The sequence below is a fragment of the Topomyia yanbarensis genome, chromosome 1 (genome assembly GCF_030247195.1).
Source record: "Topomyia yanbarensis strain Yona2022 chromosome 1, ASM3024719v1, whole genome shotgun sequence".
Taxonomy (NCBI): Eukaryota; Metazoa; Arthropoda; class Insecta; order Diptera; family Culicidae; genus Topomyia; species Topomyia yanbarensis.
The window spans coordinates 61,087,485-61,230,125 of NC_080670.1; the positions used below are offsets into that span (position 1 = coordinate 61,087,485).

The following is a 142,641-nucleotide window of genomic DNA, read 5'->3' on the forward strand; positions in this document are numbered from 1 at the left end:
TGGAAAAACGACATTTCGAGACAATCGTGTTTAAAATTTTAAGTTACCACTGCTCTTGGTAAACGAAGCGCGCTTGGAAACGCTATAACTTTCGATCTATTTCCCGGATGTCTACAAAAATTTGGGAAAACATTCTGAAGGAGTTGTACTTTCAGATAAAGCAATAAAAATTTCGATTTTTTGAAAAATAAAAAGGTATTAAATTGTCGTTCCTAGTTTTATATAAAATCCGTTAAAATTAATTCCTTGTCTTAAGAAATCTTATAATTATATCAACACGACATTTTATGAAATTTTCAAAGCAATAAATCCACAATGTTTCACCTGACTAGCCCACTGACATTGCGACTACAACCGAGCATAGTGCTGCTGACAGTTTTAACGAGGGTGAACGAAATGACTGGCCGAAAACATATTTTATTGGTTTGTTCATCAACCGACAACCGACAGGAAACGATCGATAATTAAAATTTAAATAAAAAAGAAACATCCAATTTTCTCTGCTTTCTTTTAGGGTAACGCAATCTGATTTCCGATCATCAGTGATATTCGTCTTCCTGCTTTTTTAACGAACCGGTTCTCATCTATAACTGGTGGTATATCAAAAGTAGAACAAATGACGTCCAAGTCTACCACGGCAAAAACCTACGTTTTAATGTAAAGTCATTTACAATCACAATATTAAGGCAGGAAGCAGCTTTATGAAATTTTCAAACGCCTCGTTTGACCTACTTATTTTATCATTGTTGAAACCGCAACATATGCATATATTCACATAATATGTGTAACGATAATAACGAATCATTACTTATCATCGAAAAATGAAAGTCATTCCGGTTAACATGGCAATGGTAGGACACGTAATATAATCAGAACAGACTAGGAACAACAAAAATCGATATGTTGTGTTTGCTTTGTCTCCGATGAACGTCTTCTCTATAGGAGCAGTTGAATAATAAATGAAAATTGCTTCAATTGGTACCATTACATCTGTAATCCCGAACCTGAACATTCTCTAATTAACCAGAGTAATTTGGACATTTCAAACAAATCGTAGTTGGGTTGGTTTTTCCTTCAATCTAAAGGACAATATTAATAATCATGATGAGCTTATACCATTCATTTCATACCGGGAAGCTAATCAATGAAGCCAGAGATGTAACCAAACTAAATCTGTCAGCTATTTTTTTTTCGATCGCGTATGATTCGAATGTGATACCTAGTTGATTATGCTGTCCGTTTAAAATGTAACCACAATTGAACCGATCGGGGATTTGAACTGGTGTTCTATTGAACATGGTAAATAGTTTCTGAGACTATTCACGGCTAATTAATTATATTAATACAGTGTATACAGAACACAAGTTTAGAATTGTACCACAACATCAATTCTATGTAATCTTGTGTTCTGTATCTACTATTCATACAAACATCCGTATTCTGTCTGCTGACACATTTGTTCTCGGGCATGTTAGTAAGTAACGTACCTTCCAAAGAGCAACGTGATCCGTTGTCGTCTCTAGCACAATCTGGCCATCGTCATCCATCAGAAAAGGACCATCTACTTCCGGCACAGTGAATGGTACATGAATATGATACAGATCCACGTATGCCAACTGAAGATCATCGAGCGATCGTTTTAGATACTTTTGCACTGTACTGGCTCTTGTACCTATAAAAAAATCGCCGGAAAAAAGCCATTGTTGAGTATGTCAAGCACGAGAGGGAACTGAATTCCTTCTCATACAAATATTTAAAATAAAAACAACTCGTACCATGCGGCGGTAGTTTGGTCACGATGAACAACTCATCCCGGGTCACTTTCCCAGCATCCAACCACTCCTTCAATACCTTTCCAATCGTCTTCTCATTGAGATAAACGGGCGCCGTGTCGATGTGACGGTAACCGGCTTCAAGTGCCTCATTCAGCGCTCTCTCCACCTCTTCGTCAGATGCCTGCCAGTCAAAACGGTAGACAATTCAACAATTACTCGTTGAGAGATTACATTATGCATTCTGCGAGATAATTACTTATTCGATTAAAAGTGCTTACTCACCCGCCAAGTACCGAATCCCAGAGCTGGCATTTTGGTGCCGTTTTCAAAGGTAATATCCATCTTACAGGCCATTACGCCAACCTGAGTCTAGGGTCAAGCTCCGGTAGATAGCTACTGTTGCGGAAAGCGAGCGGTTGTTTACCAAACAAAGATTGCTGTTTTGGCACACAATCTAGCCAACACTGTCGATTAAGACTTGGTTTATTTCAAGAAAGCGGATAAAAACTCGACCGATCGCCTCATGCGCTTGTGACCGACTAAGAACGATGGAGCTGGACGCAAGCCGGTTTCCGTGCGTTTCGCTACGATGGAAGACAAGGCGTCGCGACGTCTTGTTTTATATGCATCCATATTTGCATACATATATGCATGTGAGCCAGTGGTGCTCAACCCGATTGATGTTCCAACGCCATGGAATTACTCGAGCAACTGATTCTATTTATAAACATTTGATTCTCCAAATTCAACACACATTAAGTAACTATTTGGCCCGCAAGCATGGATTAAGAGACAATTCATAAATTACGTAACGCCTTAGTGGGATGGCTACAACAAATTGTGACATGTTGTGACATATGGGGGAGGGCGAGTAAGCTAGAACGTAATATGTTTCTACTGAAAGGATTTGTTACGTAATATGGGAGAGGGATAGAGAAATTTGTAACAATTTGTTGGTGGGGTTGGTGGTAGTCAATTTTGGGCAATTTTGTGTTATGTAATTTATGATCGGTTACTAATATTAGAGGCAGTTGTTTTAAAATTTTCCATTAAAAATTAAAGGTGGAGAGTGAAAGTAGTTTCGGCGAAAGAAAAATTGTTCAGAGAGATTTAGTCTATTAAGTCATTTTTCATAAAAATAATACAGCATTTCAACAAATATTTTTTTAAAATTTCCATTGCAAAATGTTGAAAATTGGACGAGTGAAAATGAATCTCCCGAGGCAACTCTGAAAAACACTTTGTAGCTCATCACTCAAAATATACTGCACCAAACGTTTTGAAAATTTGCGCAGTTTTTATTCTCATTGAAGGAATATTGATTCGAGTGTGTATCTTCGTCGCGAGCGGTTGACTCTCGTAGAGCTCCTTTCGAGTCAGTTAATTTTCAACATTTTCGGCACAGTTTACTGTGTGAATAACGGTTTAATTTTACGATTATACAAAGTGAAGTGGCTTATAAAAGCATTTTTCGGCATATTTTCGACTGACGCGAGTGGTGACCGTTTGTGAAAATCGAATTCCGGCAAATGGAAAAAAAATTCCTCGCATTACGGGCCGTCGATTCCCGATGCAAGGACAATAAAAGTGCACAGAAAACATCTAGAAACGCAGTGTACATTCTAAAAATAGTGAAAAATGGTTTTCCAGAGAAAAAAATCGATCCGAAAAAGAAAAAATACGGCGATAAGAAAAATTGGCATATTCAAATAATTGGCGTTTCACCGGCGACTAGCGACTATCTTTAAAAATGAGCCGCCTTGGATATTCAACTGTTTTTAAGCTTTCTTATTTTATTGCAAATGAGTAGAGGTTTTGATTCTTTTATATTCGGGATTGGATATATTTTCTCGCATGTAAATTTTAGGTGTTCGTTGATGTGATGGCACTGTGAGAGAACACGTATCCGCCGGTCGACCAACTTTTCTTTGGACTGAGCATGCTAATTTCTGTGTTTGTTTAGGGTTTGTTTTACCAACGGGGGAATCGATCCACAGAGCATAGGGAAAACAAATGGCCTTTTTTGAGTGGAATGATGTTTTCAATCATGTAGAAGGTTCGGGGACCGGTTGGCAATTACCTTCAGATATGTCAGCACGAAGAATCAGTATTTTGCTGTCATGTTCATTGGTTAGCTTTCAATTCCATCTCATGCCTCCACGCGAGTCTAGGTATATTGATGACATTTTGTCCGGCGACGACTGGGTGATGTCGGCCTTCTGCCGATAGTGGCAGAATGAGAGGGTGCGAACGGATCTAGCCAAGAAGACAATACTGTAAAAATGGATAGTTGTTCGGAGGTCGGGTCCAATGGGACTTTGATTTGACTGGTATCGATGATCGCGAGTCAATACGAACTGAAAATTCGCCGCGTCTGTCGAACTCCCTTCTCAGGCGAGTATTTTGCTGTTTATGACGATTTGCTTCCTGAAAACCTTTTGGTTTCTAGCTTGCCATCGAGTACATTACGTTCGGATAATATGCCGGGACACCTGCTTGGCGTTGACGGTTTGCGATTGTACTACCAAAACGTCAGAGGACTAAGGACGAAAATCGAGGACGTGTACTTGGCTGCAGCTGACGGTGACTACGATATTTACGTTCTGACAGAAACTTGGCTTGATGATCGCATTACATCTGTGCAGCTCTTCGAGGATGGTTACACAGTTTATCGTGCGGATCGATGCGACAGTAACAGCATTCACGGTCGCGGCGGAGGAGTTTTGATAGCTGTTTCTTCCACACTTGTCTCCTGTGAATTTGGTGTGGATAGTATATCATGCATTCAAGCTGTTTGGACGAAGATTACCACATCGATGAAGTGCTACTTTATTTGCGCTGTTTACATCCCTCCTGAAAAAACGTCTTGACTGCAATATTATGCAGCTCCATCTAGACTCTATAGAATGCATTTCTTCTCAGGCAAATGCAAACGATGCGATGATAGTGCTTGGTGATTTCAACCAACCAGGACTTATGTGGGTAGCCTCTGAGCGTGGATACGCTTACCCTAGCCCGTCATTCTCGACAACTAATCCTGCCAGCCGTTTACTACTGGACGGGATGGCTTTCCACGGACTAAATCAAGTAAACACGATCTCCTACCACCAATCTCGTTTTCTGGACCTCGTCTTCGTAAATGGGATTGCTCTGCCTGAGTGTTCTGTGAGTGAAGCTTCTAATGTGATTGTTCCTTTGGATAACTATCATCCCGCTTTAGAAATAACAATTTCTACCAGTAGCACCGTGCAATACGAAGAAGCTTTAGTTGCGGATCGTCGTAATTTTCGCAAAACTGATCTAGCTTTATTGCGCCGCCCCCTATTGTTGATCGACTGGAGTGTACTACTTGATCATGTGGATGTAGATGCTGCAGTTGACCTTTACAACCGACTACTGCTTGACTGTGTTGAAATATCCGTGCCTAAATGCCAACCTCCTAGGAAGCCTTCATGGTCTAACGCCATGCTTCGGAATCTAAAACGTACTCGTGCCAAAGCTCTTCGAGCGTACACTAATCGACGACGTCCTTTTCTCAAGCGCTTCTTTGCAATAACCAGTAATGAGTATCGTAGTTACAATAAACTGCTGTACAAACGATATGTGAACCGCATTCAACAAAACTTACGAAGAAATCCGAAAGGCTTTTGGTCTTTCGTTAACACGAAAAGAAAAGGAACTGGCCTCCCATCTAAGATGGTTTACAATAACGAAATAGCGACTACGACTGCGACAAAATGCTCACTATTTGCCAGTTATTTCTCGGGTGTTTTCACGACTGATGTGCCATCTGTAATCGAAATCGAAAATGCGGTTCGTGATGTTCCTGTTGACGCAGTGGACATGGATGTATTCACAATTTCAGAACAATCGGTTCTCTCTGCAATTCTGAAAACTAAATCATCGTTTGCTCCAGGATTAAGTGCTATACCCTCTGCTATACTGAAAAAATGTTCCGATATTTTAGCGATCCCACTGGCACACCTTTTCAATATGTCACTTCAACAGCATAAATTTCCTAATGAATGGAAGTGTTCGGTGATGTTCCCGGTGTTCAAAAAAGGTGACAAATCCAATATCGAAAACTACCGTGGTATTACTTCATTGCGAGTCGAGCCGGCACTGCATTAGCACATGTCAGCACGGTTTTTTCCCCGGTAGATCGGTTGAGACGAACCTGGTCTCTTTCACGTCCTTCTGCACAGAACAAATGTTCAAACAACTGCAAGTGGACACGATCTACACTGATCTTAGAGCTGCGTTTGACACTGTTAACCATGAAATATTGTTAACGAAGCTTGCTAAACTTGGATGCACAGCCCGATTCTGTTGTTGGCTGCGATCATACCTTATTCACCGTGAAGTCGTTGTCCAAATTGGTAACAATGTATCTGAATCCTTTTCCAACCATTATGGAGTTCCTCAAGGTAGTACGCTTGGTCCGTTACTGTTTACACTGTTCGTGAATGATGTGGTTTTCATCTTGGTGCGTGGAGGAAAACTGTTCTTTGCTGACGACTTGAAAATATTTCTAGTTATAAAGAAAGAAGCCGATTGCCGTGGTCTACAGTATCTCGTTGATACCTTCTACAGTTGGTGTAAAAGAAACATGATGGTTCTTAGTGTTGCTAAATGCTTTGTTATCAGCTTTCATCGAACGAGGAACATGTTTACTTTCAACTACAATATCGCTGGAACTCAGCTGCAACGCGTTGACCATGTAAAAGATTTGGGCGTCATCCTAGATGAAAGGCTAACGTACACCCATCACTTCTCAGCGATCATTGGCAAAGCTAATCGTCTACTAGTTTTCATGTTCAAAATATCCAATGAATTTCGGGATCCTTTATGTTTCAAAGCTTTATACTGTTCACTGGTGCGCTCACAGCTGGAATTCGCGAACGTCGTATGGTGTCCCTACCATGCAACTTGGAGCCAAAGAATTGAAGCCGTCCAGCGCAGATTCATACGATATGCGTTACGTCAATTGCCTTGGAATGATCCGCTGAACTTGCCACCATATGAAGACCGTTGTCGATTATTAGGACTACACACCTTAAAAGACCGTAGGCACGCCTCGCAAGCCACCTTCGTATCTAAGCTTCTTCTGGCTGAATATGATGTTCCCGATCTCCTATCGCAAATTAACCTGCACGCTCCAACCCGTGTCCTTCGTCCTCGAACACTGCTACAGACTGAAATGCGCAGCACTAACTACGCTGCCAATAGCCCAATATTAGCAATGGTCCGTCGCTTCAACGATTTTACCGACATCTTCGACTTCGTCATTAATTCTGCACAGTTTCGGAACCGTTTGTTGTCACTTTAGGTTAATTATGTATAGTTTAGTCATAGTTATAGTTCATTAAGACTCAGTGTCAGATGGACTGAAATTGTTTAAATACAAATACAAATGCCTCTAATTTCAAGTTCCGTTATTGGTAACAAGCCCGTGCATCAGGTTAACGATCCTCTGTATTTCCCTTCAATGTTCGATATAATCGTTCGTATACGTGATTTTCACAAACAATCCGATATGGAAAATAAGAAATACTTTCGTTGATTTATAACATCTCGACCTACCATAACTCTTTGTCTGTATAACGCGTTATCACTCGGTAGTATGCAAAATATATCGTGGAGAAGGAATAGCGAAATTTTTCTAAATAATGTCGCAATAAATAGTGATCCGGCCCATTACGCAGATAAGATTAGCTTTTCTAGGCAATACTCCCACGGTCGGCTGTGTGGAGTTGAAATTGTTTTTGTTTAGAAAACAGGATATTCTCGGTAGCCGGCTACCCAGAGTTTAAACAGAACCAAAAACTAAACAAGATCTTCTTTTTCGAGCGATCGTTTTCTCGAAAACTAACTAAACTACAACCTTATAAACTATGCTTTACAGATCGCATCGCTTGCTTGGAGCGAATTCTAGACCCTATTCCCTTCCAAACCACCAACTCCGCGACACCTATGGAAGAGTCTGATGAACCGTCGTCCTTCCGTTAAGTAGGTGGAGCATCAACACTTCCCGTCTACCTAATTCTTTATCCTTTCCCGTGAATGATGGAGATGAGGGCGACCGGCAATGATGGCTATCATGTTGTTGAGGTCTTAATATTGGTCGGATTGGTATGAATTCCTACTGACCACTTCCTACGCAACTCGTATTAGATAATCAGCAGTCAAACATGATGAAGTCAGTGTGCATTCGCCAAAATCATCTTCAGAACGCAACGCAACGCAATAACGAAAATAACTCAGTTTGCATTCCTGTTTTCACACTTCTTAATATTAATAAAAGCCCCTCTTACTACGAAATCAGTATACATGTGCCATTCCAACTATCTACAAGAATAATACTCGACACAAGAAAAAAATAAAGACGCAGGCAAATACCTTCTGTATAAGATTCCGCATTTTATTCAAACGATCGCCGGGTAAAATCAGCACCGACACGATAGAAACCACGAAAAAATCCGTCGCGTGATTGAATATTATTAAAAAATATAAGCAATGCTCCTTATAGCCGGATATCCGGACTTCAAGCTGCTTATTTTGCTAATCGTATTAATACAACAAATGATAAATTTCCCAAATTCTCGGCAGCCGGCTGCCCAGAGCAATTATTACATGATAATCGCTATTGGTACACTTACTAACAACTCTCCCCTTCCCGTGATACATGTGGAGATGCAGAGGATTCCTCGGTCTCTAGTAGCAACATGTATCGGACTAACATTCCTTCATTTCCCAGAAGATCTGCATTCGGACGTGGCCGGCGTCGGTATTGATCAGCATGCAGGGATTAGTATAGATTGTACAATGTGGCTCATCATGTTATTCCCAAGCATGTTGTTCCAATGAACATTTTGCAACCAATTTGGTTCTGGTGAATAACGGAGTAGCAACTACGGGCGATCTCTTATGCTTATGCTTAGATTTTATTCTTATTGATGGAATATTGCAACACTCCCCCTTCCCTTAAAATTTTAAATTAGTAATTTTTTTTTGACATTTTAAAGCTTTGCAGTCATCATCGTTTGAAAATTATAGCTGCTATATTCCCCACACTGATGTTGCTGATTCTCATTGATGTCGGAAGTTGATTAGTATGCTGCGAAGGTTGGTTAATTGTAATGACATGAGTAGAATGGATTGAATGAATCCCTTATGAACGAAATTCTCAATTTAAGTATGCACTAACCGAAAACAAATACATGTTACAGAAACGTAAATGGCGCAATTTATTGTGCATTTGTGTATGATAGGAAAGTAAATAAGCTTGTTCTTAATTTTTTTAGTGCAGTCGTGATCGCCAGGATTAACGGAGTATTCGTCTGTAGCTGCTACGCTCCCCCAAGATGGACACCAGAGTAGTACAACCGGATGCTGGACGCACTAACCGACTCGTTAGCCGGGTAAACACCGGTTATTATAGTAGGAGATTTTAACGCTTGGGCCGTGGAGTGGGGTAGGTGGCTGACTAACGCAAGGGGTTACAGCCAATTGGAAGGCGAAACTGGTCGTAAAGGTTCCACTAACACATTCCGTAAAGACGGCCGGGAATCCATCATCGACGTAACATTCTGCAGCGCGTCGCTAACATGAATTGGTGAGTTAGTGAGCAGTACACACATTGTGACCACCAAGTGATTCACTACACCATTGGTCAGCGAAATTGTACGGTAACGCCGAGAGTGAGGAGTGGCGAACTGTAGTGGATAATAAAGGACTTCGACAAGGACCATTTTGTGGAAGCACTTCGTGCTGACAGAGTCACTCCAATTCCGAGTGCCGATGAGCTGTCGGAAACAGTAGGTGCATGCGATGTAACAATTCCGAATAAAATGGAGCCGAGGAACTACCGGCGTCCGGCATACTGAAACGAAGGGCTAAGCGTTCTCCGAGCTGCCTACCTAAAAGCCAGAAGACGTGTTCAGAGAGCAAGATCTGAGGCAGTCAGAGAAGAGTGTAAGATAACGTTCCAGGCGGCTAGGGTCACTGTTAACTGTGAGATAGTGCTAAGCAAGCTCACCTGCTGCAAGGAGCTGTGTAGAGAAGTAGCCGCTAACCTCTGGGGCAATGCTTACCGTGTTGTTATGGCCAGGATCAAGGGTCCAATGACGCCAGTCAAAATGTGCGCTGATAAGCTGAAAATTATCGTGGAGGGCTTTTTCCCGAAGCACGACCCAACCGCGTACACCGTACGTTGATTCAGACGGTGGAAATGCTGGTGGCAATCGAGTTCCCAACGACGAGCTCCTTATAGTGGCAAAAAGGCTAAAAGCGAAGAAAGCTCCCGGACCGGATGGTATCCCCAACGTGGTATTGAAGACTGTGATCCTAGCGTTTCCGGACATGTTCAGGATAGTCCTACAGAAATGCCTGGACGATGGCTACTTCCCGGATAGATGGATGTTGCTGCCAAAACCAGGGAAACCGCCAGGAGATCCAACATCGTATCGGCCTATGTGCCTACTAGGTACTCTCGGTAAGCTCCTAGAAAGGGTCAGCCTCAACAGGCTGACGACCTACGCTGAAAGTGAGAACGGACTATCGCAGAGACAGTTCGGATTCCGGAAGGGGATACCGACGGTGGACGCTATCCGCACAACGTCATCGCGAGCGCGGATAAAGCATTGAAGCAAAAAAGAAGGGATAATCGCTACTGCGCCGTGGTAACGATAGACGTGAAGAACGCGTTCAACAGTGCTAGCTGAGGGGCGATCGCCGTAGCGCTGCACAAAATGCGGGTTCTATCTGCACTACATGTGCAAGGTACTGAAAAGTTACTTGCAGAACTGAGTACTGGTCTACGAAACGAACATGGGGCAGAGGTCGATTAGGGTCACTGCGGGAGTACCTCAGGGCTCAATACTCGGACCAACTCTCTGGAATAAAATGTACAACAGAGTGTTAACACTGGAATTGCCCAGGGGAGTCGAGTTCGTCGGCTTTGCAGATGATGTTGTCTTGACGATAACAGGCGAGACCCTTGAGGAGGTGGAGATGTTAACGGCAGAGATGATAGGCATCGTGGAAACTTGGATGTATGGTGAGTTCACCGTCGGGGACCATCCAAGTAGACTGTGATTAGGTCGGGAGCTGAATGACTCACGGAAACATTAGATAAAGAATCAGCACCGGAACGGCTCACGGGGACGAAAGCTAAGCGGCGACATAATAGATGGAGACAAGATCCGAATGTGAAATCAAAGTTCAAAGGTCGAGCCATTTCATGAACCAAGTGATGCTCCAAGATAGAGCAGAGGAATTACTATACTATAAAAACACACACTGACATTTACCGAACTCGACGAACTTAGTCGAATGGTATAAGAAACTCAGGCCTCGGTTAAAAGTCGTTTTCAGAGTGATTGTATTGCCTTTCTATAGGAGAAAAGCAAAAACGTCGTTTGTGGACATATATTGTTCAAAATTCTATCTATTGAACGAGTAGATTTTGCGTTATAATATACACCGCAAAACAAGTATAATTTGAAACCCGTCTGGAGGTTCATTATTATTCGCTAAATTTGCAAAAATGTCGAGAAAATATTGCTCAATTGTTACATTATTATCTGAACATTGAATTAATAACGCTGTCTGCATCGCTAAAACAAGTAAAAATGTTTTTTTTTACCAAATAATCATACATACATCCTCCCCCTTAAAGGGACTAAATCTTGGATTAAATTTTCCAGTTTACTGTGAAGGTGCTGTAGTTTTTACTAGAAAAACTAAAAACAAGAGAACTACGCAGAGAAAAACATTTTTGGTCAAGTATTCTTGAGTCAGGACTCCTGGCATTATATGGCAATACGTCCCACGTTATCAGGATAGGCAGTTAAGCGTTAGATCTTTTTTTACAGCTGAAGACTTATCCAAAGGATAGAAAATTGAGTCTTTGCAGTTTTACCAACGACACGACCTGAAACTTAATGAAATTTATACTGAAAAAAGTGACCGAGTTATTTACAGCCAGTTACCAGCACATTGAGTGACCCCTTGATTCGACCGCAAAAATATTTTTACAGCAACACTTCCTTGTTTATTTGATTTTCAGTTGCTGCTAGCAACCAACTTATGTTTACCAAAAAAATTCATTCGGACGTGTCCATGAACGATTTCCTGTATAATTTGGTGACATTGCTCGGTGAAGATATGGATTGTGTTTCTCGTATCATCAGGTGAGTAGTGCACATTCCCTTGTTTAATCTAATTAAAAGATCATACACCATAGATCCGCACGATACGATACTAATGCTGAATGTCTTCTTACGATATTTACCGTAAACTGGTACCGCGTCAGGTTGTATGATTGTTGGATTATCAGCTAGTGGATGTAGCCGTCGTTATCTCTATAGCAAGGGTTATCATATCCGCGTTCTACAGTCCAAATGGCAAATTAATAGCCTCTGGTTCGTCCAACAGAACAATTTATATATAGAATCATTTTCATTTATATCTTTATTGGCTAAGACAAGTAATTCCAATATAAATGTGTTTTTCGTATTTGCAACATGACTTGTGATCTATTCCAGCGTCTGTGTCAATTTGCCGTTATTAATATTTCAGCTATAACGTACCAAAAATTGTTGCAGATCAACGTATGATTGGCTAATTCCACTACATTCTAGAGCGAGAAGGTCTGAAGAAAATGTTCGCCAACTAGAACCGGCTGAATCAGATAGATCTAGCCGAAATTCAAAAGCCCAGATGTAGATTTCACCGCTCATCTAGCGAAGAAATTGTATTGGCATGTATAATGTGATGAATATTTTTATGCTACTGTCATTTACTTCTAGATATCATCGATATAGGTTACTCTTTAGTATGTTTGCAAAAACGATCGCTTTTTATAAATGAACAGAGTGGGCAATCTCTTCTATGAATATAGTGAACGTTTTGAAATAATTACCAGATTTTAAAAATGTACTATTGCACGTTGGGAGTAAGTATTTAACACACGATAATATTTTTAGTTCCATAGAAAGTTCAATATTTGCTCAACAAACTTTTCCCTAAAACATATATTATTTACAAATAAACAGTTTATTGAATTGTGTATGAGTGGTTTGAATTATCCAAAGAGTTTTGTATTTTAACTCTCCGGAAGTCGCGCATATGGCCCACTGAACAAGCAGCAACTGATACCCTAAGACGATTGCTTTAGTTTTTCGGAGCACCGTGCACTCAGTGCACTAGCCCGACTGCCGGAAGGTTAAAACAAATACAAATTATACATTTGTATTTGGTTAAAATAACAAATTTGTGAAATTTCTCACTTCTAAATATAAAAATAAATTTCTTTAACGAACCGCCGAAGCTTACATTCTTCTGAAATTTTTTGTTGTTGACAATAGATACAGGACACAAGATTAGGCTTGCCGCTTGCTCGATCTTTCGCTCGCGCTTAATGCCCATAAGTTTGACACTTATATACTGAATGTTCCGGACAGCGACCATCCTTGTCTAAGGCTTGTTCTTCTTCGCTGTACAAATAGTACCAATTACGTGAAATGCCACATCGTGTCGCGGGGATTGCTGTCTAAAAACTCTAGTCGTTTCAGAATTAAGCTGATGTATACTTTACTAAAACACATATTTATTAATCCCTGCCAGTACTCATCGTTCCAGAACCGCCGGCAACCTCTAGGGGAACATTTTGAAATTAAATGCGCTGTAATGGAGCTACATTGAAACCAGCATGTCTTTTATTTCCACAATTTTCCGTATCATAGCAAATACGCCGTCAGTTCTGTATTAGCTGTTAGCTTTAAGACAACGTTTGACAACATTGACTAAGCCGAAATCATTCTCAACAATAGGTACCATACTGGCTTAGACACCGACATGATTTGGCATGGCATGACACAAGTCGTGAAATGTCCGCAACGATTTGACCAGCAATGATCACATATATGTGCTCCAGTCGATAGCATTTATCTTGATACGTGTGAACTATTTACCGCCAGTTTCAAAACTGTATCCACGAATGGACAAATTGTTCGGGGCATTTTCAAATACTTGCTAGTATTCTCGCGCCCTTGAATTTCACAGCACAGTGAGCCATTTTCTTCCTTCTGCAAAATATATTGAACTGGCAGCAATGGGAAATTCCTTACTATAGCTGCAGTAGTAAAGGTATATCAGGCACCATTCGTACCGAAAGTGAGACACAGATTACCTACTAAATGTAAAATTCCTTAGTTTGTAAGTGCGAAGTAAACTTCTGAAATGATCATATTAGTGAGAAAAAAGCACACATTTTTCGGTTTCACAATCATACCTTTCATTTCCCCTCCAATACATCCATCTGGATCCGATATTTGATGCCTTTACCGAAAGAAACAAACCTGCTGACCGACGAATGTGAATTGAAAAAGTGACACTAAAAAAAATATGCAACATAAGAACAATCCATCTTCTCCAACAAAACGTTTTCAAACAAACAATTTTACAAGTTGTAAAATTTAGATGTTTGAAAAAATATCTGATAGTTGACGCGACGTCAACAAGAAAATAACAAGTGTTGCTGGTTTCAGGCATTTTCTAATGAAATGTCATATTTGACAGTACCAGTTACCGGAGTCACTGAGGAGTAGTCATATTTGCGATACAGTTTTGGAATGCCAGTGTCTAGTCGTGTCGTTGGTTTCACTGTTTCAACGCACAGTGTAGTAGAAATCTAGTTTTCCTTGACGCAACCTGACGACTATCGTAATTCGACAAAAATTTTAAAATCAACTGTACTACTTAATGGCCCCAGCCACCAAATCCGATTCCAGTATTTCAGTCCGAGCTTTGAAATGTGTCAACAAAATCTCTCGTTCGCCATTCTTCAATTACATACGGTGGAATCGTATGCGAAAAAGTTACCCCAACATGCGAACTGCCGTTCAAGAAAGTGCCAAGGGATGGCGCGTCCTGACCAACCGGCAGAAGTTACCGTTCCAGCTGGAAGCCAGAAGTGTTCCAAGAAACGCTAACGTTCCATCTTACTACAGGCTGGGAGAACACGTCCTCGGTAGGCGAGTTCGCGCACAGCTGGAACTATTCAAGGTTAAACTGGAACGACAGTTAGACGAGCGCGTTGAGGAAGTATGCAAAAATATATGTAACGTGCGCCGGAGAAAGCAATTAATCAAATGAAAAAATGAATAATAGTCATATTATGTTGAAAAACTTGATCGTAGTCTCGGCGGAGATAAATAGCTTGAAAATACTTCAATGCATTGATATATTAGTCGATTATATTGAAACTGCAATTAGCTGAATACATTCATCCAGCAATAAAAGAGAGTATCACACTAATGTCGTTTATACTTTTTACTTCAGAACCCTGAAACAAAACCAGGTTAGATGCTTCAAATAAACCTTATTAGGAGGTTGAACTTGAGTGCATCTACTAACTTGAGATTTTGTACTCTCGGGGATAAGAAAAAATAGGCTTTGGAGTTCAGAAACAATTTTCTACAGTCGTTTAAGACAGATTGAGGTGGCACTACCTGCTGCTGGAAGCTGTTAAATCCTGGATCAAAAATATCAAGTGACGCACGTAGGATTATTTATATTTTTCGCGAAATGGTACACTTTTAATAACAATTCGTTGAAAATTTCATTAAAAGCAGCATATTTCTTTTATAAAAGTAAACTAGTAAATTTAAGAAAAATATTTGAAATTTGAATATTCTATATGAATTGACAGTAAGCTTGTTATTTTGTTAAACTAAATGTGGTCAAAACCAAAGGCGTTGTTTACTTATATAAAGGCTCGTACAGAATGAAGTCAAATCTACCAATCGAACATGTCACCGGCCACCTATCGTGCAAAGTAAACAAACATACTTCTTTAGGAATGCCCTCATGCGTGCTCGCAAGAGGAGTATTGTTATTGGCAGGAAAAATATTACAATAATGGGAGTGAAAAACTACCTGTTTTCTCATTTCTTATATTGCTTACAAAAATCAGCAAGTTAACAAGAACGTGATTAATGCAAATTTTAATTGATTCACCGAACCTCTACAGTGCCATTGAACGACTATCAGGCTTATTTTCCCTTTTTTGTATAGTTGATAAATTCACAAACGGAACGTTACAAAACACTCTATTATCTAATTGCGAATATTATGACATTCTTCTTCAAAGATATTTATGGTAAGTGATTTCATGAGTGTTGCCAGGTTTGATGAAACTGTAACGGACTTACTTTATAACTTCACAAAATATTCCCACAAGTCATAAAACCCAATCCCTACATGCACCAATGTGAATCCTTCTCAGGTCACAGGTCATAAAACCCAAATCTAACATATCCTTTAGTCAGGCCACTTGAAACGAGGCCACACTCATATTTTCCCACAGATCGTAAATTACTCGAACGATCGTTTTCAAATCCAACTTGCATAACCAGATGGGCGCATTCCAGTTAAACCATTCTGGGTCACACCATTTGTTATAGCAACATTCTCACTAGGTCATTATTATGCTAAGGCTCATACTTATTCATCAATTTGTTTTCCCTTTTTACGCTACCCGTACATAATTATGTACTTTGGAATTGTAGCTGACTCCTCCCATCTTGATATACATAGAATAGTAAAGTCAGGTTAGCTAGGTCAGCTCTTAAGATTTTAAAAATGAATAAAACAGATTATGTCAAACCACCAAGAACGCCACATCCAAAATGTTAAATAGTGATGACCTTTAAAATCCAAAATAGCGACCGTGACAGGACATTACAAGTGACGACTCGTGACGTCCCGAAATATTCTCTCCAGCGCGATAAAAAACAAATACGACTTTACGCCACGTCGGTTCCTAGGCCTCGGTTATGCGTCCAAGCCGCGTAGAAATGGTACCCCTTAAACAGAGGTTCCTGAAGGGTATTGGATGGTTACCGGAACCCAGTAAAGTTCAACCGTTAAAGGAGCCGGAAATCTAGCTGGTTCTAATTCGTTTTCCGGCACCAGTAACACAAGCGATTCTAACTAGTCGCTCCAGCACCTCGTTGAATTCTTACGATTTCATCACCTGGGGGCCAGTTTGACGATATGAAATGAACTTTGTTTACGTTCGACAAGTTTTGATTCGAGCCAACAACATCCAGCCCTCTTAAGAATGTATCCTGCAATATGGTACACTAGATTACGTTCTGAGTTATCGAGGACGCTATCGTCAAAGATCTTCAGAATACTCTAACTCCACAAGATCCATCTGAAAAAAGGAAGACATTTTAGACCAAGACTATATTCGGTACCACCTGGTTTGCTTTTTCTTCCATCTGTTCATTATACTCTTTTTGATCTGATCTGATTTGTTTGATTTACGGATGCCTTTGGTTAAGTTCATTAACCATTTTATATCGTCCAACTTATAAGATGATGAAGGAATTCCAGATATGAACTATGATAAAGAAAGCAACTTCAAGTTATCTTTAAATTGAAGAGCAGTTGGACGTTATTCAAGCAGTGTTCTTGCAATAAATTTGCACTAAAATTTCAAGTAGGGGAACTGTGGGCAAGACGGACAGGTGGGATAGGACGGACACGTGGTTATTTTAGGGATATAACATTAAAACTTCAATTGTATTGTATGTGTACCCTATCATTATGGGTAACCATGAATTATGAAACACTTAACAGACCTTGAATACTGTTAAACGTGTACAATTTAAGCAAATATTGATAATCAGTAGCGCAACTTCGTGCGGATGTAATTTGCAAGTTTCCGATTTTAAGGTTTATCGATGAAAAAATCAATTTTTTCGCGGATTTTTTCCTTTATTTCGATAAAGTAACTCTTAAGTGACATCTTCGTGGAAAATAACAGGTAAGTTGATTTATGCGTGAATAAGTACAAACGTTTAAAAAATATGTGTACTGGTGGGGCAAGACGGACAGTCTTGATTAATTCTATTGATTCATCCTTATATAAAAGTCTCGCGTGTAGGAACGAAATTCTAGCAGTCAAACATGGAGATTGTGACTGTTCATTGGAACTGATTGTATAGCTCTCTTTATGACAACGGCAAAAACGATATTAGAAAATGCTCACATTAGAAAATATCAGTTGCTTCAACTCTAAATCGGATCCCAAATTTATTTACCTTTATTTTTTGAACAGCTGATCAGCCAAGTAAACAAAGAGCGCACCAAATGTCATTCCGGTCGAGCAGGGACTCGGAAAGTACCGCTATGTAACGCAGCGTGTACTGGTTCATTATAGTATAACATTGGACTTCACTGCAAATACTTATTATTGTTCTGTCACAGTGACATGGTTTCCGCTTAAAATAACCTGAAAAATCCGCTTAAAATAACCAGAGTCCTGCGTAGACTCAAATTCTTTGAATAAATTTAAACACGTTATTCATTGATTAATTAGCATTCTATAAATCAGATGAAATAATGTTTGAAATGATTTTCTCTGGGATATTCCGTTTGCAACGATAAAGCTGCTTAATTTTTCATTCAGTATGAATTTATTTTGTGATTTGATCAAAGTCACTCAAAGTTACAGCAAATATTCCAGAAAAAATAAATAGTCTGGTATTCCACGCAGTGTTGCGCATTCCTCTGTACGGGACTCTATATTGTATACAGACTCTAGTCAAAACCAATATATTTGGTCAAAACCTAGATGTTTGGATAAACATAGCATTTTTAGGATCATTTCGATCTCAGCGTGTAATTATAATCCTTATTGCATAATTTTCGATTACCTGCTTGCCGACCCGAGCGGAACTACGGTGGGCATGCAAAGAAGCAAAACCCAAATCTTACCGCCAAAAGAACACATTCCCACGGAAGGAGCTTTGTGGGAGATAATCCTGCCGAAGATATACAAAAGAACAACATATCCCCTGTTAGGACTACTAGACCACATGCATTACTATGTACATTGATATCACCGCCTGCTTCACTCTAGCTGGACGTTCAATTTAGGGATCAAGCAAAAATCGTAGATACACAGAAAAAGACGCATCCTGCGTCCAGCAGCACAAGCGCATGCTGAGATAGATTAAATAAACGTAATAACTTATCTCGGCAGGGAAGTTATGTTATTATCCGAATGTAGGGCGGATATTGTTTCGATTTGTGCTATTTGGGCGCAAACTAACCTTCTGGTTTGCGCATGGACCTCAGTTCTCGAACTGTTGATCCGTAAATCCGCAAGCGCACACTTGAAAAGACTAATGAAGATATGCTTTCAGTCGGCATGCACCTTCCTTGCCTTCAGCAGCCTACCGTTCAGTGCAATTGATCTCCGTTCGGTACGGATCAGTCAGTCTTACGCGGAAGGATGGTTGAAGAGTAGGTACAAAAGATAATCTTAACTACTTTGAAATAAATATTTGCGGTATTAGTGATGTTTGTTTGGATGTTTTCTGTCTTTCAGTAGCGCTTTCGAGCACGCAAAACGTACGAAACGTTCGCATAAATATTTTCAAGACTTTGCCACTGTCTCCTACTTTGTGACTTTGTCGTGCCACTCCAGAAGATCATTGTGCGATCGAAGAATAGGACTTATAGCAAAAGGGTTCTTCTGAAAGGTCGTCTGGCAAACACCGTAGATCCTACGACAGGAAAGATTTTCCTTCCTTCTGTTTACCTCTATTTTGGTTTACTTTCGCCGGCTTTGTCAAGTTCAATGGCACTTTGATTGTAAACAATTTTGCAACAACTTAAGAATGAGAAAAGGATCGGAATTAGAGTAATCAGTGTGGGCTAATAGCTTTTAATGCCCGTTGTGTTAATCGACAGGAGGAGAATGAGGGACCGTTTTCGTTTACAATCGTCTCTGGTCCATCCTAGACACGTAGTATCAAATTTCACTTCAACTTTACGACATGATTTAAATCACCCCCTTGCCAAGATCATTTGCGTATAAATTGATTTTCCTCTACCAATAAAAATTCGAGTCCCTTCGAGAAAACCACTTCGGCGCATAACAAAAATGGCCGCATCATTTCGGTTTCCCACAGTTTCTCTACCCTTCCGATATTTGCAGCCAGCAACATGTAAGGGGGACTCAATTAAATAAGTGCATGTTATTTGAGACGAATTAATTAAATTTTAATGCAATACCTATTCAGTCGAGGAGGGTTAGAAGAGCCTACGATTGTAACGGACAGCTCAATGGAAGATCTGGAAATATGAAAAGTGTGCTTGGACTTGATAGTAAAGGTGTATTTCTGCCGTTCGAGATTTTAATTTTTTGTGCATACACATGTATATTCGAAAAACAAACAGATTCAAAAGTATCATTTGTAAACATACATAGATACGAATGAAGCCTACAGCCATACGTTGTCCTGTTGAAACATTTATTTAATATAGTAGAACGGGGCAAGATGAGCACTAGAGTGGCTCGCGGTTGTATGGGAAAACTTCAAAATGATTTAAACTAGCGGGCACAGCACTTTTTGAGTTCCTTTTGTGGTCCCAAATGCCTGTGCAAAATTTGGTAGCGGTTGGTTGCTTCCCGGGTTTGCATTGCGTTCAAAGTTTGCATGGAATTTTATATGGGAAAATCAATTATTTTGCATTTTAATTAATAAAGATCCCTATTTCACTGATAATGAAAACCAGCTACATAAAACTATAGTTCAAACCTTGGTTAACAACTTTGTCGAATACCGTAACTAGCTACGAGTTTTCAAAAAATAGTTATAACGATTAAAACTTATGGTAAAATCCAAATGCAGAAATTGATTTGTTTTTCCAACACTGCCGGTGCACCACCGACATTGACATTGACAAAACTTAGATAAATGAGAATATATTCATCGCAGAGACTTGGTATCTTTGAATGAAATGTTCAGAATGGATTGCTGAATAAAATAGACGTAGTCAGAAAATGAAAAGAAGCGGGGGTGGGGGGGTCTTGTGTACTCCCCAGTCCCTTTTTAGATTGTTTCGTATAAGACAAAGAATCATTACGTACTTGTAAAAGTCAACGACTGAACTTTCTTAATATTTTGAGAGACCCAAATATGAATCATACTACTATCTTTGTTGTGGGAAAAAACATTTACAATATTTAGGATTTACACCTACAAATTTGTTATTTTTGCTTGATGCAAAAACTAACTCAGGTCTGGAAATCGCGTTGGGTTCTAACCTGAAGTATATTGCTGGTCCACCAAGATCATCTCTGTTTTGCGTGAACCTAACTCAATTTCATCAAAAAACGCTTGTTTGAAGTAACTATCCTGGTTTCGTTCCTAGATTCTCAAACGAAAACTTCAAAAAAAAAAAAACAATTCCGAGACTTCAAGGAATCTAAGGATATGCATTTTTTTAAATTCTGACTCTGAACGGCTAAGAAATAGGGTTTTAAAATATGTAAAACTTATAAACCGTTGTATCATTTTAAATGAGATAACAGTAGAGTTCTTAAATAGTAGCACTCAAACACGTAAGATTAATTTTTAATTCGACGGTACAAACCTGCGTTGAAGATGTGCTCCTTATGTTATACTAAACTATCTAAAAAGGGAACTGGGGAGTACACAAGCCTCCCCCTCCCTCTTCTTTTCATTTTCTGACTACGTCTATTTTATTCAGCAATTCATTCTGAACATTTCATTCAAAGATACCAAGTCTCTGCGATGAATATATTCTCATTTATCTAAATTTTTAATGTCAATGTCGGTGGTGCACCGGCAGTGTTGGAAAAACTAATCAATTTCTGCATTTGGATTTTACCATAAGTTTTAAAATTCATTCTGAACATTTCATTCAAAGGTACCAAGTCTCTGCGATGAATATATTCTCATTTGTTCAAGTTTAAAGTATCGGTGTCGTGGTGTACTGACAGTGTTGGAAGAAATAATTAATTTCTGCATTTGGATTGAACCATAAGTTTTAAAATCGTTATAACTATTTTTTGAAAACTCGTAGCTAGTTACCGGTTTCGACAAAGTTGTTAACCAAGGTTTGAATTATCGTTTTATAAACCTGGTTTTTCATATTGAGTGAAATAGCGATCTTTATTAACGTAAATGCAAAATAATTGATTTCCCCATATAAAATCTCATACAAACTTTAAACGCAATGCGCAAACCCGGGAAGCAACCGACCGCTCCCAAACTTTTCACAGGCATTTGGGACCACAAAAGGAACTCAAAAAGTGCTGTGCTGAAAAATGTCATTTTCGAGCCACTCTAATGAGCACCCCAAAGTTCAATATCTATTTTCTCCATAAAATGGCTTCTTTTACCTCGAGTGTCTTTGACGTTAGTCTAATTTGTATTGAAAATAAGCAGTCAAAAATGTGTTGATTTTTAGTATATCTCTATACCCCGATGCAAGATGAGCTCGGGGCAGAAGAATTGTGTCCACCCAACAACAGCGATGCAAGGCTTTCCGAATGTGGCCTGGTGTGTTACATGAATCCATTTACAAAACTCGCAAAGTGACCGACGCACAGAGGAGTATTTGATGGAAAAACCTGGTCGAAATTATTTAAATACTTGTTTGCAGCAGAAATTAATATTCAACTAATATTATATTTTGTACATATTGTATTATATTTTATACATATTGTATTTCCATATTGCATTGCAATTTTCATTATTGAGGATTTCGGTTGATAAGAAGTAAGTTTAGCTGATTTTAGGATGTAATAACCAGGAAAGGCATGTTTGATAACTGTTTCCGTTATCTCGTTTGGTCTTATAGTCAAGTTCGCCTCACCAAATATGAAAAGATCTTCTTCGGGAGTGTTTCATAGTTTTGTTACAAGTCTCAAATTTCAAAGTGTAATCGATTTCAATGGTTGGAGCAACTTTCATAATTTTGGAATCAACTGGATTACCTGCACTACGTTGACTGATCTGAACTGTATTCGTTATTCAGCAACAAAAACAGTTTCTCTAAGATTTTGAATTTTTTTGCGACACATGCTACAACATGTGGTGATTGAAATATTTTTCTGTGGTCATTCACTATTTGCAGTTTTGAACCGTTTTCTTTTCGTGCATTACTAAACTACATATTTTGCTTCAACTATGTTTCGAAATGAATCAGCTGGTGCCGAAGAACCTTGAAGCGCTCTGGTTTAATAAAACCATCATTTCGTTACCCAGGTAACTAATCCTTATTTTTGCCTAAAATTATCTATTATTTTCAAAAGAAATATCCTTGCAAAAGTTTGAACTTCGCACGGACATCTTAGTAAAACGACGAAAAATGTCAAAAATATCTCATTATTCAAATTGCTCACATTCAAAATGGCGCAATTATCCGCAAGTTTTTTTCGCCGATCTAGTAGTCTTTGGACTAAACTTAATCAGAGTTTAAGAGTTTTCACTGGGACGAATTGGGAACATGAACTTTTTGAATTTTGAAAAGTGAGAAAATCGCGTATTTTTTTTCTTTGTTTATAAGTTCTATAAAACTGACATTCTTCAGAATACAAGGGTCTATCTATGCCAGTATAGGTCCCTGACCTCTGTTTATTAAAAGCAAAAAATATTCAAGTCTAAACAATCCGAATCACCAATTCCTGAAGATTTTGTTTCCACGTGCGACCCTTAATCAGCCAGCCAGAATTAAACAACCTCTACCTTTGACAGTTAACAGTGTTGCCAAATTTTAGCAAATACACGCAATAATATGGGTGCCAACTAATGCAGAAATTATTAGAGAATATTATTATATAGTATAATGCCCTTGATTACGGTTTTTTTTAAATTTGACTTTCGGTCAGCTTTTTCGGTCAAATACTCCTATACACACTAAATTTTGATTGCCGAAAATCAGCATAATTTTGCTGAATTTTGCCTTGCTGAAATATCAGCAATAATTCCAGCAAAAAATATTTCGCTGAAATTACAGCAATTCAAACCTGTCAAAATTCACTGAACTGTCAGTTTGATTTGCTGGAACTCAGCCAAATTGCCATTTTTTCACTGATTGATTCAGCAATCAAATTCTATAGATATGATGATTTTCGTCATAATAATGGGCTTTACTAAAAATCAGCGAAACAAAAATGGCAAAGCGGAACTCTTTGCAAATCCAGTTTTGCTGAAAAGTTTCAGCAAAATATTTTGCTGAAACAAAATACAAAAAAATGGTGTGTTTGCGACGGCCACTCGATTGAAACTTTGGGATTTTGCGTTTGGGTGGTTGGAAAATAATACATAACTAAATATATGAAAAATGGGTAGCAAATTTCTTGTTTTTACAGTTATAGTTAATTAGTGGATAGGTAAAGTATCATACTGTTATTACTGTTGGGATCAGTGCAGAAATTATTGCATTTGTAACCAAAATCTAACAATAATTTTCAAAACAAGTGTCAGTTTATACATATACTCTGTGTAAAAATAAGGATAAGAATGCATGTCATTTTAAGGAATTATCTTAGTGTCAACGAATAAAAATGACACAACTGTAACATTTGATGCTTTAGAAAACGTTTTGATCAATGAGTTTTTAGTCTCAGGCGATCCGATTATCAAAAATGCGGATCAACCATGTTGGTTCTCAAAACGACAGCTAACAACATTGTTTACTAGTTACTAGCGATGAAACATAGGTTTGCTTGGATTTACGTTTGTACACAAAGTTGTTTGCTGTCGTTTTTCTCCCCCGCAGCATGTCATCCGCTTACCTCACTTCTCACCTATTTACTGCCAAAGCCGTATCACCTTAGAACTCTAAGCACCTTGGTATGAGGGGAGTTGAAACAAAGAGAACACTGTTAAAAAAATTAAAATATTGATGCATTGTCATTCATTTGTACCAGTTATTCTGATGTAATTTGATAACGCATAAACAAAAGTAAGAAATTTAAAAATAATCTATCATCGAATGACAGTTTTTGTAGATTTGTCTAACAAAAACAAAAAAATGATTTCAACCCTCCTCGGTCTCCCCTAATCGTAGTAAGCGATGAAGCTGAAACATAAAGTATACGCAAAAACATTGTAACTTAAATTCTCTTGGGAAAGTGTGATATATTAGTCAAAATATTAAATAAGAGGATACAATTATTTGTGTTTGTACTTTTTGTTCGTATTTTTGATTGTTTAGTAATTGGTGACCATATGCCCATTTTATCCAAAATTGGGGCTACTTTACGCCAAGCTTTACATAAGTCTATATTACACAATCTATATATTTGATCTAAAATTTACTCTTGGGAGTTGACTCTAATTCAAAGCAGACTTTTATTAGCATACTAGCTTGACTGTTTTGAAAAATAAAGGTAATCGATAATTTGCAAGTTGAGTAGTGTACTTGCAATGGAGTAAACATATGAAAACGCTATCATTTCTAGAAGTATTAATATTATGTGTATTGAAGCAATTTGCTGTGGAATTACGCGAGGAATAGTTCTGCGCGTTTTTGTTGGAAAAGCTCTGCTCTCCGGAACACAATTAAAACTACTTTAAGAAAAATACTAAAACAAGGTTGTCTAATTCATAAGAATCAATGAAAAAATATATCATGAATAGCGGTTTTCTCGGCTTGTTGTTTTTCATTGTAGGACTTATTGATTTTTGGATGCGTGGTGCGCACTTTTTGAACATACTCTTTTATTTTTACGAGCACGACATGCGGGAGCGATCTCCAGGTCTCCGGGTTTTACAACAATTTCCCCGGGTTTGGTGGGAAGAAGCATAGGTTCAATTTGTTTGGAATTAATTGATTCTTTAAAAAATATTTAAAAAGTCTAAATTAACTATTACTCTGGTTCAGATTTATTTTTCCCGACTAACCCTTCGTTTCAAGGTGGCGAAGAGTTAACCAAATATTGCTAATTTCTTTCACAAAGCATTCCACTAAGTCGCTCAAAATGGTGTAAAAAAGTTATTTTACTGCAATTTTAGCAAATCATTTCACTCTTAGTGGTGCTTATCACCAGCTGCACTAAGGTCTGGCAGATTTGTTCTAATCCAACTGACTAGGTCAACATCAAACGAGTTCTTGCTCTTCTTGGTGTTGTTGCTACTCCAGCAGCGATCCTTAACTGGGCTAGGGAGGTGAGTTTTTCCCCTTTGTTGCGAAACTAAAATTTGTTGGTGTCGAATAACCGACACCACATAGTGTGATGTCGCAGCTCTGCCTCCTTTGCTCTCCTTCTCCTGTTAGTTATGGAGGAGAGCGATGCTCGTCCGACATCCACAGTGAGAGTAGCTGGTGCTTTTGTATTCTTAGCACTTAGTCGGGGAAGTGAAATACTACACCACATTAAGCCGATAAAACCGTTCTCAAGCGTGAAAAATTTACAGTTTTACTTTAACGTGGTAATAAAAAGCGATTGAACTGCTTTAAAATGCCTAGCAATCGCTTTGATTCCAATTTCTGTCTCGTTCCACTCAAAATCCACCACCCCCCAGATCAGTGAAAATCTCCGGGTCAAAGCCTCTCCAGAGGTGGCAACCCTAATAACAATAAATCAAGAAGTTAACATTATTTTGGAAAAAAACCTTTTTGGTATTAAGTAGCTTTTTTAGTTCTTAGATCTCATGTTCAATCTTGATTTTGCAAAAATTCTTTTCACTGACTTTGGAGGTACTTCTGCCATATGTAAAACTTCAATTAGTTTCAAATTTGAAGTTGAGTGTTCATAGTTCATTAGTGTAATGTACAAAACGTTCTATTTTTGGTGTGAAGTAACCTCCGATGACGTTATCCTATTTTTAGGTAATTTGGCCCAACTCTTACTATTTATTTAATATTTACTACAAAGTTTTATACATCAAGAAGAACTTTTCATTCCACAATTCGAAAAATAGTGAAAATCAAATAGGAATAACTTAGGTCAAATAAGAAATGGGTGGTCCGAATTGAAACAGGGTTGGGTAATTCGGACCTTTCACGCACTTTTGTGCTGAACCGTTTATACACAATACGGTAAAAGATCGGAAAAAGTCGCCTTAGAAAAATGTTGATCAGGCTCCCAGGAAACTTATTTATTTGTGAATCGGGGAACACGTTCTAGTTCTATAGCATATAAACCCTTACTAGGTACGAATTGGCCCAGTTCCCCCTATGTATATTCAATAATATCATATTTGAACATGTTTCATTCAAAATTTAATAAATATGCGAAGAATTTATAAAGACGCACGTGTTGTGTATATTAACAAAAACTATTTCTTTTTGGCCTCTTCCGTTTCTAAAAGAATATTCAGGGGAAGGCAGGATTTAAACATAAATTAGATATAGTTTTCTCATAATACCAATGTTTACAAATTTTCTCACAAATACAAATATTTTTTTTAATGAATAGGATGGAATATTAAATTAGTTTCACTACTAAAATGCAAAATTTGACCTCAAATTCGTGTTCAGCGACCCCGAAAACCCAAATATACAAAGCTTCATTCAAATTTGTAAATATTTTACTTTTTTAGTTCACCATTTTGAAATTTCCAAATCTAACCTCAAATTCGTGTTTAGTGACCTTAGAAACCTATGAATTCACTTATTCTTAGACAAGTAGATCGAGTAATTTAAATTGTACATGAAAAACTGTTTTCAAACTATGACACGCGTTTTCTCGAAACAAAACTTTTCGAATCGGCGAGCATTCTCGTTTTTGAACCATTCAACGAACCAACTTCGCGTTTTGTCCGCCTAAAAGAAGACAACATTTTCCGGTGCAATATTTTGATCATAAATGATTTTTTACAGCCGGCCAAAAGGGAAAAAATATGCGAAAAAACGATACTTTATTTTCACGTCGTCGCCATTTTGTTACAATAACGATTTTTTTCATGTTAGTTAGCCCTGGGCTTGGGTGGTGAGCCTGATGGGCGCGTACTCTTGTTTGGTCGATAAGAGTGGGAGATCCGAGCAAGTGCTGGTTCATTGATCTCTGAATCTCATGACTAATAATCATTCGATCGAGTGTTTTGGCGAACGGCTGATATGGATGTTTCTACTTTCAAATGGGGGAACATACTGGTTCGGTTGTTCGAGGACTCATTTGATCTTGAGCATAGTGATCGTGTCATTCGATTCGGATCAATGGACTGTCATCTATAAGAGGTGATCAGACTGAAGGTGGGTGTTTTTATCTCTTAAATCGCTCTGTCGCTCTGGCTCGTGAAGATGGCGAGTAACACTCGTCTATAACGAATCGGATTAGCTGTTTTCAGAAACAGAAATGACAATATTTTATGGATGGAACCTTCACTTGAACATACTGTTCAGCCACTAGTTGATGCTCAACTAGATCTACTTAATAAACTGAAACACGTAGTTTTCGAAGAAATCCAATCCTCGTGAACCACATCACCAAAAACCTAAAAGTAATTTAGATGCATGTAATATCTATATCTTTATCGCTCTCGCAGGTTTGGGATTGACGGTATTGTAAACATCATCAAGCCACAATAGATTCAATAGAGTTATCTAAATATAAGGACCTTCGCTCTTTTTAGTTTCTATTTGCACCAAGTTCTACTACTAGAGGTTAATTAGTTCTCATGCTAATAATCCACCAATCATTATGACTACTCAGGATTTTATTTATATAAGAAGTCCGCTTTAAGATATTGCTTACAATACGCCTTGATAGTGGTGTATCGAGGAGGCCAGGAGGGCTGATATGGCCGTTTTTTCTGTTCTATACTTTTCCTCTATTTACCCGCTCATAACCAGCAATGAACCAGTAACAAATAGATAGTAATTATTGAGAAAGGATGTGCTATGTGTGGTGGTTGGCCAAGTATTGGTAGAGTTTGAAGTACTAATGTATGTCTTTTATGTGATGATCATAACTTCAGCTGTATCTGGTACCTATCTAATCTATTACGTCTCTCATATATTGTCTTTTTATTTCTTCTTTTCGAGTCCTATACTGCCATTCTACACCCGCCTTCAGCTGGGTCAGCAAAGATGGTGATAGTGAATGTCTGAACACTCATACATTCTCAAACGCGGTCTCAAGCGGGAACCTACGAAAATGCCCTCGCGCACGCGATTACGAATCGGTCACGTCCGGGAAGTCTATCCTTGATCCTAGAAGCCTAGGTCCATGCGTTCAGCTGGACCAACTAAGAAAATACGCTCATACCGATTAGACAACACGTCTCATGGCGACATGACCGGGAACCCTATCGATATAAGGGATCCCACTCTCTGCCAGAATTCTAACCGCACACCGAAAATTTAATATCAGACTCACGGTTCGCGCGACCATTCAAGTACACACGCAAACATGTTACAAAATCACGTCAGCGTATAAACGTTAGAGCCCCTCGCGATTTTCCAAGCAACCTACGCCCACGAAATCGCAAACATGATTATACGTCTCAGCACTCATAAACTTACCAACGCGATCTCAAACGTCAATCTACAAACTCCCGCGTTCGCGCCATCATGAATCGGGATCGTCCGGAAGTCTCCATCCTCGGTACCAACAGTCTAGGTCTATGTTAATTAATAAAAAAATAAAATAAAATTGAAAAATTAAGAAAAAAATAACTCCCATATCCACTAGACAAAACGTTCCATGGCGACATGATCAGGAATATATGATATGGGGTAACTCACTCCCAGTCCAAATGTGATCCGTACACGGAAAACTAAATATCAGAAAGACGGTACACGAATATATGAATAGCTGCGGGGTTTCGAAATCGAATTTATACACGCGAAGTCACATACACGCGAGCACACGCGACAAACACGTCAACATACGAACGCTTAAGCCCTTCGCGATCATCTACGCACACCTATGTCCGCGATCGCTGAAACTTGATAACAGTCCGGTAATTACGTGAACGTTTTAGTACTTACGAAGTTACAAACGCGAACCCGCAAACGCGCGCGATCATGAATCGGTCACGTCCGGAAATCTTTAGCCTTAATTCTAACAATTTAGGTCCATACATTCAGTTGGACCAATCAAAAAAATAAAGCTCATATCTACTAGACCACACGTTCTACGGAGACATGACTGGGAACTCTAATGATATGGAAGAACCCACTTTCTTCTGGAATCTGAACCGTGCACAAAAAATTAAGTTCAGATTCACGGCCCGCGCGTGATCATTCTAGAACACACGCGAATATGCGAAAGGCATATAAATAGAATTTATACACGCGAAGTTACATACACGTTAGCACACGCGACATACAAACGCACACGCGATCGAACACGTTAACGTACAAATGTTCGAGCCCTTCGCGATGACACACGCGATCGCGAGTCCCTACGCCCGCCCATACCTGAACCGTACAATGAATATCACATTCAGAATCACGGGTCGCTACAATTGGCCTACAGCAGTGTTTTAGTGGGCGTCTCGTCTGCAAATTGTAGTATGTGATTCTGACGGGGAGCCCTTCCGAGAACCTAGCTCTACAGCTCCAGTAGGACAACTGTCGAAAAAAATAACGAATTTTTTCATGTTAGTTAGACGCCTCTATGAAATGTAATCTTTAAAATCGTTTTGGTTTTCTACTTAAAGACGACGAATCGCGACCTGTATAATGCCCGCAGATGAGGTCGGTTTTCAAGATACCTTTTGCTAGAGCCGTCATTTAGGACGCCATTTTTGACACCTTATACTTGCATATTTTGATTTTATAGATGAAACCTTAATAAACATTTTGTAGAATAGCGCACATGTCTAAGTCATTTTACTTCTTCAAAACAAATTATCAAACACTTGCTATAATTGTGCAAAGAGGACCGACCCCCTTACTGTCTACGATCTTTTTTCAATAATCCTTTCTGGTTTGTAAGATTTGTAAGAAAGGGTTAATGGCATTAAGTGTTTCATCTATTTTGTAAAATCACCCGCCACACATCTTTCCTAACTTTATATCCCAAAGATGCTTTCTTGTAACTATGGTAACAGTTTCGCAATATCATGAAAAGTATACAAATTGATAAAAATTACCTCATATTTTCAAAGCGGCTTAAAATACGAAATCGGAAACAATCGGTAGGTTTCATTTTACTATTATAACAAGAAACAATCGATCTTTCATACAATATATTTCATTCAACCGGAAACTACCGGAAACGTAAATCAACTTTTTCAAATTGAAGTGAACTTGAAAATTTTCATTCTTATACCTAATACGTATGTGTCTATGATGCTTGGTGAATATAACCCTTTCATGCCCAACTTTTTTCTAGTGCATTCTCTGAAAACGGTTGGGTCAAGAAACACGAAAAGACTATTTTCATAAAGATAGGTGCTTCCATGGCAGTGCTAGAAGCTGGTCAATTTTTACCTTCTAATGCTCAATACAATTCTGCTAGATTAAGTGAAAAAATCATTTTCCGTCTTCAACGTAAACTGTCCCTGGCACCACAGGTCCATCGGAATCCAATCAGACTAATTGCAATAACTTCAGTTCTAGAGCTGATCCTTATAACTGTTAATACTCAAATTAAAGGCAATAATCGCATTAATGAGCCTTTCTTGTTTTTGTGAGCAAATATCCCCTCAATCAAAAGTTATAGCTGTTTAAAAACGTTGTTGTCCACAAACAACATGGCCATGAATGGGATAAAGGTAATTTATTTGTATTAGAAATACATAACATGATTCAACAAGCCTTCTTTTACAACTTCAATGGCTGTTGTGAATAAAAATGGCTTCAGACCATCCTGAACTTTTCAATTAAATTCACAATATTTGAGACTGACATGCAACGCAAAAAGAAGCTAAAATTGGTCGGTTAGTACCTCTTGTAACATGGGTAAATACAACATTTGAAAGCCAGTATTCTGTCCAGCGATGCGGAAATCGTCACACTACACAATAAAACAGCATGATAACTTAATTTGTGATTTTTGACTCTTGATCAGGTTTCGAATTGATTTACTACTCTGGCGGGCTTAGCGTAAGTAGTTAATTAAATTGCTTTGGAAGCAGCTCACCTGGGTTTGATTCCCAACTCCGCACGTAGAGATTTTTCTAACTCGAAAAAAGGCAAATGGCTCTAAGGTTAAGAGGTTTTATAATCGAAACAAAAAAAACTATAAAACACTTTATAGTGACGATCAACTTATCTCAGCAAATTTTCGTACTTGCCGTAAAGTGAAAGCAGCTCAGTTTGGACGGCAAACATCGCTACTGCAGTCCACAAAGAAAGTTACACTGACTGCCTACAGGAAGATTGCCCTGCATGTAGTGAGCGGTAATTAAAAACGTTCCCTAATTGTTCTGTTTGTAATTCTGTTCCGAAGTAGAGCAAATTTGGGAGAAAGTAAAATCCTATAAAAACCCGGCCACTTTGAGACAGATTCCTTATTATTTTGATCAGTTCGGTAGTGAATGCGCGCGAAATGAACAAGTGCTTGCTTTTGGGATGTGCAGTGATAGCCATTATAGGCGCGGTTGGAGGAGATTTTGGATTACCAGTAACGGTTCCGTTTTTCTCGGTAAACGTAAGGACTGCAATCGGATTAGGAACGTTGCCAGTGCTTTTGGCAAACTCCACCATTACAACAAACGCTTCCGTTGACGAAAGTGGAACATTGACTGCGATCAGAATAATAGTTTCGAATGTAACAAATCCATTAGGATCGCTTCTAACCACGATTCAAAGTGCGGTAGATAATAGTAACTCGAATCCTGCCATATTATTTGAACAACTCTCCTATCTTATTGGAAACACTTCTATTGCTCTAACCAATGCATCAGCAGTTGCAGCAAACTTGTCAACTACAATCAAATCTGCATCGTTCACAGGCATCACTGGTAGTTTAACAAGTTTATCGACTGAGGTAACTAGTTTGTTAAATCCGCTGCGTGAATTATCTACAGCATTTGAAACAGTAGCAGCCGCCAGTCCATCGTACACATGGGCTAACGTAGCTACGGTCATCACTCCCGCACTAGTGAAATCTCTGACGGATCCTCTTAATCAAATTGCCAGAACTACACTGGCGCTTGCCCCAGTGATAACATCGATCGGAATCGATCGACAGTTTGCGATCAATTTGGTTAAATCCTCGGACACAATAACGAGCAATGACAACAAAACGCTATTCGTATTATTTGAAGCATTAAATAGATCGGTCGCAACATTCGAAAGTTTTGCTGCTCACCAAGCCAGTTCTGCCGTAGCTGCCTTCAAATTATCCTATTCCAGTATCCTTGCAAGATTATCAAACTACAACAGTAGTGATTTGACGAATCTAACCCAATTTCTCAATAACGCCAGCGCGCTTAGTATTACGGCTTTGCTACCGGTAAATGCTGCGATAGTCGATTTCTATAATAATGTTACAGCTACCTACAATGATCAGTTGAACGTTACAACAAACGCCTTGCACAGAGCAATCGTTCTGATAACCAACAATGCATCTTCCAGTAGCAGCCCATTTGCCACCTTGTGTCTCTTGGCGTATGCACCACAATTGTCGTCCGGCCCAGCATCCGTGATACAGTTTGCTCCGTGTTTACAACGAGAGCTAGGAAGTTTCGCACCAATAACACAATCCGCCATTGAGCAATCCAGCGCGGCCTTCATTTCTGCTAGTGCACCTTTAGTACAGCTCAACCTCTGTACCATTACTAATGGCAACTGTATCGGTTCTGTAAGTAGTGTCTATAACATTAACATTTTTCTAGTATCGTCGCCATTTAATGTAATGACTTTTTTATACCACAACTAAGGTGATTGCGGATTTAGTGAATGTTTTACCTCGACTGAACAGCACATCGCAACTGGCTGCTTCTGGTACAGCCAATGGAATTAACGACATAAAAAACCGGACGACAAGCTGTTTGGCAGCGGTTTCCAGAAATGTGCAGGATGCAGCACAGGCTGTGCAGGGCAAATTTGTCAACTGTTTGAGTACAGGAAGAATAACATAGATTTCAGAAGTTTTACGATTTTTTATAGGCAGATACAGAAATAAATATTCGTAATCGCGTAACAGTTTCTCTCTCTGAAACAGATTGACATTTTTTTAATGTAGAATACATTTAAGCTTTCAAGATAGGGGTCCCGTTCCAAAATATCGGCCGCGGTAGCCGCGTCACTTATACTTAACAGAATGATTTGATGTTTAGGCTATTTTGTCAAAAATATGTTCAGCAATGTCGAATTAAAATTTGGAGTATGTATAACATGCATTAATAACGAAAAAACTGTGTTTTGAAAAATCTTTCGAAAACTGCTGGGAAATGGTGAAAATTTTCAGCTCATCTCGATCAGAACCATCAATATGGTACACTTCAATGATGAAAAGTTTTTAAAATTAGTCAGTTACCGCTTTGTTTCTATTATCTTTCGTGTTTGGCTGCTGTACAATACCGAGAAGGAAATATTTGTGAGCTGTCCCTGGCTGGTGGATATATCAGTTTGGGACATTACGTGCTATTTGAAGACGCTATCATTTTCATTTACGATGGGTGAACAATAGTACACACACATACGCGACGTAGCACCGGGTTCGGGGCATCGTGGCGCTAGCGAACCGCACGTCAGGCTTCACCGAAATCGCCGGATCCACCTCGACACCCTACTGGGTAGCTCGTGAGTAGGCTAGATCCACCGCCGGGGATTAGACCGAGTAGACCGCGTCGAAAAACTAACAACGGGTCGCTGGGGCGCCAGTGAACCGGAAGCTACGCTCCACCCGGAATCGCTGGATGGATCTCAGCAACTACTGGCTGGCCCGTTGAGTAGGTTTAGTCCACCACCGGGGACTAGATCGAGTAGATCGGGACGAAACGGGGAGCTAAATGGCTCATGGGAATGAACATCAGTATCGGGAGAAATCCACCGCTCGGCTTCGGGAGAACCTCTCTCGCCGGGGAATTCTCCATCGGATCCATCGTCGGAGACTAGAGCGAGTAGTTCGCGGACAAGATTTTTGAAAAGTGAATGGCTCATTGTTGTGAGCTGAATGGCGCATCGGGGAAGTTGAGCGAAATGGGATGAGAGGGGAACCAAAGGGCCTAAAGGAGTTGCTGTGCTAAATAGCGCCGGACGGGGAGTCAAAGGGCTTAAGAAGTGGTGGTGCTAAACCAAAGAAGAATCGGTATCGGGAGAACTTCCATCGCCGGTATCGGGAGAACTTCTAGAACGTAAGCTAGATTCATCGCCGGGGACTAGCCCGAGCAGTTCGCGAACAAACCAGGAGCTTAACGCGTAAATGGTGCTGAATGGTGCGAGAAGGGATTTGCGGTGCTAAATGGCACAAGGGAGCCGAGTCGTGGTTCTAAAAGGCATAAGGGAGCCCAAGGGCTCGGTGAATTAGACAATCTGAATTTAGCTGCCCAGATTGTCTTCGTAGGGGAGGAGCACTATATTTCTACTCACAGCCAGTTTTCCGACTGCCATGCAGAAATTGCCAGTCTGTGTGGATGGTGGAGAACTGGTAGTGTGTCGAGGAGTGGGACTGTAACCCTACTGAAGGAACTAACTACTAAGTAGTTCAATTACAGTGCCTGCTATGCACATAAAAACTCCTCCCCGATGTAATGCCGTAAGGTAGTGCCGGGGAGGAATCAGGTTCTGGGCAAGAGCAGTGGTTTTTAGCGGGTCGGGTGATTGCAGCCAAAACGCGTTCCCTGACACATTAGGGTTTCTGTACATTTTTTCCCGCCTCAGGTACACACACACACTGCTACAAGAAGCTGTGCAGAGAAGTAGACGCAAATCCCTGGGGCAATGCTTACCGTGTCGTTATGGCTAGGATCAATGGTCCAATGACGCTAGTCGAAATGTGCGCTCACAAACTGAAAATTATCGTTGAGGGTCTTTTCCCGAAGCAAGACCCAACCGCATGGCCACCTACACCGTACGTTGATGCAGACAGTGAGAATCGAGTTTCTAACGACGAGCTCCTTATAGTGGCAAAAGGGCTGAAAGCGAAGAAAGCTCCCGAACCGGATGGTATCCCCAACGGGGCACTGAAGACCGCGATCGTGGCGTTTCCGGACATGTTCAGGATAGTCCTACAGAAATACCTGGACGAAGGCTACTTCCCGGATAGGTGGAAGACACACACTCATACAGACATTATCCCAATATGTTGAGCAATCAACTAAAAATAACATCCAAGTGCGCATCAACTTTGCTTTTGCATATTTTGTTTATTTTGTAGAGGTTGATGAACCTATATAGCATCGATGGGTCTCGAAATGCTCAAAATAATCGTACTAATAATCTTTTGCCATTATTGTATGATTTAAAATTTGATATCTGGGAAAAGTCGTGGAGTGTCGGGTTTACCACCAGTTCCCCTACGATAAGAATATTCCCTTTAACAAAATCATCGAAATAAAAGAAACAATTTCTTGGAAAACTTCTTGTAAAGTACCTTGTATCTATATAGGTAATTTTGTTCTCTTTGGGAGCGTAACAATATTGGGCATGAAATTACCTAAAGGTATGCAATTTAAACAACTTTACGCTCGTTATTTCACTTTTCAATCCAATGATTCGACCGATCAACAAAGCTTAGATTGTGAATTCAAAATAAAATTCTTGCATTTTTACATTAAAACAAAATAAATCACCCCATAATTTGAATCTATAGGGATCCGTCCCTGCTTTAAAAATGCTAACAATTAAGGTTGACGAGCCCTTATTCATCTCATTAGTCAGGATGTCACACTATTTCATTGATAACTCGACTTAGAGTGACTGTATTGCGCTTAAATAGGTACCGTAAAACGGGGTATCTTTGATCACCGGGGTAAGTTTGATCAAAAGAGACTTTTTACAGTAACATATGATAAGATAATTCCCTCTAACCAAATCATCAAAACAAAATACGAACCATATTCTAAACATGTTCAGCATCTATTTGCAACGATTATTTCATCATTTTATGTACCTTTTATTAACAAAAATTCAAATTTTGAAATGATACAACTCTTGCGCATGGTTTCAATCTGTTCAAACAATTCCTTGTATATTAATAAAATCAATCAATTTCAACTGAACTGACCACTTTTTTTAGAAATAAATATTTTTGTTCAATAATTCATTTAAAAAATCCGAGTATTTTGTTGTTAACTATTAGTTAGCGCTCAACCTCCGAGTCGAGCAGACGCGTTTAGAATCGCTGGTCATCGGAAGTCGTGCACGAGCTATTATTTTTGAGCTTGTCACTCAGTTACGAGGCTTTGGGGCATCGCCGACCCGTTTTTCGAGTGAATTTATCGCGAGCAGTGTCAACATGAGACGTCGCGAGAACACGTTCCGTATCGATTACGCCCATCTACCACGGAAGCCATCTTATGAAGAGCTTCATCACTTCGTCAGTACCATTTTGGAGTTGCAAAAGAATCAAGTTGTGAGAATTCAACCAAGCCGAAGTCTCGGTTGTGCGTTTGTTAAGGTCAACGAACTCGCCGTGGCACAGGCAACTGTCGAAAAACACGACAATGTACACGAGACAGAGATCGACGGAAAGATTTACAAGCTTCGGATAACGTTGGAGGACGGGGCTGCGGAAGTAAAACTCTTTGATCTCTCCGAAGACGTAACAAACGAAGATATCATCGGGTTTCTTCAAGCATACAGGGACGTACTCTCAATCCATGAGATGATGTGGGACGAGAAGTACGCATTCGGTGGCATCCCAACTGGTGTTCGAGTCGTAAAAATGATGGTAAAAACGAACATTCCGTCGTTTGTCACAATCGATGGAGAGATTACAGCCCTATCCTACTACGGACAACACCAAACGTGCCGACACTGCAACGAATTTGTCCACAGCGGGATCTCATGCATCCAAAACAAAAAGCTTCTGGTCCAGAAACTGGCCGCCGATCAGACCAACACGTCGTATGCAAAGGTCGTGAAGCAATCGGCTCGACCGATACCGACCTACCAAAAACCAACACAACCAAAACAACCGAACACCAAACCGTCTGGCTCGAAGCCTTCCTCGTCAACGACGCTCACTCCATCCCCACCAAAAACAGATGTTCCAACACAACAAAACTCGGATTCCGAACTTCTTACAGTTCGACAGCCGACCGACGACGTTTTCAAATTACCCACAAAGCAACCGAGGAACGATAGGAAAAACGACGGTGACGACACCGACCGATCATCAACTTCCACGAACAGCCGACGATCGCAACGCCGACCGCCGGGTAAGAAACAACGACAAGACGGGGGAAACGTTTCGCAGGAGGAAGATTACGGTCTATAATGGAGCACACCAGTTACAATTTTGCAACCATTAACATAAACAACATCACGAACACAACCAAACTCAACGCTCTTCGAACCTTCGTCCGTTCGATGGAACTCGACATCGTTTTTATGCAAGAAGTCGAAAACGAACAACTTTCCCTGCCCGGTTATAATGTAATCTGCAACGTAGACCACACGAGAAGGGGAACGGCGATTGCACTAAAAGAGTACATACGGTTCTCTCATGTGGAAAAAAGTCTAGACGGCCGACTCATCGCCCTGCGAATTTCCAACACGACTCTGTGCAATGTATATGCCCCGTCCGGAACCGTCGCGAGAGCTGAAAGAGAGAGATTTTACAACAGCACACTTGTTTATTACCTCCGCCACCAGACCGAAAATGTTATTTTGGCAGGCGATTTTAATTGTGTAATACGACAGTGCGATGCGACAGGGTACAATTCGAGCCCATCTCTTCAAGCGATCACCCAACAAATGCAGCTTCGTGACGTGTGGGTTAAGTTAAATCGTCAAATACCGGGCCACACATACATTACACACAACTCGATGTCCAGGCTCGACCGGGTTTACGTGAGCAATAGTCTATGCGATCAGCTACGAAATACGAATACTCACGTGTGCTCCTTCACAAACCACAAAGCCGTCACCGTTCGTATGTGCCTTCCTCACCTCGGCAGAGAACCCGGCAGGGGATTTTGGTCCCTCCGTCCCCGTCTTCTTACGGCTGAGAATGTTGATGAACTACGCACCAACTGGCAGTATTGGACTCGCCAACGTCGAAATTTCCCGTCATGGATAAGCTGGTGGTTAGCGTGTGCAAAACCCAAAATAAAATCTTTCTTCAGGTGGAAATCGAGTTTAGCCTACAACGAATTTAACCGCAAGCATCAACGACTGTATACACAACTGTTACAAGCCTACGACAACTACTTTCGAGACCCGAACATGCTGACAACCATCAACCGTTTAAAAGCAGAGATGTTGATGCAACAACGAGAATTCACGTATATGTTCGTGCGCATCAACGAAACACACATCGCTGGCGAACCTCTATCGACGTTCCAGCTTGGGGAGAGGAGGAGAAAAAGAACAACGATCACACAGCTACGCAACGAACGGAATGAAAATATCGATCGCTCCGAAGACATCGAGCAAGACCTCTTGCAGTATTTCCAGACTCTGTATGCGCGGGAAGAGACGCTTGAAGACAGAAACGACGACTTTAACTGTGAGAGAGTTATTCCTGAAAACGATGAGTTGAACGAAGCCTGTATGAGCGAAATTACAACGACCGAAATATATGCGGCAATCAAAACCAGCGCATCGAGAAAATCTCCAGGACCCGACGGCATCCCAAAAGAATTCTATCTCCGCACATTCGATGTTATCCACCGAGAAATCAACCTCGTTATGAACGAGGCCCTGATGTCGACTGCACCAGCTGAGTTCGTGGAAAGTGTAATCGTTCTCGTGAAAAAGAAGGGGACAGATGACACTATTCGCTCATACAAGCCCATATCGCTGCTTAACTACGATTTCAAACTCCTCTCGCGCATTATCAAAGCGAGAATTGAAACTGTAATGCGAAACCATCGAGTTCTAAGCGGTGTGCAAAAATGCTCCAACGACGATCGCAATATCTTCCAAGCCACTCTTTCGTTAAAGGATAGAATCGCTCAGCTGATCCACAATAAACAGAGAGCCAAGCTAATATCATTCGATCTAGATCACGCGTTCGATCGGGTCGATCGAAGGTTCCTGTTCGGCAACATGTGCGCGCTCGGATTCAATCGGAGGTTAGTTGATCTGCTCTCCCGGTTTTCCGAGATGTCGTCGTCTCGCTTACTCGTAAACGGACGTCTTTCCGCCGCCTTTCCTATACAACGATCGGTACCGCAAGGAAGCCCTATTTCAAGCTGTTTATTTAGCATATACCTACAACCACTTCTCACAAAGATTGAGCGAGAATGTGGCAATGATTTTGTTGTAGCTTACGCTGACGATATAAGTGTTATAGCTACAACCGTACAAAAAATTGAGGCCATACACGATTTGTTTACCCGTTTCTCTCGTGTTTCTGGTGCGAAACTAAACCTCAACAAAACAACGGCGATAGACGTTGGTTTTATGAATGGAAACGCTCTCAACGTGTCATGGCTACGAACAGAAAACAGTATTAAAATTCTGGGTGTAATCTACACCAATTCAATTCGCTTGATGATTAAGCAGAATTGGGATGAGCTGGTGGGAAAATTTAGTCGTTTGATATGGCTACACGGGATGCGATCATTAACACTTCTGCAAAAAGTTACGCTGCTGAACACATTCGTGACAGCAAGGATATGGTACCTCGCCTCTATCCTACCCCCGTCCAACGCCCATACAGCAAAGCTGACAGCAACAATGGGTACTTTCCTATGGCGAGGAATCCCGGGTCGCTTACCTATCCAGCAACTAGCACGAAATTATGAAGAAGGAGGATTAAAACTGCAACTACCAGCATTCAAATGCAAATCCCTGCTAATCAACAGGCATTTGAAGGAAATTGATTCCATTCCCTTTTACAAATCATTCATGTTCCCAAACCCAGTAAACCCTTCTGCAGATTGTCCCTGCCTGAAAGTAATTGTGCAGAACGTCCCGCATCTTCCTCCACAAATTCAGCAAAACGTCTCAGCTAACACCATCAATCAATTCTATGTAAAAAACACAGACGAGCCCAAAGTTGAGCGAGATAACCGTCACGCGGATTGGCCTCGAATATGGAGAAACATCCATAGAACGAAAGGTCTCTCATCTCAACAACGAACCGAATTGTTTCTACTAGTAAACAGAAAAACGATACATAGACGCCTCATGTATGTGATACGACGAGCGGATGGAGAAAACTGCCTTCACTGCAACACAGCAATCGAAACGGTGGAGCACAAATTCTGTGAGTGTCCACGAGTAGGAGAGGCATGGACACTACTACAACGAAGGATAGCGACAATACTACACGGATGGCGAAGAGTGTGCTTCACGAACCTAGCACAACCAATGTTGAATGGAATACACCGAAACACAAAAGCGTCAATTCTTAGACTTTTCGCAGTTTATTTAAAATACATTACCGAAAGTGAAAATGTAGTTAACTTACAGGCACTACAATTTTACTTAGAAAATGAACTGTAAATATTTTATAAATAAACTAAAACACTAATTTTACAAAAAAAAAACTATTCAATTTCGACTATTTTCCAGAAAAAGTTCGATACAAGTCGGCTGTATCCTTCAAGTTTTCTTACGAGACGACACAAAACGGGCCATGAAATTGCCTACGGATATGCAATTTACACAATATTTCGAGCGTTATCTCTCATTTCGATATTTACATATATTGCTGATCAAAGCTGCCCCTGAAACCACGAATGAAAACTTACAACAAAGTAATTTTACTTTTATAGTAAAACGAAATAAAATACTAAACAATTTGAACATTTTCAATCACTGGGTATTACCCGAATAGAATTTTACAATAGCAAACAATCATAAAACTATAAATATTATAGTTATTACTGTTTTAACATTGTTCGTCGCAGTAGATTTACAATAAAATTTCATGTAACAATCAATTTTACTTTTCAGCCAAAAACTTGATACAGTAAATTCACATTAAATTTTACTATTTTCGAGAAAAAATGCATGGAGAAAAATTGATTTTTTTATTGTTAAGATACATAACCACCCCTCTTTTCACTGTATAAGTCGTTTTTACATTGAAATTTAGTGTAGACATGTTAAATTTCATTATTTTTGTATTGTAGCATAACACTAGAACTTACTGTCAATGATTGTAAAATTACTGTACTGTCACAATGAAAATCATGGTTGTGTTACTGTACATTTCTATTCGGGCAGTACTTGTTTTAAAAATACAAACAGTTGATATCTTGAATTGAAGATAGTTATTCGAAAAACTTTTGAAAAAGTGATCAATCTTCCACCATTTTACGATATCACCATCTTTGCTTCGTTCCTAAGAAGTAGTACAGTTAAAATTTTTGCCTGGAAAACGTAAATGATCGCGTTTGAGCGAAGCGAAAAGTCGAGTACAACGTACCCTTATTCATCCTACCATTTGAGCTAATGCGTTGAATGGAGGCAGCAGACACTGCACTAACTAATGTGTTCAAATGGGTGGGATGAATAGAGGAGCTAAGGTGAATTATGGCGCAGTAACCCTACATCTAATTGATATCATGAAAGCTATTCTAAATTCTAAATTGAAAATGTGATCAATGGTGCCTTATTTTACGGTAACTCGAATCGAACTACGGTTCGGCTCCAAAGGTACCTAGGCCACAGTGAGGCAGGATGCCACATTCGTTGAACGAACTTTCTTGGGCTCTGGGTATGTATCATGCAAGTTTGGTGTTTTTAGACAGAGTATGTTTGATAAACAGAGCATCACTTTGAGAACTTTGGTTGCGATTTAGATAAGCAAAAACTCATCTTGATCAACTTCATCTTTTGACAGAGGAAACGAACGAACGAGAAAAAAAATTTATGTGAAAGTGTTTATAAGTATCACATGTAAATATCATTGCTAATGTCATGGACGACGATTCCCCTGAAAGAACCTAATCCGTTCGAACTGTATGCTCGTCTGAACAAACCGGGCTTTTCGCTTGAACAAACCACACCGATTTGAGTAAGCGACTTCGCATTTACAAGAATCAGGATGATTAGTTTATGCGCAACATTAAAAAACACCCAAATAATAGCTATCTCTCTGGTCCAAGTTCTGCCCTCGTTTCCTGAACAAGCTCCACACTCAAGGTCAAAAAAACTCAACAACTAGAAGGAGCCACGCGTAATCCGCACTCAAGTGAATTGATCAATTCTCGACAAACCTATGATTACGGCCTAAAAGCCAACTGTCAACATCCACTTTGAATGGAAATTCCAGACAAACCGTTACTAGTCGAACACAGTTCACAACAGTTTATGAAAGAGAAAACTTATCTCTTTCATTTACTACCAACATCTGTGATTGGCGTGTAACGGTTTGTCCGGAATTTCCATTCAAAGTGGATTTTGACAGGTGGCTTTTAGGCCGTAATCATATGTTTGTCGAGAATTTTCCTGGTTGATAAAATTGAGAACATTTTCGTAATCAATTATACAAATAATACATATGTTTAGTGGTACAAGGTTTCGTCACATTGTTCAATGGATTAATTAGTTTTTCTTGTATTACATGTAAATTTTCAAATCAATAAAACCTCCTTAGAAATTACTAAAAGTTTCATTTATAAACTATTAATCGGTCAGAAGATGAACAATAACAAGTGATCGGTGAATGGATGTCCATGTGATCGGCGAGTAGTTGAGCGTTTCGGCTATTTTTCACTTTCCATAAATTCGTTTGTAAATTTCCGTATTTTTCCTTAGTAGTGGTTTAAATACTCTAATTGAAAACGAACATCTATTAGATTTATCTTTTAAGGTTGGACAGAGAATGCGCAAAATTCGCAAACGAAAAAAGCAGTTTTTATCCACATGTCAGATCTTCATAAAAATCAATCAGCGTATGTAGAATGTTGTTACAGTACTGCTGATTGATTTTTATGAAGATCTGACATACGGTGTGGATAAAAACTGCTTTTTTCGTTTGCGAATTTTACCCTTTCTCTGTCCAACCTTGATCTTATTTTTTGATGAACGTTGAAAGTGAAAATGGATGTTAATTGATCGCTAGATGGGCCTTGCATTGTAAGAATGAACGATATAATTGAAAACAAAACACAAATGCATTTTTAGAGTAGATATGTATTATAATGATTATTCAACAATTATTTGCAACGTGTGAAGAAAATGTAGATCTTTAGCAATATTCGTATGGGAGACGAACCACTGCGACTAGTATTTGATCTATTGTGATTTTTGGCAATAGTTAACGATACAACAGATTGCAATATGAATGAGTTAAGTCTGTTATTGTGTTGAACCATGCCTTTGTTGACAATTTTCGTATCATTTTTTGAACCGAGAAATTCAGTAGACGAAACAAATTTCAAAGCTATAGTCCAGATTGGATTATACGTAGTGCTCAAAAAATCTCACACAAATAAAAAAAATGTTTCGTGAAATCAATTTGTTATATAATAAAAAATACGACCTAAGGTACATGCATACGTGTACGACTTATGCATATTGTTGCCACACCATTTCATAGTGTTTTTGCTAAAACCCTGCGATAAATTATTCACGCGAAAATGGCAAAGAGTACAATAATCATGTCATCTGAATGTTGTAAGGTAATCTAAAGCCTTCGTTTTTTGATGTTCTCTCGGAGAAACTACATCAACGTGGTCTTTCACCGATATTAAATAATTATTTATACACTTTATTGTCAGAAAAACACATGCATTTTTCATATGGCGATTTGGCGACATTCAGAATAAGTTACATGGGCCTCCCACAAGGCTTTTGTCTAAGCCCCCTTCTCTAATTTTTTTACGTGAATGACATTGATAATTATATTGTCAGCCCATGCACTCTAAGACAACTTGCAGATGATGGTGTGGTTCCTGCCACAGGACCAAAAGCTATAAATTTACAATAACCATTGCAAGATAGTTTGGATAATTTATCAATTTGGGCTTTATAGTTGGGCATCGATTTTTCTACGGAGAAAACAGAGTTGGTCGTTTGTTCAAGGAAGCGTGATCCAGCTCACCTTCAGCTTCAGTTGGTTAGTAGAACGATAGCCCAAGTCCTGACTTGCAAATACCTTCAAATACCTTGGAATTTGGTTCGATTCTAAAAGCACATGGGAAGGCCACATTAGGTATCTAATAACGAAATGCCAACAAAGGATAAATTTTCTGCGAACAATAACTGAATCATGGTGGGGTTCTCATCCGAGTTACATGATAAGATTGTATCAAACAACAATGCTTTCAGTAATGGAATATGGGTGCATCTGTTTCAGTTCAGCTGCGAACACTCACATTATTAAACTGGAACGGATACAGTATCGTTGTTTACGAATTGCCTTAGGTTGCATGCAGTCGACCCATACGATGAGTCTTGAAGTACTAGCGGGAGTCCTTCCTTTAAAAGACCGATTCTGGGATCTCTCCTCTCGTTTACTTATTCGATGTGAGGTTATGAATCCACTAGTAATTGAAAATTTTGAAAGACTTGTCGAGCTTCAATCTCAAACCAGATTCATGACAGTGTATTTCAATCACATGTCACAAGAAATAACTCCTGGTAGGTATGTTCCCACATACACCAATATACTAGATACTCCTGAATCCACTTTATTCTTCGACACGTCCATGCAAGCGGAGACTCGTGGAATCCCGGATCATTTACGCTCGCTGGAGATCCCTAAAATATTCACAAGTGAATACCAACACATAGACTGCCTTAAAATGTTTTACACTGATGGGTCAATTTTCAATTTCTCTCAAACTTGCAGAACCCGCGTCTGTTTATATAGCGGAACTAGCAGCAGTTCACTATAGTTTGCAAATAATTAATGCATTATCCCCGAGCCATTACTTCATCCTCACTGATAGTCTCAGCACAATTGCAGCTCTACGCTCAAAGAGGGTTGATAATCACGATCCTTTCTTTTTGGGTAAGATACGAGAATTTCTGAGTAACCTAACAAGAAAATGTTATCAATTTACCCTAGTGTGGATTGCTCTTTTGCGGGCAATGAGCTGATAATTTAGCCAAGATTGGTGCACTAGATGGTGAAATATATGAAAGACCCATCGCTTTCAATGAATTTTATAGCGATTCTCGTCAGAGGACGCGTACTAGTTGGCAAACATCTTGGGATAATGGAGATCTGGGACGATGGCTACACTCAATTATCCCTAAAGTATCAACGAAGGCATGGTTCAAAGGATTGGATGTAAGTCGGGACTTCATCCGTGTGATGTCTAGGCTCATGTCCAATCATTATACTTTAGATGCGCATCTCCGTCGTATTGGGCTCGCAGACGGTAATCATTGCGCTTGTGGAGAGGGTTACCACGACATTGAGCATGTTGTTTGGTCCTGCACTGAATATCGTGAAGCCAGATCACAATTAGTAGATTCTTTACAAGTCCGAGGCAGACCAATCCATGTTCCTGTTAGAGACATCCTGGCTTACCGCGATCCTCTATACATGGAACTTATCTATCGTTTTCTAAAAACAGTGTCTGTCAAAATTTAATTAGATTCATCTCCTCATACTCTCATCCATGGCTGATTCACCAATTAAAGTGTCCTAGAATCAGTTTTGTTTTAAGTTCAGACAATAGCAGAAAAAAAAATAAATAAATACACTCGAAAATACAAGATCATTGTGAAATACAAGAATCTAACAAAAAATACAAAAATGAAAGTGATTACAGTGTTAGATTTCGACAAATTACTAGTATAGTTAAAATTAGTCTTAAGGACTTTTGTAACATGCTATGTAAAAAAAGAAACTTTGGCGTAAAAAGCTTTCGCAAATACCGCGTCAAATAAACGTTTGAAAAAAGCCTTTGTTTTGATGAAAGATTTGCAGTGATTAATCGCTCATGAAGTGTGATATTCGCTACCTTTATTGAAGGTGTGAAAAACAACATAATGTCATCCGAAATGTTCGTTTTAGCGAACATCTTTCCTGCAGACCAAAAATCTCTATTTGTAATACTGTCCAAGTTGTAGATCGTTGAATGTGAATGGCCCCATAAAATCTTTTTTAACATACGTTATTAAAAATCGTACATAAAGCTTCAATTATTATGATCTAGAACAGTGGTTCTCAACCGTTTTCGTACCACGCACCCCTCCGAAATCACACTGCGTTGTTGCGGAACCCTACGGTTTAACGTCGATTTGTATGCTATCAATATATTTTTTTGTAGGTTACGAAAAAATACTTGAAATTATACATACATCTGGCAAAATATATTGTGTATTAGTTGAAAGAAGTATTATTTTGCGAAGAAAGTCTACATGTTTTGGAAAATACTAGAGAAAAGTGATGTATTGTGAAGATTATAAGAACTTCATCGAACATTTCAAATTTATAGGATTCATATTTGAAAAGATACTACAAGCGATTTTTTGGACCATCCAATACAAACGAGTTTTAACTTCAAGGAGAGACTTAGTATATTCAGTAAAAATCGAGAAAGCAATCTCCACAACTTTGTCGATATGTCGGTTATCTATACATCTCTTTCTTTGACTGAAATTAGACCTTATCGAGCTCTATTTTCACAATTGCACAATTTTGTTATAGACATATATTAAAGAAATAGAACGAAAGGCTCATGTTAAAAAGAAGGAATATATCCTCAGGACATTTAATAACTACGAACATTGTGAATACAAGAACAAATAACCAGCATTCAATTTATGACAAAAATCAGATTCGTTCGTCATTTTTGTTACACATGAACAAATGGAAAATAATCTAACTCTTTTGATGCGTTCGCAATAAAAGGGCGGCAATTGTAACGTTTTGCTCCGAGCGGCAAAAATCCTCGCCCCGCCACTGAACTCATTTATGAATATCGTAAAATTTTCAGAGCATATTCGAAATAGCATTCTTCAACGATGTACGTTGGACTTTATTTTTATTGCATAGGTTTTGTAGTAATTTCAGCACTTTTTGTATCAAAAAGTGCACCATTTGGCGACAAATCAATCTATCGAACAAATCCTAACTTCGTCGCTTGATATTGTTCTTATGAATTGAAAAAAAAATAGATTTTTTCGTTCTAGGTACAAAATTAATGGAGATAACCTAAAACCGGTATGCGATAAGGTCTGCCCAGTCGAACGTATAATTTTCCATTCTCCTATTGCACCGACAGTAGCTAAAAGCGACTGAAGTGGAATACAGCGTCATTTGAAAAATACGAAATTAAAAAATTACAACAGTATTCAATCAACGCAATCACAAATCTGTCGAATTATCTCCGGCATCCCAACAACGCTAGGCAGCTGTTGCAATTGAATATCCGCAAATCAGCCACACACCATTGATGACAAAATTTTCCTTTTCCGCAATCAGCCCAGTTACGCTAACAATCCACCACTTGAAAATAATTGTTATCCTTCGTGCGCCTCTTGTTTCCTACATCATGCAAAGCTATCAACTTCATCTTGGTTTACCGGATTTTTCCCTTCCTTTTTCGGCTGGAAAAGGAGGAGGGGTTTAACTACCCTCGTATCATTTTCCGGCTTTGCTTTAGTCCTGTTTCTAAATAACATCCTGGGCAGCATTGATCGTCATCTTGTTGCTTGCCTCTCGATTATCTCGTGGCTGGCAGTGCCATACCTACCACAACGACACGTGATGCTTGATGGTTTCCGTAAATATTTGTATTAAAATTTAATTCCCAAACAATGTGTCTAAAAAAGGAGGGTTTTCCACTCGGTTGCTACTGTGCGGTGGGTTGTATCCGTTTTGCGGTAGTGTGCGATTATCCCTGAGGGGTCTGCTCGTGGACTGCTATGTTTCAGCTGCCGACCTGGGCGCGCAAAGGACGAACGTGGAGGACTGGAAAATGAAGACGTACATCAGGAATAGGGATGTAACTGATAGGTACGTTTTGAAACAGACAGGCAGAGGATCAAAGATGAGGATTTGATAAAAAGATGTACCGAGGTGCGTGTCCCGATTAGTGCATACCGTGTAGTCATCCGGTGAGCATTCTTATCGAGCACAACGCTTTAGAACGTGTGATCGCCAGTGCAGAATGTCCTCGGAGTGTGCAAGCATGGCTCAGTCGAGGCAAAGTGATTTTAGTATCGAACATATTCTTACTAAAGCAGGTGATAAGTACAACCGTAAGCGGAGGAGGATAGAGGAAACATTTTCCTGCTCGTCGAACACCTCGCAAAGTCATAGTGATAGTGATGAACCCGGTGTGTCTGAGGAAGACGAACAGATCGTTGTGGATAGTTTAGACCGGGCGGACAGTGCCCACCAAGCGAGTTATCTGCAGAACTGCATGCCAAGCTTCGATTGGTTGTACTATACGCGGTACCGGCCGCCGAAGCTGCCACGTAAGTAAATTAACATTTGTTAACTAAATAAAAAAGGAAAGGCTTCCTTTCAAATCCACCAGGGGGTATTTATCGAATAGGGGAACATGGGGAGAAGTTTTTCAGTTAAACCTACGTAAATCTCTAAACATGTTTCCATCCCTCAAAAATCGTTCAAATAGTATGTACGACAGTATTGTGCGTATTCATGATTATTTTGCCGAATTTTTCATTTACATTTTCAGAAGTTATAAAAGTTTTTTGCGATCATTTGTTTTGGTCAAGTCTATCCACTGTGGGTAGACTTGACCAAAAGTGTTTTGAAAAATCAGAAGAAAAAATAATGGCATGAAAAATGCTGAAATCATCTATCGAGTTGTGAAAAAGCTTAAACAGATGAGTTTTTGGGCCAATATAGGGTTATAAACCTGTTATAATCACTTTTTAGAAATTCTTCAAATCCGCGAAACAATACTCTTTTGTTTGTACTTTATGTTATTAGAGTTTTTTTTGCTCAGGATTCTTTTCCGACCCCTTTTTATTCAAAATGATATCATTTTCGGATTTCTCAGACCGTTTAACCATTATTCGATGTATTTAGATCCTTTGTTTCGTCGATTAACCAAATCGAAATACTTCATAAAGTGTACTTTTAAATTTAAACTTTCCCATATTTCCTATAATATGATTGCTACTTCGAAAAAATACACAATTCCTTAATACAGATAACACCCTGCTGCTTCCAAACATTTTCGCTGACTACAAAACAGAACATGAAATAATTTTGCGGAAAATATACCTTTCCACTAAAATGTGGACCACTGATCTTATGTGTTTCTAAAGGGAGAGTTTCTCGACCGTGTTTAAACTAATGAATTTTCAACGAAACTAAAAGCGAAAACAAATCTAATTGAGATAAAGTTGCTCAAAGAATCCATAGAATAATGATAGAGTTTTGAATGAATAATAAGTTACAACCCCGAGCAAAAATACATTTCGAAGAAAAATAAATTGAGGGTTTATTTTGCGAATTTCAAAATACCTAATTACCAACGCGAAACTGACTAAAAGGTGTCTTCGAAGGTTTTCATTTACGTTACAAGTCCGTACCTCTGACGGTGTGTGTTTACTGATTAAACCTCCTAAAAGGGAGATATCCGTTTTGAGCTACAAATTGAAAAATTACCCAAAAAATTTATCGTCAAAATGTAAAAAAAATGTTCTAAACCCCCGATAGAACATTTCAAGGTTATGCTCAGATGAAAGAGGAGCATCTAGGTCGTTTTTGCTTGAGGTAGAAACTAACTCAGTTTCGGACCTAACTGCTGTCAAACCGTTTGTTTGAGGCCAGTTTCGAGCCTAGGTTTTGCGCCACTGAACTGAAAACCGAGTTGGGTTCCAACCTGAAATATATTTATGGTTCGCTCACACATCCGCTGTTTTGCGAGAAACCAACTCAGTTCCATTAAAAATGTTTGTTAGAGCAACTAACCTTAGATAGTGTCTAGGTTCTCAATCGAAAACGACATAGCTTTCGATTAGTGAGTAGTTTAGCGATACTGATTTTTTGTCTAAATGTTGTCTACCAGAGACATCGTGGATATATGTGAAGGTTCTTTGAAAATATTAATTACTCGGGTAGATATGTCATGTTATTAAAAAACAGTTAGAAATTCTAAATAGAGAAGTCAAGTGCTAGTTAGTGGTTGGGATAAAATGGCAGAATCGTTTTTCCTCCGTTTGTATTAGACTTTTTCGGTTTGTACTTAAAGTAATGCAAAATACATTCTCCAATCTGTTCATCTTGCATGACATTTTGTTTTATAACAATTTTGGACGATATTGGATTTTCAAGCATAATAAATAAGTTTTGTGTATTTTAGTCTGTTCTAAACTATATCAGCAATGATGCAAAGATCTATCAGTATCCACATTACACATAATCACTAACAAATGTGGTAATTCTGCTATTTTATTTCGGGTTAGAAAAATCTTTATCCCTATGTGCGGGGCAACGAATCAAACCCAGATGAGCTGCGTAAAATGCAATCGATTTACCGATAATGCTATGCCCGACCTTAATACTACTTTATAACATGGGAGTGGGTTAAGTTGGCGTTGAAACAGCGGTGCAAGTTGGCGGTGGATATCACTGTGCAAAAATAATGTAAGAATCTTGTACTATATCTTGTCAATATATGGTACATTTTCGCCGGGACATTCATTCAAATAATTTTCTAAAATTTGCTTTTAAAATGGCGTACGAGTCGAAGACAAAAGTATTGAGCCTGAATAATGAACAGTTTTATTGAAAAATTATCCGACACTTGAAGTAATTGTATTTTCATTTGGTTGCTGGCAGACAACCAACTTGCCCCATACCTACCACCAGGTTATTCAGGGGCCTTGGTGTTGGCAGGATATAAATTAAGGTTAATTCATCAATCACAAATTCTGAGATGTAGCCAACAGTCAGACAGCATAAAAGTAACGTGTTCAATTTTGCATGGTCTACCTAAATCGAAAAGATAAAAAATAAAAATTGCGTACATCACCAACTAGCCCCGGACTTCCCTTCTGACAGGATTTGGTTTGAGTTACGTGATTCTCCATAAATAGATTTGAAGGGATGTTTGGAATTTTTGTGACGTACTATTTTTACAAAATCAAAATTTGCTTTGATCGGTTGTAGTCTGACATGAAATGTACATGAATGGCATTGTACTATTTTTTCAACTAAGGAGAAAATTTTTTTATACCACGCGTAAAAAGCACAAAACCGATCACTAAATTTGTTACTGGAGGGGCAATCCGACAATAACACAGTGGCAGCGCTAAATTAGCGCCGGATTGACGCTAGCTTCAAAAACAAAAACGCTATTTGTGTTTCTGAGCAGTCCTGCGTGATGTGGTTTAAAAAATTCTCCTCATTGGAGAAAAAATAGTTTTTACCTAAATTTTCTCCAAAGAGGAATATAGCAAAGTGCATATTGCATTGGCTTGCTAAGCTAAACCAAGTTTCGGTTTCAATCATTCTTATCAGCTTAATCACAACTCCTTTTCCAGCGGGACATCACGCAGGACTAGAGGGTTCTCAGAAACACAAATACTGTTTTCGTTTTTGGAGCTAGCGTCAATCCGGTGCTAGTTAAGTCCTGTCACTAAGTTAGTATCGGATTCTGATGAGAGGAACTCGAAAGGTACTCACAAAAACTTATTGTCCTTACTAACTAGAAAAAGAATAAAAAAAAATACCTTTTTGTCGACCGGTTTCGGGCTCGATGATGCCCATCTATAGGACGATGTCCGACTGATTACTAGGTGACAAATCATACTGCGTGCAGAACTGCGAGAAGAGATTGAAATTTTTTTCACAGAATTTTTAAATTTGTCAAGTGGGTCAAGGGGTGATGATATTGGCGCGTCGTCCTCGTTAATGAGCGCGTGTTCAGCATTGGCTATGTACATGGATTGCCACGCGTTCAGATATGCAACTTTCCGTACAGTTTTTTCGAGCTTCGCGCTGTCCCAGTCTATTGTGTGATTGTGGGCTATAGTGTGTGCTGCCACACTGTAGTCGTTTGCTCTTTCGTGGTCAACAGAATCTTTGTGTTCTCGAATGCGGTCAAATTCTGGTGTCGTTTGATGTGACTGTTTTATTCCCGAACAGGCCAGTAGCTGACGTCTTGTAAAGTCTTCGAAGACATCTTGAACAAAGTCCGCGTACCTATCTGGTCGAAGCTTACCTTTCAAGGGCAGAGTGTCGCATGAAACAGAACTTTTTCACGTTTAGAGGGAAGTTCTGCAAGCAAATATTTGGTCTTAGCATAGGCAGCAAGCTTTCGCCTCTACTAGCAGACGTCTTCTTGAGCGACTTCGAGGTAGCTTTAGGCAAAGAAAAGCTCTTCCCTCGTGTCTGGAGACGCTATGTGGACGATATTTTTGCAGCTGTAAAAGAACGCTCCACGTTATTTCGAGGCATTATCGCGATGTAACGTATCCCCGAGTCTGGAGCGAATTAAAGCTGTCATATTAATCCACCAACTTGAGTCTAACAACACCAATATTATCATACCATCACGCATCACCACTAACAATCATGATTTTTTTTATAAAATGTCTGATAAAATTTAATATACCGATTCCATTAAGCTATCGCATTGAGCCGTGTCAAATAAATAAATTTATCAGTGAACAATGGGTAATCTATCCACAGTAAATTCCGAAAAAAATTCTCCTAAATTGATCAATTCAAAAAATTCAATAAAAATTCAAATATTTGTGGTTTATGAAGGCGACAGCTAAAATATCTATTTAAGACCGGTATATTGTGGAGCTTCGGCCTGATTCTGAAGGTACAGTCGAGTTCTCTATTTGGGCATTTAAAAAAAAAATTTGCAATTGCAGGCTAAATATATGGATTAACGTATATTTTTCATGGAAGGAAGCTCTCTCGGTTCAGCGTATTTTTAGCAGTGTGGCGACCTAGTGACTGCGATGCATTTTTAAAAATCAGTGAAATTAAATGCATGTATGATGTATTTATCGTTGCGTGTAAGACGTCAACACCCTGCGAAAAATTAGCCCTACATTTTACAAAACGTCGAACAAAGTGGATCAGCGTAGGACGTTTGTTAAACAAACTTTTTTGCGTGGGAGTGCAAAGTTGATGCAAAAAATGGAAATTAAGTGCATTTTTTCTAATTTGATGCAAATTTGTTATACATTCTTAGAGTGATCTGACCCTAGGGGGTGAAGGCTTTTGACTTCAACTGGGCGAGGAGTTCGATAAAAGCTAAAATATTTGCTATATTGATGGTACCAAAACGATAAGCATTCCAAAAACTTTGACACCCAAATTGCTTTTATTCAAATCGGTTGTAGGGTATTCATGATCCTATAAGAACGTGATCCACAATAATCGTTCCGTGATTAAGTAATTGAGTGGTCCTAAATAATATAAAGTAGTTTCGTGATAAATTTCATGCAAGTGACACACATGTTGCCAAGATTCTATTTTATTCCGCAAATATTATTATTATACCATAATTACTCTTGGATCCGTCGATATCAAATTGATGTAACTAACAAAAAAATTAACACTAGAAATTTCATTACGCTAAAAATCCCTTGATACATATTGGTCATAAAAATAATTATTCGAAGTTTCCAGAAGTTCAAGTTGACGCTCTCACAGATGCTCTCTTTCTCTCTCTCTTTCTCTCTCTCGATCAATATTATGTTATTTATAGTCCATAGACACATCGAAACTCGATTGAACAGCAATATTTACGTAGTTTTTGTTTACCATCTAATGATTTGTTCAAAACTTTGCAGGACCCCAAAAACCCGGCCCTGTGAAACGCACCCCCGGTCGGCTACCCCGAGTCCCCTTCACACCGTCCCAGCTGGGTGCCTTAGAAGAGGCATACAAAGTATCTACCTACTTGAGCTCGGAAGAAGCAAATCAGCTGGCCTTCAGTTTAGACTTGACCAATACCCGTGTAAAGATTTGGTTTCAAAATCGTCGAGCACGGGATAGGCGAGAAAAACGCGAAAACATCCTGGAAACATCGGCAGCAGTAGTTGATCTCACCGCTCCTAGTGCTCAGGCAGCACTGAATACAGTTGGCCATTTTGCGTACTTTCGCTCCGCGCCACAATCGACGGCGTTGAGTTCATGTTCGCCGACCGAAATAAGACGGGGAGAAACGAAGAGTCCTAAAAGCGAGCCATGTTTGCAGTTCAAGTGAATTATTAGCCTGAGATAAATTGTGATATTTTATGTAAATAGTTGATCTACAGTGTACATATCATAGCGGTTTTAAAATAAAAATATATTTTTGAATAAAAAATAAACAAAATGATTAACAAGGATTTTTCTTGTTAAGATCACAATAAACTTCCCTTTGTCGTACTCGAGGGCTCAGAACTGGGTTCCTTAAATTCTCCCCAAGACATATTTTTATGGGCTAAAACCACGTTGTGCGTAAATGGCACAAAACCTAATTATGTAAGTTCGGGGGTTACGTTTCGGTTTCGCCTCTTCATAACCATGGTACTTTACTATTACACCAAGCTGATGCTAGTCTAAAATTGGAAATATTAGGGTAACAAGGATATTTTGGACCAGTACCATATTTTGGACCACTTGACGATGATTTGTACATTTTTTCCATTTGAAGCTCATAACAAATTGCAATATTGCTAATTCAACACTGAAATTATCATGCTAGAAAGCAACTCCCGTTATATTCTGAGTGAAATGGTTTAATAGGAAGCATTTAATTGAAAATTTTTAATCATGTTTTCACATTTAAGCTGAACTGGCCCAAAATCAGGAGGAGGTGGCATTGTTGCAACCAAAATCGAGGAGTTATTATTTCTAAAATGTATACGATTCAAACATGCAAATATCGTTATTATGCTTAAAAAATACGTAAGAAATAGATTTTAGTTTGAAAAAAGCTATCAAATGCATTAAAATTATTATTTTGGGTATGTCCAAAATATGATAGCTATTTACAAACGATAACATATTATCGCCATGCTCCTAATTAACTCTGACACCTTTTTGCATATCTACTCTGCATCAAAAAAAGTTCACTTTTTGTTCCCAGAAAAGCACTCCTTAGTCAATCATGTACAAATTCATCAAACAAAGTAATGTATGTGAAAATTAGATGGTCCAAAATCTGTTTCGAGATCGGTCCAAAATATGTTTGCAGCAATGGCACAATGGTCCAAAATAAAGTTGTGTCTTAAAATAGGAAAAATGCGCGTTCACGATTTGTCATTTTTCCCAAGTATTTACATTTATTTGACTATTTAGAACACTACATATCCAAAAAATATTAGCCTATTAAATTATCCAGATTGCGTAGCCAAACCGTACTTTTTAAGATTTTTCCTCATGACATTCTAAAGCGGTCCAAAATATCCCTGTTACCCTACTGTGTGAACGCACCAATCAACTCCTAATTTACGGAGAGAAGAAGTTCTGAAGAGGCGAAGCCGAAACTCAGACGCCTGGACTTAAGGTTGCACAGAGATTGGGCGAAATTCGAAAACGAAAAAAGAAGTTTTTTTCCACACTGTTTGTTAAATCTTCATAAAAATCAATCAGCTTATGTAGAATGTTGTTACAGTACTGCTGATTAATTTTTATGAAGATCTTCGCCCCTTTTCTGTTCAACCTTAAGTTCCACAGAACAAAAAAACTCCATTAGGTGCTCACTTTTAGTAATCCTCAAATATTTAAAGTACCATCTAACGGATAAAGGTTTCATTGGAAAACGTTAGTCTTCTAGTCTTGTCTACAGTGCTACAACATTCCCGATGACCGGCTATCCGGAGTTCAAGTTGATTCTGACAGAATTTACGCTCGATAATCGGTTATCCAGAGTCCAAATATTTTACAAAGAACTGTATATATTCATTCTAATCAAACTGCTCAGACATACAAAAAATACAAAACTTCTACAACACAAATTTATATTCTCAGTCGTATCGCTTTCTTGAAGTGAATCCTGACTAAATACCTATACACTACACAATCCGTGGTACTTATGGGTGCGTCACTGAGGTGGGGCCCTCTTCTCAGTAAGTACCAGATCAACACTTCCTTTCTAATATTCCAAGTTACGGTAAAGATGGTCGTGGCCCGCAATGCACAGTGGTGCAGGAACGACAATTGACAAAACCTCTAGCGCTTTGGGAGTGATTTTTTTTTGTTGCTATGTTCAGAAAAGTATCTTGGTTTTATCTGCGTCTTATTTTGATAATGCGTTTGGATTTTCACTACATAGATGGCACTGTGATGTTAACTTTTTTTATTCGCATCCTAGAGGTTTGGTGTCCTCGGTAAAGTTTTAGAGCGTCTAAAATTACGACAAGTTGTCGAAGATAATTGAGCTCTATTTCTTCAATAACAAAGTTATAGGGATTATCATAATACTTCACTGAAATTCACGTGTTTTGTAATATTTGTTTTATTTTCATTAAATTTATCACTCACAACATTACGATTCTATCAGAACTGATGATTTGCGTCTATCATAGAAGTCTTTGCGAATTTTCAACACGTTCTACAACTTCGATGAAAGTAGTATGGCTCTATCTAGAATGATTCAAAAGTTAAGTTTTTGATCTTGGTGATATTAGAACCACCATAACCGTTGTTTTAACAAAACGAAGGAACTTACAAAGACATTAAAAGGTTAAATTGTTTAGTTTTAGCAAATACAAATATGTTAATACGGAATGCTCTGATGATTTTTCGAGGACACGTTTTCAGCTACCCTGTACCTGCAAAGGTACAGTGTCAAAGTGACAGTGTACCTTGATGGATTTTCTTGAAAATTGGCAACGCCAAGCCAAAAAAAATGAAAGTAACGTTACCATAATTATTGTTTATTTAGTAGAAAATCTGGAAAAAAAACATTGTAGGTACACATCGGAAGTGAAAAGAACCCGATTGGTTTTAATATTTAAATTGATGGCAAGAAAATGCTTTATATAGTTTATTGCAGTAGTACAAATATATTTTCTGATTTTAGGTCACCAGAACACTGACATCGCCGTGTTTCAATAAGCTACTAATCCATCGGAGTAAGTAGTAGTGTCACACACTCAATCATTTGGCCGTGTGTACTCATTGAATCCAGCGGGAATTCTAACTTGATCTAGTTATTACCCCGGCTCCAGTGACACAACCGATTCTAATAAGAATCGGTTGTGTCGGGGTAATAACTAGAACCAGCAAAATTCCGTCTCTTTTCCCAGCTGAACTTTACTAGGTAATATCAAGTTACCGTTCAAGCAGCGAAATCGGCCAGTCAAACGAATGGATTTATTTTGTTACGATTGACAAGAATATAACAAATCACGACATAACAGATTTATTCATTCACTATTACAGCTTGGCGCACAACGAGTTTCTTAGGAGTTAAGCTGCAAAAATCAGATTGATAATTCATCAATGTTACGAATGACGCACTGCTTTCATTTCTACACAGATGAATATGGGCGATGTTTTAATAAAAAAATCTGCTTTTCTAGCTCTCAAACCAGAATTGATCTACTGTTGATGCAATCACCGTGGTCTTGTCAATGACATGGAGCCTTTGCAAAATGCGGGGCACCGCCATGTACTACGCGGTACAGTGCCGTACAAACGCTAACGACCAGTACTATCGGTATGAATGCGAGATAATGGAGGGTTTGAAGTATCTTTTCAAAGGCACGGCATGGATTTGGATAGCTGCTGGTAATCTGCGAAAATTTACAGATTTCTGCTTACAATATAAAAAAGTCCCGGACCGTTAATAGGACCCATTAGAAATTAAATCGAACGATCTACAATTTCATGTGCTGGCTGTCGTGACTTGAGGATCGTACAATCAAATTTGAACAGTGCGATCACTCTGCGATGCTTAACCGATAAAGTATCATCCAATTCTTTAGTTTAGTACTTCTGTATCATATAACATCGGAGAATGCCTTTCCAGCGTTTCAAGTGAACTTGAAAATATGTTGCAACAGACCCTACGTGAAATACTTCAAGTCAGACGAATTGAAACCTTTCAAGTTATCACATGTTTTACCGGTTACTTCGAATAATTATTAAATCTTGTGCACCCAATTTGGAAAAATACCAGTTTGATCAACAGTAACGTGAAACGTCCAATTAAAACAGGGCGAGAGGTCTTGCTATACTATATGTAGGTCTTACAATGCTTTACTAATCCGTGTCTTCCTAAAAATCCCGTGCAATGTAAACTTTTTAGTCCTAATGGTACAACTGACACAATGACAAAAGAAAAGCAACGAAGCTGAAGAAAGAAATCTTACTAGATAACCAGTGTTTTGGTTGTTCCTTGGCATATCTGCCATTGAGAAGAATGTTGCTTCAGTTCCAAAGTGGATGATATTACCCGCTTAAATATAACTTCTATGTCCGTCTTATAAAGGCACCTCTTAATTGAACATTTTGAAAATGAAGCACTTTTTGCAATTTAATAACGATTTCAATTAACCCTTACGGAAGTCGCGCTTATGGCTCACTGAACGAGCAGCCGCTGGTGCCCTAAGACGAGTTCATTAGATTTTCACAGCAGCGTGCACTCAGTGCACCAGCGCGACTGCTGGAAGGTTAAAATGAGATTCAAAATTTTATTAACAGTAACAATTTCAAGGGGGTATTTTCCAAAAATAGTATGATCCTGTCTAGCTACTACATATGGCTACTGATAGTACCAGCAAAGTTTACCATGTAGTAGTAGCTTGGCTTTTATTTGTGGAATTTGATTTATGGAATCTAACTTGCTCGGTGGTTCTCGTTTGATTGTCTCGGAATGAGGAGAAAAATTGCCAATAAGTCCACTGTTTTCGTCCATGCGCTTGTTCTCCACATGCCAACTCGGCTTTTCCAAATTCCAAGGATTAAACTCCCCACCAGCTAGAATTACTAAAAAGCTGAATTATTTAGAATCCAGAAGGCGTAATTGATCGGATATTAGTTACTCTCAACCGACAGTATCGGCAGTTTTGGCTCCACAAATTCGCTATTTCGGACTGCTTGGAAATTAGCACCTTATCCGCCCCGTCTGGGTGCAGAAACTACAATCGACAAGTAGAAAAAGGTTTGAAGTAGCCTTTTAATAATTCTACTTGCGTTTCCACGTGATACATCTGCGCTCATCTCTGCTGAATTCAAGATGTTCACCATCCGGATCCCAGCTGACCTAATTTACATAGCTGGATGACCCTGCAGCATCTGAACCTTCGAGATCACTGTTGAAAATAGGCAAGTTATAATCGGCACCTGCCATACAAAGAATTACTACCTACTTTAGGTATCACTGCTACCGATGTCTCCGGTACAATGCTATCGCATGATAGCGGCTTTCGTGGTGGACCAGCTCCAGCTGGATCCATTCAAAGCAAAGCAATTCACTTTTCTCCTGAAGTTAGAATGATTTTATTTTAATTCTATTTCGCTACGTGGTATATAAAAATGTTACCGAGCACATACAAAATTAACGACAAAAACGTAAACAAATGTCGAAAAAATGATACAAGCACGACCTGCTCGGATTAGATATATCAAAACGCGTTGCCATTTCTTATTATTTTTCAGGATTTGCCACTTGTCAAGCGAAATTCGTGCATAGGGTTCTTTAAATCTAGTTTTCGGTGAGTCAAAAAATGATGACCATTTTGTATGGGACCTTGGGGTATTTAATTTGTATTTGGTTTTAGTAAAGCATAGCATAGCATATACGATTGCACAAATTGTGGGTGGCTGTACAATGATCAGCTAATATTTACCAAGATATCCACCATATCGTGCCACAAGAAAAAAAAACATTTGGGATTAACGTTTTTCTTCATAGTGGAACATGCATCACAATGTACACCTGGTCACGTTCTGCACGGTAAAAAATTGACACGTTTAATCCAAATGATAATGCACTTGAATCATATTGTCTTCTATCACTACCAAACGAAGTAATTTAGTTTTGATTTTCTAATGATTCACAATCCGCATCGATGTGATCTAGCCTTTGAAAACTATTTAATGGAATCCACCTTTACATTGATGGGCCCTATTCTCACAGTCACGTCACTTGGTGACTAGAAGGAAATTTCCTTCTAATCACTAGGTGACATGACTGTGAGAATAGAGCCCGATATGTATATCTGTTAAATTCGCACCACTGTACAGATCTATTGATCTTGAATAGATTCTTCTTTCTTCAAGTTGTCAAAAGTACCAGCACGATAATATCTCTAATAAATAAAAACAAATGTTCACAAATCAGAGCGAAAAGTGGAGAACCGACATTCGCTGATTATTCTAGAGCGTGAGTATTATACGGTTTTATTGTTGTCAATTTTATTTTGCCTTTATTTTCAAATTACGGAATATATAGATAAATCGTAAGGGACATTATTCAATACACGATCACTCAACAGCAATGGGCAAAGCATTCCAAATTGAAGGGATTTGCTGTTGGTTTCGTAGTGCTTGGATATGATCTATTCCAATGGATTGGCACATCGTATGTTTGGCAAGTAGTGCGAATCAACAGTAAATCACTTTACATCAACGTGACGGTTTTTTACCATGTAACAATCGTCGAGGAAGGGAAGGAATGTTAGTTCTTGCGACAGTGCAGGAAACCCATACTACTTTTATAGATGTTTCAGGAATAGGAGTTTGTGTTAGTAGGGCAGGTTATTTATGAGGATCTTATTCAACAACATTTCAGTGCAAAATGGATGTAACTTACCTAATTTATCCCGTATTCACAATAAGAAAATTATTTGGATAAAATATATAAACATTGAAAAAATAACATTAAACAGTGTAACCTGCTCTCAATTAATTAGGGTGCAAGAATTCCCCAGTATCATCAGATGGCGCTATAAATGACTAGTTGATGCAGTTGAAAGTCACGTCAGAGCGGTTCGGCATTCAGGTTAAATTGTTTAATTTTAGTAAAAACCAAAAATTCCTGCTGAATTTTCATTCTAGACCACTCTGCATTGATGTGCCCAATTGAGTTTTAAGTTAAGTTAAAACTTTTAACCCTTTCCCACTTATGATGCCGGTAGAGCACCATAACTTTAAACAGCTGTAACGTTTCGTTTCCAACGGATTTGTTCACAAAACTATGCTTAATTACTGGAACTATCACCTTTCATTTGAGCAGTCACAATTGTTAGTATTATCAATAGCTGAAGTTATTGCAATTGATTTGATTGGATTATGTTGAAGCAGTGCTGACAAAGACAGTTTCAGGTAAAAGGTGAAAAATTACGTTTTGATGTAACTTTGTAGTCTTGCAATATTATTGAAACTGGTAAAGCCTATCAATTTAGACTGTCTCCGACTATTTTTTTTCACGCATTTAGAGTATTTTACAGATTCTAGGAGAATTGTATTGAACGTTTGAATGTAAAAATTGAGCAGCTTGTAGCACTGTAAAAGAAGCACATATCTTGATCAAAGGTTTTTCATGTTTCACGACCCCCATTGACTTATTTGACGTCTAGGACACCAACACAGTTGCAATGTGTATAGACAACATACATATAAAGCTATGTTTTGAATTCGCCATCTGATTTAACCTCATTTGGCAAAAAAACTACCCGATTTAACCTCAATCTCGCACTAACACAACTCCACATAGATTAGTCAATAGATGTAAGGACAAATACTTTTGGAACCCTGTATACGGTAAACAAAGTTGGCCAAGAGTTAAAGCGTCGTAGTACGCAAGGTTGAATCCGGGCGTATTTTTGCAATATAAATAAAATTGAATTAAGTAAATAATTAATGCGATTATTATTTAGGTAATATATAAATATATATTTACCGCTAAATACCTAAATGTGTAAATATAAATTTATATTTTACATTAAATTATGTGATTGAAAGGCGGTGGGAGAAATGTGAAAATCATTAAATAATAATTAAATAATTCAACAATACACCGCGTAGCTTTATATTTAATCTACGAAAATTAAAATCGGATGAAAAAAATATGCAAAAATACAAAAACCCTCGATCGATGTAGAAAAATAAATCGTACTACTAACAAAAAATTACTAGTAGCACACAATATTTCCATCAATGTACAAACAAATAATTCGTCCCCTATAAAAATATCCTTACTATATACAGAAACATTTTGTGAAAATACGAAACACCTCGTTTTATCAGCTTAGCTTAGCTTAGTTGACCGCCCGTGGGTTTCCCGTGATTGTTAAAATTGCATATTGAACCAATTGGTCCGTGTTAAGCCAGACTGGAGTAAGTGACATTGCATTGATTTCGAGAAAAACGAGTTTAAAATTAAAATCGCAACATCCTTTACCTTCCTGTCAGCTTCAGGGGGAGGGCTACCGACAAGCTACGTCATGGCCAGGAGGATGTTTAGAAGTTTGTGACGTAATGCTACGATGGGGAAGGGGGGCCTATTTTTAGGACTAAAGAAAAATAATACATACTCCAAACAGCCGGCAGATAGCAGAGTGAGTTATTAATGATAGCGCGTGCTTGATTTTCCGGTCGATAGACCTTTGCACGTGACAAGTAGGCATGTTGTATGAAAGTAGTTTCAATGAAATACCTCGTTTTATTCACGAAAAATACACTCGTCATCAACAACTTTCGTGTAACGCGCACCAAACAATATGCAAAACTACAAAAAAATTCGTTCATCATGTTGCCATTTTTTCAGTTTGTAAAATGAACGAAACTAAACTATAATACACGAAAATATCCCAGTACAGAAAACGACGAATAAAGTCGCGCATTGCATGATAATTGATCATCCTTGTTCAACTCAAGAAATTACCTGTTGTAATGCGTGGCGAATTTGTCTCTGAGAAGATTACAAATGTTACCGAGCAACGAAACAACCCAACCGAAGCCTCAACCAACAAACAGTGACCAAAACCAGGGTCTGTACGCTGTACCGGTCTTGAACGACGATGAAACCCATGCGAAACTGATTTCAAACAAAATCGCGGAAATAAACTCAACAAGGTTGCTTCTCGCGACCAAAGAGAATAGGGAAAGAGACGAATAGTGTGAAGCCAAAAATACCTTATTGAGCAGACCAATCGTGCAATGTAAATAAACATTACTCATGCCTGAGTTGGAGGAGATAAGTATTGTACTTCTATCAAAAAAGAAATTTGAATTTTCGTCAGAATTTAGCTCAATCGTGATTGTAAGGTGCATTCTAGAGTATATGTATGAGTAAAAATAAGCTTTAGAATTATTTCATCTCTTTGTTTCAAAATGCACATCGTTTGATAAACAAATCCATCGATCGACATACGGTTTGTTTTCAAAATATAATAGGAGTCATTTAAAGTGCTGCCTGTAGAAGCGGTTGCCAAAATTCTAGTGTTGAAATCATCATAAAGGGAGTGTTGCCGTTTTGACTGATTTTCACTCTTCGTCTCTTTCACTATTCTCTTTGCTCGCGACTTGTTTTGTCCAACACTGTATTTGGGATCAAACGAAGGTTATTTAACGTAGACCAATGCATTGGTCTTTATTCTATCTCTCTTCAGTAAAAAGTTAGTAATGACTACCTCTATTGCATGAATTGTGGAATTTAAATGTTTTAAAATATACTATTTTTTACATTCAACCATTCTTTCGCAAACAAAAGTTATGTTGACTTCCATATAGTGTTTAACTCCGCGCAAACCTGACTCAGATATAACTTCGTAAGAAGTTTAAAAACTTTTCCTACAAAACTGGATTGACAAAATTGTGCGAAATTAATTTATCTTTGTTATTTTCACTTGCAGTGATGATGTGACGCATACAGTGCCAACTAGCGGCGAAAATGCGAGCTAGTGGGTTTTCTCCATTTAAATTCTTGAAAAATGTATTGAATATATTGAATTGTCAATTGTCTCCTAATAAAAATATGACATAGCCCGGGCCCCGTGGTGGTGGAGGAACGCTACGTGGGAAGCTGAGCTGCAAGCAACCGGGCGGGTCATAGGTGGTGGATAATGCTTAATCGCGATAGCAACTAGTTGTGATTCGCGACCCGAACCAGCAGCGGGGGCTGACTGCGGGTGTGGTAGGACGAGGTAGTGGGCCCTATACGTCCTAGGCCTAAATACCACATGCCCTAAAGCAGCCCTGACAAGGCGAGCCAGTGCCGCCTTTAAATAAGCGCTTAGCCCAAATCCCTCTCCTCCCGTTATCCTTCCTTCCTTCCTTCCTTCTGCGGCTGTTCGCCCATCTAAATATGGAAGCTGTTCTTCAATGTCAGCTTCTTTCACCGAACAGCCTAGATAAGCCATGTAGTGTCGGTAGTGGTTGTTTCAACCGGCTAAGAATTACACTACGGACTACCTGTTTCAGTGGTAAAAATCTACCAAACAGGGAACCCCAATTCCATAGTGTCATGCGACCCGTGCTATGGGTAAAATTGTTGAGGGGGTTTAAAACATTCTCAATGGCGAACGGAGCCTGGGAAGAGTCGGGCGAACTCCCCAGTACGCTGCATTACGCAGCGGAACGTTCACTCTACACACCGATTTTTTTCACCGATGATCCACTTAATTTTGCCGAATTTTTGTTGGCTGGGGGTTTGCAGAGACTCTCGGCTGATGGTAGTTCGGTGAAGTTTTGTTGAGTCTCGATTATCAAATTTCGATGTGTACAGATGAACCTGCCCAGAGGCCGTGTGGTATCCGGCCTAGAATTGAGCCACTGGAGTCCTGCTGCCATGTCGTAGGAGGCGACTGAAAGTAGGAGACCCTAAGTCAAGGTGTAGTTCCGTGCCGAGGACTTAATGATTGGAGGGTCTAAAATATGCCAGTCGCGCACGGAGCATTTTGGGTTTTGCCCTTGCTGTGTTATGCGAATCTCTGACACAGTGGACCATTATTTTCTTCGCAAATCGTGGGAATAAAATGATCATGTCCCATTTAAACCTGATATGGCTCGCTAAATGCGTTAACATCCCAACTCGCTTGGTGTCCTCTAGTTGTTGTGCAATTTGTGTTGGAGATGAAATGTACAGTTCTCTAATCAACAATGGTTAGAATAGCACAAGTCAATCTCCAACATAAACGTACAGCAACTATGAATTTATCTCGACTCATGCAGGAAGGTAAAGCTTCCATAGCATTGGTTCAAGAACCGTATTTCCATAAAGGAAACTTCTATTTTGGAAAGTTACTTAACACTGCCTTCATTGCTTACAACAAGACAGGCATGACTAACCCACGTGAAATGCCTCGTGCTTGCATTCTTGCAAATAAGGCTATTGACGCGTGTCTCATATCGGAGCTCACAGCTCGCGATATCTGTGTTGTCACAGTTACATTGACTGTCGGAAACGTAGACAAAATATATATATATTGTTCAGCATCCCTACCGCATAACGAATCATCTCCTTCTGATGATTTCAAAAGCGTTGTATCATATTGTAGCAGAAATGGGCTTCCGCTCATTATCGGCAGTGATGCGAATGCTCATCACATCATTTGGGGCAGCTCAGACATCAATCTGAGAGGCTCTGTACTGATGGAGTACATAAGTAGTACAAATCTCCATATTCTGAATGTGGGAAACCGACCAACTTTTGCGAGGTCTGGGAGGGAGGAGGTGTTAGACATAACACTTTGCTCTGATAGAATTTTGCATGAACTGGGAAATTGGCAGGTTCCAAATGAAACTGAACCGTCTCTATCCGATCATAAATATATATTTTTCGAGCATTTTGATGTCACCTTCAATGTGGTGACATATCGTAATCCTAAGTCTACAAACTGGGACCTCTTTTTGGAAAACTTAGCGACTAAATTTCATGGATATTTTCCAACAATTAGTCAACTAGACGACTTAGATGACGTCGTGGATACGACAAACTCATTCATATTAGCATCCTACGAAGAAGCTTGTCCACTTCGTACTGTTAAATCGACTAGGGGAACCCCTTGGTGGAGGGCTGAGCTTGATAGAATGAAGAAAGTTATGAGAAGAGCTTGGAACCGGCGTCAGCGTGATGACTCCAGGGCTTTCAGGTCAGCTCGTAGTGCATATAAGAAATGTCTTAGATCTGCAGAACGGGCTGGCTGGCAAAGCCTATGCACTAATGTCTCTAGTCTGAACGAGGCTAGCAGATTAAATAAAATTCTCTCCAAATCGAATGATTTTCAGATGAACTCCTTGAAAACCAGAGATGGTGTTTATGTGACAGACGAAAAAGATGTTCTTAATTGTCTCTTCGACACACACTTTCCAGGTTGTATCGATCCGGAGTTGATCAATGTTCACAGATCTCATTCTGGTGATTCGGACTCGTGGGCGTTAGCACGCACATTGGTTTCCACTGAATCGGTCAAGTGGGCAGTTGACAGCTTTGCTCCATACAAATCACCCGGAAAAGATGGAATACTTCCCGTGCTACTGCAAAAGGGATTTGATATTCTTAAACATGTCTTGAAAAAGATTTTGCTTTCCAGTCTTGCTACCGGGTATATCCCGAAAGCATGGCGAGAAATAACTGTTAGATTTATTCCCAAAGGGGGGCGCTCAAGCTATGAAGAAGCCAAGAGTTTTAGGCCTATCAGCTTAAGTTCTTTTCTTCTGAAAGCTTTGGAACGGATAATCGATCATCACATCAGGAACGTTAGTTTAGTTGAATATCCTCTGCACAAAATGCAACATGCATATCAGTGTGGAAAATCCACGATTACTCTGCTTCACGATGTTGTTTACAACATTGAGAAAGCCTTCTCGCTCAAGCAATCTAGCTTGGGTGTATTCCTAGATATTGAGGGTGCTTTTGACAATGTGTCCTTCCAGTCTATTCTGGAAGCGACGCGCGGTCATGGGATACCTGCATGTATCTCAGGTTGGATAAACGCAATGCTTAGTAACCGCATACTTAGCTCGTCACTGCGACAGGCTGAGATACGGAAGTTGAGTATTTGCGGTTGTCCTCAGGGCGGCGTTCTGTCACCTTTGTTATGGAACTTAGTAGCTGACGGCTTGTTGAAGAAACTCAATGAGCTTGGATTTCCAACCTACGGGTTTGCTGACGATTACCAAATACTAATTACTGGATTTTGCATCGGAACAATCTTTGACTTGATGCAACAGGCATTAAGAGCTGTCGAACAGTGGTGTCGACAAGTTAAACTATCAGTTAACCCAAGCAAAACTTCAATGGTTCTTTTCACGAAGAAGCGAATAACAACCGGGGTTCGTCCCTTGCAGTTCTTTGATTCTGAGCTGCTGTGTGCAGATCAAGTCAAATACGTTGGAGTCATATTGGATTCCAAACTGAATTGGTCTGCTCACATTGAGTTCAGAGTCAAGAAAGCGTGCATGGCCTTCGGGCAGTGCAGACGAACTTTTGGAAAGACCTGGGGTCTCAAACCTAAATACATCTATTGGATTTACACGACAATTGTACGTCCAATACTGTCATACGGATGCCTTGTGTGGTGGCAGAGGGGAGAGGTGGTGACAGTCCAGTCAAAGCTAAACCATCTGCAAAGAATGGCGCTCATGGCGTTGACTGGTGCTTTCACCACGACTCCGACTGCTGCTCTTGAGGCACTTCTAAATATCAAACCATTACACATACACTTAAAACAAGAAGCACTATCATGTGCATACAGACTGCAGGTTACTGGGCTTTGGAACAGTAATCATGTTGATCTTGCTACCAGTCATACACGATTGTGGTCACAAATAATTACATGGGGTGAAGATATTCTTGCTCCCAGCGATATTACACTCACTTGTAGTTTTCCTTACAGGACATTCCATGTTAAGATTCCCTCTCGAGAGGAGTGGTTGTCTGGCTTTATGGAAAGACAACAACAAACGCAAGTGGTTTGTTACACTGACGGTTCTCTGATGGAGGGACGTGCTGGTGCTGGTGTCTACTGTCGTGAAATGAGACTGGAACAATCTCACTCACTAGGTAGATACTGTACTGTATTCCAAGCAGAAATCTTTGCGATTATGTGCGGGGTGCAATCGGCCCTTCAACTGAGTTTGTCCGGCAGAGTTATAAACTTCTGCTCCGATAGTCAGGCTGCAATCAAGGCCCTTAGCTCAGACAAATCCCGGTCCAAGCTAGTGATCGCGTGCCGAACCCAAATCGAAGAACTAAGCATTGTCAACACTATCTACCTTGTCTGGGTGCCCGGACATTGCGGTATTACTGGAAATGAATGGGCTGACGAATTGGCCAGGGCAGGTTCAGCGATTGACTTCGTTGGTCCTGAGCCCGCGCTGCCAATTTCGACAAGTTGGATAAGGGAAAAAATACGGTCCTGGGCTTCGTCCGAGCACCGCAATTATTGGAGAAATCTACAAACGTGTCGCCAAACAAAGGCGTTTCTAGAACAACCATGCCCAGTGGTTTCGAAAAATCTCTTACATTTTTCGAAGCTCCACTGCGGCATGCTGACCAGGGCTTTAACCGGCCAATGCAAACTCAATTATCACATGGCAACTATTCAGCGCGCTGAGTCTTTTTCATGTGATCTTTGTGAATCCGACTACGGAACTTCATATCATCTGATATGCAACTGCCCTGCGCTAGCGCAATTGCGATTACGAGTCTTCAGCCGTCCTTATATAGACGAAACCATGTTTGGTCGACTGAAACTCAGAGACATACTAAAGTTTCTTATCCAATGTGGTAAAGAGCTTTAGGCTTATTCGCAGGCAAGTTGAACTACTTGTGAGTTTAATTTACCTGTTGTTTATTTTTTGTTTTGTGCTGTTTTTCCCACCCTTCCAAGTCTACTTCCCCACACCTCCTTGTCCTTTCCTTCCGCTCAGGAAATGATGAAAACACACGGCAAGGCACAAATCCCCGACTATGTACGGGGAACGTGCCATTTGAGCCAATATATTCTGATTCCTGAACTTCGTAAGAAGTTTAAAAACTTTTCCTACAAAACTGGATTGACAAAATTGTGCGAAATTAATTTATCTTTGTTATTTTCACTTGCAGTGATGATGTGACGCATACAGTGCCAACTAGCGGCGAAAATGCGAGCTAGTGGGTTTTCTCCATGTAAATTGCTGAAAAATGTATTGAATATATTGAATTGTCAATTGTCTCCTAATAAAAATATGACATCGCACAGACTTAAATAACTATAATCTCTCTTGAGGGGGTCTTCTACTCGCGAGGCCTAAAATTGAGCAATTTGTTGGGAATAAATTGTAAAGCACTCAATGGCTTTAGAAACTTTTTTTTAATTTGGAGATCCATGTTTTGATTTTTCAATTTTACTTTTGAAACGAAAAGAAAAATCTCTCGCGACCTTAAAACTTCATTGATGACATTGATGTTGAAACTGCATGGGTCCCGCTTAAGTAAAGTTGTGGCAAAATGGATAATCTGTAATGAGAAAACTCATATTTTTTATATTATGGTTACGTTGGCTATGTTTAGACGAGAGGGATTTCTTTTATTTTATAATTTGTACAAGTTATGTAACGAATTGTGAAAATTTTCAATATTTCAGATATTTTTTGGTCTATTAGGGGCCGTAATAATGGAACAAATTGACATTTTGCAAATCCCTCTCTACCCTCTGAACAATTGGAGAAAAAAATATTGGAATCGGACCAGAACTTCTATGAAAAGTCTTACTTGACCACTTAAAAAGCACTATTTTCGGGAAAACGCGTTTAAAGATAAAGTACGGTATATAACTCGATTGTAATACCCGAGGGGCAATTCACTCCCCATTCAAAGTGAAACGAGAAATGCTTCAATACACCTTAATACATTTAATACGCCGAAAATACACTAATGCACTAAAATACGTTACTTCTGGAAGAATTTTTCAATACATCGATAATACGTCGAAAATAAGCTAATACACAAAAATACGTTAGTACCGGAAATATTTTTCAATGCGTCGATAACAATTCAATTCGTCAAGTAATACACTGTTGATACAAGCCATACAAATATTACATTAATTTCATGCCAAATGAAACAAATCTATCTATCTATCTATCTATCTATCTATCTATCTATCTATCTATCTTTTTTTTTTTTTTTTTTTTTTTTTTTTTTTTTTTTTGAGAGCAGTAAAAAAATTTTCAGAAAAACCCTGAGTGAGGAAAAATGTACAAAAACCCCATTGTCAGGGAACGGGTTTGGGCTGCCATCACCCGACCCGCTAAAAACCACTGCTCTTGCCCAGAACCTGATTCCTCCCCGGCACTACCTTACGGCATTACTTCGGGGAGGGGTTTTTATGTGCATAGCACGCACTCTAATTCAACTACTTCCTAGTTCGTTTCTTCCGTAGGGTTACAGCCCCACTCCTCTACACACCTCCAATTCTCTACCATCCACACAGACTGGCAAGCTCTGCATGGCAGTCGGAAAGCTGGCTGTGAGTCGAGGCTTAGTACTCCTCCCCTACGAGTACAGTCTGAGCGGCAAACTTCTGACTGTCTAATTCACTGAGCCCTGCGGCTCGCTTGTGCCGGTTAGCACCGCAACTCCCTTCTCGCACCATTCAACGCCGTTTACTCTTTGAGCACCAGACTTGTTCGCGAACTACTCGGTCTAGTCCCCGACGATGGACCTAGCCTACTCCGACGGAGAATTCCCCGGCGAGAGAAGTTCTCCCGAAACCGAGCCAACCAACCAGATGTCGAGGTCAGTTCGGCGATTCCGGTGGAGCAGAGCGTCCGGTTCGCTGATGCCCCGACGACCTGCGACTGGTGGTATTTCGTCGCGGTCTACTCAGCCTAGTCCCCGGCGGTGGATCTAGCTTACGCCGACGGAGAGTTCCCCGGCGAAGGAGGCTCCCCCGGTACCGATTCTTCTTTTGTTTTAGCACCACAATTTCATGAGCTCTTTGGCTTCCTCTCGTTCCGTTTCGCCCGATCTACTCGATCTAGTCCCCGGCGGTGGATCTAGCCTACTCAACGGGCCATACAGTAGGTGCTGAGGTCTATCCGGCGATTCCGGTTGGAGCGTAACTTCCGGTTCACCGGCGCCCCAACGACCCACTGCTAGCTCTGCGACGCGGTCTACTCGGTCCAATCCCCGGCGGTGGATATAGCCTACTCACGAGCTACCCGGAAGGATGTCGAGGTCGGTTCAGCGATTCCGGTGAAGCTTGACGTCCGGTTCCCAGGCGCCCCGACGACCCAACTCGGTGCTACATCACGCACTACTCAACTGGTCCCCGGCGGTGGACCTAGTCTACACAGTTGGAGAGTTCCCCGGCGGCGGAATTTCTCTCGAAACCCGATTTGCGGTTTCTTGTTGGTCTCTACGCCACTTCCTCTGCAACTCGGAGAGTATGCTCGAGACCACTCTGTTGACAGCGTCCCAGGTATGTTCGTCACGGCACATCTCTTCGACGATATTGTCCGCTGTCATACCAGGTATACCCCTACGAACTTCTTCGAATCTAGGGCATTCGAAGACCACGTGTTCCGGTGTCTCCTGCACGGTCGCACAACCCGGGCAAAGGGGTGACGAAGCATGTCCAAACCGATGCAAGTACTTCCGGAAGCATCCGTGCCCGGACAAAAACTGCGTCAAATGGAAGTTCACCTCTCCATGCTTCCTATGTACCCAGGCCGATACATTTGGGATGAGTCGGTGGGTCCACCTTCCTTTCTCCGCGTTGTCCCACTCCTGTTGCCATTTAGCCAACGAGTCCGCTCGAACCTGTCTCCTAGCGTTACGTGCATTTCTCCGCTGATAGCATTCCACGTCCTCCGCCAGGGTAATGCAGATGGGGATCATCCCGGCGATAACGCATACTGCCTCCGACGATATTGTTCTGTAGGCACTCGCGACTCGTACGGCCATCAGTCGGAATGTCCTGTTTAGCTTTTCACGGTTCCGCTTGGTTTTCAGCGCAGCACTCCAGGCAGGAACCCCATATCGGAGTATCGATGACGAAACAGTAGATAGCAGACGTCTCGTGCTGCTTCTCGGACCGCCGACGTTTGGCATGATTCTCGCTATTGCGTTCGTTGCCTTCGCCGACTTTCCACAGGCGTAATCAACGTGGTTGTTGAAGCTCAACCGGTCGTCGATTATAACTCCCAATTGCTTCAATGCACGTTTCGATGCAATCACGTGCCCTCCGACGTCGATCTGCATCCGTTGGACCGATCTGCAGTTACTGACCAACAACACCTCCGTCTTGTGGCGAGCTATTTGCAGCTTAACCCCGTTCATCCAGCTCTCGATCGCGTCTATTGTCTCCGTCACCGACACCTCCACTTCTTCAAGTGTCTCACCCATCACCGTTAGTGACACGTCGTCCGCGAAACCTACGATTTTCACTTTCCTAGGCAGCTGCAGCGTTAACACCCCATCGTACATCCCGTTCCAAAGGGTTGGACCGAGAATGGAGCCCTGAGGAACGCCCGCTGTGACACGCAATGACTTCTGTCCTTCGCTCGTCTCGTACAGTAGCACTCTGCTCTGAAAGTAGCTCTTCAGGATCTGGCACAGATAGTCGGGAACCCTCATTCTATGCAGCGCTGCAGCGATGGCTTCCCAGCTGGCACTGTTGAACGCGTTCTTCACATCTATCGTGACCACAGCGCAGTATCGATCTCCTCTTCGCTTCTGTTTAGATGACTTCTCGGCACTCTCGAGCACTATCCGAATTGCATCCACTGTCGATGCTCCTTTGCGGAAACCAAACTGCATCTTGGACAGTCCGCGCTCACCTTCCGTGAATTTCGTCAACCTGTTAAGAATGATCCTTTCCAGGAGTTTTCCGAGTGTATCCAGCAGGCATATGGGTCTGTACGAGGTCGGGTCGCCAGGTGGCTTCCCTGGCTTCGGCAGCAACACCAGCTTCTGGACCTTCCACATTTCGGGGAAGTTGCCTTCATTTAGGCACTTCTGCATCACTATCCTGAACATGTCCGGATATGCCAGGATCGCAGCTTTCAGTACCACGTTTGGTATTCCATCCGGACCAGGGGCTTTCTTTGGTTTTAGGCGCTTCGATGCTTCTACTAGCTCGTCGTTAGTCACTTGCCGTTCCATGTTTGTTCCTTCTTCCTCGCCGTGCGGTGACGGTGGCCATATAGTTGGATCGTGCTTCGGGAAAAGACCCTCGACGATTATCTTCAGCTTGCTCGGACACATTTCGACTGGCGTCGTTGGACCCTTCATTTTCGCCATCACGACTCGGTATGCGTCACCCCAGGGATTGGCGTCTACTTCTCGGCATAGCTCCTTGTGGCACTCTGACTTGCTAAGTCTGATCTCCCGTTTTAGAGCGGCCCTAGCTTCCCGAAACGATGCCTTATGCTCTTCTCTATCTGGTTCCGACCTTGCTCTTTGGGCCCGCCTTCTGGCTCTGAGACAAGCAGCGCGTAACGTACTAAGCGTCTCGTTCCACCAGTAAGCTGGACGCCGTTTGTTGCGTGGTTCCAGTTTTCGCGGCATTGTGGCGTCACAAGCCGCCACAATCCTTCTTGTTAGGTCAGCCGCATCCACGTTCTCGGTCCCGCCGTTCGGCCGAAGTGCCTCAACAAAGAGGTCTTTGTTGAAGGCTTTCGTCTTCCACTTTCGTTCGCCGGTCACCCTTCTCTGTACTGCCGCGGGGTTCCGTTGGCCGATACGGTAGCGAATCTCCTGGTGGTCACTATGCGTATACGTTTCGCATACTCTCCAATTCATGTTCGCCGTCAATGAGGGACTACAGAATGTGACGTCTATGATGGACTCCCTCCCGTCTCTCCGAAATGTACTAACAGAGCCTTCATTGCACAATCGTACGTCTAACTTCGCTAGAGCTTCCTGCAGGATACACCCTCTTGTGTTGGTTACTCTACTGCCCCATTCCACAGCCCAGGCGTTGAAGTCACCACCAATGACTACCGGCTTCCGATCGATCAACTGCTCGGTTAACTGCTCCAGCATTAGGCTGAACTGCTCTACTGTCCACCTTGGGGGAGCGTAACAGCTACATACGAAGATGCCGTTGATTTTGGCTATCACGAAACCCTCATAGGAACGTTCTACCACTTCTTGGATAGGGAATCTTCCCATTACTTGTATCGCTGCGGTTCCTGATCTATCCGCCACCCAGTTACCGTTATTAGGGGGGACTTGATAAGGCTCTGCGATCAAAGCGACATCGCACATAGTTTCTGTCGTAGACTGCCACAACAGTTGCTGTGCGGTATCACAGTGATTCAGGTTTATCTGGGTCATCTCCATCACCGTTGGCCTGCAGTCGCCTTCTTGTACGCTGGGCATTTAAAGCCACCCGTCTGATGGTCGTTCCCTTCCGCTGGGGTGCAAAGCAAGCACTTCGGCCTCTGCGTGCAGTCTCTCGCAAGATGGCCCGTCTCTCCGCATTTCCAGCACATCCCGGATCTGTCCGGGCCTTTGCAAGCCCCTGCTAAATGTCCAAAGCCTAAACATTTGAAGCATTTCTCTGCTTGTTTGTTTACTCGTGGGGCGGCTCTCAGTAGGCATCTCGACCATCCAACTGTAACCTTACCTACCTCCAGTGCCTTGTCTGCAGCGGTTACCGGTAAACGTATCATCGCTATCTGCGTTCCTCCGTATCCCTTCCTTAACCGGATCGTCATGTGCACCTCGCCCAGTTTGCACTGCTGCTTCATAGCACCTCTCAGCTCGTCTTCCGTCGTTATTTCGTCGAGGTCTTTGCACACGATTACCATCTCCGGGCTTAAGGCTTTAACTTCTGCCTTTCCGCCCATTGATTTAGTTATAGTCTCCTGCAAGGCAGAGCTACTAGTCGTAGTATTCTTCTTAAGCTCGAGGAGCATCTCATTTTTTTGGGTACGCCTGACTCTTAACACGTTTTCCCCCAAATCTTTCAGCTCCGGGTCCTCTCTGACCTTTTTGAGCAGTGCTGCGTACGTAGTCTCGTCATTTGCTTTGACGAGCACGGCTTCTCCTGCTTTGACGAGCACGGCTTCTCCCTTAGGCGCCTTCTGACGAGCCGAGGGTTCTGATTTCCTCTTCTGCTCCCCTTTTCGCTCCTCCTTCTTTTTTTGCTGTTTCCCGCGTTTCTCCTTCCGACCTACAACGGTGCTCCAGCTTTCACCCTGTAAGGTGGCGTCCTTTTCTTCGGCAGCAACAGCATCCTCGAGCGTCTGCCTCTTTGACCCGCCTGGTCTTTCTTCTCCTGGTGAGGATCTTGTCCTCTTTGGAGTTATGGGAACTGGCGTGTTCTCCACTCCAATCTGCCTCTCCTTACCCTGTTTCGGAGGGGCTAGGAGGATAGTAGCCTTAGCCGACGCGGATGCTCGCTCAGCTGAATCTGCCCTCTGCGTTGCCGTATCGTACTCTTTCACGGCAGACAGTAGCGCCTTCCGGATTTTGATGACCATCTCCTTAATGTCTTTGTGGACATTGTTTCTCATGTCCACGAACTTGTGGAGCTCCTCCACCAAGTGCCTCGCTACCACTACCTTTGGCGTTTGTGGGGTGTAGCTCCTTCCGCTCTGCTCCGGCTGTTTTTGTTCTATCTATCTATCTATCTATCTATCTATCTATCTATCTATCTATCTATCTATCTATCTATCTATCTATCTATCTATCTATCTATCTATCTATCTATCTATCTATCTATCTATCTATCTATCTATCTATCTATCTATCTATCTATCTATCTATCTATCTATCTATCTATCTATCTATCTATCTATCTATCTATCTATCTATCTATCTATCTATCTATCTATCTATCTATCTATCTATCTATCTATCTATCTATCTATCTATCTATCTATCTATCTATCTATCTATCTATCTATCTATCTATCTATCTATCTATCTATCTATCTATCTATCTATCTATCTATCTATCTATCTATCTATCTATCTATCTATCTATCTATCTATCTATCTATCTATCTATCTATCTATCTATCTATCTATCTATCTATCTATCTATCTATCTATCTATCTATCTATCTATCTATCTATCTATCTATCTATCTATCTATCTATCTATCTATCTATCTATCTATCTATCTATCTATCTATCTATCTATCTATCTATCTATCTATCTATCTATCTATCTATCTATCTATCTATCTATCTATCTATCTATCTATCTATCTATCTATCTATCTATCTATCTATCTATCTATCTATCTATCTATCTATCTATCTATCTATCTATCTATCTATCTATCTATCTATCTATCTATCTATCTATCTATCTATCTATCTATCTATCTATCTATCTATCTATCTATCTATCTATCTATCTATCTATCTATCTATCTATCTATCTATCTATCTATCTATCTATCTATCTATCTATCTATCTATCTATCTATCTATCTATCTATCTATCTATCTATCTATCTATCTATCTATCTATCTATCTATCTATCTATCTATCTATCTATCTATCTATCTATCTATCTATCTATCTATCTATCTATCTATCTATCTATCTATCTATCTATCTATCTATCTATCTATCTATCTATCTATCTATCTATCTATCTATCTATCTATCTATCTATCTATCTATCTATCTATCTATCTATCTATCTATCTATCTATCTATCTATCTATCTATCTATCTATCTATCTATCTATCTATCTATCTATCTATCTATCTATCTATCTATCTATCTATCTATCTATCTATCTATCTATCTATCTATCTATCTATCTATCTATCTATCTATCTATCTATCTATCTATCTATCTATCTATCTATCTATCTATCTATCTATCTATCTATCTATCTATCTATCTATCTATCTATCTATCTATCTATCTATCTATCTATCTATCTATCTATCTATCTATCTATCTATCTATCTATCTATCTATCTATCTATCTATCTATCTATCTATCTATCTATATCTATCTATCTATCTATATCTATCTATATCTATAAAAGTCAAAGTTTGTATGTATATGATTTATAGACTCCCAAACGGCTTATCCGATATCCGTAAAAATTTATACACAGCAGGTATTTGTTATGGGGCGTGTTTGTGTGCTATTAGTTCTACATTATCTGCCCGCCAGATGGCGCTTTGGAACAAATTGTGTTTTTCTCCTATTTTGTTGAAAATCGCAGCAACGGGTATTAGTATGGGTATTAGCTAGTTCAGTATATTTCTTATTATGACATAGCGTATGTTTTTTTTCAAGCTAGATTGTTTACTTTTCTCGGAATTGGGACTCACAGCAAACGGACTCAGAATCGGTGAATCATTAGAACGACAAGTAGGCAGAAATCAATCAGAATTCTTGTTAGTTTGATTCAGAGGAACAATCCCATAATCTTTAAAGGAAATAAACATCCCGTACATTTGAAAATACTCCCAGGGGACGTGAACATAGGTAAATCCGAAACTTCCTACCAGCATCAGTAGAAAATTTTTGATCAAGAATTCGCTCATTTTATCGACATAAACAATGGTTTAATGTTTACCCTAAGTAGTGAAGCTCTAAAATCTTGCAAGTTCGAAGTTTACATTGCGATGGATCATTTTGTTTAGATATATAGGTTGCATTATAAATCAACACTCGTTGGGGGAATAGAATCAAAACCAGCACTCGATGAATTGAGAATGCAAAACACAAGAATGTACGCAGCTCACCTGGGTTCGATTCCCAACCCCGCACATAAGGTTAGAGATTTTTCCACAAGAGATTACTCTAACCAGAAAAGAGGGCGAATGACACTAAGGTTAAAACCTCTATAATTAAAATAATAAAAAATAATACAAAACACAAGAATCCGAATCACGAGTCGCTTCCAATCAACTTGCAGGAATGAGTTCAGCCATAAGTCCAGTTGGAATTCCGGCTGGATTCTGCCGGAATTCAGGCTCTAGTGACACAACCGAGTCTAGTACAACCAGTAGGAATTTCGGCTGATTTTACTTAGGAGCATCTCAATATTACTGAGAAGCATCTCAATTTTTGAAATAAATTTAGATCATACTGGTGATTAAATATAATACCGCGTTGCTCAAAAATTACCATTGGGTAAGCCTAATTAGAAATTCTAATTCTCTAAATAATAAAATTTGGCATAATGCTTAATTGTTCGTTAATCTTGAAAAATCACTAGTAATTCCATTTGTACTAATTTTATTATTTGCGTTTATTAAATTATTCTACTTGCATTCTACAATAACATTTAAACGTCAAAATTCAGTAACATTCGGTTTCAATTGATTATTCAACAAAAATACAATGCGTGCATACAATTGTACGTTTTAGTACACTAATCCATACGAATTATGAAATAATTCGCCAATACGCATAATCCATTGCATTTCGTGAACAATACACAAATACGTTTTTAATGCGCTAATACGTAAGAATTGTGAAAGAAATAACCAATACTCATCAATACACAAAATACATATCATTTCGTGAAAAATACACAAATACGTCTCTCAATACGTTAGCCTGAATCGAAAATACTAGAGTGAGTCGCCCCTCGGTATAACCTTACTAGTTAAGCACTCACCTTCCTCGTCGTCAAAATGTTCTTGGTTGTCCACATTTTGCTCCCCACACCCACTTTGCGTTCAGAACGAGTTATACGTTCACTGTCGAGTCGAGTAGCAGCTGAAAGATGCTTCAGTCCCCAAGATAATTCCCATCACATCCATAGCTTGTAAGATCGATGAAAAACTTTTGTTGAAGATACTGACTGCCAAATAAGTCACAACATTGACCACCAACTTGCTAGAATTTCTGCATGTATTTTGGCGCTAAGGAACAGATTCCACTATTTAGAGACTCATTGATGTTTTGGCTGTGAGCTCCTAAGCATCTTTCTAATAAATCATTAGATGATGAACTTTCGTAGATCCTGACATGTTCGAAAGTTTCTATGGTTCCGTTTACTTCAGCCTGACGTCACTGGCACCACCTGTCCTCGCCGGGTGAACACTTTGAGTGCTGGGGATTTTCGTTGGATGACTAGCACTGTTCGAGGAAAGCCAAGATTGCATTTCGCATATGTTCTACAGAATTTGAGTTTCTCGGAATCGCCAGTCTATAAAATTTTTTTAGCTGGCCGATTGATTTGTCCGTCCGTTTTTCCCTTTCCTTTCCCACCGATACCTTTGTTTTTTTTCATCACTTTTCGTAATCTTGTCCCCATACGCTTCTCAACATGCCCGACGCATTCTTTCTTCCGTGCGAATCGTCCCGAAAAACAAAAAACCATTCACAGACGCTCACATATACATAAACCGTCAAGAGCGGACCGGTGAATTCTTTAAACAATGATTTTTCCATAGACAAGCGCCATCGTGGTGCGCCGTGCTTATAGTATCTCAGAAACGGATTCGGTTCCCAGAAACATGCCAAAGAATATGATTATCACCAAATCCTTTCTGTGGCGTATTCTCCGATACATTTAGATTGAAATTAAACAAGGAAAAAAAATCGATTTTTTGAAGCCGCGAGAATAGAAGACCCCCTTAAATCTATTTTTAATGTGAACGATTATTTACTAATACCACAATCAAACAGATGATAAGCACTGTTGAAGAGCTGACAGCGAACAGCCAGTGAATTATTTTGACCGGTCATTTGGTCCGTCTTCCCTCGCGCTTTCATTCATGTTGTGATCGCATTCATGTTGCTTATGGTTGCATGATCTTATGTTTCTTGTCCTCACGGGTCGCTATTGTAAATCCGTCCTCTTCGGCATTTGATTGTTTATTGGTGGCGCTGGTTGTTGGTTTGAAGGTTTTCGTTGTTCCTTCGCTGTTGGTAATGGCAGTTACTAAGTACAATCGTTGTTGATTTAGCGTTTGTTATTGCCCGGCCTGCAGTCGCCGATTTAACAACCAGTTGTGGTTTAGCGTACGACGATTGTGTACCGGTGTTGGTCGTAACAGACGGCCAGGTAGGAGGGAATAATAGGCTTTGTCGGGCTCATTCTAACCACACGAATGCCGTTGTGATGACCTGGAAAGAAGTCCTCCAAGTATCTTCCTTAACGGTATCCACTTCTCCGTATTTTGACATGTGTTCTTTGATAACGCTAGCATTAGCACGCGGAGCCAGGTCATGTAGCTTTACTTCAATAGTGTAATTGTCTATATATGCTGCGATGTTGTATAAAACGTTATTATACTCGACGACTTATTTCACGTTGTTCTGCAAAGCAAATGATTCTGCTTATCTAATGTTTTTGAGCATGACGTAGATGGTGGACTTGCACCGCTGTAATTTCTGCTATGTTGAGCTTCATGTTTACCTTCAACAATTACTCTCATTCACTGTTTTTTCTTGTTTCATACACCAGCTAGGAGGAATCAAATTTTGCCTTTGCAAATAGAAAAAATGGCGCATGGGTAAATTTGATTGCTTGCCATGATATTCAGTGGAGTGATTTTTAGATTCTGAACTAAGCAAGATGAGAAACCAGCCGGCGCAGCGGTCTTCATTAGAAGGCAGCTGAAATCTGATCCGCCAGGGCAGCAGACGCAGCGCAAACCTGATGAAATTATTCAGTACACGTTCCATACGATTAACGTGAATAGTGTGATGCAATTCCCAAATGTAACTTCATATATTACAGAACACTGCAACATAGTGTGCGATATATAGATTTCGGACAATAAACATTTTTGAAATTACGAGTGTTACGTTTGAACAGAACTCGATCAACAGGAGCAGATCACAGCAAGTATACGAAAACAATCGGCGGGTGTATTCGTGTGGAAGTGATTGTGTTGCATTACTGAATGTGTACACTCATTCCGTTTCTGTCAAACCAATCCCTGACGCTTTCGATGTCAAATTGCAAAGCACAACAGTCTAGTATAGTTGTTGTAACACGATACATTTTCAGATCATTTGCGTTTAGACAATTCATTGCAGAGGTCGCTCACAAAGAGGACGAGCGATTTGATGTGGAATGGATCTGAGAGTGTAGTTCTTAGCCGCACAATCCTATAGAAATTGGCTTTAAGCAGATACTTTTGGTGGGACTAGGAATCGACTAAGAGGTCTTACCAAGAAAAACAAACGAACCGAAACCTCGTAGTCTGTGATATTCAATAATAATAAGAATGCCAAACCAGTAACTTAAAACAGTAAGACCTAATTATATTACAGTTTGCTTTGACAAAATAAAAATAACACTGGACTTGCAGCATGTTGAAAACTGATTCAAACAAAAAGCCCCTGGCAGCAGATAATTTGACAAAGTCGAGTTTATGTATCGTTATTTCACAAACCGTTCCAGATATCAATTCCGTAATGTTGAGAAAAAATGTACATTTCACGGTACCTATATAAATGTTAACAGTTGTGTTTTTCTGCTGTGGTATTTTAAAATCAATCGAAAATTTATGACACCCGCTTAGGTATAGCGCACAGTAAATTTTTTTTGTGGTTTTCCCAACCAAGTTCAATGTACAACCTAGCTAAATTAGTTTGTAGTTAACGTTTTCTTTTTGGATAATTTGCATATTCATCTTGCGATCTTTTCATTAGGCAATGAATGCTCAGTTTGTGCGGTTGGCTGCTCTAAATCTAGTAACATCTGGTAGTTAAGTATTTGACGGCCTAATAAACAGTAAAGTTCCTGGTTATGTCCATCACATTAGCGAATTTTCGCCATGGCAATAAACTATGTAAACACGCTTCGCTTTTGGCGTATAAATATGCGACTAATGCTAACTTTGCTGCATATTCTTACACACACATACATGGATTAACCGTTTAATATACTTTTGTCGGTTTTTACCTTTTCACATAAAGATAACTTCTGTCTTCTTAATTTGGTGTTTCCTGCATTTAAAACTGATAAATTTAAAACACGATCCCATCTATAGTCGCTGGGGAAGTTGTCTCTTGCATTTCATTTGTTAATGCCGAATAACAACGCTTCCCTCTTCAGTAAGCCCCTCATCCGTGCTCTCAAAAAGTTCGTGCAGAAAAAAACGTTAACAAGCAGCTAGATGGTATACGAACTGGGATATAGCTTAATCCCTCACGTTAATGATCGACTCACGTCCTTTACCGACACCGATCCATTTTACCGGTACGCCCAAAGTGGTTTCAATTAATCGGATGTAGTCCTGGGCCTCTTGAGGGAGTTGGTTGAAATCACGAACGTTTTCGGTCGACTTCAACCAGCCCGGCACTGTAACGTAGTTGACCTCGACCTGTCCGAGATCGGTGATCGAGCCTGGAAAGTAGTCAATCTGCTCACCGTTCAGGTTGTAACTGGAAGTAAAAAAAGGGTAATATGAGAATTTGAAATTTAGAATAGTTTGAGCAACTGTGAAAAAATGAACAAATGTAAAAAAATACGTTACAAATAAAGGGGCGAATGCTGAAGGATCTGCGGAAACAGTGAGATTTTAAGAACTGCAATGTATGCTATTAGTATATTTTTAGGATTCGAGAAATTAATGCGCCGTCATAAAGTACTGTTCGATTAACAACACTCACCTCATAGCGACTTTAATTTCCTTGAGAGTATCCAATATGTCCAACTTGGTGACACATATCGATGTATACCCATTAACCATAGCTGTATATCGCAGAAGTGCGAGATCCAGCCAACCACAACGACGTACTCGTTTTGTGGTTACACCAATCTCCGCGCCTCGCTTCTGTAGAAACGAACCCGTGTCCTGCAAAAATAAGACGATGTAATATACTGAGTTGCGCTAATAAAGAAAAAAAATACATCATGAAGCTCGGTCGGGAAAGGACCATCTCCGACGCGAGTAGTATAAGCCTTGACCACACCAATTACTTCGCCGATGGTTTGCGGTGGTAACCCGAGCCCCGTGAGAACTCCGCCGATACTGCAATTACTGCTGGTCACGTACGGGTAGGTGCCTTGAAAGCGACAAAAATATGGTCAACACATCAAATAACCCCTATTCAAGGGTTGTACAATGTACCAAAGTCAATGTCCAGCATTGCGGCATTGGCACCTTCCACCAACACGCTCTTGCCATCCTTGAGCGACGAATGCAGGAACGATACGGTATCTCGCACAAGTGGACGCAATCGTTCGGCGTAATCTCGATATCTGTGAAAAAATGCGTTGTATATAGTTATGTGATGATTACAAAGTCAACAGAATGCTACATATGCCACCATCGCTTATTTTGAAGCATTATTGAAGCAAACTGCAAAGGCGCCATTACACTGGTCACTTACCTGATCAGTTCAGCAGCAATATCTACTTCAAAATTGGGGAATAGCCTCTTGTACATGTTGACCAGGGCCTCGAATCTAAAATAACGAAAAGTAGTGTTATTGAAACAATCAGTATTAACGTAGCCGGCTTATTTACTTCTCGCTGAATACTTTGTAATCACCCAACAAATCCGACACACGAATACCATTCCTGGTGGCTTTGCTCGAGTAGCATGGGCCAATACCTTTCTTGGTTGTTCCAAGTGATTTTCCTCCCTTTTCAGCTTCTTGCAGTCCATCAACTTGCTGGTGCAGATCGAACACCAAATGAGCACGGTTCGAAATGACCAACCGATCTTGCCAGTCAACCAGACCTTTTGCTTCATTTTTGGCCAACTCCTCGAACAAACCGGGCAGATGTATTACAACGCCGTTGCCTGAAATTGGAACAAATCACAACATACAGCAGTTATAAAGCTACTTGGTTGACAGCTACGATTGGTTGGGGCAATAAGGGTGCAAGTCAGTCCAAGGTCGACGAGAAAAGGAATAATTACTGAGTGGTCCATGCAGACCACACTAACGCGATGGGAGAAGATCAGGGTGTGGGTTGGGGTAGGGTTAGTGAATTTATTTATGCTTGACGAATAATTGCGCTGCAGTATGTGATGAAAAGGTGAATTGAACGGTGCTATTGTTAAGTGTTCAGAAATAAAAATATGTTTCTCCATAAGGTTTGATTCAAATATTTGTATTTTGTGATTATTTGTTGTAAATTTATAACTACTAAAAAGCTCACTTTATCACTGGGATGTTGTCAAGAGCATAAATGTGTGTGTATGATCGCGAAGAGCTAGAGCGTTTGTATGTTAACGTGATTGTCGCATGTGGTAGCGCGTATCCATAATAAAGGTCGCCAAAGTACTAAATTTGATCACAATGTAGTTTAACTAAAGAGAAAATAGTCGTAGCCCATAGTGTTTCTATGTGATATAAAGGCAGTAATACTGCTGTAGTGGAAAACCCCCCGGACAACGTCAAGGTACAGCATCATGCTAAGGGAGAATTATTTCCTTTTACTGCCTGAAAATTTCCTGATATAGTGTGTAGAATAAGGTTCAAACCGACATACTGATTTTTTAACACAAACGCTGGTGAAAAAATGCAGCGCGTCACCATCTTGTGATGTAATTACATGAAAATATTATTATTATTATTTTCGAGAGTTGTCCTACTGTAGCTGTAGAGCCATGTTCTCGGAAGGGCTCACCGTCGGAAATACACACTACAATTGTAGACGAGATAGGCAATGGTGCTCTCTAACACACTGCTTTAGGCCAATTGCAGCGGTCCGTGGTTCTGAATGTAAAATTCATTGTACGGTTCAGGTGTGTGTGGGCGTAGGGACTTCGCGATCGCGTGTATCATCGCAAAGGGCTCGAGCATTTGTACGTTAACGTGCTCGATCGTGTGTGCGTTTGTATGTCGCGTGTACTAACGTGTATGTAATTTTGCGTGTGTAAATTCTGTTTTATAACCGTGTACCTTTCGCATATTCGCGCGTGTACTAGAATGATCGCGCGCGGACCGTGAATCTAATATTTAATTTTTCGTGTACGGCTCAGATGCTAAAAGAAAGTGAACTCTTCCATATCACTAGAGTTCCCAATCATTTCGCCATGGAACGTTTTGCCTAGTGGATACGAGCTTTAATTTTTGGTTGGTCCAACTGAATGCATGGACCTAATTTGGTAGGACCGAGGGTAATGATTTCCGGACGTGGCCGACTCATGATCGCGCGAAAACGGACGTTTGTAGTAGGTTCGCATTTGAAACTTCGTAAGTGCTAAAACGTTTACCTTATTACCGGAGTGTTATCAAGTTTGCGCGATCGCGGGCACATATTCGCGTTCATTCTTAGATAGTCGCGCAGACCGTCATTCTGATATTTAGTTTTCGGTGTACAATTCACATTCTGGCAGGGAGTGAATTATCCCATATCACTAGAGTTCTCGGTCATGTCGCCATGGAACCTATTGTCCAGTGGATATGAGAGCTTTCTTTTATTAATTGGTCCAATTGAAGGCTTGGACCTAGCCTACTGATACCAAGGATGGAGATTTCCGGAAGTGACCGTTTCATGATCATGCGAGTGTGGGATTATTTAGATTAACGCTTGAGGCCACATTTGAAAATTGATAACCGCGGAGTCGTTCACCTTATCATCGGATGTTTTCATGTTTGGGAAATCGTGGGTGTAGGTGTCGTGGATGGTCGCGAAAGACTCAAGCATTTGTATGTTAACGTGTTTGTCGCATGTATACATTCGATTTCATAACCATGTGGTGTGTATTCTTGAACAATCGCGCGCGGTCCGTGAATCTGATACTAGGCTGCTGGGATCGGGAGTAGACTTCCGGACGTTACCGGGGTGCTTTTATGTTGGCAAGATCGCGGGCGTAAGCATATGTGTATGATCGCAGTTGCCTGTTCAGATTTGTGACAAGGTTTGTGTTATCGCGTAGGCCACGTTTGTGCGTTTGGAATTAAAGAGATTGTTAGTTTATATGAGAGAGTAAGCCATTGATTGTGTTAGTGAGAGTTAGTATAAATCGAATTTAAGATATAGTAATAAAAGGAAAAATAACATGCCGAATAAAGAAAAAAGGTGCAATGAGATTAAGCACAAGCATATAAATTGATCGATATTATTTTTGGTCCTCATGAATAGTGAAAAAGAAAACTTCTCAACGAATCCTAGGAATGATAACCCATTATTCTATCATATACGTCAGTTCTGTCTCTATTCCCTGACCCAGCTGTCACACATGCTTAGACGAACACATACACAGATAGGCATACGACTACCATATAACAATTGTACACTATGACGAAGTCGACTGATAAATCGGCACACAATGGGGGTTATTCTGACGGTCACTTTCGGTGAGGTGACACAAATCTCACGTGACTAAGGTGATCGGAAATTTTCAAGTCATCTCACTTAAAGTGAGAGATGTCACCAAGGTGACAAATTTTGTCACATTAAGTGATTAAGGGAATATGAAAAGTGACTAATGGGGGTGACTTTTGGAATAAGGAAAAACGATGCAACTGATGTAAGGCGGTTGATAATTTGAATTTTGATTGTCGATTTTATTTTTTACATTTTAGCAACTCTGTAAATCTGTTGGAAATTTGTAATGAAGTATGAGTTTCTATAATTTTATTAATCATTGGAATTAATTTAACCAGTTGTTTGTGACTCTGGTATATGAAATATTTTTGAGATTGGAGCGACTAATGGAACTCTGCTGCACAGCTATTTTTTGGTTAATATTTTGCATCAGAGGGAATGTGTTAAAGGTGTGGAGTTATCCTCCTCCGCTATATTATTCTGACCTACGATAACGACCATAAAAGCACTGATGAAATAGAAGATGACAACAACATAGCTATTGGTTTTTTAGAAGTAATAATTGTCAAACAATAAGTCATTTTTATTAGACACGACTTGTGTGACAAATTTGTTTTTGGATATCATTTTGGGATAAACATAGAAGCTTTTTCATTTTGTAACATATATTTTATTTTGGCCATCAATCAATATAGATGATTGGGAATGCGCCTCTACTTGGTATTGAAAGTCAATTGAAGAGATGTTTTGATGGGATCTAAAAGCATGTTCCATTACGGCATAGATCATCTTTTAAGAGTATCTAGCTCCAGGGGAAAATAAACTCATCGTTACATGTAAGTTCTTATTCGTTACATGTAAGATGTTGGTTATTTGTGTTACTGTTTGTGAGTTCGCGGCTGCTCTCATCACCCGGGGATAGTCGTTGCGGTTCCGGAAGTGGCCTGCTTAATTCCCATCGCTTGGTATTGACGTTCTGGGGTGGGAATGGAAAGCCTCTTTTTGGTCTTCGGGTATCGGGCACGTAATTTGTTGTTAGAAGGTTTTGGGATCTGGATTTATCCGCTTACTTCTGTTAATGAGTGGTTGTTTTCACGCAGTGTTATCTAGTGATAGAAGTAGATTGACGTTACATCTTCTGCTGCGGCGGGCCAGCGAGGCGCGCGATTGTCTTTTATGTTTAGAGTGTTAAGCTAAGATTGCCCGACACAAGGCCTATGTAGCCCGTGACGACGGCCTGTTGTCTCTTTCAAAGTTCAGAACTAGGACTGATTAGGGCGAGCCAGGCAACTTCTATGTTGCTTCTTATATAGTTCACCGGCAACTTAAGTCCATGCTAGCTAGTCTATGAAATTATTGTGTTACATAAGCATGCATGAAATATATTTTTCATAGTCTACTATTGATTCAGAAGTTCAAAAATTCAATATCCCACCATATGTATTTCGGAAATTGTGTTCCTTTTGAAAAGAATGAAAAAATAATAACTACTAACAAATTGAAAACATTATTATGACGGACATAGTATATCCATAATTGGTGTAATTACTCTATATGGTCATTGCCCCCTCGGCATGATACTGTACCTTGATGTGGTCCGGGGGCTTTTCCACCAAAGCAGTATCACATAAACTTGGGATACGATTATTTTCTTTTTAGTTAAGCTACATTGTGATCAATTTTAGTACTTAACTTGGCGACCATTATTGTCCACTGCCATGGTCAAATAATATACAATGTGGGTTTAGGGCCCAATTCTCAGTACTAATGTATGTCTTTCATGTGATGATCATAAATTCAGCTGTATCTTGTACCTACCTAATCTATTACGTCTCTCATATATTGTCCTTTATTTCTTCTTTTTGAGTCCTATACTGCCATTCTACACCCGCCTTCAGCTGGGTCAGCAAAGATGGTGATAGTGAACGTCTTAACACTCACACATTCTCAAACGCGGTTTCAAGCATGAACCTATAAAAAAGCCCCCGCGCGCGGTTACGTATCGATCACGTCCGGAAGTCTATCTTTGATCCTAGAAGCCTAGGTCCATGCCTTCAGCTGAACCAATTAAGAAAATACGCTCATACCTATTAGACAACACGTCTCATGGCGACATGACCGGGAACCCTATCGATATAAACGATCCCACTCTCTGCTAGAATTCTAACCGCGCACCGAAAATTTAATATCAGACTCACGGTTCGCGCGACCATTCAAGAACACACGTTACAAAATCACGTCAGCGCACAAACGTTAGAGCCCCTCGCGATTTTCCAAGCAAGCCCACGAACTCGCAAACGTGATTACACCCCGGTGATAAGGTGAAAATCTCAGCACTCATAAACTTAGCAACACGATCTCAAGCGTCAACCTACAAACTCCCGCGCTCGCGCCATCATCAATCGGGATCGTCCGGAAGTCTCTATCCTCGGTACCAACAATCTGGGTCCTTGTTAATTAATAAAAAAATAATAAAATTGAAAAATAACTCCCATATCCACTAGACAAAACGTTCCATGGCGACATGACCGGAAACTCTAGTGATATGGGGTAACTCTCTCCCTGTCAGAATGTGATCCGTACACCGAAAGCTAAAGATCAGAATGACGGTCCGCGAATATATGAATGGCCGCAGGGTTTCAAAATCGAATATATACACGCGAAGTCACATACGCGCGAGCACACGCAACAAACACGTCAACATACGAACGCTTAAGCCCTTCGCGATCATCTACGCACACCTATGCCCGAGATCGCGTAAACTTGATAACACTCCGGCAATTGTGTGAACGTTTTAGTACTTACGACGTTACAAACGCGGTCTCAAACGCGAACCCGCAAACGCGTGCGATCATGAATCGGTCACGTCCGGAAATCTTTAGCATTCATTCTAGCAATTTAGGTCCATACATTCAGTTGGACCAATCAAAAAAAAAATAATAATAAAGCTCATATCCACTAGATCACGCGTTCTACGGCGACATGAATGGGAATTCTAATGATATGTAAGAACCCACCTTCTTTTGAAATCTGTACCGTACACCAAAAATCAAAAATTAAGTATCAGATTCACGGTCCGCGCGCGATCATTCTAGAACACACGCGAAGATGCGAAAGGCACACGGTTATGAAATAGAATGTATACACGCGAAGTTCATACACGTTAGCACACGCGACATACAAACGCGCACGCGACATGCAAACGCACACGCGACATACAAACGCACACGCGATCGAGCACGTTAACGTACAAATCTTCGAGCCCTTCGCGATGATACACGCGATCGCGAGTCCCTACGCCCGCACATACCTGAATCGTACAATGAATATCACATTCAGAATCACGGTCCGCTACAATTGCCTAATGCAGTGTTTTATTGGGCGACATTGCCTGTCTCGTCTTCAAATTGTAGTATGTGATTCTGACGGGGAGCCCTTCCGAGAACCTAGCTCTACAGCTCCAGTAGGACAACTCTCGAAAAAAAAGAAAAAAAAATTACTCTATATGGTCATTGCCGCATTTTTCAGAAGTATCATGAACATAAATTGTTGCGGGGGTCCTATGGAATTTTAGTCGAACCCTTTGGGAGAAAGTGTTTTTATGAAAATCTACGACCGATTAAGTAAATAGATACTTTATTTCAGACATTCTATATTGACTGACTGAATATTTTACGCTTATAATTTAAATATTGATTTTGGGAAGGACTATTGAAGCGATTTGAACAGTTGTTAACATTTAGTAAATATATGGTGGGCTCTCCTCACCCATTGGGATTGCATTTTACTACCATTGCGATCAATTACAGTGGCCCGGTACGAAAATTGAGGAAATTATGTTTCCCGTTAAATCTGGTAGAAGAACCATGTCTTTTCGCATAATTGGGTGCAGCGAGCTCTAGCGTGAGTTTGCTGAAAACAATTTCATGCACTCACTATATTTCTTGGCAAATAGGATTTTCTGGCAGGAATATTTTTAGAATTATGGATAAATTGGTTTCTGAGATTTCGTGGTGGCCGCGTTAGAACTGTTCAACGCATGCACGCATTTTCAGAATACCTTTATAAAAAAATTGTCATATTGTGATAAGAATGTGTAATCCCGATTGAGCTTCATTGCATTGTAAATGCTATAATAAGGGGCCGATTAGTGCAAATGTATAATCGTGGGTGAATGGAGAACAGTGAGTCTAATGATGTAAGGTATGAAAACTATGTTCAATGGAACTATTCAAGTCAGTCTTGGATCACATACATAAGGAGCAACATCAGATGTTGCTTCAAGATGTTCTCAACCCCGATTTGGCAGCTTTCACGCCACCACCCACGTTACGGCTTGGTAAGGCTAAACTGGTGTCGAAAGGGGTCAATTAAGGCTGTCTGACGTATTCTTGATGATCACATCATTACCGTTTCATGCCTTTGTTGATTTTAAAATTAGGGAATATGTATGATATAATATCTTTTTTTCTTCAGATAGTTGATATTTACGCCTCCTGAGTTCCAAAGAAAATGGCGGATTCGATGACTGGAACTGCACCATTTTTGCACTTTCTAGCAGAAGTGCAGAAAACTGGGTATGTTCCATTGACACTTCTGCTAGACAGTGCAAAACCAGTGCACTCCACTACACCGGTGCGCATCAATCGAAAATCCTATATGTAAGTTTTGAAAGAGGAAGTGAGACACTACCCCTGAAATGTAATCTGTAAGTAGTACTAACATACATTATTATTCCAGCTCAAACAGTTCAGGGACTGTACGGGGTGGCGCTAGGCCTGTGACCTTCGACTGGTATGGTCCATTCTCATTGGTTCGAATGTCTTCATGGCTGGTTGGTATACGTGTGCTTCTACTTACAAATGGATATATCTTTTCCCTTGGATGGAGGGATATGTGGATCCTGTTGGTTATTGACTTTGACCTTGGGTACGGGTTAGTTCGGGCAAGGAGTACAGGAATGATACCTAAGAAATAGTCAATTATTCAGGACTTTTTTTATGATCATTTAGCTCGACCAAGAACAACGGCTCTTATGTTGGTTTATGTTGAACCAGATCGACATTCGTTTCGAGAAATATTTATATGGAATCGTGGATAAATATTTCTCATGTCCTTTATGGGCAGAGATTCTTTTTGTGAAACCCTAAAGGAACTTTTCCCGTCTGGCTACTCAGCATATTGATGATAGAAAAAATTGAGGATCGTAACAAATATGAATATTGACTGGAACAGGGATGATCAAATTCTATATGCATGTGTGCTTATGTGTGGATGTGCATAGGAGGAATGTATCCCTGAGCAACATGAAAGGACAAACTCTGAGCCGCCATAACGTTCATGGGAAGGCGGGTGCACAGTTATAGGTGCACAGAGCATTGCACACACTGACATGTGCAACGGTGAGCCGATAGGTGTACATTTAAAGCACATAGGTTGCAAAAATAGGTTATTGAGACAGCCCGATTGCTCACTGATACATAACAATAACATTAGTGCAAACGTATAGACAATATTGTGCAATGGTTCAATCACCGTCCAATGCTTATGCTTATGGTTACTTAGGTTCCTTGCTGTGTTCTGTGCTTGCCATAGAGATAGAAAGTACATGTAATTGCTTAGTGGGAACGCAATTCGTGTACTGTAAGTATATCTCTGTTGACATATATCAGTGGCAACAACTTTTTCGTTTTGCATATTTTACTTAAGGTGAAGCGATGACAAAATCACAACAAAGGTTCGGTTATGTTCGGCTTACGTTACAACATCTGTGTGCAGCTAGAGCGTACTATACCGGTAGGAGATGGAATGCACACAAGTGTATCGTTTAGTTATCAGCTGGCCGATTTTTTACCACGTGTTTAATTTGTTTTGAAAAACAAAAAGGTACAAATTTCCCAAACGAATCAAAATTCCGTGAAGAGAATCTATTCATCTGCTTATGCTAACATGCGTACATACAGTGATACAATCTCTAAGCAATCTGAGCTAAGACATTCAAGTTTCAATCGATTTTGTCTTGCACGCCAATGTAATATTTTGATTTTGACGATGAAATAAAAAGAAGCTGAAACGACGACAGCCATTTTAGCTGCCACCTTGTGACTCTGTTCAGGATGTCCTTAACTGCACATTTTGGTGTACCCTAATAAAAAAAAAATATACACAAACTTTAACTCATATGATCCAACGATTCCACATATTGTTTGGATTATACCCTGAACAGGTCGTTAGGCTCTTGAATCATAAGATGTTTATTAGGGTAGCCAATACAACAAAACAAACAATAGTGAGAATTCGCATTAAATCCGCTTACGTCCCTTCCTAATTTTCTAAACGCGTTTTGTGTCCTTGGTTTGAAACGGATCAATCGACTGTTTATGAATGCGGTAAAAATACTCATCATTACATTATTCTGACTAACTGGACAGGTGAAGACATATCAAAGTTTCACAAAATGAATCCCTGCCCATAAAGAATTTGGGTAATACTTATTCGTGATTCCGCAAAAAGTTTCCTCGAACCGAATGTCCACCTGGCTCGCCTTGAACAGATCACAACGACACCGACCCGAAAAGGCTACTCAGCATTTCTAGAAGCTGCTGTACTTGGTCGAGCTAAATATTCTTTCCTGATTTAGATTCATACCAAAGGTCAAAAGACTAGCACCGACAACTAGCAGGATCCACATGTCCCCCACCCAAGTGAATTGATCTATTCACTTGCACACATCTACCAAAACCAGCCAAGAAGACTACCGAACCAATGAGAATAGGCTATGCCAGTCGAACGCCACAGGTCCAGCGCCATCCCGTACAGTTCCTGAAATTATATATGTATTAGTGCTACTTACAGTTTTCATTTCAGTGGTAGTAAGTGTCTCAGTCCCTCTTGTAAAACTCGCTTACTGCTCCTCATCTCTTCCGGCATTTCATCGAAACCTCAATTTCCTTCGTAACTCGTATATGAGACGCTATCAAGAATACGTCAGACAACGAAGTGAAAACTGCAAAATAGGAGTTGAGGACAGTTTGAAGCAAATGTGTTGGGGTTTTCGATTGATTGACACCGGTGTAGTGGATTGCACTGGTTTTGCACTTTCTAGCAGAAGTGTCAATGGAACATACCCAGTTTTCTGCACTTCTGCTAGAAAGTGCAAAAACTGTGCAGTTTCAGTGCACTCCACTATACCGGTGTCAATCAATCGAAAACCCCATATGTGATTCAAAACTGACTTGGATAGTTCCATTGAGCCTAGCTTGCAAAGCTTACATAACTAGTCTCACTTTTCTCCTTTCACCCACGAAAACAGCTTAGTAGCCATCATTTAAAAAAAATGTTTAAGTTTGCAGGTACACATGCAAAATGTATTGAGACTTTTCGGTGTTTGCTGGAATGGAACAATAAAATAAAATTCAAATCGTGTATAAAAAATTCCTCTGAAGATGAGAAATTTGAATGAAAAGTTTTTGCGAAAAATGCATTTTCCCCTTAAATTGTTGTTCTGAACCACTGTCCATTCTATAAGGATTAAGGTTGATGGACTTACTGCAATAGGTAGTAGTACCACAACATTATCAGCATAAATTACGATTTAGGAACACCTTATATAATAAAAACCATTGCTGTTTCCACTAAATTTAAAATTTGTTTTCAATAGGGAAATGTTAAACGATGCGCCAACGTATAAATGGCTAAAATAATGACCCCAGAATGTTGATCTAAATTTAAATGTATGATCAAATTCAAAACCAATTGCTTTAAATTAGCAATCGCTCACAATCATAGATCACAAACTATATTAGAGTGTCTTATTGTCGGAATAGATTAGCGCCGGCTTGACGCAAATCCCTTAAAAGTAAAACACACTTTGTGTTTCAATCGAACGACTGATCAAACGTGATGTCCCGTTCGAGCAGAAGTTCTGTTTATGCCGATGAGACACAGTGAAACCGAAACTTGTCTTGGCTTAGCAGGCCTATGCGGAAGCACTATGCTATATTTCACCCTAAGGAGGAAAATTTGGTAAAAACCAAAATTTCTCGCTAGGGTGAAAATTTGTTGGTAAAAACCAGTCTTTGTACAGGAGGGCACAAATCCTTATTTCATACTGTGTTGCGTTCATACTGTGTTGCGTTCATACTGCGTTTCATACTGTGTTGGTTTCTGATGAGGCGAAGCCGAAACGCAACACAGTATGAAATAAGGATTTGTGCCCTCCTGTACAAAGACTGGTTTTTACCAACAAATTTTCACCCTAGCGAGAAATTTTGGTTTTTACCAAATTTTCCTCCTTAGGGTGAAATATAGCATAGTGCTTCCGCATAGGCCTGCTAAGCCAAGACAAGTTTCGGTTTCACTGTGTCTCATCGGCATAAACAGAACTTCTGCTCGAACGGGACATCACGTTTGATCAGTCGTTCGATTGAAACACAAAGTGTGTTTTACTTTTAAGGGATTTGCGTCAAGCCGGCGCTAATCTATTCCGACAATAAGTTAGTGTTGGTTTCTGATGAGGCGAAGCCGAAACGCAACACAGTATGAAATAAGGATTTGTTCCCTCCTGTACAAAGACTGGTTTTTACCAACAAATTTTCACCCTAGCGAGAAATTTTGGTTTTTACCAAATTTTCCTCCTTAGGGTGAAATATAGCATAGTATATTAGAGTGGTTCTTTATTAACAATTGATGAAAATAGGACATTATTATACGGTTCTAGATAAACTTTTTTTGGTCTCACCAAAAGAATCTGTTCGTCGTTCGCCATAACAGACCAGACGGTGTTTTCCCGACGAAATAACAGATCTCCAACCAATACATTTCTCAAGCAGCAAAACCGCCCAAATAAAAAAAAATATACACAAACTTTAACCCATATAATCCAACGATTCCACATATTATTTGAATGATACCCTGAACAGGTCGTTAGGTTCTTAAATCTTACGTTGTTTATTAGGATGTGCACCCATTCAATTGCACCCCGTGTTTAATCACTCTACCAAATAGAATTTGGGCTGGATGAGATCAAACTATCATCGAAGAAATCAGCAGGGATGTCAGGCTAACGACCACATTAGTGACATCAAAGCAAAAAGTACTGATTAAGTGTTGAATGATACCTTTTAATGTGTAGTTATTACATATTAACCTGGTGTACATGGAACTGCGAATGAAATAAGATTTATATATTCGTAAGAACGCAGAAAAATTTATTTTCGAATTTCTGTGTCCAATGAAACAGTAACTACGAAACCTGGCATTCGAAAAAGAACTTCATGGTAGAGTAGATTAGTCATAACATTATTATTAAGCTTATTCTGCATTACGACGGATCAGTTTTCGAACGAATGTGATTCGTATTCTCAATATAACGACACGAGTCGGATTAAATCGAACCGCAATCGTTCAAAAAATCAAACCGTCTTAATACACAATAAGCTTGTTTAACTTTATACTTTTTAACGATTCATGCCGTTCTTTGATAATGCTACCAGTGCTTTTAACAAATACAAACTTATTAGTGAGCGTTTTCGTATTAGTTTTTTAAATTAACAAAACTACTACAAATAGTTGCAATATGTTATGCAATTACTTTAAAAAGCAACAAATACGACAAATACCAGACAATCATAATATAAACGGATTTAATGTTTTTTTTCACCGTCGTCATCTCTCATTTTTTTTCTTCACTTTGTTGTCACCTAAAACGACTAACAGAATGCGGTGACACACCAGAATAGCGTGACAGAGTCACGTGAGTGACTCGTCTCACCTTAGGTGACTTCGGTGATCGCGCGAGTGAGAAAAAGTGTCACCTCACCTAAAGTGACTGTTCGGAATACCCCCAATGACTCCCACTGCGAGCCGTGTCCAATGTTTGGCAACACAGCCAATAGAAAGAAAGGCAATCCATGGCGACCCGCCAATCGGCCGCGCCGGTATGCACAGACTGTTGGTTGACCGTTAGTTTGGGCTGGTGCAGAGTATGAAAAAACACAAGACATGAAAGGGGCCCTCCCTCTCCTCGATGCACCACTATCGAGACGTAATGCAATAATCATCATAAAGCAGTTGTCTATCAGAGGTTCTTTAAAACTGGTGCACAAAAATACTTGATGATGTTTGCAATACCGTTAAACCCGTCAACCTCAGTAGAGAGATATTCACAGCGGCAATGAAATTGAAAATGAATCAAAAATTATTGACCAGCTCGGCTGTTTGAATGAATGATGCAACAAACAACTGTGAATCGAACATAGTAGGGAATGATTTGAGATTTGCTCCTCGTTCAAGTGCAAATAAACTTGTTGAAAATTAGCAATTCTGCACCTCACCCGTTCATGTGTGCAAGGTTTAACCTTCTCGTCAGAACCCCCGTTATACTTTGCACACAACTAGAAAGGGTCTATCCATAAATGACGTAGCATTACATGGGGAGGGGGGAGTTTTTTATTTTGTGATGATGTGTGACGACAGGGGATTGGGGGTCATGCCATGCTAAGTAGCTTTTTTTAAGGGAATAGGGGTTGACCTGATGTCACGAAAATCTTACCGGTTTTATCTAACATCGTTTTTAATGTTTTACGGTGACAAGGAGGGGGAGGGTTACCGTCAAGATACATAATTACCAGAGGATATTTAGAGGTTCGTGACGAAATGCTACGATGGAGGAGGGGGTTTTGAAAAACACTCAAAAATGTTACGTCATTTATGGATGTCGCCAAAGTGGGTACATGGAATGGCGTCCGGAAAATTTAAACTGTGTTGCTGTTGCTCGTTCACAAGCCAAGAAGCGAACAATAAAAAACCAACACGCGAGACATATATATATATATATATATATATATATATATATATATATATATATATATATATATATATATATATATATATATATATATATATATATATATATATATATATATATATATATATATATATATATATGTATATATATATATATATATATATGTATATATATATATATATATATATATATATATATATATATATATATATATATATATATATATATATATATATATATATATATATATATATATATATATATATATATATATAATTTTCCGTATTCGATTGGGTCTTGTAGGCACCCCATATTGACGGCTCTGCATGAAATATTGTTCTTTCCACGTCACTTTAGAAAGTTTTTCTGATAATCAGTAAGTAGTGATAGTCACGACGAAACGTGATAGTCACGACGAAAAATTCATATAATTGAACCGCCAGCAACAGCGGTGCTAGAATCAGTCGAAAAATGTTTTTTCGTTTACCAAAATCTGACGAAAATGACGAGCGAGCGATGCTACTTTCTAAACCACTACAACATTACGAAACCGAAAATGAGACAACGGCCTACGACAAAGCATGCGGATAAATTCAATTTCATTATTTCCTCCACACATTCGTTTTCATTTCGAAATTGAGAACGACATTAGTCTCTTCGATATTCCACATAGCGCTGGCCAAACGAAAAGAAACTAGTAACGATATTTATTTGCCGTTGTTCGATTTGGGAGAATTACAAGCTAGCGACGATATTGGACGACTGAAGGGGCAGTGGTGTGCGTATTTCCTATGTTTGCGGCGTTCTAGTTGCATTTTATGATGCACATTGCTATAATTTCATTTAATGAGAATAAAAATAAAAATCAAAATTACTGATTTGAAATTTAAACGAGATTGAATTTTCGTATTGTCATAGGAAAACAAAAGTCACTACTTCTGCTACTCGCTTCCATAGAATCGAAAGAAGAAGGGGTGTTGCCTTTATTGTTTTGCTTTGTGTGAATTTAGTAACAAAGGAGGCAGCGAAAAGACGAAGGTGAATTCAGTGAATTTCACCGTTCATTGAATGGGTATGAGAATTTTAGGCCCTGGCTAGAATAACTGAATATTTTACCAATGGTCAGGACACTACACGATTTTCGATCAATAACTTTTTCGGCAAACGTCGGATTGCTTTGCAGTTTTCGAAACTTTGTTTCCTTGTTAAGTTTCCTACCAAAGACATACATTGAATTATTTTTAGACGGTAATGGGTAATTTTGTAAAAGCCAACTTTCCTATACGAAATCCCATATAAACCGTGGTGAAAAAAGCTAGTTTCACCGATCGAATTCAGTTTTTGCCCAGTTGCTCTAGAATCCAAATAACGCCCAGAAAGTTACTCGAAACAGGATTCTGATTTTTGGCCCACCCTAATGATCATCAGCAAGTCATGTGCCGCCCAATCACGAAAAGATTGTTTTTTTTTGAGAGTGGTCCAACGCGAGTTGTAGAGCTTGATTCTCGGAATGGATCCCTTCCCTGTCACAATCACTCACTATAGTTGTATACAAGAGGGGAAATGTCACCGACTAAAACACTGCTTAAGGTCAATTACAGCCGACCGTGACTGACTGTGATATTGAATGTACGGGTTAGATGTGGGGACGTGGAGACATCATGATCGTGTGGAAACGAGCGTTTATATGTTCGCGCGTGAGGCTGCATTTCCAAATTTGAGAGGGCTAATACGTTGAGTTAATCACCGGGGCTTTTTCATGTTTGGAAGACAACTGACGTAGGTGTGCTAGGATGGTTGAGCTTTCATAGCGGGGGCGTGTGTATGTCGCGTGTATGCTTCCTGTGTATAAATTCGTTTATAAAACCGCGTAACTGCTTGCATATTCATGTTATCTTTTGAATATTCGAACGCGCCGCGATTCAAATGCTTAATGTTGAGTGATCAGATCGGTTCAGATGGTGAAAAAGAGTGAGGTCTCCCATATCACTAGAATATCTGGCAGGGGTGTAATGAGACTTCTAGTGTATATGAGTTTGTGTTTTTAAACGAAAACAGAAGCCATGGACCTTGGTTTCTAGAACCAAGGGTAGGAGCTTCCGGTAGTGACCGATTCATGATCGCGTGGGAACAGGCGTTTGAATAACCGTATTATTTCGTAAGTGCTAACATGTTCACTTCATACCGGAGCTTTTTCATGTATGCGCGATCTGGGCGTAGGTAGACGCCGATAATTGCGACCGATTCGTATTATCGCAAAGGGCGCACGCGTTTCTATGTTAACGTATTTGATCGCTTTTGTGTTGCGTATGCTAGCGTGTATGTAACTGCGCGTGTTTGTATTCGTTTGTGTGGTCGTTTGCATATTCGCGTGGGCTTTTAAATGTTCAGCCGGGCTGTCATTCTTATGTTTAAAAAACATTCTGTAATTTTTCTGTGCTAACATATTGACACGTGACTCGGTGACGAAGCTTTTGTAGAACGTCTCAGAAAAGCACGATTTTCGGTATTAACTGCCATTCAAAAACTACTTAACCGGTTTATTTCAAACTTTGCATACACATTCTATGTATAAAATATCTAACCTCTCCGTTCAGTTTTCGAGAAAATTTTTCAATTGGGGTCATAAAATGGTGGAATTTTTCGTGAAACACAGCAAAATGAATACCAAACATTTTAAAATGAAAATATACCAATCAGAAATCGTAGGGGTTAGGATTCAACGACACTTTGACTTTTTTTGTTTCTTGATTTCAGATAATTTTTGGCCGACCAACTGTTAACACCGTTCTACAAAAAGCTTTGTCATCGAGTCGCTTGTCGACAATTTTACATAAAAAATTACAGAATGTAATTGAAATGATACATTATAATGTACTAAAGTTTTAATCAATTCGCTTCATCCATTTCTAAAAAAATTCGCAAAGGTATTTTTTCACGCTGAAACACTTACCCTCAAGCGATAGTGGGCTGGTTGTCCAAATGCTGTGAAATATGGCATGTGAACTTATGTTGTCATTGACCACAATATAAATGGGGAGAGCAGCGAAATTTCAAAAATGAGTGTTTTTTTGCGATGCCCTACTGACTATAAAGTACGGCAGTAGAACTCCGAGTCTACCACAAAACCATAAGGCACTGTTATTTTTTGAAAAGTTCAAACAAAACAAAAAAAGCATAGACATTGTTCCAATTTGTCGAGTTGAGTTAATTGGTCTATAGATTCGACTTCAGAAAACTTCTTCAATATTGTAGCGGTTTCTGTACCTTTCTTTGATAAGAAAAGTAAAAAAGTCAAAAGCTTCAGCATAAAAATGCTGAACACGAACCTTTGACAGTACATACCCCCGTGAAAAAACCTTAGTGTATATGTATGATCCATGTGTAATTCGACTGGGTTTAGTGACAATATTTTATCTCGACATTCAGTCTTTCAACAAAAGTAGATAGGATTTTACACCCACATTATATTCTTTCGAAAAAATCGGAGCAGAAAAAAATTAATTGAGCAGCAAATTACATCATCTGAGTCATTTTTTTCTCATGCAAATTTAAACTTAGATACACGAGGTGACAATAATAATCTAAAAATAGAATTACTGGTATGATTTGCTTTCACAATTGATTGATCAAAACAACAGTCCCACTTACATCTAGCGAAGACGGTAATAACTTACGTTTATTTCTGCCTGATTGAATGAACCGTACGAGTAGTGGTAGATACTGTGCTGTATAGTTTAGTTATATTATCTACATCTAACAACCGTTGCCATACCGAGCGATTCCATCTTAATTCATTTTAATTACTCGTGAAAACAGCTTCCTAATTGAAAGCGTGACAATGACCTAGACGATTATACTGTCCATGATCGCAAATCAGTCCCATAATGATACGAAATACCATAGAAAATGAGACAAATATGCGATCATGGGTAGTACAGATGAGTGAACAATAAGGAAATACCAAAAGAAATTTGGCATTATTTTTGGCCCTGTTCCACCAGATAAAACTGCCCCATCGTCGCTTTAATTAGGACTATGCAGTTCACAAGCCGGACATAATTTGTATGAATTCTTCTTATGTGCGGTTCTGTTATTAGTTTTATCTTCTATCTTGAAGGAGGTTTACAGATAACTACCGATAGTCGCATATAGAATGGAAACTCATAAAGTGCGAAACCCAAAATTATTGCAACACTTACAACCGGTTGTAACTGTATGAAATACCCACTGGAAAAAGGGTCGGTGTTAAGTTAGACCGGACTAAGTCGCAAAATATCAAAAAGTGAGAAATTGATAGCACTGGATAAAGAATTTTTTCAGCTACATTCTAATTTGACAGAGTTGCAATATGTTACAATTAACATGAGTTATGGTTAGAATTAATTTTGAATTATAATGTAAAGAAAGCTGCGATTCAAACTTTAAGCTCGTTTTCTCGAAATCAATACAATGTTACTTAGTCCGGTCTGACTTAACATCAAACAAATATTAATCAAATTTTGCACGGTTTCTCTTTGAAGTATATTGTTTATATCCTGTGAATGGCGCTGAGCAGTCGCCGTGTCATAAAGTTCGAGATCAAAACGTCGGGTGGGGCGTCACAACGTCCGTAACATCCAAAAACAATAATGCGTCAAAAGATCCGAAATCATTCTTGTACCACAACGTCCGAAAAGGTTCTGCGTCTTAATGTCCGGTATCCTACACCGAGATAAAATAACTAATGAATTCCATAAGAATCACTTATGATTCGGCGCCACTAGTATCCCATATGAAAATCATAAGTTTGACTTATGACTCGGAGGAAAAAATGGCCATCGAGTCACTTAGAATTTTCATAAGTCATTCTAATGAAATTTTTAGGCCATCTTTATACCTTTCATGCGACTGTGCTTATGTAAATCATTATGCTTGAATATAAATTTAATAAATGAGATGTTATGAAATCCATAGATATATCATATGGCGCTAGTTCGAGAAAATATAAACTCAGCATCATATTTTTCATTTTATAATATATTTTTTATTTAAACGAATTAATTAACATGAATAAAGAGCACTTATCTCTAGTTTGATGTTTTGATGAGTTTGTGAAGTCTCACAATATTTCCAATAAGCTGTAAATGAATGAAAAAGAAGTATTGAAAGTTTAAGAAAATTCAATACATTTCTTATGAAAGTAATGTAAAATATGAAGCAATGAGTTACGAAGTATATTTACTTACATTTCATGTCCCCAAATTTGAAAAAAGAACATTAAATTCAATCCACTTCCAAAAATGCCTAGTTTCTTATTTTCACTGATTTCCTATGGTAAAATTATGGCATTTTGACAATAATACGATTATGAACATCATTACATACGTCTATAAATTCCATAGGGCGAACTTATGAAATGCATAAGCGTCCAATGAAATCAAAATTGTGTAGCTTCATAAGTTGCGACTTATGAAATTCTTAAGTAGATTTGCGTCAGTGTATGACGCACACTGATATGGGGATAGTATGATGCAGAAGTATTGCGTCATAAAGACATTGCATTTGGTCCGATGAACCGGAAAATAGGAACCCGTCGTAGTTTCCACCCGTGACTGCACACCTAGAAACACTCGTGTAAAATTACGTCTCGTGACCCTGACATATACGAGCGTCAAAAATGGCACAGTTTTACGTTCGATTTTAATTTTACATGACACTGAATTTCGTAAATCACGTAATTTTACTCCACATATGGCGTGTGCCTTAAATGTAATACATGTAATTTTATAGCACTGCACATGTAAAGTACAGCTTTCATGTAAAATTAAACGGAACATGGTTATATTTCGTCATTTCGAGAATTACGCTTTGTTAAATTGTGTCATGTTTGAAATTACGTCAACAATAAAATTCATATTTTTTTGGTGTGTGGGATTCAATGGATCGCTCCTTCGTTGGTTTCAGTCGTATCTCGTCGGCCACCAACTTAGCATGAATACAGGTAGCGACTGCTCTGAAATGTTTGCAGCTACTTCTGTCATTCCAAAGGGAAGTCATCTTGGATCACTCATCTTCCTACTTTACTTCAATGATGTGAATTATAGACTCAGTGGACTACGCGTGTCGTACGCGGATGACCTCAAAATATTCAAACGTATCAAGACTTTGGCAGAAGCACACGTCTTGCAGAAACAATTCGATGTCTTCATTGAATGGTGCATCGATAATCGTATGATCCTGAATCCTGCAAAATGCGCTGCAGTCACCTTCTGTTAGAAAAGGGAATTTATCAATTTCAACTATAATCTATCAGGATTGCTTATCCCTCGAGAGTGTTCCGTGAAGGATCTTAAAATAATATTCGATTCTAAGCTCAATTTCAAGCAACACGTCTCATATGTTATTGGTCGTGCATCGCGAAATCTCTAGTTCATCTTTCGTATTGCCCAGTCATTCACGGATATATACTGCTTGAAAAGTTTGTACTGTTCCCTAGTCCAGCCATATTTGGAGTATTGTTCGACGATTTGGAACCCTCACCTGAACGGTAGTGATCGAATTAAAGGCATTCAACGCAAATTTATACGATTTGCTTTGAAGCGGCTTCCTTGCCGCGATCCTTTTCGGCTACCTAGCTATGATAGTCGCTGTCAACTTATTCAACTCGACACTCTCCAACAACGCAGAAATACAGCAAGAGCCCTAGTTGTTACCGATTTGCTGTCAGTACGTACCGATTCTCCAGCCCTACTAGAACGAGTTAATGTCCAAGAGAAAACTAGGACGTTACGCAGTAACATTCTCCGGAGAGTGGCTCGTCGACGATTTAATCATACAACGAATACGTCTATCCTGGGATTACAACGCATTTTTAATTGTGCGGTGCATTTGTTCGACTTCCATTTGTCCCGTAATGTGATTAGGTCTAGGCTTATAATTTTTTAGGAGTGTTTCGATTAAGATATCATTGTTGGGGCTGATTGCGGCCTGTTAATCATTATCGCTCGCTTATAAAATAAATGAATATAAATCAATAAATTTGATGTGCCGCGTCTGACAAAAAATCTTTGGTCCGAAGAATCGGATTCCGGGACAACCGGAATCGCTCATAAAATATCCCCGGAGGCTTCCGAAAATGTCCGAATATAATCTATGGATGCTCAATTTGCATCCCCATGTGTCAACCATGGAAATCTGTACGGTTTAACATGTCCTACGGTATGGATTGCGCTAGGGATATATCTTTCATTGTTACCTCATAATTTACTTTCACTATCTCTGCACATAATCACACCCAATTTGTGTATCTTAAAATACATGCATAAAGTCAATGTTATAGCAATACCATAGAATGTTATCGGATAGCAAAACTGATAGATACACAAAATTTGGTCGATATCTGTTTCAAAACGTTCAGCCGTCAGCAATAATTTGGGAAAAAAATAAACAAACACATTTAGCGCTGAAAGCTAGACCGAGAAGTTTGTCATTGCCTAGAAGCACTGTATCGTGGCCTTGGTATGCTAATTGGGCCTAAATACCGAACACGAAACTTTCGTTGTCTTGTTATTTGATTGCTATTAAGTCGATACGCTGACGACCCAAAAACTTGGCGGATATAAACGAGCAACATTTTAATAATATCCTATTATTTTTCAAATTACGAGAAAAAGGATGAAAAAAGTTCTTACCTATAACGGATTTACACCTCTCATTAATGATCCCACTCGGTAATAGATGAAAGTCAAAATCCTTTCCATTCACCACAACAGTGTGACCGGCGTTGTTTCCTCCCTAAAATTAAAAAAAAAAGAACTGGATTGAAAAATGGTTTACAAATTGACAATTGAGGGTGTGAACCAAAGAAAGAGGCCAACAATAAAATTAATTGAACGCCTGAATTTTGTAAACAGGAAAACAATCGGTATATATTGCAAATGGAGGACCCGAGTACGCAGAGTATTAAATGCCTTGGTAAGATAGGACAAAAATGTCTTGGTAGGACAGGAATGAGTTATCAGGAACAGAATAAAAGCAAGTTTTAAATTCCTCTGCGGATTTTTCTTCTTCTGTTTCAACAATACGTACTAATGCCAATTAAAAAGTGTAATCTATCGCTATCGAAAAAGTTCTGGATTACTAATTTTTTTCTGTTAATTGACTTATTTATTAGAAGAAGTTTAAGTGTTTTGTTTGAACCTGGAAGATGTCCTCCGAACATGCTGGCAGTGTAAAATTCAGGATGAGGCGCATGCGAAGACTGCTGACATTCAATATAACACTATCAGATACTATGACAAAAAAGCAAATTTCAGTATGAAACTCCGCTGTGCTCGGGAAAGCATGCAACGAGCGACATCACCGTAGTAAACGTTGGGTATTTTTGGTACAGCGCCAACAAACGACAGCGTGACGTTCAAAATTGACGATTTCCCCGCGGACGGACAGACATGTGACTCCGACAGGATTGTTTCACTAAAACATGAAGCGGTTTAGAAAATTGACATCAAAATAACAATTTTAGATGGGCGATAACAAGATCAGTCTTTAAAAAGAGCGACATCGAGACAATTCTTGGGTAGTGGTAAAAGTAAGTGCTTCTATACTATCTACATCCCACCACGGACCGTGACCTTCAGTTTGTGCAGTCTTTACAGTCGACTCTTCGTGCACAGATCAATTTGTAGTACTAATACATCGATACTATTGCTACTTAATCCTTCATGATTGAGAATGGAATAAAAAGACGAATGACTTGTGAGACCTCGCATCGGTAGCACAACTTCAAGGCAAAATGTGCCGTGTAAACTAGTTTCCAAACAAACAAATTTATCTATTAACACGTGAAATCAAAGCTCACTGAGTAACTTGAATCACACCATCAAGCTTTAGACATGATAACAGCAGTACTTATAGGATGTTTGCATCCCCTTATCACGATCAATTCCATCTGCATCGGCAGTATTCGACTAACGTGGTCTAATGTTTTGTTTGAGCATTTTTCGCAGAGTGTAATGTCGCGGCATCTTCTTTGTCTACTACTATAAAGCAATTTCCTGCCAGTGCGTTCGGGTAATCGTTATTACCCAACCTTATTCAATTTGAATCTCCTTCTGCCTTGCTCCTGTTCTCTTTTTGCGTCTCCTAGGTATTAAGGGGTTATATATGTTGATGTGTGGGAAAATAGATGTAGGTTTGAATTTTTGCCAGGCTATGTAGCCCTATTTTTAAGGTTGGACAGAGAATGGGCAAAAATCGAAAACGAAAAAAGCAGTTTTTTTCAACACCGTGCGTTAGATCTTCATAAAAATCTATCAGCTTAGGTAGAATGTTGTTACAGTACTGCTGATTGATTTTTTTTTGAAAATCCAACCCGCGATTGCGAAGAGCTCGAGCGTTTGTATGTTCACGTGCTTAATTCCCAGAAAAAAATGGGGGGGGGGGGGCGTTGTTTAGTGGATATGAGCGTCATTATTGATTGGTTCAACTGAAGACATGGACCTATGCTATTAAGGCCAAGGGTAGAGACTTCCGGATGTGACCGATCCCTGATCGCGCGAAAAAAGGAATTTGTGGGTCCGCACTTGCGACCGCGTTTATGAGTTTATAAGTGCTAAAACGTTCATTTAATCACCGGGAGGTTTTCATCAAACAACTCTGCGCCACTGTTCGAAGTGCTCCACCTTTCAGCTCTCTCGATCGAAATGCACTCACGTAACCGACATCGGTATGTTCGCGCCGGGTTTCAGCATCTGCCCCGTGACACATTCACAAAATTCACTCGTGGGACCCTTTTTTACGTGGCACGGGTTATTATCGAGTGATGCGGCGGAACGCACAATTTTGTGCACTGTTTCTCAAGGTGGCGATAGAAAAATAACACCCAGGTGGAGCTCGAGATGGATGCGGACAAAATGGTGACCACTACCCCCTTTTTGCCTTTTTATTAGCGGCCGAGTGTCAACCGATGTGTGGAACGGATCGCGACCACTTGCACTGTTTTACTCTCGCCGGCATGGGCATCATTTGCGACAACGATTACTTTCACCCCGAAGCACGATTACGACGACATCGATTACTTTCACCCAAAGCACTCGATAAATTGAGGAAAATGGACCGGCAGCAGCCGGTGGGCAGTGTACCTCACGACACTTTTCACACTCAGACTTGCAGCTTTCTCATCAAACTTCCACCTTGCGTATCGCAGACCTTCACTAGATTCGAAGAAATTCTGACGCAGAACTCGGTTAATATTCCGCCTCACCGAGTTCGTCCGACTTTCTCCCTTCTTTTCTGCAGCTCCGTCTTTTTCCCCAAACCAGAACACGAGTGACGTTATCTTTTTTTTCTATCACATTCGGCCTTGTTATCCAGTATCTTTTTCGGTTTTCAAGCAAGTGTGTTGAGGCACAGCTTCTCTGCCGGTAACAACGCATAACAGTCCCATATGCATTTTCATCAGTTTTGAGTTAACCTCAGGGTTAGGTCTCATTTTTATTGTACTATCAAATAACGCACTGAAAATTGATTTATTAAAAAATGTACAAAAAACAACTAATATCAGTCCCATATGAAAAGTACCCACATACTAGTCCCATATGCATTTTGGATGCAAGCTGCAGACAATATTTATCTGTTATATTTGTATTATGATTTTTTTTCTACTTTCCTGATCAAATGCACCTCAATGAAACTGAATGGGGCAGTAGTAGGGCATCATTTATTTGCAAATCGTATGCAGCTCACCGGAGTACAAAGTAAAACAAAAATCTTATGGGTGCATTTTCCCGGTATGATGATTTTGAATATGGGACTGTTATGCAAGCACCGGCAGTTCTTGTATGGGGTGTGCCGTACACGTTCCCATCATTTATCCCAAGAACCATCCCCACCATGCTATATTTCATCCTTAGGAGAAAAATTGTGTAAGCACCAAAATTTCTCACTAGGGTGAGACTTCACTGTGTCTTATCGGTATAAACAGAACTTCTGCTCGGACGGGACATCACGTTTGACCAGTCGTTCGATTGAAACACAAAGTGTGTTTTAGTTTTAGGGATTTAGCGTCATGCCGGCGCTAAGCTATTCCGACTAAAAGTTAGTGTCGGTTTCTGATGAGACGAAGTCGAAACGCAGCCATGACTAATATCATATATAATTTTTGTTATGCCGCAACCCATTTCGCATAATGATTTTAATTTTAACAATAGCTTAAACGTTACAAAATGCACAATCAGCAAGGCAAGACTAATTTTATCTGCATTTTCATATTTGTACACACATACGTTTATTTACAGGATTAAAAAATCCATTGCAAATGCAAGTTTTTTCTTTGCGATAACCGGCTCGATAGCACAGGAACAATATGCCCTATTAATCTTAGCTGATTTACTGCTATATTAAGTGTATACTCGGCGAATTTTTAAGCGAACCAATAAAAATCACTGAGATGAGATGAGTAAATTCAACGAAACGTGGAAGCGGAAAACCTTGTTACTAACAAAAACGAGTCAAATTCGATCGTGCTACAACAGCAGTCAACAGTGTGAACAAAATTAGTGATGACGTATATTGTAGTGCACTTTGTATTGTGATAGCCAGTGTTTCACACGAGGTTTTACCTACATACCCGAGTGCATACCTAATATAAGCACTACACAAGTAGAGTTTCTCCTAATGATGGCAGAACAGTTCCATATTAAATTTGCAAAAGGGCGAATAAGATTTGTAAACAAACTTTTATTTTGATTTCTCTTAATTTACTATAATTTCGAAGTAGAAAACAACTGAAATTACTTCTACGAAGGGTAAAAATTTACATTAACGCATATTTTTCATGAAATTCCACTCTGCAGCAGACTAATGAGCGAAACAAGTTTGTTTACAAAAAACACATTCGCCCTTTTGACGAATTAATATTGAGTTCATCACTAGCATTAGTTTATGTATGGTGTATGGTGGGATATGGGATTGTTGTACATAAAATCAATTAAGAACATGGTGTATGTTGTAGTAGAGGTTATTTTGTTCTTGATATTATTGCTGGATTCGGGAATTCAAAAATCGTCCTCGATATTGGGATTCATATCCGCGTCGAAAATGAATTCTTGCTCTGGCTTTTTGTTTTCGACATCGTTTTGACGTTGTGATATACTTAACATGGCTTCGTAATATTCGTTGTTGCTGACATAGCTCATCAAATCTCGGAGATCATTCAGTTTAGCTTAATGAAGCTTAACCGGTTGCTTGTCGATCCGTTCTAGTATTAAAATTGGCATATTTTCGAGATCCCGTTCATTTGCTATTGTAAAGGTATTGTTCATCGTAATGATTAATTTTAAGGCCAACTACTCCCGAATCTGACGATCGATATTGGAACGATACAATGGGCATAAATTTCAAATGTTCATTACTGTCGTCATATGTCGGGCGTTTGTAATGTGTCATCAGTTTTTAGTGCGTAGAATTGCATCAGTTCGATTTTCTGGAGTGGATTGGTCGCTCTCACCTGTGTGATAAATACCGCCCGATCTCGAGGGATTTCAATGCCGTAAGGGTGCTTTTCTTTGCCTTCTCTTTGCGTGCACGGATTCCACCTCATCATCATGTATATAATAAAATTATGATTTTGTCCACTACACCTGTCCGAAAACGAATTTATAATGTAAAATTTATAAATAATGTAAGAAAGTGTAATAAGCATGAACCGAACGACCCCTGACGCCGCGGCGAGCGATTGTTTTGTTCCAAATAAAACATTTAACATTAGTGCCGTTTATAGTATAGAATACAGTGAGATTGTACGTATATAAAGCGTTAAGCACGGTGTTGCCAGGCATTTTTGGAAGTCGAAGCTCGCTGTGCAAACCGTTTTACATTTTTTAGATTCAGCAACGTCCTCTTTTTTCTTTCTATAAACGTATTGTGCAGCTTCTTGCCGTTTCTTCCGGGTTTGCTGGATTTCATCTTTAACGTTTGCATCAGATGCTGTCTTCATAGGAATTTTAAACCGATCACATTTATTACAACAATCTTCCTGAGGTTAACCAGAGCTATGGCCTTCTTCTCTTTAATGTCGAATGTGGAGAGGCACATTTTCTTACAAATACAACAAAATTCCTCCGACACTGGGTAAAAAATAATGAAAGGTGAATTTTCTTTGCTAATTCAAAACCTAAAAGGCAACGGAATCGGTGATATTGATACTACATATATTGAATTTCCGTATACTCACTCTATACTTAGCAGCATATTTTATATCGATATGCAAACTGATGAACTGATTTTGGCCTCATGATTTTAACTGGAGCGAGCTTTTTAGAAGGAATATGCTCCAATCCTCACTCTTTCAGATTTTTATTATTTAAATTTGAATCCTTTTGCTTGCTGGATCGCGCCTCGAAAACTTTAAATCGTAACCCAAGTTCCTCTGGAAAAAATAATAAAATATTTTACCATTATTGTCTGTTTTAGTTTCCTTCCATTCAAACCTTCATCAGACATATTTGTGGAATCAGTTTCATTAATGGTAAGATTGGAAATATTTAAAAAGTGAAAAATCGTTCAACAGCGTGGCGTCTTCTGTCTCATCGCCGTCTTCACTGATAACTGAGTATGCGTCGCAAATGTCGCCTCGGTTGTTACTGAGTTACGACATATCTGCTGTTCTCGCTAACGCCCTTCCATTGTTAAAGAAGTTTGTTATTATGTTCAGTGAATGTAACTGAAGCATTAGAATCTTTAGAATACGATGTATTTTCGTCGGCTTGTGTACCTTTGCTATTTTTAAGCGATATTGAAGATTGGCTGGTAGCGGTGGTTACTAAAAGATCATTGTAAGCACACATGCTAGATAGCGGGTTACGATGTGACAATTTTGAACTAGAACGATTGGAGAGAACCCCGTAGAGAATACGTCAACTTGAGGATGGATCAATTTTCCGATTGGGCAAAGCCTTTTCGTGATTTGGCCACCAAACGATGGTCGGAAGATATTATGGTTGTAGGGATTGAGACAATGGCGACTACGACAAATACGGTGTTCTTTGGCTTAGCAAATGACGCAATAGCGCGAGGACTATCGTATGTTAGTGAACGAAAACTGTCAGAACGAAATGGTGCATTCCAGGCCGAAAGCGTGCTGCTGATGGAGCGGTTTAATAACAATTTATGGTGTAGGCTTTCTGGTAAACTCATATGAACACGACTAGGAGTACTAAGAGATTGGTTTGCCATATGCTTTTCATATGATCCCAAGTCATTCGTTATCGAGCACTCAGTCGAGATAGAAGTCTTTTGTCATCGGTCCGTACACTCTATAGCGACAAATAGTGTTAATCCGCGTTCAAGGTTATTTGCACACTCTACGCCTAGTTGAGGTTTCAGTATTTTTTCCCTTCTTTTGTGTTTCTGTTTCTGATTACCGTTAGCCGGTGAGTGACAAGTGAAGCAGTGTTCTTCTAGTAAGCCGTCTGGATACCGTTACCTACACAAGCTAAGTATTAGTTTTCGTTTCCCCTTCTTGGTTGTCTTAATAAAGTGCACTGGGCAATAGGCCCGTGCAAAAATGACTTCCCCTGACGGCGGTTTATCTCAAGGTGAGATGGACGTCGAAATAAAATGGCTCCCCGGCTCAAGGTATATCCGAGCTCGGCCACCGGGCCATTTGTGATCTTCTTTCGGACCAAAGAAAAAAAGTGTTTGAATCTGTTGAAGATTTCTCGAGTTCTGACGGATCGGTATTCGGCCGTGACAGAAATATCGAAAATTCGCCCTGATAAGCTTCGGGTGGTGGTTAACAGTTCAACTCAGGCAAACGATATTGCTGGCTACAAGCCCTTTACGAAGGAGTACAGGGTGTATATTCCAGCTAGCAGGGTTGAAGTCAGTGGGGTCGTTTCCGATTCGAGTCTGACTTGCGAGGACCTGCTAAAATATAGGACTGGCTGTTTCAAAGACCCCATGCTTAAGCCAGTGAAGATACTGGAATGCAAACGTTTGCATTCAGCATCAGTCGCAGCTGACGGCAAGAAAATATACGTCAACTCAGACTCTTATCGGGTGACCTTCGCCGGCTCTGCCCTGCCCAATTACCTCCTCTTTGACAAGGTTCGTCTACCTGTTCGCCTCTTTGTGCCGCGGGTCATGAATTGTACTAATTGCAAACAATTGGGACACACAGCCTCCCATTGTAGCAATAAAGCCCGCTGTGGGAAATGCGGTGGGAATCATGCAGATGATTCCTGTGGTAGAGATGTCGAAAAGTGTCTCTGTGGGGGAAACCCACATGATCTCCCTTCATGTCCCGCGTACAAACAGCGCGAGGAAAATCTTAAGCGTTCCCTTCAGGGACGCTCTAAGCGATCTTTTGCAGAAACGCTTAAGATAGCTACGCCACCTGTCTCTACGAACATCTTTACCAACTTGTCTACTGACGAAGGCGACTGTGATGAACCCCAGGAGGGAACATCTTCTGCTGTGCCTAGAAGTAGTAGAAAAAGGAAGAACATTTCCTCTTCCAAGCTTCGTCGTAAAGGCCAGAAGGTGTCTCTTCATGGTCCCCCTAAAATAACTACTCAAGGAAGTACTGGTGCAAAACCGAAGTAAGCCGCTCCCGGTCTCAGTAACCTGAGCTCAGAAAAGGAGTTCCCAGCACTTCCAGGAACATCAAAAACCCCAAGTGTTCCCATATCTCAGCCAGAGAAAGAAAACGGTGCTGGCTTAATAAATTTCTCTGACATTGTGGACCGTATTCTTACAGCTTTAAACATTTCTGACCCCCTTAAAAGTATCTTGATAAGCTTTCTTCCCGCAGTAAAAACATTTTTGATGCAGTTCACTGCGAAATGGCCCCTTCTTTCAGCGATTGTATCCTTCGATGGCTAATTCATCGAACGAGGTCAAGGATTTAATCACTGTTCTACAGTGGAATTGCAGAAGCATTATCCCGAAAATCGATTCGCTCAAAATCTTACTAAATAATTTGAAATGCGATGCATTTGCCCTATGCGAGACATGGCTCACTTCAGAAATAACCCTACACTTCCACGATTTTAATATTATTCGCTTGGATCGAGAAGACTCTTACGGAGGAGTACTTTTGGGGATCAAAAAGTGCTATTCTTTCAATCGGACCGACCTCCCCTCAACACCAGGCATTGAAGTTGTCGCTTGCCAAACCAGAATTAAAGGCAAAGACCTTTGCATTGCTTCCACCTACATCCCCCCTAGAGCCTCAGTTAGCCACCGACGGCTTTGCGATATTGCGGAACTCCTCCCCGCACCGAGGCTAGTTTTAGGTGACTTCAACTCCCACGGCACGGCATGGGGTTGCCTTCATGACGATAATCGATCTACCCTACTCCATGAGCTTTGCGACAACTTCAATATGACTATTTTGAATACGGGTGAAATACGTAAAGCGGTTTTACGATTGGCAAGATCGACATTGCGTAAATACTGATGCACTTCCCAAAAAAGAGGTTAATAAAAACGAAATTAATTAAAACAATGTTTTGAATATAGAAACTAGTGCTTTCAGCCTCTCAAAGCGTTTGCCACCAAAAATATTATTGTACACATATGCATACACCTTATGCAGATTATCTTGAATCTGTTTTGCGTTTGTCAAATCTGCCACTCTTTTTATTCTTATCCGGACACGCTCTTTTTCCCTTTGGGGCAGACCCTCGGTTGCTCCTTGTCGGTGACATTGCAAAACGACAGTTTTATTTCTTACGCACATTGCAAACTTTACTTGTATATCAGTTTTCAGTGTCTTTACTACCCGTAATCGCAAGTCAGTGCCATGTTCTATGGGATTCCCTATCTACATGGGACTGACTTGCGATTATAAGCAGTTTATGTTTGTAATACATGCTAAGAATACCAAATCATGTGATGCGATGACCGGTAGATTAGAGAAGAAACCCCCCTTCGCCCAGCTCTATCAGTCTAATTAGCGCACCGAAAATTCGTAAACCACATATTTAGGCTTCGCGGGGCAGGCCGCCTTTCCTAAGTTTATCACGTGCTCAAAAACTTAGTTTCTGTTGGTATAAGTTTAGTTGATATTACATTCAAATGCCCGACCATCAATCTTATTTATGGCAGCAAAAAGGAACACAAACCTAAAATGACAAAATTTTAAGTTTTCGCTTCTCATTTTCTACGCCGTCCATTCAGTATAGGTACATAGCAATGGGTCATGAAAGTATTGAAAGTGATGTGACCATTTTCTATATGAAACCTAAGAGTATGATACTTGCGCCAGAGCAGACTAATCATTTAAAGATTTATGCCCACAAATCATGTCATGCTTGGTCAACGAACGCCTGATGCACGCGCTACATTGAACTTAGCTTCGTTCAGCGAAATACAAAACTAGTCGGTTCATGGCTACATGTTTGGTCTAGCATATAATCAACAATTAACAAACCAGCTCGAATTCCGGACCAATAGCTGACACAGAAAATCTACCATAGTGTGTATGTTACTGATGCAAACATATTTTACTTTTGACGATACCGGTGGACATAATATACACTTTTCATCCCACTGAGTCTGGGTTCTCAATCCCAGTCGAAGTCGTTGAGATTTTGTGAGGTGAAAAATTGGTGGCCACGAAATAAATCCGTTGGTTACAGTTTAGGGCCCAGATGGTGGAGGAGTCACCTCTTTGGTATTGGTGAAAGGCAGTCAGTGCGACAAGAGGCCGACAGAAAATAAACATTAATGAAAAAATACGTTTCTTCGTAAGGGATTGTTGTAATCTGATTTTTTGCGAAATGAAGTGTACGGGCAGCCAAAAATCGAAAATTCGTGTTCAAAGCAAAATCAAGAAATCACATAAGATGAATCATTTGGATTTTCCTCGGCAAACTCGGTTACTTAGTGGGAAGCTCTTTTTTAAGTAAATGATGCAGTCTTCGAACTAAACTTGGACAAAAATTAAAGAAAACTGATTGACCTTGACATGAAAATAGTTTAATCGACAGGTTATCGTCTGATTGTTAAACTAGTTATTGCCGTTTCTACTTGACCGTGGAACTGATTCAGGTTGCAACACCAACCGCTGTCAGTTCATACATTTTGACAGTAGTTGGGGTTAGAACCCCAGTCAATTTTGTTCATCTTAGCCTAGCAAAAATGACATAAGTTAATGTCCTCGTGCATCACACATTGTACTCTGTAATGCTTTCAATTATTATACCCATGCATAAACTCCCCTGACTCATCGGACTTTGTACAAGAGCTTCGTTGCTTGCGGGAAAATATCTATTACAATCTACAACTCACCTGACACCGGCAAACAACGTCCGCCTCAGTGGCCAACATATCAACCACCTTGCCTTTTCCTTCGTCACCCCATTGTGCTCCCAACACAACCGTCACCTTCGAGCGGTACGGATTCAGACAACGCTGATGCATCTGCTCGTGATTCGTTTGCGAACCATGCGGGAGATGATTTTCGCCATTCAGTGCAACTTGCGACATTTTACGAAGTTTCCAGATTCACACTACACTCCCAAACAAGTCGAAATCAAAATGCGACCGAATATGGTAAAAAAATTGAACCTCAATGGAAATGATTACAACACAGGTCAACCAATCGTACTTTTTTCACTGCTTGCACACGCACAGGCCGGAAAAATTACAAAGTTGCAAACACACGCTGGAATACCGGAAGTATGTTGATACAGTGTTGAACGCGAACCGGAATGACACGAAATATAACTGATTCTGGACGACAAACTAGAGCGACGAAACTAAAGCAGCTGCTTCGCCATTCAGAAAATTAAGTCACGAGTCACACCGCGAAAAGCGAGAAAATTCGACTGACAACTTAGCAAGTCAACCACGAGTACCGACAGACGGAGAAGAACGATTTTTTGCTGTGGAAAATCCTGATATCGCGCGCTCACTATCAGAATACTGGGAGAGAAACAGAGAGGGCGGATCAGCTGACAGCGATGGCATGACAGCTCGTGTTTTTGGGTCCCACTTCCCGGGAAAATAGCGCATGCTCGTTGCCGGAGCCCGAAGTCGACATGAAATCTAGCCGTTTCACATTTGAAAAGGGACAATCTGCAAAATACGACAAAATAAAACGACCTATAGAATAAGTTCTTTTATTGTCGCTGCAGCACTATTCTGCAATGCGCTGAACAGTCCAGCGACGCGAAGATTTCTAGCGACGTCAGTGGAATTGTCATTTCATGAATAAAATAAACAAAGAAATTTTCGTCAATAAAACTATAGTTGATCTTATATTTTGTGTTGTCATGGTTATAGTCGACATGCTACTAAAAATCAATCACTTTCTTATTTATTTTAATCATGTGAGATCATGATAAATGAATATCATAATATAGAACTTTTAAATGCGATTGTATGGCTCTAATTTGATTTTTTTTTCTTTAAGAATCACAAAAAGATTGGTTTTGAATTATTTGTTTATAATCAAAACATTTAACAAAGTCTAGACTACATCAAGAAACTATGAACTTCGCTGGGGTAACGTATGCTGACGAGCGACAAGTCGCTTCTGATTTTTGTCTGCAGACACAATAACGTAAATTGAGCTACTTTTGAGTTGTGCGTCGCTTTCGCACTTATTAGTGTTGTCAAAAACAAAACGAGAGATTCGACTCGGTCGAGGTCTTCCGGGCAGTAAAGTACTTTTGAGTTGCTTGGGGTACACTCAAAATTAGGTAAATTCAACTTAAATTTAAGTAAATTAAATCAAGGTTGAGTTATGATTTTTGCCGTAGTTAAATGGAAATTACCTTCAACACGGTTTACCTAATTTTACCTTCCCGCACGATACCACGAGATTGAATCAAAAGTACTCAATTTCAGGTAGCTTTTCGGTGGCGTGTAAACAGTCTGTGCACCGCCCAGCGATGCCACATGTTTTTTTGAAATGTCTGTAGAAGAATAACTAAAATGTCTGTAAAAGTCTGTAGGTGGTTGTGTAAATCCTAGTTCACTAAAATTTTACTTTAAAAATAGATTTAAAGTAGAATTCTATTGTGAATGAATCACTCGTATTCGAAAACAGTTATTCTAATGCAATTTTACTAAACATTATTACCCTTTTAAAAGTCTGTAGATCTCTGGCTACGTCTGTAGAAGACATCAAAAGTCTGTAAAATACAGACATGTCTGTAAATCTGGCATCGCTCACCGCCTGACGAAGTCGACTAGCAAGTCGATATAAATTGACTTTTACTGTGTGCCGTGTTTATAAACATTGCTTCACAGTTTAATTCGATCGTGAACCGACAAATGGGCGAAACTAACAAATGTACACAAACAGAGTTTTGATTAATATCTGAAAGAGGAGTAAAAATACTTCATAAAAATATAAAAACTCATTTATAAATATTCCACACTTCATGAAAATCAATAAAAAACAAAACGGCGCATCCGACTTTCAACTGTAAACAAAATGCCAGGCGGGTTACGCCTCTGCATTTCTAAGGTAGTGTATACAGGCGAAATTGACAGCATCATTGTTTACAAGGTCCGTAAACAGAATCGCCCTAAACAAAATCCAAGTGCTTGTTACGCCCAGGGGGAATAACAAATTTTCCCCTCCAGCGAGCACGGCGAAAGCCACATTTGATTTTTGTTTTTTGGCGACACTGCAGGGCGAAATTAAGAGTCGTCAAAACAAGAGGGCGACTCGAAAATGGCCTAATCAACATTTCATAACAACACTCGGCGAAATAATCTGTTTTCAATTTTATCAACGAAAACGTTATTTTATAAAATATTTTAGTTATGCTTCCGAAAACTAGTATTGTTTCAAAGTGTTTCAATACATTTGAAAGCGCAGTACGCAAACACAGTTAAAATACGATTTAATTTTCTGAACCGAATATTCAAAGCTATTTTTCTCGATTCGATATCATTGCGACTTCGGCCCTTTGGTCGATTCATGATCGAATTGACTTATTTGACATCTATGACACCAACACAGTTGCACTGTGTATAGACAACATACATATAACGCTATGTTTATAAATCGCCATCTGATTTAACTTAATTTGGCAAAAATGTCACAAATCTTGCACTAACACAACTGAACATGGATTAGTTAATGGCAGTGTTGGTGAATATGGCTCACAGTAAATACGCTGTAATCATATATTTCACGAGGTTTGGCCAGATTCATTATTGGTCACTGCACAGTGTCGTCATGCATTCAATGTGACAAGTGGTGGTCCTGTTGATTACATTTTGAACTTAGAGATTATTAGTATTTCAAAAATGATACATTGGGAAGCATTTGAAATATATTGGGAATCATGTTTTTGGAAGTATAAATGTTCTCTAGAATCCATTACAATTAAATTGTGCTATTCCCTGCTGTATATGAAGGATCTAATAAGTGAATTAATTATTTGTTCTTGTGGTATCTAAATCGGTAAGCAGTTTTGCGGTAAAATTTCTTGGGAATTAATTGTTAGCACTAAGCATATTTTAATGGAATCCAAAAGTGTTAAGTCCAAACTGTAAACAAAAGGAACAGCACTTGTCAAATTTGTGAGATTAAGGCATCTCATACAATGGTCAGTAATCCTATTTGGAAAATTAATATTATTTCATTTTGTTTGATTGCGTATATTGTTTCTACTTGTATACTAGACCGGTTCAATTGTTGACTATTAGCTCCACCAGGCTCTACTGATTCCTTTTAGTAATTAGTGAGTGTGCAAATTTTGGTACCGGTTGGTTGTGCCTACGGACCCTCCAAAAATTTCTAAGTTTATATGAATATTAGTATGGAAAATCTATTAACATTGAAAATAAATTCTTAAAAAATCACCTCATCAATCAATTAGCTCTTATTAATTTACACATAGATTTTTGCAATTGGGTCATTAAATGAGAAAAAAAGTCGTTTTTTATTACTTACATCGATAAAGCTGATTTTCGTGATTGTAACAATGTTTTTTCCAACTCAGAAAACGTGAAAATAATATTAACATTTAAAATAAAGAAATATGTTGACAGTCTGGATTTGACACTATAGGAAGGATTTGACATATCGAATTTCACGACAAATGATGCCCTGTCAGAAAAAAATAGGGCATGTTTTCTCGGTTTTCCTGGAGGGTTATTTTTATTTGACATAAACACCATGCATTGCATATAGTTTTTTTCATTTTGGGTGTAGTCTTGATAGGCCAGATGTAAACAACCGCAGTTTTCCTATGTATGATTGCCAAGTTTACATAAGATTTATATTAAAAAACAAAAAAATCGTTTTTACGTATTACAACGAATTTTTTTTTGAAATAATGTTATATTATGTATATTGGACCTAAAATTTATCGAATGGAACGGAAAACTATATATAGCTTAATGACCCAATTAGCGGTGGCATATAGACACTATTTGCTGACTCGTAAACCTAATGTGTGTATTTACAAGAAATATTAATCTTACATTCACATTTCATAACTATAAGACACATAAAACCCGATTCTATAGCAATACGCACATATAACTTATGTGTGCGCATACATAGTTTATACAGTTGACACATAGAAGGTATGTGTGCGCTGTATAACATCAACATTTCTTCTTCATATGGATTTTAAGTGGATAGAAGCTAATAGAATTAACGTTTGGATTTTTTTGAGTGTAGTAATGCTGCCTAAGCTCGACTCCTGTCAGCAGAAGACAAAAGATTCGTCCGTAATATTTTTAGCCTGTTTCTAATGACACTTCTAGTTTTCCAATCTGTATGTTTCATATCCTTGCTCTCACTTGAGTACTATGACTCTAAATTTTCATAACTTTCCCTATTCAGTAATCTCTAGCTAATATAGTCGTGATTCGCTGGTTGGACCGAATTTGATTCGCTACTTGGACCGACTAACAAATGTCAAAAACTCTCCAAAGGAAATGTTGGCAGTGTAAATGCATCTGTTCATATCTCTAAATATTGTCAGATTATTTGTCAAAGTAAATTTGACACGAGATTTTGACGTTGCTTTTTAGTTGGACAATGGTCCAACTAGCGGAGGTCCAACTAAAAAGCGGTCCAGTTAAAAAGTGTCCAACCAGCGAATCACGACTGTAGAATGTCGTTAAAATGTGAAAAATTTGGAATGAAATTTATAAAAAATGACATATAAAATATTTGTGTTGGAGGTAAATAAACCAGTCGTAGTTGTTTTTGATTTTTTTTAACGCATGTTTTTCGTGTATCACTTATCGATCATCACCATCATTACCAAACGATCTACCGGAATTTTGTGGAGTATTGCGTAATGTGACCGCCGAAGTGCCTATCTACGTGGAAATAAAAAGTTCTGTTTCATGGCAAAATCAGTGATAAAGCTATCATGACCACCGAGTTGTGTGGTGTTTGCGCTCACGAAGAGAGTGAAGTGGCTTGCAATGGATTCTGCCATTAATTTTTCCATCTCAAGTGCGTGAAACTAACTGTCGAAGTTCGCGATTTAATAAAAAGCAGTTCTCAGTTGTTTTTGATGTGTGTGTACTAAGATGTCTGGTGCCTGCTTTACAAACGCAAAACAGTGGACAGACATAAAACTAAAATTGACGCCATTCTACTGCGATCTCGCTCTTCGGAGACAACGCCACTGCATTCCTTCCCTCTGCCTGGCACCAGTGGATTGCGCAAAAAACCAAAACTTGAAATGGATGAAAATTTTAATGCCATCCCGCGTGCGTCAGTTGGCATTATAGAAATCGAGCCGTCCGTTAGTATTCCTCTCGTCACAAAGAAAAATGGAGCAGAAATGTTTTGGTTTTATCTTTCCGGGTTCTCTCCAGAAGCTACGGATATCCAAATTGCCGAGTGAGTGAAGCAGAATCTGAACTCCAATGAGACTGTGGATGTGACGAGGTTAGTTCCAAAAGGTAAAAATTTTGAAGAATTGACTTTCAAATCATTCAAAGTCGAAATCGGACCGCTCCTGAAAGATGTTGCCCTCTCAGCGTCAACATGGCCAAGAGGAATTATTTTCCGGCAATTTGATTTTCGTCCTTCAAACCGCCGTACCCCGTTTCGTATCCAACCAGAAATCGACAAATAATAATCAAATTACTCCTGACCATCTCTCTCATTCTGTCCGCATTCTGCCTCCGGATCAGCTGTCTAGCAATACATCCATACGCCATCCGTTTACTTTGTTTTATCAGAACGTGAGAGGTCACCGAACGAAGACTACTTCCTTGGATGCGGCGCTTTCCATATGTGAGTACGATATTATAGCGGTTACCGAGACTTGGTTGAATGAAATTTTTCGAATGCTGAACTGACCTTTAACTAACGCTTCATCGATGCGATTTAAACTCTCGTACCAGCACACATCAGCGCAGCGGCGGTGTTATGGTAGGTGTAAAAACCATTTGTAACCCTTGTCAATGATGATAGCTTGGAACAAATAGTCCAAGTCAAATTAAATATCGGCTTGCTCTATATATGTACCGTTTATATTCCTCCCAACTCTGAAACCGACTTGTACGAAAAGCACGCTTCATGCATACAGCAAATAAGCGATCGAGCGGCTGAGAGTGATACTATTGTCATGGTTGGAGATTATAATATTCCTCATCTGAACGACTATACGACAGTGATATACAGTCGTGATTCGCTGGTTGGCCCACAGCCTTGTCCAACTAACGAATTTGATTCGCTAGTTGGACCGTCAGACAAATGTCAAAAACTCTCCAAAGGAGATGTTGGTTGTGTAAATGCATCTGTTCACATTTCTAAATATTGTCAGATTGATTGTCAAAGTAAATTTGACATAAGATTTTGGCATTTAGATGCTTTTAGTTGGACTATTCCAACTAGCGGAGGTCCAACTAAAAAGCGGTCCAGTTAAAAAGTGTCCAACCATCGAATCACGACTGTAGGTGCTTTTCTACCCAAAAATGCTAATGACAACAATAGATTACTCGATCTTGCATCTCAAGTGCGTCATCGGATGCCGCAAACATGTTCTCGACGTTTTTTTTTTTTTTTTCAATTCGTTTATTTGATAAGGCAGGTTTGCGTTAGCTTAAAGGTGCCAATTTTGTTTTGTTTTACATTTTAAATTACTTAAAACTAGGGGCTTACATATTGATTTTTGAAATTAAACTAAGGCTAATTTATAGCTATACATATACACAAGGGGGTAGTATAATTTTCGTAAGATTAGAGGGGTCATTTAGTTTTTATGGCAATATGGTTTGACATTTTTAGCAATGAGATTATTGGAGCAAATAATGTTTAACTAAGGGGGAAAATTTTTACGACTATCTTAAAAGTAGAAATAATTAGAGGGCGTGATTAAATTTTGTAAAGATTCGGAGACATTAATTAGAGTTATTTTATGTGGTAGTAGAGTTGGGCATTTTCAACGAGATCATATAATATAATAGTTAAAACTAGAAAAGGCAAGAAGAGCTAAATGCTTCATGAAGATATTTGGGGGGGGGGGGGGGGAAGGGGTGTTACTTCTGTGTATAAGAGTCAGGGGAAGTAGGGTGGACAAACATGGCAGGGGGAGAACATTATTTCAGTTTCAGACTTCGGGAGATCAACGGATGGATTACAGAATCAGGGTGGTCTTCATCAGGAAGAATCATGTACTGGGACGCCGGGTGGTCGTTCTCGAAATGGCAGGGGTTTCTCCAGACGATTTCGTAGTGCGGCTCAGATGTTGATCGGCTACATTTCGCGTTGTGCGTGTGATGTTCGTGCTTTAGGTCCCGTGTTTGTTGGCTCATTCGACAGGGATGTTTTGTGTCGCCTTGGAGTCGCATCAAACCATCGTGGGTGTATGGTACAGGTGGAAGAGAGCGCTTCTGAGAATGATAAGGAAAAAGGGGCAGTTAAAGTTGGATATTGATGGTTTTTATGAAGGTGTATATAAGGGACATATAGAGGACATCGCGGCTTGCCAACACATCTCGAACCGGGACGTTGGGTGGTCTTCCTCGGGCCCGGAGGGTGTCCATAAGCCGAGACCTGGCGGAACTGTACTCGGTGCACGCCCAGACTATGTGCTCTATATCGTGATAACCGTCGCCACAAGCGCAGATACCACTCTCCACGAGCCCAATACGTCGGAGATGTGCATCCAGCGTTCGCCATGAGTCGGGACATCACACGAATGAAGTCACGACCCACATCCATCCCCTTGAACCAAGGTTTCGTCGATACCTTAGGGACTATCGACTGTAGCCACCTTCCTAGCTCCCCATTGCTCCACGAGGTTTGCCAACTTTCGAGGGTTCTCTGATGAGTAATACTGAAAAATTCGTGGAAGCAAATTGGTCTTTCAAAAACGTCACCTTCAATGGCACCCACCTTAGCTAAGGAGTCCGCCTTCTCATTGCCCGGAATGGAGCAATGAGAAGGGACCCACACCAAGGTAATCTGGAAAGATTTGTCAGATAAAGCACTCAGTAGCTCCCGTATTTTCCCCAAAAAATACGAGGAATGCTTTCCATGTTTCATCGAGCGAATAGCGTCAATAGAACTCAGACTATCCGAGACGATGAAGTAATGGTCTGCGGGTAATGTGTCAATGACTCCAAGGGTATACTGAATAGCAGCTAGTTCTGCGGCGTAAACTGAAGCAGGGTCACTGAGTTTGTAGGAGGCGGTGAACTTTTGATTGAAAATACCGAAGCCAGTGGACCCTTCGAGGTTTGATCCGTCAGTATAAAACATCTTAGAACAGTCGACTTCTCGGAATTTATTATAAAAAATATTTGGAACCACTTGTGGGCGAATATGGTCCGGAATTCCAATAATCTCATCTTTCATGGATGTGTCGAAGAAAACAGTAGATTCAGAAGTATTTATGAAATGCACACGGTTGGGATTGTAAGAAGAAGGGTTAATATTTTGCGCCATGTAGTCAAAGTACAGGGACATAAAACGGGTCTGAGAATTGAGCTCAACAAGCCTTTCGAAATTTTCAATCACCAACGGGTTCAAGATATCGCATCGAATGAGCAATCGATATGAGAGTTCCCAAAATCGATTTTTCAGCGGGAGAACGCCCGACAGGACTTCGAGACTCATCGTATGGGTCGACTGCATGCACCCTAAGGCGATACGCAAACAACGATACTGAATTCTTTCGAGTTTGATGAAATGTATGTTCGCGGCGGATCGAAAGCAGAAGCATCCGTATTCCAGTACCGACAGTATCGTTGTTTGATACAACCTAATTAGGTCTCCTGGGTGGGCACCCCACCACGTTCCGGTTATTGTACGAAGAAAGTTGATCCTTTGCTGGCATTTCTGTTTCAGATACCGAATATGGCATCCCCAAGTACCTTTCGAGTCGAACCAGACCCCTAGATATTTTACTGTGAAGACCTGAGCTATAGTTTGACCCATTAATAGAAGCTGTAGTTGTGCTGGTTCACGCTTCCTAGAAAATACAACTAGCTCAGTTTTCTCCGTGGAGAATTCGATACCCAGCTTAATAGCCCATGCAGACAAATTGTCCAAGGTATTCTGTAATGGTCCTTGTAGATCGACAGCTTTGGGTCCCGTAACAGACACCACGCCATCGTCTGCAAGTTGTCTTAACGTGCAGGAATTGTCAAGACATTCATCAATGTCGTTGACGTAGAAATTGTATAACAGGGGGCTTAGACATGAGCCCTGGGGAAGGCCCATGTAGCTAAATCGTGATGTCGATAAGTCACCATGCGAAAAATGCATGTGCTTTTCCGACAACAAGTTTAGTAAAAAGTTGTTTAAAGTCGCTGAAAGACCATGCTGGTGCAGCTTCTCTGAAAGAATGTTGATAGAAACTGAATCAAAAGCCCCCTTTATATCTAGGAACACTGATGCCATCTGCTCTTTACTAGCATAGGCCATTTGAATTTCGGTTGAGAGCAACGCAAGACAATCATTCGTCCCTTTGCCTTTGCGAAAGCCAAATTGTGTATCTGACAGTAAGCCATTTGCTTCGACCCAATTGTCGAGGCGGGATAGGATCATTTTCTCGAATAACTTCCGGATACAGGACAGCATTGCGATCGGACGATACGAATTGTGGTCGGAGGCTGGTTTTCCTGGTTTTTGGATGGCGATGACCTTCACTTGCCTCCAATCGTGTGGGACAATGTTAGCCTCAAGAAACTTATTGAATAAGTTCAACAAGCGTCTCTTGGCAGAGTCTGGCAGATTCTTCAACAAGTTGAATTTGATTCTGTCTGGCCCTGGAGCTTTATTGTTACACGACAAGAGAGCAAGTGAGAACTCCACCATCGAAAAAGGTGTTTCGTTCGCGTTATCGTGACGGGACGCGGCGCGGTAGATCTTCTGTGCCGGGGCGGAATCCGGACAAACTTTCTTGGCGAAATCGAATATCCAACGGTTTGAATATTCCACGCTCTCATTAGTACTGTTTCGATTTCGCATACGTCGGGCTGTTCCCCAAAGAGTGCTCATCGATGTTTCTCTCGTTAATCCGTCGACGAACCGGCGCCAATAACCGCGTTTTTTGGCTTTCATCAAACTCTTCATTCGCTTGTCTAACGTCGCGTACTGTCGAAAACTAGCGGGTAACCCGTCGTTCCGGAAGGTCTTAAACGCGGCGGCCTTCTCTGCGTACACGTCTGAGCACTCTTTATCCCACCAGGGATTGGGAGAACGTTTTTGTATGTTCACGCCGGGTACTGGCTTAGTCTGAGCTTGATTCGCGCTGTCGAGAATCAAGCCAGCCAAAAAGCTGTACTCTTCCTCCGGAGGAAGTTCTTGAGTAGATTCGATGTTGTCGGATATCGCGGCAGCATAGCTCTTCCAATCGATATTTCGTGTGAGGTCATACGAAATATTGATTGTTTCCAATGGCCTTGAGCCGTTATTGATTGAGACTACGATCGGCAGATGGTCGCTACCGTGGGGATCAGGGATTACCTTCCACGCGCATTCTAACTTTAGCGAGGTCGAGCAAAGGGATAAATCTAATGCGCTTGGGCGCGCTGGTGGGGGAGGAATCCGTGTCATTTCACCCGTGTTTAGAATTGTCATGTTGAAGTTGTCGCAAATATTGTGAATTAAAGAGGAACGGTTATCATCATAAAGGCAACCCCATTCCGTACCGTGAGAGTTAAAGTCGCCTAAAACTAGTCGCGGTGCAGGCAGGGATTCTATGATGTCATGTAGCCGGCGATGCCCAATCGCGGTGTTGGGGGGAATATATATGGAAGCTATGCAAAGATCTTTGCCTTTGGTTGTTACTTGACAAGCGACAACTTCAATACCTGTTATCGAGGGAAGGTTAATTCTGTAGAAGGAATAGCGCTTTTTGATCCCCAAAAGCACTCCTCCATAGGGGGTGTCTCGATCCAGGCGAATAATATTAAAGTCGTGGAAGTTGAGATCTATGTCGGAAGTTAACCAAGTTTCACATAATGCAAATGCATCGCAACTCAAATTATTTATTAAAATTTTGAAGGAATCGATTTTCGGGATGATACTTCTGCAATTCCACTGTAGAACAGTGATCAAATCCGTGACCTCGTTCGATGAGTTAGCCATCGAAGGATACAATCGCTGAAAGGAGGGGCCATTTAGCAGTCAACTGCTTCAAAAATGTTCTTACTGTAGGGAGAAAAGCTAACATAAGACTTTTAATAGGATCAGTTATATTGAAAGTTTTTATTATCCAGTCCACAATGTCCGAGAGTTTGATAATTCCAGTGCCGCGATTATTCTCGAACTGAAACAGAGGAACACTTGGGATTTTTGATGTTCCGGGAAGTGCTGGGAACTCCTTCTCTGAGTTTAATCCTCCGAGACCAGGAGCTAATTGCTTCGGTGTGGTTGCAACACTTCCAATAGATGTGACTTTCTGAGTCCCGTCAAGGGATACCTTCTGGCCTTTACAACGAACTTTAGGAGAGGAAATGTTCCTCCTCTTCCTATAACTTCTAGGCGCCCTAGTAGATGTTCCCTCTTGTGGGTCATCAGCCTCGCCCTCGTTAGGAGGCAAGTGAGCATAGATGTTTGTTGAGGTTGGTGGTGTAGCTTTCTTTAGCATTTCTGCAAAAGAACGTTCGGATCGTCCAGCAAGGGAACGTTTTAGTTTATCCCCGCGTAGTTTGTACGCGGGACATGCCGAGATATCATGCAGATTTTCTGCACAGTAAGGACACTTCTCAGCATTCTTACTGCACGAATCATCTAGATGATTCTCCCCGCATTTTCCACAGCGGGCCTTATTGCTACAATGGGTGGCTGTGTGACCCAATTGTTTACACTTTGTGCAATTCATGACCCGCGGCACAAACAGACGCACAGGCAGACGAACCTTGTGCAAGAGGACGTAATTTGGCAAAGCGGTACCAGCGAAGGTCAACCGATAAGAGTTTGATTGGGGGTACGTTTTTGAACCATCCCCCGCAACTACTACTGAGTGCAAACGCTTGCACTCGAGTATTTTCACTGGCTGAAGTAAGCGGTCTCTGAAACGGCCAACCCCGTACTGCAGCAGATCCTCGCATGTCAAACTGTCATCGGTGACAACGCCTTCAGACTGTACTTTCACAGCTGGAATATACACGTGATAGTCCTTCGTAAAGTGCTCGCAGCAAGCAATATCGTTTGCCTGCTTTGAGTTAGTCAGCACGACCCTCAGCCTGTCTGAGCGGACCTTTTTTATTTCGATCACAGCCGAGAACCGTTCCGTCAGGTCTTTTGAAATCTGTAATAGATTCAGCGATTTTGTTTTGGGCCGAAAGAAGACCACAAAGGGACCGGTCGAGAGCTCTGGATATTGTTTGGGTCGGGGGAGAGCCTTAGGAGTCGACTCGATCTCCATTCGGCCATCCGGGGAGGAAGCCATCGACACCGTCAATGCACGGGGTCAGCACCCGCGCAGACGGGAAAAAGCCGTAAATGTATCAAAAAGGTAGATTTCACTTATCTGTATACTCGTTTCCCACGACGCACCAGTCCAGCTTAAATAGCTGGTTATTGTTCAATCCTCGCTTTACGAGCAAAAGGTTGAGGAATGTGGCCTAACGGTTAACACACGCACAAAAGAAAATAAAAGTCCAAACCTCGAAGAGGCAGAGAATGGCAAAATAACCTTGAACGCGGATTACTGCACTGTACTGTTCTTTTTCCAACAGACCGAAAACAAAACACTTCTATCTCGATCGAGCGATGCGTAGAGACTGTGATGTTCTCGACGTTGTTCCAAAGCGTGTTAAGTAATAACTCACCACCTTTGTTGGAATCGTACCTGAGCACTTTGCCGCTGCACAACCTGAATTTATCTCGTATTATTTTCTCTCGTGAGGATGTTCTCGTCAAGTTGCAGTCTTTAGATGCGTCCAAGGGAGCGCGGCCCGATCATTTGCCACCACCGCTCATCCAAAACTGTGCGGACTCTCTCGCATTGCCAGTGTCCGTTATTTTCAATCGATCGTTGACTGACGCTGTTTTTTCTAGTTACTGGGAATCTGCTGCTATCACACCTGTGCACAAGAATGGTAGCGTTCATGATGTGGAGAACCACCGGGCGATATCGATTCTTAGCTGCCTCCCGAAGGTATTTGAACGATTGATATATGACATTGTTTATCAGTCCGTGCATCATATCATCGTTGAGAAACAATATGGCTTCATCAGTAAACGATCTACAACCACAAACCTTATGGCGTATGTATTTACTATCATCGACAAACTAGACAAGCGATAACAAGTTGATTCCATTTATGTTGACTTGTCAAAGGCCTTCGACCGTGTTCCGCACCGCCTGGCTGTCGAGAAGTTTAAACGCATGGGATTTCCGGACTGGGTAACAGATTGGATTGCTTCTTTTCTCAAAGGACGAAGTGCTTTTGTTCGATTCGGCGATACACTTTCTACTCCTTTTGATATCTGTTCTGGTGTGCCATAAGGCAGTCATCTTGGACCATTGCTCTTCATTTTGTTTATAAATGATCTTGGCACGGTTTTGAAATCTCCGAAATCTATGTTTGCTGATGACTTGAAATTCTACCGACTGATAAAATCTCTGGAGGATTGTAAATTGCTTCAGCTAGACATTGACGCTTTGTTAAATTGGTGCACCATCAACGGAATGGAGGTTAATATAGAAAAAAGCAGCGTGGTAACATTCACTCGGATCCTATCGCCGAACATGTTCAACTATAAAATGTCGTCAGCCAACGTACACCGCAACTTCGTCGTCAAAGGTTTGGGAGCTTATTTGGACAGCAAGTTAACTTTTTTCGAGCATGTAGCATCTACTACCGCCAAAGCTTTCTACATGTTAGGATTTTTACGGCGAAACACGGAGTTGTTCCAGAACATTTACAGTTTGAAATCGCTTTATTGTTCGCTTATATGCAGCATACTGAAAATACAATAAAAAGCTTAAAGAAGCATGAAGTGTTTCATGGTAATTAGTAAGGAATTTCATATAGCTGACAAGAAATTCATAAAGATCATTGTAAATTTGCACAAGGCAACTTTATGAAAAATATATGAGGTTGGTTCAATTCAAAATTCATAAGGCAATCTAACGAAATGCTTCCCGATTCCTCGTGTCAAAAAAAAAACATAAGGCAAAACAATGAATATCGCTAGCATTTTTGCCTGAGTGTACGGCTCATGTACATTTGGTTTCATTTTCCCACAAGAAAATCATGTAAAATTCTATAAAATAACTATTATGCATTATTAAGATAAAATAGAAATACAGTCGTGATTCGCTGGTTGGACATTTTTTAACTGGACCGCTTTTTAGTTGGACCATTGAACCCCGGTCAGCGTGGCAAGCAGAAAGTTAGCAAACGTTGAGCAAAGTGAAATTGATGCTGGCAGAGTTTCTGCGAGCATTTTGCGCGATTTGTGCGAGAATTCTGGCAACGAATTCGCTCAAATGCAACAACCGTTTCTGACAGAAGCGGTTAAACCAACCGATGCTGCTCACTTTTATCCAGAATCGAGCCAGAAATGTACGGCCAAGATCTCTGCACGCTTCCTGCCACATTTTTGTCAAATGTTTTACTCGATTCGTGCTAAATTCCACCAGGTTTGCCAGGATCTTTGCACAGTTTATGTCCGAGTTATGCCAGGGTTTAACTCGGTTCCTGTCAAAATTTGGCAGAAAACGCGAGCGAAACCGAGTTCGCCCTAGCTCAACTAACCCGACAGGATACGCGCAGAAATCTGACAGGGCTGCCAAACCAATCTTACAGAAATCTAGCAGAGCGGTCTCTGCCAGAAAATTTGCTCACTGGGACGGGTTTTCGTTTGCTGCATGGGTTAATTATTTCTGATTGTCGATTTTGTCCATTTCGTCAGCGCGCAGCAATAGGTTTGTTCCAGTACACGGAAGTCACTCTCTGTTGCTCCGGAGCAAAAAATTCTTGCTCCTTTTCACTCCGATTTGCTATAGCACCAGTATACCAGAAGATGAAAAAGAAAAGATGATAATACAGGAACGATTTTCTCCCTGTTTGCTCCGGAGTGCTTCCAGTTTCTCCTGGTACTGGAACAAACCTAATTTTTCTCCGGGAAGTGATACCACAAAGTAAACATCTTTGGAGAAAATTTTGAAAAGTGCGTAAGTAAAAAGGGAGATTTTCCTTGTTTACTTTCTCGTCCATTATAGGCTTGGTTGTTTTTACCCTTGCTCCTAAATCTTTGCATAATATTCTTGTTAAAACCATCGCCTTGCGATCTGTTTAGCAAGATAAAAGAAAACTTTTTGGTACTTTAATAATCTTATCAATAGGGCGCTTTATTGTAATTACGTCATAGTGAGAATTGTTACTGGATTTATTTATTCCATGCATGCGGCGAGACGCCGACAGCTACTCATGAGTTCTCAAACTCAACTGTCAAGTTGTCGGGTTCTCACCAGAAGGCTCGCGGCTCTTCTCACCGCTCGACGAACAGCGTTTTTGTGCAACGAAAAGACAAAAGTGTGGTTTGCGGCCATCAGAGTCAGGAATTCAGATTAAAAAAACGCACTATTTTGACCAGTTAATCTAGAAAAGTATCTTGCATTTGCAAGTAAATCGTAGTTTCCACAAATAAAGATTGTATACAGTGAGATCTGCGTTTGTTTTTTGAAAAATAGGAATTCACTTTTGCGTCTGCTAGCGGTGCTTGTTCCGACGGTGAAAATACGATTCAGTTTTTTTGCATCACAATTTATCAACACATCGACAGCTTTCGCGTTTTCTACGAAAATACGGGATTAGAAATATTGTGGATATGGTAAGTATATCCATTCGGTGTACTTTAATTTCTATTGATTTTGCGGCTTCGGTGTGATGCCAAAAACCTTTCCCATATGGGTAGAAAAGAGAAAGAAAGTGTTGCTAAAGCAAGTTAGAGAGCCGAAGATAGCATTCTGGAGTAGTGTCAAATCCTAATAACTTCCCATTCCAAATGTTCACCAAAAATTACAAATTTTTTAAATCAGCTATGAGTAAACCCGTTTGGGGAAAAAGTTGCACGATTTTTGTACGATGCGTGTAAAAAATGGCGTCTATTTTCAGGTTCCAACCTAACTTTATCACTCGCAAAGATCGTTTCAATTTTTTTGGTTCGTTTGATCCTACACGATCTACACCTCAAGTATTCACACATTGTTTTTTTTAAATTAAGGTTTTAGTTATGGGTAGATGAAGACAAAACAAATTAGAAAAAAATGCAAATTCTCTGCAACAAACAATTCGCGCGGTGGGTTGTTAATAACGTTCGATTCTGATAAAATAGACATAAGACCGTGACATAATTGATAGGTTCTCTCACTCGATCAAATATTTAGACGGATTCTTATGATTCTATTGCAACTACCTTTTCAGGCTGACGTAAATATGGAACCGGTGGAAAACAGCAAACCCACTTCATCCTCACCAACATCATCTTCCACAACGGCGTCCAGTCCCAACGGGAACACCGATGGTGGTGTTGACAATGGGGGCGATCTTGCGACAAACGCAGAGGACATGACATCGCGAGATTATTATTTTGACTCGTACGCACATTTTGGCATCCACGAAGAGATGCTGAAGGATGAAGTCCGAACACTAACCTATCGTAACGCCATGTACCACAACAAGCATCTGTTCAAGGGTAAAACCGTACTGGACATCGGTTGTGGTACAGGTATTTTGTCCATGTTTGCTGCTAAGGCGGGTGCCGCTAAGGTGATTGCTGTGGAGTGCTCGAACATTATCGATTATGCACAGAAGATTGTAGAGGCGAACCATTTGGACGCGATAATAACGTTGGTCAAAGGAAAGGTGGAGGAAATTGAGTTACCTGACGGAATCCAGCAAGTCGATATCATTATCTCGGAATGGATGGGGTTAGTTGATCATGCCAAACTTGAGTATTGTAATTATTTTCATCACCCGTATCTTATAGCTACTGCCTATTCTATGAGTCAATGCTAGACACGGTAATCTACGCACGTGACAAGTGGCTCAAGCCAAATGTCGGTATGATGTTCCCAGATCGGTGCACTCTGTTTGTGTCCGCCATCGAAGACCGGCAGTATAAGGATGAGAAAATTAACTGGTGGGACAATGTGTACGGTTTCAACATGAGCTCGATTCGGAAAGTGGCCATCAGTGAACCGCTGGTGGATGTGGTCGATCCAAAGCAGATTGTTACCAGTTCGTATCTCGTTAAGGAAATTGATTTGTACACCGTCCGCAAGCAAGATCTCGACTTTGAGTCACCGTTCCATCTGATCGTAAAACGAAACGATTTTATTCAAGCTCTGATTACGTATTTTAATGTTGAGTTCACCAAGTGTCACCAGAGACTGGGTTTTAGCACTTCGCCCGAGTCGCCATATACACACTGGAAGCAGACAGTATTTTATTTTGATGAATATCTAACGGTGAAGAAGGGTGAAGAGATATACGGAATGTTCACAATGAAACCGAATGCAAGAAATAATCGGGATCTGGATTTCATGATAGACTTGCATTTCAAGGGAGAACTGTCACAGGTGAATGAAAAGAATCACTATCGGATGCGTTAGAAGACACAGTCGTTCGTACGGTGGAAGAATTTTAAAATAAGGTTATATAGAAAACATACTAGATATCATTAAATGACCCCACCCAACAGGCAAAAAATTTACACTGAACAAACCTCCTAGCAGGAGTAAAATTTTATTAGTTTGTATTCTCTTCGAGTTGCAAAAACCTTTTCTTGACAGACCATTTTTCTATGTTATTGTTTAATCGATCAGCCAAACAAAACACTTCAAAGTGGCATAAAATAAGCAGTAATAAGTCAAAAGCATTGAATGCCAAACAATTCGAACTAAAATTAACCGAACAGTTGACAAGGACCGACCGTTGTTTTAAATTTAAATAAACCTAACAATAACAGTACCGTGTAAAACGCTTTGCAACGTAATTTGATTGAATCCACAATGTAATACCGTTTTCAAGATAAACGAAAAGTGGAACCATTTATTAGTCGATTTATTTTATCCGAAATGACAAATTAGTGTCGAAAAATTACATATAGTTATCCATTAGTTTGTAATTATTGTGGATGAATAGAGAACAGTGAGTCTATGTAAGGTATGCAAAATAGGCTCGTTGGAACTATCCCCAAGTCAGTCTTGGATATCACACATGTGGAGCAACATCAGATGTTGCTGCAAGCTGTTCTCAACCCCTATTCGGCAGTTTTCACGACGCCACCCGCGTTACGCCTTGGTATGGCCACATGTAACAGACACTAAGGCTTGAACAAAATTTCTTAAAAAAAAACCTGTGTAAACTGTATGGCCAAACTGTTGTCGAAGGGGCCAATTAAAGTTGTCTGACGTATTTTTGATGGTTACATCATTAGAATCGGCAGACAGCCTTAGTTGATTATAGGATTAGGGAAAATGTTGAATGCGATAAATAATGTCTTTTTCGCTTCAGATAGTCGATATTCGAGCCAGTAGAACTCCTTGAACGTCTCATGTACGAGTTCCGACGGACCGGTGCCGGACGACATGACTGACAAGGTCCATTTTCATTGGTTCGGAAGTCTTCTTGGCTGGTTGGTAGATATGGGGACGGCGATCCTGCTTATTGTCGACTTTTTTATCTTTGGGTATAAGGTTAGTTCAGGAAAGGAGTGCCGGACTGGCACCCAAGAGATATGCAATTTATCAGGACTTGTTCTTATGATTATTTAACTCGACCAAGCTCACCGGCTCTCAGAAATGATAAGCAACCGTTTCGGGTCGGTGTGGTCTGTTCGAGGCGAACCAGGCGGACATTCGGTTCGAACAAACTTTATGGGAAATAGTGGATAAGTATTTCTTATGTCCTTTATGAGCAGAGATTCTTTTTGTGAAACCCTAAAACACCTTCATTGTCTAGCTACCTAGCATAATGGTAATAGAAAAAATTGAGCATTTGACTGGTCTATAATGTAATGAATACGTATATTGACTAGAACAGGGATTATCAAATTCTATTATAAGATAGAGATGAAACAGTTGAGCACAGTTGTAAGAAAAAGTATTCGCGAGTCGATTGATCCACTTCGGACCTAGGAGACAAAAAAGGAGATTAGGAAGAGACAGAAGCGGATTCAATGCGAAATTTGCCAATATGACGTAGACCCCAAGGCGATGCTAGGATGATTTTCCATAGGATTACACAGGCTAGATGACACGACGTTACACGCTCTCAACTTGTGCCAAATAATAGGTATGTGTGTACGTATGTTCGGTATCACCGAAAGGTAACCCCACCAACAAAAACTGGTACCACTTATCACCACGGACTCTATAAAAGGAGAACCCCTGGCAAGCTTAAGTTCAGTTTAATTTCCACCTCTAACCTGTAAGCATCTTCAGAAAATAAACAGTTAGCAGTATAAGTGTTCTAGTCCTCATTACACCACCAACCAGCCAGGTGTGAGCATCGCCGAAAGGGTCCTTTTCAGGACCATAAGAATTAAATTATATTTTCCTACGGCGATTGCTCATTACCATCCAGGACGAAGCATCCCCTGGACAATTGGATACCCATCCAATTTTCAAGCGATTGAGCTTTCTACCAACCGGAACGTTCCCCAAGTTGGAACAATGTATGAATGTAAGTTCGTATGTATGGATGTGTATACTACCCATGATCGCATAGTTGTCCCGTTTTCTATGGGATTTCCTATCTTTGTGGGACTGATATGCGATCATGGGCAGTATAGGAGCAATGTATCCATGAGCAACATGTAAGGACAGCTTTTGAGCTGCCAAAATGCTCATAGGAAGCCGGGTGCGCGGTCATAGGTGTGACCATAGAGCACTGCACACTGTCAAGTGCAACGGTGAAACGGTAGATGTACAGTTAATGCACATATGTTGCAGAAATAGGTGGCCGCCGACACGCAGTCGGAAGCGGTGGCTCCTCGCAAGTAAACCTGTGATCCACTCGTTTGTCCGGATTACTCAAACGTAGGCGCTATAAATTAGTTTAAGTCCGACGGTGCGACATCGATGTCGGACAGCACGCGACTAGAAGCGATGTGGCGTAGCCACATTAGGCGTCACTTTTTTTTTAATAATTGAAGAAAAATAATGAATTAATTTTGGTTCAAGTTCAATATTAGTAGGGGAACCCTGGGCACCTAAAATCGCCCTTTTGGATGGATAGATGTGAAAAAATACCGGTCAAAGGTCCTAATTATTAGTTTGAAGCTTCAGCTACATTTTGGTGTCATAAAAGTTCACTTGCGCCACTCCATGGCAGCGCTAGTTGACGATTTGCAAAAATCTACGTTTTTCCATCCCTTCACGATGTAGGGGTAATTCCGGGTAATTCGGACCTCCCTACGGGGCAATTCAGACCATCATTTTATTTATTTTTTTGCAATGGAATGGAACCTATGAAATATTTATTAGAGAAACTCCTTAAGAAACAAAAAAAAAATTGCGTTGCAAAAACCTAATCTGGTTAGTCACACCTGTCAATTGGCGCATCATGTAGTTTCTTTCTGTGGCTTGTGCAATCGTGTGAGTAGTCGCAAGCCGCTGAACGGTGGTTGATGGAGTAGGGGTCCGAATAGCTCTGTGCGCTCATTTCGCACAAAAGTGGTGAACGTTTTGCAAATATGTGTTTTCACCCAAACAAAAATTATTCCAAAAAATAGGAGCCTCAAGCTTTCCAAAACACTTACCTGTTATTTTTTGCACTTTTTCTGGGTGCTATAATCAGGTTTTATGATTATAACGATTTATGTTTTGAGGATGGCAAAAAATTAAGCACGCTGTATCTCGTTTCTAAAAAAAGCCAAAGAATTAAATTCAGCTGTCAAAATTATTGTGGGTAATTGTTCCGAATGGCGGCTCGAAAATAGTCAATTTTTTGTGGAAATGGTTCTAAATGGCTTATTTTACAAGAAGCAATGGACAAAGATCAGTTTACAGTTAAAATACAGTGATAAAGATTTGAAGCGGCGCAAAGCCGCTGAGAATCCGCCGGACGAGGTGGTCTTGAGCTTGCTATCGTAGGGTGCAAAGAAACCTGTAATCTACTGGTTTGCCCGATATACTCAAATGTAGGGCCTCCCCTTTAGTTTAAGTCCGACTGAGCGGCAGCGAAGTCGGACAGCACCAATAAAAGCGATGTGGCGTAGCCACATTAGGCATTAACAATGTTTTATTTAGTAACAATAGGGTAGTATTTATCATCAAAAATAAAATATTGTCACTGCCAAATGTGGCTACGCCACATCGACTCTTTCGAGTGTTGGTCTAGCCTAGTCTAGTCTACACATACACAGCCAATACATGTAGGAATCCTGGAAAATTGCAGACGTTCGTCCACAATTTTTCTTGTCATTATTAATGTTTGTGGCACATATTGAATATGAGACAAGCATTAAAGCGACCAGGCCAACTGTGCAGCGTACAAAATAAAGATGATTCAAAATTATACGGCAATCAAATTATTCATTCAATGAATAATTTGATCAACAGATTATTTTGAACATTGAATAATCTCAATTTGATGGGGGTTTGATAAATCGTTGGGAGTGACTTTGCTAAGAGGGTTAATGTCACTCCTTTGGTCCTAGGTTCCTGGCATGGGACAGAAGTATTTAGCTCTGCCCTGGCTAATGAGCCAGCGTTATAGCGCCCTTACTCGCTCTCCACATCGACTCTTTCGAGTGCTGTCTTACACACTCAATTCAGTTCGGTAATTTCCGTACAGCTGAACAATCAGTAAGATTTTTCAACCGATAGTTCAGCAAAGTGGCTGGGATTCGGTAGAACAAAATTAAGTGTGTAAACTAGGGATAGCCTCTATGTTTGAGTATACCAGTAGATGGTGAAAAATAATATTCAACATTCTTGCATTTTAAAAGAACATAAGTCTTATTTCCACTTCAATTCGTAATCAAGTACTAACTAACTATGGCTACTAACTTGACTCACAGTTTATAGATAACAGTTGCGCAAAGAGTGAAGTCAAAAAAGTCTACCTATCGAGCAAAATTGGAATCCATTTCTGATACATCTGCAGCAAAGCTGGATTCTAATTTTGCTCGAAAGGTAGACTTTTTGGCACACTCTTTGCGTACCTTTATACTGACCGTAATAAAAATAAATTATACACGAACTTTAACCCATATTGTGCAACGATTCCACATATTGTTTGAATGATACCCTGAACAGGTCGTTAGGCTCTTGAATCAATAGAAATTCACAACAGTATTACAGCATTTTTATTGTATTATATTACAACGAAAAACAATGTTATTTTGGAAAAGTTACAATGGAAATAAAATAACATTTGTTGTTTCTACATCCAATTTCATTGTAAACCCGATTTTTACATGGAAAAAGGGGGGTCGTTAAGGGATGTAACAATGAAAAAAATTGATCTCTTCCCATACATTCTGAAATCAAAAACATCGATTTACATTGTTGTTCCGTTGTAGATTTTGGAGGCATGAAGGACTGAATCATAAGTACATCGATGTTACAAGAAAAGTTGTTGTTAACAAATAGAACTGTTGTAAATTGAACGTTTCTACGATCAAGTTCGATATTGCTTTCTGTTCGGGTTGATTAATAACAAAAATAAAAATACAGCGATAAAAAATTTTCTGCGTGTTTGACAACCTATAGTTTTTTACAGTGCAGGAGTCATACGATTTGTGTGAGGAGCCACCCTGTTATATTATGACTTTTCTCTACAACACAATCAAGAAAAAACGAGCAAAAGGGACTCGAAAGAAAAACATCAGCAAATTTTACTTTTTTTCGTGTCAACTGTCGTCATTGAGCTGTAAAACAGTAGAAAAATGTCTTGCAAACCGAAATCAACTTACCTTTCGTAAGTGTTGAAAGTATGTGCATTTGAGTGCGTTTTCGTCGTTTCGTTCGTCGCTGTCAAGGACAAAGTGTGGTGTTAATCTGATTCCTGCACACGATCTGAGCAAGGTTTGGCTAAGAATATCAAAGCGACAGACAAAGGAGATCTGGAAGATCCAAACTGTTAATGCTAGAAAGGTGAGTCACCTGACCGGATTTTCCATGAAAATATCCATTTCCATACTACTGACGCGTGCTTTGCAGAGTCAGCTAGAAAATGAATTACGATGTGCTACTAAACCGAACGGGATTCGGTCGCTTAAACGTAAGTCAACAAGTTCGAAGCGTATCTGAGAGCGAAGGTCAGTCGTACCGTCAGCAAGAAAATGAAACCCCCACTAGAAAAATTTCTGGTTGCACTGCGACCGGAAACAGCGAGGAACTAAAAGGCAAAGTTGAGTCCAAATTGATGAGCATGTGGAACAATGTCAAGTTTGGGTGGTCCGGTAAAATGAAACCCAGCTTTTCAAAAGAGCAACCTCTCTGGTTGCTTGGACGATGTTATCACCAAAAAGTTACTCCTGTGTTATCAATGGAAAACTCGATGGAATTGAGTGCTAGTGTGGAAACAAATCAACTGGTATTTGAAAATGTGCAGCAGCAGCAACAACAAGCGGATATATTTGTAGAGTCTCCGCCGGAAGAGACTGGTACCGATGCTATTGAGGATAGTAGTCCTGACGCAATTGTTGAAGAGGAAGGCATAGAGGCGTTCAAGCGGGATTTTATTTCTCGCCTGTGGATGACTTATCGGAAGGAGTTTCAAACAATATATGACTCCAATTATACTTCCGATTGCGGCTGGGGTTGTATGATTCGTTCAGGACAAATGTTGCTTGCACAAGGGCTTATGACTCATTTTCTTGGCCGTACTTGGCGATGGGATGCATCGGCTGAAAACATCAGGTTAAATTATAAGTCTTTGAGCTACGAAGATAACATTCATCGGAAGATAATACGCTGGTTTGGGGACACTCCTTCAAGGACAAGTCCATTTTCTATTCACACACTAGTGGCTCTTGGGAAGGAAACGGGAAAGAAACCAGGTGATTGGTACGGTCCGGGAGCAGTAGCCCATCTGCTAAAACAATCGGTGAAACAAGCCACTCAGGAAATCGCCGATCTCGATGGAATTAATGTTTACGTTGCCCAAGATTGCGCTGGTAAGTCATCAATTTGTTTTTAATAACAGCTAATTTAATTTTTTTTATAGTTTATATTCAGGACATTATCGATGAATGTACGATTTCCGCTGCTCCAAGTGTAGCACCATGGCAGAAAAAGCTGCCGTCGGCATCTAACTCCAATTCCTCTTCCAATGCTTCGCCTTGCACTAACGTAATTAACACTGCTTCGAATACCTCTGCTAACCTGTCTGCCGTGGAAGACAGTTGTCACTGGAAGTCGCTGATTCTTTTAGTGCCACTACGGCTCGGAACGGACAAGCTGAATCCTATTTATAACGACTGCCTGAAGGCGATGCTCAGTCTTGACAACTGCATCGGAATCATCGGGGGTCGGCCAAAGCACTCGCTGTACTTTGTTGGCTATCAGGGTAAATTTGTTAGTTACTGAAAATTGTTGAAAGGTGATTTGCATTTATTTTTTATTTTTCAGAGGACAAGTTAATCCACTTGGATCCGCACTTCTGCCAGGATATGGTAGATGTTAATGAGGAAAACTTTGCAGTCTCGTCGTTTCACTGCAAATCACCGAGAAAGATCAAACTGAGTAAAATGGACCCGAGCTGCTGCATTGGATTCTACTGCGAGACCAGAAAGGACTTTTTCAAGTTTGTTGACAACGTCAAGCCGGTAAGTTTGTGTGCATGAATAAATGTATTGTGCTACACGATCACTTTCATTCTGCGAACCATCTCTCCGAATGTAGAAAATACATCCCGTATTATTTCTAATGTTGAAGAATAACAAGACAACAAAAATTGGATGTGTTAGTTTCACAAGTAACAAATTTTGGCCATGGCAGAAACATGCTTGTTGTGATGAATATTTTTTATCACCGAACGTTTGCTTGCTCTAGAGTCATTTCAGACAGTGACTTAAATGTGAGTTTTGCTGGAGCCCAAACTTAGTCTCAAATGATGAACTTAAAGCCGTTTTGGGTTGGTGTCTGGCACAGAAAAAACGATAGAAGCGAGATGATACTTTTGTGGAGTCAAGCAATCATTGAACACATTTAAGATTATTTTGCACGTATACCACCACCTTGGACGACTGTCGAGCTGTCCTTCGTTTGTAGTTACTTTTTAGATTGTTGCCAAATTTTATGTGTTTGTGTTAACCACCTCAACTTTCACTTACTGACATCGGACATCAAGTTGTCAAAGTCAAAGTGACGAAGTATTTAACGGGGGAACAGATCGAAATGGTGATTTAAACGAAAGCATTTATGTGAAAAAATCACCCCAGGGGCAGAATTAAAACCTGCAACCCTTGGAACTCCGGCCCAATGCACAAATCCTTATGCTACCCCTGGGCTATTATGATGTCCAAGCAAGAGTACATGATTATCGCATTGGCGACAATGTTCGTACTGCGAGCGAGATCACGAAAAACCACCGCCGATCTCCCCTAAGGTATTGATACCTACTTCAAATCCAAAACAAAAAATGAAATGATTTTTTTAATTTGGACGGCGTCCACTGAAGTCCGATGGATGATGAACTAAAATATCTCGTGCGTCGTGGTGCATCATTGAACACTGTGGGCTGTAGGGGGATTCCCTAGCACTCAACCTAAGTTGTCTAGCAGGGGGTGGGGCTGTGATGTAATGGTGAGTTGGGCCACAGAGAATTTTACCAACACCCTTGCTGCTGTTCTACTAATAATTATCCCATGTATATAGGGAATCCCATAGAGCATAGGACATTTAAGCTTATAACGGCAGATTGTTGTGTGTGGTTGGAGGCCCGCAGTTAAGGAGGTGCGTTGGGTTGTCGTTGGGAATTCTGGGTGGTGTTTCGCGTTTGCTAGATGGTGTTGGAAGTGTCTGTTTATATCGGCCGTTGGTGTCTTGGTAGTGATATCCTTGTTGCCCGACCAATCGCTTCAGAGCGGTCGCCGTTCGTATTGCCATTAATTCCGGATAACGACTCGGAGAAGATAACCGTAGGTGTGTTCACCGGGCCTTTGTATATGACGACTGCGATAGCGGCTACACCCGCCGAGAGCACTAAGCAGAGGGGGAGGGGGCAGATTGAGGTAGAGAACCCATCCTATGCCACTGACTCCGGTTCCTACTACCTCATTCGGCTAAGAGCCGTCGGTGAATATCTTTGTGTTATTAGAGTACCTAACGAGCTTGGTAAGGCTATGGTTCGAATTGGAGCCGGAATCATTCCAGCCACAAGGGGTCTAGTGGTGAAGACGTGCAATGGTGGGTAGAAGTCGATATCCCTGATATCCCATCCGTGCAGTTTTCGAAGAATCCTCTCGTACCAATTGTAGGTCTTGGCAACGCCCAAAATGGCGATATCGGTGTGAAGGTTCTCAGCAGTATCTTTCTCTATATTTTCTCCGAAGGTGGCCAAGTATGCACCTATTCCGAATCCTCTGCGGAAGGCAAACTCGCGGTCGTGGCACTTACCCTCTTCAAACAGAGTGACTAGTCTCCTGTTTACAATCCCATCTTCACAGTTCGGGTATTAAGAAGTCCGGCCTGTTGCCAATGAGGAACTTGGCCCAGCTAGCCTCTTTTACTTCCGGGATGGCTCTTTCCGCGTGGTTCCGGTGTTTTTTAAAGTCGTCAGCGCGTTCGTCTCGCAGGTGGTGATCAGGAGGGGTTCTTTTGAGAACGCGAACGGCTCTACGGCGTGCCCTGAATGTCGACGCTACGTCTTGACCAGTACACCGCACGGGTGGATGGTACCCCACTCGTTTGGAGAGTGCTAG

At 40.0% G+C, this 142,641-nt stretch overlaps 5 protein-coding genes, 1 long non-coding RNA gene and 1 pseudogene across 6 annotated transcripts in view; 4 read left to right on the forward strand and 3 right to left on the reverse strand.

Moving 5' to 3' along the window:
- LOC131677739 (1,5-anhydro-D-fructose reductase) overlaps positions 1 to 2,325 on the reverse strand; it is a 14,484-nt gene extending 12,159 nt beyond the window's left edge. Inside the window, exons 1-3 of the mRNA XM_058957760.1 lie at positions 2,058 to 2,325; positions 1,776 to 1,956; positions 1,488 to 1,672 (exon numbers count right to left, since the gene is read on the reverse strand). Coding sequence (XP_058813743.1) covers positions 1,488 to 1,672; positions 1,776 to 1,956; positions 2,058 to 2,129 — 438 coding nt within the window. The 5' untranslated portion in view covers positions 2,130 to 2,325. The remainder of the gene's footprint in view (positions 1 to 1,487; positions 1,673 to 1,775; positions 1,957 to 2,057) is intronic.
- A 9,385-nt stretch (positions 2,326 to 11,710) lies between these two features.
- Positions 11,711 to 12,697, forward strand: LOC131676316 (uncharacterized). Its single transcript, XR_009303118.1, has 3 exons — positions 11,711 to 11,968; positions 12,022 to 12,264; positions 12,323 to 12,697. It is a non-coding gene; the product is annotated as an uncharacterized LOC131676316 (long non-coding RNA).
- A 35,293-nt stretch (positions 12,698 to 47,990) lies between these two features.
- LOC131676317 (homeobox protein MSX-1) lies at positions 47,991 to 54,752 on the forward strand. Its single transcript, XM_058955432.1, has 2 exons — positions 47,991 to 48,968; positions 54,285 to 54,752. Exons 1-2 carry the CDS (start codon positions 48,659 to 48,661, stop codon positions 54,698 to 54,700), a joined length of 726 nt encoding a protein of 241 aa, XP_058811415.1. The 5' UTR covers positions 47,991 to 48,658; the 3' UTR covers positions 54,701 to 54,752.
- Positions 54,753 to 59,056: 4,304 nt separating this feature from the next.
- On the reverse strand, positions 59,057 to 60,293 carry LOC131695702 (nucleoporin Nup37-like; annotated as a pseudogene).
- A 21,264-nt stretch (positions 60,294 to 81,557) lies between these two features.
- On the reverse strand, positions 81,558 to 116,226 carry LOC131677741 (adenylosuccinate synthetase). Its single transcript, XM_058957761.1, has 8 exons — positions 115,641 to 116,226; positions 105,035 to 105,137; positions 83,795 to 84,074; positions 83,659 to 83,733; positions 83,397 to 83,527; positions 83,177 to 83,331; positions 82,936 to 83,120; positions 81,558 to 82,707 (listed from the first exon to the last, which is right to left on the reverse strand). The coding sequence occupies exons 1-8, from the start codon at positions 115,836 to 115,838 to the stop codon at positions 82,464 to 82,466; spliced, it is 1,371 nt and encodes a 456-aa protein (XP_058813744.1). The 5' UTR covers positions 115,839 to 116,226; the 3' UTR covers positions 81,558 to 82,463.
- Positions 116,227 to 131,220: 14,994 nt separating this feature from the next.
- On the forward strand, positions 131,221 to 133,815 carry LOC131677742 (protein arginine N-methyltransferase 1). The gene is made up of 3 exons (XM_058957762.1): positions 131,221 to 131,592; positions 132,186 to 132,691; positions 132,751 to 133,815. Exons 1-3 carry the CDS (start codon positions 131,590 to 131,592, stop codon positions 133,373 to 133,375), a joined length of 1,134 nt encoding a protein of 377 aa, XP_058813745.1. The 5' UTR covers positions 131,221 to 131,589; the 3' UTR covers positions 133,376 to 133,815.
- Positions 133,816 to 138,560: 4,745 nt separating this feature from the next.
- LOC131677743 (cysteine protease ATG4D) overlaps positions 138,561 to 142,641 on the forward strand; it is a 7,165-nt gene continuing 3,084 nt past the window's right edge. Inside the window, exons 1-4 of the mRNA XM_058957763.1 lie at positions 138,561 to 138,868; positions 138,935 to 139,893; positions 139,944 to 140,285; positions 140,348 to 140,544. Of these exons, the coding sequence (XP_058813746.1) occupies positions 138,948 to 139,893; positions 139,944 to 140,285; positions 140,348 to 140,544 (1,485 nt within the window). The 5' untranslated portion in view covers positions 138,561 to 138,868; positions 138,935 to 138,947. The remainder of the gene's footprint in view (positions 138,869 to 138,934; positions 139,894 to 139,943; positions 140,286 to 140,347; positions 140,545 to 142,641) is intronic.

Excerpts from the sequence above, each read along its gene's own strand:
- LOC131676317 (XM_058955432.1), top strand. The coding sequence starts at position 48,659 with ATGTCCTCGGAGTGTGCAAGCATGGCTCAGTCGAGGCAAAGTGATTTT. Across the intron at positions 48,969-54,284 it reads CCGGCCGCCGAAGCTGCCAC|GACCCCAAAAACCCGGCCCT; the intron begins GTAAGTAAATTA and ends AAAACTTTGCAG.
- LOC131677741 (XM_058957761.1), bottom strand. The coding sequence starts at position 115,838 with ATGTCGCAAGTTGCACTGAATGGCGAAAATCATCTCCCGCATGGTTCG. Across the intron at positions 84,075-105,034 it reads GAGGTGTAAATCCGTTATAG|GCAACGGCGTTGTAATACAT; the intron begins GTAAGAACTTTT and ends TTCCAATTTCAG. Across the intron at positions 83,528-83,658 it reads ATTGCTGCTGAACTGATCAG|ATATCGAGATTACGCCGAAC; the intron begins GTAAGTGACCAG and ends ATTTTTTCACAG.
- LOC131677742 (XM_058957762.1), top strand. Across the intron at positions 132,692-132,750 it reads ATTATCTCGGAATGGATGGG|CTACTGCCTATTCTATGAGT; the intron begins GTTAGTTGATCA and ends CGTATCTTATAG.